Here is a 140,789-nt window from a genome sequence, read left to right as displayed (position 1 = left end):
GGTGAATCAAGAAATGTAGTTTCTACCTTTTGAGAGTTGAAGAGATTTGGAGAGTCTGAGATATTAATAGATAACAATTGTTAGTATCTGAAAGGAAGTGTTGAGAGTGGAGACTCCAGCAGCATTTTGATGTAGGATGAGTAGGAAAAGTCAGGCATGATGGTAAATGCCTGTAATCCCAGTACTTGGAAGGCTGAGACAGGAAGGTTGCAGGTTTGAGGACAGCCTCAGCAACTAGGCAAGACTCTTTTCTTTTTTAGGGGGGGATTACTGGGGATGGAACCTAGGGACATTCTACCTCTGAGCTACACCTCCAGTCTTACTTACTCTTTATTTTGAAACAGGGTCTCACTAAGTTGCAGAGAGCCTCACTAAGTAGCTGAGGCTGGTCGCGAACTTGCAATCCTCCTGTTTCAGCCTTCCAAGTACTCGGATTCTAAGCCTGCACCACCACACCCAGCTCTCTTTTTCAAAACAAAAAAAAATTAAAAGAGCTGGAAGTGTAGCTCAGAAGTAGAACACCCCTGGGTTTAACCCCACTACCCTCCCTCCAAAAAAAAAAGGATGACTAGGAAAGCCTTATCTGAAGGTTCTAAGTCGCATCTCTTGGTGCCAAAACTCTCTGCGCACGCATGAAAGTGCAGTTTCCTGACACGATCTCAACGTGCTGCAATTCAAATTCAACATAGGTCCAAAACAGCGAGACATCCAAACCACACCAAGTCTAGTCATAAAGGAACCAATAGGACTCAGTTTTTCCATGGCAACACAAAACAGCCCTAACTCATACTGGCTAGCTCAGAAACAAAGATACGGAAAGCCGGGCAGCAAGGCTCGGGACACACAGGCCACCAGAGCCGAGAAGTCACAGTCTCCTGTCTAGAGCATCTCTACCCGGCTGGTGTCACCCACACACTCTCAGCGCATCCCACCCTCAGCCCGCACGCCCCTCCTGCCTGGAATGTGCCCTCATTTCTACTTCAGACCAACTTTGTTCTGGCTGTCAAACCACCAGTCCACACTCCCCTGGGCAATGCCTAAGCGAACATCAGTTGTCCTCCTCCTCCTAAGACTTAGGAATTCCTAAATTCTGCTGCTTAAAAAGAGCCTCCCCTCATTTCCCCTCTTTGATTAAAGGCCTTTCCCACGCCTCTTCTCCTCCCGGGTCTTTCTTTACTCACCTCTGTTCTCAGGTGTCTTGCCCTTCACCCTCACTCTGTCTGGGGCCAGAGGGTCCCCCGAGGAGCCTGCAGCCTTCCCGGGTTGGGCGGGCAGCAGCTGAGACACAGCCGGCCTCCCTCCCGTTGCTCAGTCCCCAGGAGGAAGCAAGCAAAATCTTTCTTGGATCCTTATTGACCCTGTAGGCAGAGGGGGGTGGGGAAGGCCTCTTGGTTTCCTTTTGGACTGGGCCATGAAGACCTTTGGAAAGGAGACTCCAAGCTGAGCGTGAGATCAAAGGAATTAAGGAGTTTCTTTCAATCCCTTCTGGAATCAGATGAAGTGTGAACAAGCTACATGTTTACATACACTGTAGTTTATAACAGATTTTTATTTCATAGACCAGTACTTTTTGTTTTGTTTTGCTTTTGTTCTTTTTTTGTAATGGGGATAGAACCTAGGGACATTTTAAAAAATCTCTCTTTTTTTAAAATTTTAAAACAGGGTCCACGCCGGGTGTGGTGGCGCACACTTGTAATCCCAGCATTCAGGAGGCTGAAACCGGAGGATCGCGGTTTGCCAACAGCCTCAGCTACTTAGTGAGGCCCTCCGCAACTTAGTGAGACCCGGTTTCAAAATAAAGAATGAAAATAGGGCAGTGGGTGTGGCTCGGAGGTTAAATGCCCCTGGGTTCCATCCCATCCCCAAACCTGCAAATAATAATAATAATAATAATAATAATAATAATAATAATAATATAAAGCAGGGTCCACTAAATTGTTGAGGGTCTTCCTAAGTTGCCAAGGCTGCCCTCAAAACTGTAATCCTCCTGTCTCAGCCTCCCAAGTAATGGGATTACAGGCCTGTGCCATCATGCCCAGCTTAAAAAAAATTCTTTTTTAGCTGGGTGTGGTGGCGCATGCTTGTAATGCCTGCGCTTGGAAGGCGGTGACAGGAGGATAGCGCAGGTTTGAAGCCAGCTTTGCTGGTTTAAGAGACCCTGTTTCCAAATAAAAATATAAAATAGGTCTGGGAGTGTAGCCCGGAGGTAGAATGGCTTCCAGGAAACCCAGTACCACACAGAAAAAAAAAAATTTAATGAAACGATAAGGCTGGGCATGGGCTTCACTAAACAGATGAGATGAGCCATGAACCTGTGATTCTCCTGTCTCAGCCTCTTAATACTGGGATTGCAAGCATGGGCCACCACTCTCAGCTCTTAAGCACATTTTAAATTTAACTGTGAAAAGCCAACTATGGTGATAGACCTTTGTAATCCCAGTACCTGGGAGGCTGAGACAAGAGGCTCACAGGTACAAAGTCTGCGTGGGCAACTTAGCCGTCTCAGCAACCCAGTGAGACCATTTCCAAATAAGAAATAAAATTGGGCTGAGGGGTATAGCTTGAAGGTAGAATGCCTCTGGGTTTCTGGGTTCAATTCCCACTACCAAAATAGTAGTAGTAGTAGTAGTACTAGTAACAAATTTTACTGTAACTTTTTTTGTGTTTGTAGGTCTGGGGATAAAACCCAGGGGCATTCAACCTCTGAGCTACACCCCCTGCCCTATTATGTATTCTTTTTATTTTGAAATAGGGTCTCACTAAATTGCAGAGGGCCTCACTAAGTAGCTCAGGCTGTCTGCGAACCGCGATCCTTCTGTCTCAGCCTGCCGAATGCTGGTATTATAAGCATTTGCCACCATGCCCGGCTTACTGTGACTTTTTTAAAATATACTTTTATTGGTGCATTATAGCACCATCAGAATGAAGTCCAGAGCGATAGTGACAATATACACGTAGCACTTGTGTTACTGTGGCTTTGAACTCAAGCAAACTTGATCATTCAGTAAACATTAGGGACACTCTGAGCCAGATACTTGGCTAGCCACTGGAGAGGTAAACATAAATCTAGTAGCTCTACCTTCAACAAACGCACCGCCCATGAGCATGGCGGGAGGCAGGCCGCTCTTCCACAGTGTGGGGAGATGGGATCAGCCTGTCAGGGGCCAAGGAATCAAGATCCACTTTATTACCCTGTCCCCTACGTTGCTTGGCTTAGTACAGTGGGAAGTCAGATGACTCATTTCTCTGAAATGTTGTACACTAATCTCAAACAGATCATTATCATATGGGGGTGGAGGACATGAACTAGGCCACAAATTCAACAAGAATCAGCAAGGGGCCCTGCTGCTTATCTAGGTGAGGCTTTCTGAGTCTGCGCCAGAGGACATGTCACAGCACACAACGCAGGGGCCCTGTAGCCTCCTAGAAGTCTTCTTCCTCTAGAGTGTAAGACACGGTTCTTGGCACATTTTCAGGAAGAATAGTGAAGGTCAAAACATCACTAAACCCCAGGGATGCCCCAGGATAACACCTTGCCAAGGGAAGGCAAGTGTGGCCCGAATTCCAAAACCAGCCGAGTAGGAGCCAGGTTGCACAGTGGAGACTTTGAAACCTGGCAGATGGGGGTTTGAGTCCCGGCTTTGCCTTTTACATGCTCTGATACTGGGGGGAAGCCGTCACGGTGGGTGACACAGGCCTGTAATCCCAGCCACTCTGGGGTCTCACAAAGAAGGGCCGAAAGTTGGAGGTTAGCCTAGGTGGCTTAGTAAAACCATCTCAAAATACAGAACAATACCAGGCCGGGATATAGCTCAGTGTGAGCTCTTGCCTCATAATTGTGAGGCCCTGGATTCAACCCTCAGTACTGTAAAAATAATAATAATCTGGCCAGGTGTGATGGCACACACTTGTAATCCCAGTACTTGGGAGGTTAAAAACAGGAGAATCACAGGTTTGAGGCCAGCCTCAGCAACTTAATGAGACTCTGTTTAACAACAAAACAAAAAAGGTCTGGGGGTCTGGGTGTAGCTCAGAGGTAGAAAATCCCAGAGTTCAATCCCTGTTACTGGAAAAAAAAAAAATCTGATATCTTGGGCATATCAGGTAGTTCCCAAGAAATAGGTATGGAATCTCAAGCAGTGTTCAAGATGTGTATTAGGACAATCTTTGTGATGTTGGAGATAATTGGGGCAATGTACTAGCCAAGCAATAACACATTTTGTGAAAAAATGATTCCCTTGTCTATTTCTTGAGACCCTTCTGGACACATCAAGGGAAGCATTTCCGTTTGGTCCCAATGTTCTGACACTAACTAGTTTCATTTTTTAAACAAAAGAGTAAGCCTCAGGCTGGAACCAGAGTTTAATAGCAATTTTGTTTCCATCAATCACACTAGTGTTGCTGACTATGTCCTACTGAGGAAATAGGCAGATAGGGAAAAGGCCTTGGTAGAAAAAGTTAATTTCCTGAGTTTCCTGAGGGGCAACAAATGCGTGAAATTCCAAAGGCTCAGAGATAAGAAGGCCAGAGCTTCACAAAGCCATCCTGAGTTTCCCACCGAGCAAGTCTGGCATTCCTGAAAGGAGACCCTTCAAAGGACTTGCAAATGCCCTATGCAAATTCTCCTTGGAATCCCAAAAGTCACCCTAACCAAAAGCAAACTTGCAAGCGGTCAGGCATTGGCCAGTCCCTCTCCCCTTTTGGGGAGCTGTTCTCTCTCTCTCACAGGTCAGGTTGTGTTGGCCCTGAGAGAAGGCAGAGTGCATCTGAGGGCACGTGGCTCGGGTGACTCTTGAGTAGTGACCTGAAGGCCTCTGCTGGACATAATGGCTGGCCAGGCCCCTAGGGGTGACCTGTACCTCTTTTCTGGCAGATCGCGTGGACTCTGGGAGAAAGTAGACTCGGGTAGTGACCCTGAAGGCAGCTACTGGAGTGGCCACTTTCCTCTGTTCCCTTCTGGCAGATCCCGTGGACTTCGGCTTGGGCTACTCTCAAGTATTGTCCTGAAGGCAGCTGCTGGATCCAGAGTTCCAGCCCCTTTGGGGGTGTTCAGCCACCCTTCCCCATTCCCTGCTGCTTCCAATAAACCTTTTACTCCCCTTCCTGAGGTCTGCAGGTGTCATTCTTCGCTCACCGTAGACAAGAACTCGCCGGGTTTTCTCTCAAGAAACCCCCGTTTCACTATGAATTGCAACCTTTAGTGGTATTGGACTTATGGGAGTGGTACAAAAATTTCCTTTAAAAAAACAAAGTGAGAGCCGGGCGTGGTGGCACATGCCTGTGAGCTCAGCATTTGAGAGGCTGAGACAGGAGGATTGTGGTTCCCGGACAGCCTCAGCAAACACTTAGCAAGGCCTTTTGTAACTCAGTGAGACCTTGTTTCAAAATAAAGAATAAAAAATGGGGGGGGGGGAGTGTATCTCCGAGGTAGAATGCCCCTGGATTCCATCCCCAGTACTGCAAAAACAAACACATAAAAAAACAAAGTGAGCACATTTAAATAAGCACATTAAGGTGGTATGCCATGTAGTCAAGAATTATTACCGAGAAAAAAAAAAAAAAAAGCCCGTGAGAAGTGTAGGAAGAATCAGGCTACTTAACCTCAGGGAGCCTCAGGTTTCTCATTGATATGCTGAGGAGGAATGTGACTACCTTGATTACTGTCCTGCTTATTTGCTAGAAAAAGAACAACTAATGTTATTTACAGAAGAAAAGGAGAGGCTTGATCACCTTGCGACATTAATGTGAACAACCAGGACAAGAAAATAGATGATACATAAAAGGTTGTTTTTTTTTTTAAATATTAATGTCTCTTCTTATGAGGAATCCTAGTTCCAGTTCTGGGGGAAATGATTTCCACAGTATTACTTCGACTAGACATTTGTGTAATATTGAGGTAGACTGGCTTATGTTTACCTATTTGGGTTTTACTTCTAAGTGTCAAGGAATTTTCTTAAAACCAGTTCAAACTTCTGCAAGTAGGAAGAAAAGGAGGCCCTCAGCAACACCATTATCAATGTATCAGAGCAGCCCTAAAGAGGAATGTGAAGGTCTTTTTTTCTTTTTTTAGAGCACAGAAACTTCCTCACAGGTGCAGAAACAAAACAGAAACAGCTGTACTCTTGCCACCCGGAGGCGATTCCTAAGTGGAACCAAATGGCCTCTGTTGTCTTCTAGGACTTGATCTAACCTTTGCACAAGCCCACCAGACAGACCCCCCTCTGTGGCAACCATAGTGGACTCCTCCTTCTCTGAGATCGCAGGACTTCCCCTCCCCGCCCCGCCCAGCCTGCGTCCTCTCCCTTCTCAGCCTTCACACTGAGACCCCCATGTACTCTGGCACCATTTTGATGAGTAGTTAATAATATTGCTCTATGATGCAGCTTCTTTCCTGACATTTTAGGATGCAAACCTATGTTGCCTGCATTTTACCACTAAGTCGTTGGACAGTGTCTTCTTTACTAATAGGAATAAAAAGGTCTTATTTTATCTGTCCTGCCCTTTCTGCACCAGAGCCCCTGAGGATTAACAGCTATCTGACGCATGCGCAAGGCCAGCTTTGATTAGTTTCAGTAGCTCCAGGATCTCCCCAGCTCGGCATTGCTAACAGCAGCTTGTGGCTGTGCCGAGTGTGTTGCAGGGTGAAGCCTTTGGTGGCTTGCCATGGGCCAAGCCTTGCTCCACGTGCTTAGTGATGCTGCCCATCAGGAAGAGAGTGGAAGCTCAGATGCAGGACATCCTGACAGGGTGATATCTGTTCAGAAGGGACATCAAAGGATAGCACAATCAAGTCATTAAATTAAATTAATTTATTTTTTTGCGGGTTTGGGGATGGAACCCAGGGGCATTCGACCTCCAAGCTATACCCCCTGCCCTATTTTTTATTCTTTATTTTGAAACCGGGTTTCACTGAGTTGCAAAGGGCCTCACTAAGTAGCTGAGGCTGTACAGGAACCGCCATCCTCCAGTCTCAGCCTCCCGAATGCTGGGATTACAAGCGTGCACCACCGCGCCCGGCTCAATCAAGTCATTTTAAATCAATGAAATTAATCAAAATGAACAGGAATGAAGCCATTCTGTGTTTTGGTTTATTGGGTGGTATGGAGGGGGGAGTATATACCTTTTGATTTTCATATTATATATGTGCCAGTATTGGGAAGAGACATCAAAATGTATTAATGTGCTGGTATTGGAAAATTGCTTTGATAACTTCCAAAGTGTAAAATATAGTCAGAACTTAGGTGATGTGCTAGCACTCAGACAGGGAGGGGGCTGCAGTGATTACAATGCAGAATTCCTCTCTGTCTTTGCCCTTCATTCTAATCATTAACCTATAGTAAAAGCCTTAGAGTCAACTGAAGCCATTAGCCCTAAAACTACAATAGAGGCAACCGATGCCTCTGTTTACCTCCTCTCCTCTGGGATCCGGCCTGGGTATAGGAAAGGTAAACTTTGTGTGGGGCTTCAATAGCACCCTAGTTGATGAGCAACCAATACTGCCCAATACAATAGAGCCAAGGGCCAGGTAGATTCTTGATCCTTGCACTTGGGAAGTGCACTGTCCGGAGACAAAGAGGCACCACCTGGCTAAGGAAGAAGTAACTAGCCCATTGCCTTGTTAACGCTGATGAGAAAGATACCAATACAAAATCTATTTAAGGGTTGAGGTCCCCAAAAGGGGCCAGAGTTCCATTTTCGGGCTCCCCAGCATGCAGGTCAGCATGCTGCTTTTTCTCTTCTCTATTTCCTACTGATCTATTTCCTATTAATTTTGTAATAAAGATTTGTTAAAGCTGCATTGAGCTGCCCGTTAATTTTCCTATTCAACCAACCTTAGTTGAATAAGAAAAAGAACCCCACCATTTCAAACTGTAACAATATATGCAGACATTATCTTCATTGTTAAAAAGGCAGTTCCGAACACATCGATCTCTTCTGAACCTTTTCACTTTAATTTCAGTCTCTTCAATTTGGGCTATTTATCATGTATCAGTATATTAACTTTTATGAAATTCAATCTCCTTACCATAACCTACCAGGCCTGGAATGAGCTTTACTCCTGCCTTCTGATCTCAAGTAATACTCACTTGCTTTTTTTTTTTTTTTAAACTGGAGATTGAACCTAGGAGCATTCTACCTCTGACCTACATCCCCAACCCTTGTTTATTTTGAAACAGGGTCTGACTGGGTTGCTAAATTGCTGAAGCTGTTTTCAAATCCTTGATCCGCCTGTCTCAGCTTCCCAAGTACTGGAATTATAGGTGTACACCTCCACTTTCTTTTCTTTTCTTCTTCTTCTTCTTCTCCTTCTCCTTCTTCTTCTTTTTTCAGTACTAGGGATGGAACCCAGGGGCATTCTACCTCTGAGCTACACCCTCAGCCCTATTTTTTTTTTTTTTATTCTTTATTTTGAAACAGGTCTCACTAAGTTGCAGAGGGCCTCACTAAGTAGCTGAGGCTGGCCTTGAACCGTGATTCTCTGGTCTCAGCCTCCCAAGTGCCACCACACCCGGCTACCTCCACTTTCGACCACGGTGACTTTCATGTTTCTGAAACTCACCAAATTGCTTTCTTTTTCCTGTCTTTGCACCTGCAGAGCCTTCTACCTGAAAAGAGCCTTCCAGGGTCTTTACATGGCCCATTCTCTCACCTCATTCCTGTCTCAGGAAAATGCATGTCTCCAGGAGGAGGGTCCCCACCTTTATATTCAGTGAAGCTTCTCACCCCCTACTTTGGCTCTTTTTTCGCCTAGATTCCTCATCTGAGCTACAGAACACAGAAAATGTGTTGAGTGACTATTTCCTCAGTTCTCTCTAGGATTTTTTTTTAAACAACATACCATTCCTGTTGCATAGGAGAGAAGTTCATTCATGATATGCAATGGATGCCCAGGACATTAGAGTTTAATTCTCTAGAGTCTAATCTATTCTATCATCTGGTTTATTTCCTTTCCAACTCTCCTACAGCCAGGGTTATCTTGTTTGTTACTGATTTGTTGTCTGTCACAGCCCAGCAGTGCGTGCCCTCCACTTAGGGCAGGGAGTTTGTTGTCTGCTTTGGTCTGGCTGAATCCCAAACACCCAACACAATCCCTGTTTGCATCACAAAAGCACACGCTGTCTTTGTTGATGAGAATAACAATCTCATTTATTTTACCTTTGATGATTTAGACTCTGCAATGCCCTTAGGCAGTATTTATTTATTTATTTATTTGGTACTGGGGATTGAACCCAGGGGCAATCTACCTCCCAGCTACATCCCAGCTTTTTTTATTTTATTATTATTTTTTTTAAGGATCTCTGCTGAGAAACTCCCCAGCCTCAGCTGAGGCTGGTCTGGAACCTGCAATCCTCTTGTCTCTGCCTGCCGAGAACTGGAATTACACAGGCGTGCACCACCATCTTTCTTCAAAGCACCCAACTCTGGGATCCAGTCATCAGATTTTGAAATCGATCCTTTCGGGTGAAAGAAGGAAAAAAAAAAAAAAAAAAAAACGTTTAGATGGGGTTGGGCGCAAGCCCAGGCATCGCGCTTTGGCTCTATTATCAGAACGAGAAGCTTGATTTTCACCTCGTAAGGCCTCGCTGGCTCCAAACACATGAGGCCGGCCTCACTCCACAGAGGCGACCCCGGCGGGCCCTGCGGGACGCGGGAAAGGAAACAGGCTCGGGGAGGCGAGGCGGGGGCCCAGCGGACGAGCACCGGGCGGGACTGGCCCGGAGCGCCCCGACTCTCCCAGCGGGGTGGAGGCGCCGCGCGGGGCGGCCGGCAGGGGGCGCGCGCGGGCGGGCGGCGCCGTCACTCGGGGCGGCCGGCAGGGGGCGCGCGCGCGCGGGCGGGGGCGGAAGCGGGCGGGGGCGGGGCGGAGTCAGTCGGGGCGGCCGGCCCGCCGCGGCCGGGGCGGAGGTGACAGCGGCCGGGACGGCGGCCGCCACTGCCCGGCGCTCGGAGGACCGCGGCGGCGCGAGCAGGTCAGCGCGGGCGGGCGGGCGGGCGGGGACGCAGCGTCCGGCCGCGGGGCCCCGCCTTGGGCCTGGCCGCCCTGGCCGCCTTCCCGCCGCGCAGCCTGGGCGGTGGGCGCGGGCGGGCCGCTGGCGCGGGGGCTGCGGGCTGGGCTCCCGAGGGTCAAGCCCGGCTCCCGCCGCGCCGTCCGGCCACCCGGCCGTGGGGCGGCCTCGGCGCGCTGGGAGAGCCGGGCATTAGCCCAGCCCCCTTATTTTGCAGATGCTCCGCGCCGCAGGGCCGGCGGGAGCTGTGGGTTTGGGCGTCCCTGATCCCTGTCGGGGAGACTGGGGCGGGTGGTTTCTCGAGCAAGAGCAGGACTTGTTCAGCTGGAGATGTGGCGCTGGTTACGTGATGGAGTTTTGCACGTAACCACGGACGCTCGAACTGCAGCTGCAGGTCCTGATGTCTGCCAGGCATCAGTGTCTTTCTAAGGGCGATGGTGCTGTCACTAGAATAAAGGAATATTGGGATTACTAAATGGGCCAGCGCCAGCGAATTAGAAGTTGTGAAGACTGCTTGGGCTATAGATTTATTTTATTTTATTTGCGGTACTGGTGATGGAACCCAGGAGCATTCATTCTACCTTCGAGCTACACCCCCTAGCCCTATTTTTTTAATTCTTTATTTTGAAACAGGGGTCTCACTGAATTGCAAAGGGCCTCAATAAGCTGAGACTGGTCGTGAACCGGGATCCTCCTGTCTCAGCCTCCTTAATGCTGGGATTACAAGCGTGCGCCACCACGCCTGGCTCTAGATTTAAAGTTTAAATACAACCCCCCCAGCATTATTATTATTATTATTATTATTATTATTATTATTATTAGTGGTAGTAGTAGTAGTAGTAGTAGTAGTAGTACTCGGAATTGAACCCAGGGCCATTCTATCTCTGAGCTACATCCCCAGCTCTATTTATTTTTATTTTTATTTGGAAACAAAGTCTCTCTAGATTGGTGAGAGTCTCCCTACTTCCGGAGACCATCCTGAAATCCGCGCTTCTTCCTGTCTCAGCTTCCCAAGTACTGGGATTACAAATGTTCGCCAGCACACTCGGCTTAAATCCCAAATTCAAATGTAACCCCACTATCTTTTATTACTGTCAGTCTCACTTGTACAGTAATGAAAAGTGAATATTTTGGGCCCTCTAGTTCTTCTGTAACATGCTAACTTGCCATTGGGTCGGTTTTACCTTAATTCTTTTACAGTAATATAAGCGTGTTGTGTTTAAACTTTCTTTTCCTAGTGAATAATGCTGTGGTATGTGGCAAGCTGGTGGTAACTGTAATATTTAGAGCTTGAGCATAGTTTAGGTGCAGGTGTTTACATAGCCGAGTTTCAGGGGGTGAGTGGGACTGATTAGTCTGTAGTAGTATTTTGCAAGCATCCAGGTGTGATTTCTCAGAGCATGAATAAGATTCAGGAGTGATTTCTCAGAGCAATTGTTACTCTAACTGCATGAATAGATTCAAGGTAATAAACAAGTTAGTTTATGCCAAAGCACCTACTTTTCTCTAAAATATCAAAGTAAGGGATCTCTATTGTTAAAGTTCTCAGGTTTTATGTGTTAACTTTGTAATATATGTCACTCACTGACAAAAACAAGTTTTAAGAAAAAAATTTTTTTTTGTACTGGGGATTGAACCCAAAGGCATTCTACCTCTGAGCTATACTTCAAGACCTTTTTGTTTTGTTTTGTTTTAAACAGTATTTCTGCTGGGCGTGGTGGCGCACGCTTGTAATCCCTGCGTTTGGGAGGTGGAGACAGGAGGATCGCGCAGGTAGAAGCCAGCTGAGCTGGCTTAAGAGACCCTGTTTTCAAATAAAAATATATAAATAGGTTTAGGAGTATAGCCCAGAGGTAGAAGGGCTTCCAGGAACCCCAGTACCACAAATAAATAAATAAATAAATAAATAAATAAATAAATAAATAAATAAATACAGTATTTCTAAGTCACTGAGCCTAGTCTGGAACTTGTAATCCTGTCTCAGTCTCCCAAGTACTAGAATTATAGATGTGGGCCGCCAGGCCCAAGAAGAAAGTTTTTTTTTTTTTTTAATTCCATTGCAAACCCAGTACTTGGGAGACTGAGACAGAAGAATCATGGGTTCAAGGCTAGAGCACAGTAACTTAGCAAAATAAAAATACCCTGTTGCAAAATAAAAAGGGCTGTGAGTATAGCTCAGAGGTAGAATATTCCTAGGTTCAGTCCCCAGATCCCCAGCACCAAAAATGAACAAACAAAAAAATAATGAAAATAAGAAAAGAGTCCACATGATGCATAGTGGACCTTCAAATTCATTGTTATTCTCAGCTCTGGCTCACTTTTTCAGTGTTGGGCTACAATAAGTAAAAAGTGATTTTTCAGATTACTGATACATCAGTGTTAAATTCACTTGAATTCATGAAGAATAGCTGAGGTGTGGCCTGGGAATGGGATCTCTGGTGTCACAGATATCTTTAGCAGTAAGCCAAGAACATCCTGACTCAGAAAATGTGATAAGATAGCTTTTATACAATAGCATTGATATTGTGTGTACCCTTGGCTGAGATATGCTAGCGATCTTCATCGACTCCCCAAACAGGCACGAGTTATATGCTTTGCAGCCACAAGGCAGGGCCTTCTCCTTTCCCACCGTCTCCATCCATTTTCTGGCTCCTCCTTTCCCTCGGTACGTTGCCTGTAGAGACCCGCTTCACGGTCCGCTTTCATCCACATGGCCACTTGCACCCTCCACGGGGACTGATTGAACTGATGCTTTTTTTTTCCCCACCTAGAGAACAAGATAAGTCCTGATTCTGAAATTAGCATTTAAAATCTGAAAACTAAGGGTAGGTAGGTGATCATTTTTATAACTGCGACACCCCATGAGGTTCTGGTTCTGAAAAACGGTTATGTGGACCAAGTTTAGATTTTCATCTTCTTTATGCGTGAAGACCACAATCTAGGAAGCCTCCAGGACTCTGCCTCAGAAGGAAACTGCTCCACATGGTGCCGAACAAAGCTTTACATTCATGATTATTCTGTTTTCAAAGGCACTTACCCATGTTGGGCTAAAATAAATAAGAAGTGACACTTCAAACTTTAAATTTGTCTAGGAGAGCTTTTTAAAATAATAAAAGCAATTAAATTAGAATGCAAATGGAAATTTGTTCCTATTGGCAAGGGTATGGCTTGATTGTTTTCTAGGTTTATTATTCTGTCATTTAAAAATATATATATTTTTGGTACTAAGGATTGAATCTAAGGGGTATTCTACCTCCACGCTCTACCCCCAGCCCTTATTTTTATTTTGAAGAATTATAGGAATACACTCCCAACCTACTTTATTCTGTCATTTTTGAAGCCAGCTAATATGTTACCCATAACAACTTTATTACAAGAAAGTTTCTATTAAATTCTTAAAGAGCGCTTGCTTTTTTGCTAAAGCATTCTTTCTCATTTTTATTTTATTTGTATGTGTGTGTGGGGGGGTGCTGGGGATTGAACCCAGAGACATTATGCTTCTAAGCTACACCCCCAGCCTTTTTTTTTTTTTTAATTTGGAAACAGGGTCTCTCTAAGTTGCTGAGAGCCTTGCTAATTGTTGAGGCTGGCCTAGAACCTGCTGCAATCTGCCAGACTCAGTCTCCCAAGTACTGGGATTACAGGTATGCACCACCACTCCTAGCTTGCTAAAGCATTTTTAAAATTAATTGAAAGCTGGGCATCCTAGTACTTGGAGTGTTATCCTAGTACTTGGGAGGCTGAGACAGAAGGATCACAGGTTCACTGCCAGCCTCCACAATTTAGTGAGACCCTATTTCAAAATGAAAAATAAAAATAGGGCTGGGGGTATAGCTCCAATGTAGAATGCTTCTGGGTTCAATTCCCAGTACCTCAAAACAATGAGCAAAAAATTTATTCAGAATACTTTTGAAAAAATTCCACATCAATTCAACTAATATGAAGTAGTTTCTTATAGCCAGCTCAAGAAAACATCTGAATAAGCCGGGCGTGGAGGTGCACGCTTGTAACCCCCAAGCTTAGAAGGCGGAGACAGGAGGATTGCGCAGGTTTGAAGCCAGCCACTCTGGCTTAAGAGACCCTGTTTCCAAAAAATAAAAAAGTATAAAATAGGTCTGGGAGTGTAGCCTGGAGGTAGAAGGGCTTCCAGGAACCCCAGTACCAAAAAAAAAAAAAAAAAAAAAAAAAAATCTGAATAAACTAATTTCAAGATTGGATAGCTCAGTCTTATTGGTCTGGAGTTAATTATTTGATAGTCTCTTACCTGGAAAAGCAAAAAGGTCTGAAGTAGCGGCCATAAAACTAGGTCATAGAGCAGCTCTGTGATGAAAGAGCTGTTAAACACACCAAGGCGTTACTTTTGGAACATACTTTATCCTCTAGTGCTAAAAATGGTAACTATGGAGGTAAAATAGACGCTGAGTAGTTAAAGTATGTTATTTTACTTTTGGATTTATAATTCTTTTTTTTTTTTTTCTGGCTGAAAGACATGACTCCCAAGAACTGAGAGGACAGACAGGGCATTGTGCAGGGAAGTCTGAGGAATAACCCTTGCTTCTGACTCACTTGTTCATTCAACAACTTTCCTTGAGCACATGAATGAGCCGGGCACTGACATAGATACTGGGGATGCAGTTGTGAGCAAAACAGGTAAAGCCCTCCTGGAATAGATAATTTAGTGGAATGGAGGTAGATGATAAATCAGTACAGGAATGGTCATTTGATCAGAATGCTATGGAGAACTTAAAAGCAGGATAAGTAGGAAAGGTGTGTGTATGTGGGATTTTTTTTTCTTCCTTTTTTGATCCTGGAGATTGAACTCATAGGGCATTCTACCTCTGAGCTACACCCCAGCCCTATTTTATTTTTTATTTTGAAACAGGGTCTCACTAAGTTGCTCTTGTCCTTACTAAGTTGCCTTGAACCTGTGATCCTCCCATTTCAACCTCCAAAGTACTAAGATTATAGGTGTGTACCACTATGCGTGGCCGAGCTGATTCATTCCTTCCTTCCTTCCTTCCTTCCTTCCTTCCTTCCTTCCTTCCTTCCTTCCTTCCTTCCTTTCTTCCTTCCTTTTTTTACTTTTGCAGGTCTGCGGATGGAACCCAGGGGCATTCGACCTCCAAGCTACACCCCCTTCCCTATTTTTTATTTTTTATTTTGAAACAGGGTCTCACTAAGTTGCAAAGGGCCTCACTAAGTAGCTGAGGCTGTCCACAATCCGTGATCCTCACGGTCTCAGCCTCCCAAATGCAGGGATTACAAGCATGCGCCACCACGCCTGGCTGCCAAGCTGATTTTTGATCTGAGACTTGAAGGAATTGAGGGAGTGAGCAGGAGGCAGCAAGTTCTGAGTCCTAATGCAGGAGCATGCTTGGCATAGGTGATGGATGCCAAAGTCATGGTGGCCAGACACCATGTGTGGACGTGGGTGGTGGGAGGGAGTGATAATGGGGAGGAGCACTGCAGGGATTTTGGCCTCAACTTGAATAAAGGGAAGCCAGTACAGGTTTTTGAACAGAAAGGTCCATGGTGAAGTGTGTTTGGAAAGGGCTGAGGGTTGGGGTTGTGGCTCAGTAGAGTACTTGCCTAGCGTGCATAAGACCCTGGGTCCCATCCCCAGCAGCAAAATAAAATAAAATTTAAATTTAAAAAGGTCAACAGTAGACAGACGGGGGCAAAGGCAGAATTAGGGCGACCTTTCTTTTTATATCGGTGGTGTGACCCTAAACCCAATTTCTTCTCTGGGCCTCTGTTTCCTCATTGGTAACATATCTAGGTCCCCTCCTGCTCAAGAGTTTTGAGATTTCGAGTCATGTGGAATATTTCTACAGGGAAGCAAGTGGATTGTGCAGAAGAGTTTCCAAAAGTAGATTGCTTCCAATGACCTGAAAACCCGACACCAACCCATCCTCAGCTGAATCACCCCAAGTCAAGGAAGAGGCCGTCAGGTCTTCTCAGCCCAGTTTTCAGGGCATGAGACAAAAACACCGTTCTGTCAATATTCTCTGCTGATCTCTTTCCTTCTCTGCTGATCCCTGAATTTCCCTTCCTGCCTGAAAAAGGATGAAAAGCTGTTACTCATCAACAGAGCTGGCAACCGGAGTAGCTTTTGTTGTTAGGAAAATTGGGAACTTTGGGGAAGGAAACAATTTTAATTCTGTGTTTATCATAGGTCATTTGAATTCTTCTTTTATAACACGCAATGAGTCTAACAGATTTCTTTTGTTTTTCATTCCCTTGTCCTATTCCCGTTCGCCTAGTAGGTGCTCATTTCAATTCAGTGTGTGTGTGTTTGTGTGTGTGTGTGTGTGTGTGTGTGTGTGTGTGTGTAGGATCTTGCAAAGTAGGAGCATTTGCTTTATATGTATGTATTTTCATTTGTAATGCTTTAATTCATGTTTAGTGTGTAGAGAGAGAGAGAGAGAGAGACAGACAGACAGACAGACAGACACTGGGGATTGAAACCAGGGGCATTCTACTTCTGAGCTACACCCCCAGCTCTATTTTTTTTCTTTCATTTTGAAACAAGGTCTCACTGAGTTGCAAAGGGCCTTATTAAGTAGCTGAGGCTGGCCCTGAACCACAATCCTCCTGTCTCAGCCTCCCAAGTGCTGGGATTACAAGCTTGTGCCACCACACCTGGCTATTATGTACTAATTTTAAGATTCATGCCTCTCGCTATGTGTCCAGCTGATTCTTTGCTTCTAAATGCTGCTTCATCTTCCATGCTATTGTGCATCTCCTTTTTCCTATTCTCTTTCCTTCCTTCCATCCTCCCGTGCTCTGTGTAATGGATGGCTGCCTGGGTTGACTGTACCCCCCAGCATACACATTAGCCTCAATAAAAATCTTTATGCATGTCCTCTTATAAAACTGTCTATTTCTGTGGGACATATTCTTAGAAAACACTGCTGGATTATAGGTGTGCATGGACTGAATTTGGTTAGATAATGGTAGATGCGTCTCCACAATGCCTGGACCAGTCTCTGTGCCTTCAGAGGTATGTGAGGGTTCCTATATCCTCATAACCCACCATACTCAGCTTTGTCCAAATCTCTGCTTTTTTCTAGTCTTGTAAATGCAAAGTGATATCTTGTCATTTTTGTTTTTGTTTTGTTTTGTTTTTGCGGTACAGGGGATGGAACAACCTGGGGGCATTCTGCCTTCTTCGAGCTACACCCCCTGCCCTATTTTTTATTCTTTATTTTGAAACAGGGTCTCACTAAGTAGCTGAGGGCTGTTCGCGAAATGCGATCCTCCTGTCTCAGCCTCCCAAATGCTGGGATCACAAGTGTGTGTCACCACGCCTGGCTTCTAAAGCCCACGTTTGTGTGGGATGTTAGACATTGATCCAGCTCTGTTTTTTCTTCACTTAATGATTAAGTTTTCCTAAAAAGATCTCCCAAACCCCCACACTTTTCTCCACTGACTTGTGATACCGTTTTCTTATATACGATCCATAAGGCTGTATTCCTAAGCCTGTGTTTTGTGTCAGTAGTCTGTCAGCTCTTACTCCATTTTTTTTATTGCTCTGATTTTATTACAGTGACTTTGTTGTTATGTCATAATGATTGGCACAACAAGTCATTCATCTTAAAGTTTACTTAGTTCTTCCTGGATCAAATTTTATTTTTCCATATAAAATTTTTGTAGAGAGTTTGTCAAGTTACTAAAATACATTTTTGAGGACTTTTTGTTGTGATCATATTAAATTTAAAAATTATTTTGGAGAGGCTTGACATCTTTTTGATGGCAACATATCACATCCAAGAACATGTAGCATGCCTTTGCATTTATTTTCTCATTTTTAAAAACTTGGAAGTAATTTAAAACTAACAGTTCTAAGAAAAGTAACGAGGACTCCTAAATATTCCTTACCCAGAATCACTAAATGTTAGCACTTTGCCATATTATTTCCCCTTCTGTATTTCTATGAATGTTTGCCCCCCGGCCCCTTTGAATTAGTTGTAGACATCATCAACGTTTACCCCTGCATTCTTCCTCAGTTCATTTTTAAATTCTTTATTAGAATTTTAAAGTTTCCCCATAAAGGGATAGGAGGATATTCTTGGTTAAATTAATTTATAAATACTTCATAGATTTGTTACTATTCTAAACCATGTTTCTTCTTAATATTATTTTCTAGTTGGTTCTTAGTAGTTTAAGATAAATAGCATTGGGTCGGAGGCTCACACTTGTAATCCCAGTACTTGGGAAATGGAGACAGGAAGATTACAGGTTTGAAGCCAGCTTCAGCAACCCAGCAAGACCTTCAGCAACTTAGCAAGACCCTGTTTCAAAATAAGAAATAAAATAGGGCTGGAGGTGTAGCTCAGAGGTACAATACTCTTGGGTTCAATCCCTAGTACCACTCTCCCGAATAAAAATATAAGAAAATGTTGATTATTATAAGCTGATCTGTATACAGTAGCTTTATTTCACTGACTGATTCAAATAGCCTGTTGACTTCATTTTTGTTTTCCTCAAATGGTTGAATATATCCTTTGAGAGCAGTGATAGTTTTGTTGTTTCTTTCCCATTCTTACACATCTTATTTCTTTTTCTTTCTCTTTCTGTAGAGCATTAGCCAGGACTTACTTATCAAAACAGTTGCTACCCTACTGGACATCTTTGTCTTGTTTTCAAGTTTAAGAGATTGATTCTTAAGATTTCCCATTTTGTATAATAATCATTTTAGGTTTTGTTTATAATATTTTTCAAGTTAAGGTGTTTTTCTCTCTTCCTAATTTACTGAGAGCTTTCATCATAAATATTTAAGCCTTATCAAATACTTTTCAAGACTTGTCTTCTAGGAACTAAAAAGGAAGTCAGTCCAGCTGCAAGCTAGAATCCTAAGCCTGTGCTGAGACTGTTTCCAACAGAAGAGAAATTAGAATCCTCCGTATTTCTGCACCCTATGTTTATCGATTTAAGGTAAACATCCCAAGATTCTAATATAAGCTTATTTCACAACTAGGTAAGCTTTTCCTCCTGCTATTAGGAGTCAGAATTTAAATAGCTGGTGTGAAGAATGAGAGGAAGAGCCACATTCAGCATCGTACCTGTAGATGTCAGCACGAATGTAAACATAAGATAGGCACAATTACAGTTTCCTTACTCTAGATCAGTCTCCACTCCAGGTACAAATTGTCCCTAAGTACATTTCAAGAAATTCTGAGCTGGTTCAGCAGGTCGAGCCATGGGTGGGTCTTCAGTGGCAGTAACTGCTAGCATGTGAGGCAATTGATTCCTGTCCATCTTGTCTTTTTGTTTTTTCGTCCAGCTATTTTCCCCTAATTATAAAAATTATACTTCTTCATTGTAGAAAATTTGCAAAATATAGAAAAGCAACTCTATAATCTTCCCTTTGGCGCCAATCCCTATGGTATTTTTGAGGGATTAGGGAGTGTATTCATGGAGGAGGGGCATGCACTTAAAATTGCACTCCGTAATTTTGTATCATCTCTCCTCTTTCAGGGTTAGGCCATCACCTCTTGTTCAGCTTGTTTTGTTTGGTTGTCTGTGGGAAAAGAAGACAATAAGATATCGTTAGCTTTTAGTAGTGGGAAATAGCTTGCTGATTACTTGAACAGGCCCTGCCTGAGGAAGCCTCTTGTGTACAGACAATCCCCATCATTATCAGAATGTGGAACAGTTATAATCCAAATCCCAACAGACCAGAGGCCAGCCTGGGGGGAGGGAGTGCAGTGGTGGGAGAAGACCTTTTGATGGGGAGAAGTCCATTTGATGGGGAGAAGTCCATTTGATGGGGAGAAGTCCATTTGATGGGGAGAAGTCCATTTGATGTCCCTTTGCTTCTGTGTAGTTCCTTAGTTTTGTCTTCCTTCTTTAGACCACACTTGCTTTCACCTTTTAGAAAAACAAATAGAATGGAGGAAATAGTAATTGATTTTCTTTGGTCTCTGAAGTAAACCCCGACACAATCATGTTTGTTTCCCTAATTACCTTTTACTACTGTGTCCCACAGTGAGGCCAAGTGGCCATAAATAGCAGGAAGTGACAGAATTCCTTAGTGAACATTCCTGTCAGCAGGCAAATTCCATCTCCATCCAGCCGCCCTCTCTCCCCACTCCTCATCTTTACCCTGTTCTATTTTATTTTTTCCACTTTGCCCTAATAATTACTACTTTTTAAAGTGCAGTTGTCTGCCTTCCCTGTCCTTGGAGGTGAAAGTTCTTCAAGCGTAAGAATCTGCTGTTTTCATTCTTATCCTAGAAATTCTTACTCTGTTCATCTTATCCCGAGCACCTCCAACAGTGCCTAGCTGGCTCTCACAACTGAGTCCTTAAAATGCTCGGCTCCCCAGGAGGCAGCTTGTGATCCAGAACAGGGAAACCTAAGAGAGGGGGAGGAAGGAAAGTTCTCTGCGCCTCCTTTCAGTCACTGTGCCGGGGCCAGCGGAATCCCCATTTCCTCCTTGACATTGTGAGCCCAGCCAAGCACAACCTTCTGCCCAGACACAGAGCTGCTGCCCCTGCCCCCGAGGGGAGCCTGCGTTGTCCTGAAAGCAGAATCTGCGCATCAGTGCTGCTGACGGGCCCACGGTGGGAGGAGGGCCTGCGAGAGAATGGTCGCTGCTGACAGTCCAGCGCGGGTTCTGGGCCCAGCACGCACACGCCATTGTTTTCATGAGGTGATTCTCTCTGGATAAAGGAGCCTGCCCCATCAGCAGAAAAAGTTGCAATGGATGTGCCGAGTTGTGCTTAACTCCCCAGCCTCACACCCCCATCCTCCCCTTTCTAGTTCATTCTCTCCTCCCATCTCCAGCAGTGTAGACACTTTATTTATGTGTGTGTGTGTGTGTGTGTGTGTGTGTGTGTGTGCCTTTTCTGTCACTTCTGAACAATAAGTATTTTGGATCTAGTCCAGAGTTGGCATGATGAATGATCACGCCTTATATGCCTGGTCACTTTATTCTAAAGTGAGCCCTCAAATTACATTACTAGCAGTATGGAAAGCTAAAAGCAAAGCCAGGTGGAATTGGCACATGCTTGTAATCCCGGTATTTGGGAGGCTGAGATAGGAGGATCGTAGGTTCATGGCCAGCCTTAGCTACTTAGTGAGGCCTTCTACAATTTAGACCCTATTTCAAAGTAGAGAATAAAAAATAGGGCTGGGAGTGTAGCTCAGAGGTAGAATACCCTTGGGGTCATGCCCTAGTAGTGCAAAAAAGGGGTGGGGGCTAAAAGTAAATGCACCACAATACTGGATCTCACAGATCCAGGGCCAGTCTATCTTGTTGACCTGTAGAGACCATTGCTTGACTCATATACTGAGCACGGCCTTTGTTTACTACTCTATGGTTCAAACCTTATTGCTTTGGGTCTTTTTCTTTCTTGAACAGTCATGATAGCAATAAGTATATTATTAATGGTAATTATAAATATCTCTTCTTTCCATTATATTGGATTTCAGCAACAATTTGAATTCAGGTGTAAGAAAAATAATCTGTAACAACAATGGCAATAATAACATAAGAGCAGCTAGTGTGTTGGCCAGTTACCAGCATACTAAATGTGTGGTCCCATTTAATCTTCAAGACGATTTTATGTGGAAGGGGCTACTTTTACTCTCATTTTACTGTGGAGAAATTCAGATACAAATTGGCACGAAACTTGCCCTCAGGTTAGACTTCTGTTCAGTGGTTCTGTTCTGTCCAGCCTCTGCCCTTAACCACAGCAGCCCAAGGCCAACAGAGCCCGGGGCAGTGACTTGTGCAGCCCAGTGGTTCCTGAGGTTTTCCTTCTTTCAGGTGTGCTGAGACTCGCCAGCACCATTAGCTGTGGAGGGACAGGAGGATTTCATAATGCAGTATTTCAGACTTATAAAAATGAGCGAAGAAGAATACAGTCAACTTCTGTGCATCCAGCACTCAATTTAAGATCTGCAAAGTAGCCGAGTGCTGTCTCAAAAAATACAAAGGGCTGAGGACGTAGCCCAGTGGTAGAGCACTCAGTGGATGTAGCCCAGTGGTAGAGCACCCCTGTTTTTAGTCTCCAGTACAGAAAACAAAATAAAAAAGCTGGGTGTGGTGGCGCACGCTTGTAATCCCAGGAGGCTGAGACCGGAGGATCAAGGTTCGCGGACAGACTCAGCTACTTAGTGAGGCCCTGTTTCAAAATAAGGAATAAAAAAATAGGGCAGCGGGTGTAGCTCGGAGGTCGAATGCCCCTGGGTTCCATCCCCAGACCTGCCAAAAAAAACAAAAACAAGAACAAATCTGTAAAGCAAGTTGTTTTCTATATTCCACTTCCCTTTACTGTTTTGTAAGCCTTCTGTTTTGGTTTTAATGACTTAAAAAAAAATAGATTTAAGCTGGGTATGGTGGCACATGCCTGTAATCCCAGTACTTGGGAGGCTGAGCAGGAGGATCAAAGATTTGAGGCCAGCCTCAGCAATTTAGTAAGACCCAGTTTCAAAACAAAAAATAAAAGGGGCTGGGAGTGTAGCTTGGAGGTAGAATACCCCTGGGTTTAGTCCCCGGTAACACAAAATTAATATAAAAATAAAGTGATAGAATTACTTTATTTACATACGGCAATATTATTATTGCCACCTAAACATAGTAGTAATTCCTTAATATAATTAAGAATAGTCAATATTAAAAGTTTTCCATTTGTCTCATTTACAAAATACATTCTTTGAAATCAGAAGCCAAGAAAAGTACATGTGTTACATTTATTTAATGTATTTTAAGTAGCTTTTTTGTTTCAGTTTGTGAAAGTGTAACTTTTTCTACTTTTATGGTGCATTAAGTAGCTTTTAATTTATAAATTTTCCATCTTAAATTTAAATGTTGTATTTACAGTTTGTTGACTAAACGGATTGTTTGCTCTGTAGTTTCCCACATTCTGTTGTTTTTTAAGGGCTTTTGACATAACCTCGTGTTGACTCTGTAGTGAGCTAACTTGCCCTTTACTCTGACAGTCACTCCGGGAGGTTCCAAGTTATTCAGGCTTCCATAAATAGAAAGGATTCACTGGACCGCATGGTTTGGTCTGGCCTGAGGTTAGTGCTGAGGAGTCTGCTGAAACATCTCAGGTGTCAGGGAGTGACATTCTCCACAGCAGACCATCTCTCCTTAAACAGAAGGTTCTGTAGAAGGAATTTTAAAATTCCTATTTGGCAAGACCTTGTCGTGCTCCCCAGAGCTGGGGGAGAGAATGAAGTGCTCTGCTTTTCTTCTAGACAATGCTTGTCACTTTAAGGATTTCTGGGGCTCAGTGCCAGAACCTTCTTGGGATATTATTGTCTCACAGTGTAGATCTACTTATCAGGAAACCTCTGTGAATCCCTAAAGGCTCAGGTAAGAGGAGAGTGAGTTTACATGAGACCCAGACCTTTGTCAGTGCATGCTACAGTCCTGGATGCTTGAGCAGCCTAGCAGATCATAACACTCACACATTTATTTTCAAACCCATAGTGTTATGTGTTGTTTTTGTTTCTAGTGTCTAAATATTGTTCAGAAATCACAGTATCTGGAGCACTACAGATGTGAAGAAACCCAGTTTTATTTTTCTTTTAGTGTTGCTGCCATTACAGTTGATGATGCTGTCTCTGTGGGGTCGTGACTCAATATTAAGAAGTAGCCGGGCGCGGTGGTTCACGCTTGTTATCCCAGCATTTGGGAGGCTGAGACGGGAGGATCGGGTTCAGCCAGCCTAGGAACTTAGACCCTTTGCAACTCAGTGATACTCTTTTTCAAAATAAAGTGTTAAAAATAGGGCTGGGGGTATAGCTCGCACGTAGAATGGCCTAGGGCTCCATCTGTAGTAAGGCAAAAAAAAAAAAAAAAGTTAAGAAGAATGAGAGCTGTTGAAATTTGCAGCTGTGCTTGGATTTTTTTTTTTTCTTTTTGACACAGGGTCTCACTAAGTTGTGGAGGGCCTTACTAAGTGGCTGAGGCTGGACATGAACCTGTGATCCTCTTGTTTCAGCCTCCCAAGTACTGGGATGACAAGCGTGTGCCACCATGCCTGTCAGTGGAGGAGTTTTAAACACTTCCCGCAAGTGATAGATGAGGAGCCCCTGAAGAACTTCAGGTAGGAGAGAAATAGATTTTGTGAGATGTTTGCCGCAGTTTGGAAAACAGGGCAGAGGAAGATGAGGCCAGAGGGTGTGTGTAGGAAGGAAGCTACTCCAGAAGACCCACAGACAAGATGGGGAGAGTCCTAGGTTGATGTGTTTAAGGGATTTAAGAATAGTGCAAGTGTTTTTCCTAGAAGTACAGGATATTTTTTAGAAGAGTAAAATAAATTAATTTCATACCCCTCTTCTATCCCTGGAAGGCATTTTTTGGCAGAGGTTTTCTTGGACCCATATCCAGGGATCTCGTTTTAAAACTGCTGCCAAATCCTTGTGGGTCTGTTATAAATACACAGTTCATTTAAGTCTTACAGCAGAGGGGCCGCCAGTTGCTATGTTCTCATGACCAGTAACCACAAAGAGTCGTATTACTTTCCCTTCCTCTCAAGGCAGCAGCAGCTTGGAGAAGTTCGCTCCCCCAGCACGTACTGCCGCCTCTGTGTGGTGTGTGTTGCCGTCAGCCTGGGCGAGGACGGTCCTCTGTCTTCTCCTTCTCTTTCTCCTCCTTCTCCACTGACATCATCACTCTTCTCACAGTACTAAACTGTCAGGAAATGTACCAAATATTTTGCCCACATTATCAAATTTAATCCTTATCACACCCTATGCAGCAGATTACTATTGCTATCTTCAGTTTACAGATGAGGAAACTAAGGCCCAGGTTTCCAAGTAACCTGCCCAAGAACACAGACTTGACAAATGGCAGGGCCAGAAATCGAAACCCATTCTCTCTGACCTCAGAGGCTGGGTTCTTAATTGTTATGTATATAGTTATTACTTCATACAATTTAGTAGCAAATATGGTTCTCTTATTAGATTGGCTCTTTTGAATAGCCCCACCCAATAAAAGTCCACTTAATCAAATACTGTATTATCTATTCTTCATTTTCCTCTGATAGCAGGTATTAAGTATAGAATATTTATGTAAACATGAAGTACAGAAGAAAACTTAAGTGGTGGGGCAGGGCAGAGACAGATCAGCGAATCCACTAAAATTTCCAGCTTTTTTCAAGGCAGAGTATGTATATATGACTTTACTATTTTATATGACATATAGACTTATCTGAAATATAAGAGATATACATTTAAAATTCTGAGGTAAGCCGGGCGTGGTGGCGCACACTTGTAATCCCAGCGCTTGGGAGGCTGAGACAGGAGGATCGCACAGGTTCGAAGCCAGCCTCAGCTACTGAGTGAGGCTTTCAGTAACTTAGTGAGACCCTGTTTCCAAATAAAATATAAAAACGGTCTGGGAGTATAGCCCGGAGGTAGAAAGCCTCTGGGTTTCACCCCCAGTACCACCAAAAAAATAAAAATAAAAATAAATAAAATTCTGAGGCATAATTCACATACCATAAAATCCACCCTTTAAAGTATATAGTTAATGCCAGGCGTGGTGGCGCAAGCTTATAATCCCCATGCTTGGGAGGCTGAGACAGGAGGATCGCACAGGTTCAAAGCCAGCCTCAGCTGCTTAGTGAGGCTCTCAGCAACTTAGTGAGACCCTGCTTCCAAATAAAGTATAAAATAGGTCTGGGAGTATAGCCCGGAGGCAGAAAAGCCCCTGGGTTCCATGCCCAGTACCACACACACACAAAAAAAGTATACAGTTAATTTGGTGGTTTTAAATAATAGTTACAAAGTTATGCAACCATTATCACTAATTACAGAATATTTTTACCCAAAAAAAAACCCTTTACCCATTAGCAGTAATTCCCTATTTTCCTCTTCCAAGACCCTATTTTAAAACCTAAATGTAGCCAGGCATGGTGACACACCCATGTAATCTGAGTACTTGGGAGCCTGAGACAGGAGGATCTTGGGTTCAGGGAAAGCCTCAGCAAGTAGTGAGACTCTCATCAACCTAGTGAGACCCTGTTTCAATTAAAAAATTGGCCTGGCCAGGCGTGGTGGCGCACGCTTGTAATCCCCGTGCTTGGGAGGCAGAGACAGGAGGATCACGCAGGTTCAAAGCCAGCCTTGTTGAGGCTTAAGAGACCCTGTTTCCAAATAAAAATATAAAAAATAGGTCCGGGAGTATAGCCTGGAGGTAGAAGGGTTTCCAGGAACCCCAGTACCACCAAAAAAAAAAAAAAAAAAAAAAAAAAAAAAAAAATGGCTCAGAGGTAGAATACCCCTGGGTTCAGTCCCCAGTACCAATAAATAAATAAGTCCTATTAAATTCCCAAACACATCCCAGTGCTATGAAAAAGGTTTTGAGAATATTAATCCACAAATCCTCTCTCTTTAATGCAGGTATAATAGCTAACACTTATGCAATGCTTGGTCTGTGTTATTCTAAGTGCTCCGTAGTTGTTCTTAGCCTATGCTATTTTAAGTTCTTCACATGTATTAACTCATTTAAGTTGCAACTCTATGAGCATGTTCATTATTACATTCATTTTACAGTTGAGGAAAATAAGTCACAGAGAAGTTTAAATTGCTCAGCTGGGTGTGGTGGTGCACACTTATAATCCCCGTACCTAGGAGGCTGCGACAGGAGGACCGCAGGTGGGTGGCCAGCCTCAGCTACTTGTGAGACCTTCTGAAACTTAGAGAGACACTGTCTCAAAATAAGGAATGAGATAGGGCTGGGGGTGTAGCTCTGAGGTAGAATGCCCTTGGGTTCAATCCCCAGATAGACACACACACACACACGCACACGCACGCACGCACATGTGCGCGCATAACTCGGTCCAAACAAGGATGGAGCTTATATATAAATCCAGGCAGTCTGGCTCTGTAGTATGTGCTCATATATTTTAAATTGGTCATATTTTTATTTGAAAATGTTATGAAGAGCCAGGCATGGTGGTGCATATCTATAATCTCAGTACTTGGGAGGCTGAGACAGGAGGATCACAAGTTCCAGGACAGCCTCAGCAATATAGTGAGGCTCCCAGCAACCTAGCAAGACCCTGTTTCAAAAACAAAAAGTAAAAGGGGCTGGGAGTGTAGCTTGGAAGACTGAGTCCAGGAATGCCCTTGGGCTTAATCCCAGTAACACAAAAATAGAATTGAAAACATTATGCCGGGCGTGGTGGCGTACACTTGTAATCCCCGCGCTTGGGAGGTGGAGACAGGAAGATTGCACAGGTTCGAAGCCAGCCTTGCTGGCTTAAGAGACCCTGTTTCCAAATTTAAAAAAAGTATAAAATAGGTCTGGGAGTGTAGCCCAGAGGTAGAAGGGCTTCCAGGAACCCCAGTACCACACACACACAAAACAACAACAACAACAATAAAAAACCAACCAACCAACCAAACAAAAAAATATTATGCTGAGGGAATGAAGCCAATCACTGAATCACTGAAAAGACCACTTATATGAAATGCCCAGAATAGGCAAATCTCTATATAAAGTAGATTAGTCTTTGCCTCAGACTAGAGGGGAAAGGGATTGTCGAGGAAGTGGGAAGTGATGGTTTAATAGACATGAAATTTTTGGGGGGAGTGGGGGATAAGTGGGGATTGAACCCAGAGGCATTCTGTCTTCAAGCTATCCCTTCATCCCTTTTTATTTTTTATTTGAAACAGGGTCTTGCTAAGTTGCTGAGGCTGGCCTCAATCTTGCCATCCTCCTGTTTCAACCTCCCACGTACTGGGATTACAAGCATGTGCTGCCATGCCTGGCTTAGACTTGGAGGTATTGAAATGTTCTACAATAGTGATAATTGTCACCCAACTTGGTGAATATGCTGAAAACCCTTTGTATATTTACTCTAAGTGGCTTTTTAAAAAAAATGACAAGAGCAATCAGAATGATTATTCTTCGTCTTCATTTAAAATATACATATATGCATATACACACATATATACATAAACATAAATTTTTTCTCCTTTTTTCTTTTATTAGGGGTGTTTAGTTGCCTTTTTTTTTTTTCTCCTAGTACTGGGGATTGAACCAGAGACATTCTTCCTGTGAGCTATGCTCCCAGCCCTTTTTATTTTCTGTTTTGAAAAAGGGTCTTGCTAGACTGCTGAGAGTCTCACTAAGTTGGCGTGGCTGATCTTGAACCTGAAACCCTCCTGTCTCAGCCTCTGAAGTACTGGTGTTACAGGTGCGTGCCACCGCACCTGACATTCAGTCACTGGCATTCAGCCAATGTGACGTCTAACCATCCTATCTGCCCAATTGGAAGTCTTCAGGTGCTTCCATTTGCCTAAAACATAAGGCCCAGCTTCCCTAACCAGAGGGTGAGGCCTGTGAGACCCACGCATCTCTGTGGGAAGAGTAGCTTGCTTATTGGGAACGCGCATATGTATTTTGGTGTGTAGGTTAAAGTAGTTCAGTGTGTTCAGTCATTCACCTTGCAAATATCGATGGAGGGCCTGCTACGTATTGAGTAGTGTTCCAAGGGCTTGATAGACATCAGTGAATAAAACAGACAAAAAGATTCCTGCCCTGTAGAGCAAACAGGAGATGGGACTAGTCCTAGAGGCTGCAGAGACGAGATCTCATTGGAGTTGAATAGAAAAGCTGATAGCTGGGCGTGGTGGCGCACGCTTGTGATCCTAGCATTTGGGAGGCTGAGACAGGAGGATCGCAGTTCGAGGACAGGCTCAACTACTTAGTGAGGCCCTCTGCAAGTCAGTGAGACCCTGTTTCAAGATAAAGAATAAAAAAAGGGCCGGGGGTGTAGCTCAGAGGTAGAATGCCCCTGGGTTCCATCCCCAGTACCACACACACACACACACACACAAAATAAATAAAATAAAATAGGAGGAGGAGGAGGAGGAGGAGGAGGAGGAGGAGGAGGAGGAGGAGAAGAAGAAGAAGAAGAAGAAGAAGAAGAAGAAGAAGAAGAAGAAGAAGAAGAAAAAGGAAAGAAAGAAAGAAAAGATGATAGTTTAGCCAGATGATCAGAGTTATATCTGTATCTGACAAAATATGGCAAGGGATTATATTCTGTGGAAGACATTGCACAATCACACGGTACAGTGTGGACATATAATTCTATTGAAAGAGAGTGAAGATTTTAAAATAGTAATTCAGTATCCTGCCATATTTATTGTAGACAGAAGGAACAGCTGAGTAAGGGGATGGTGGGGGAAAAGAAATAGCTTGGCCAGGTGTGAATGCACAGGTGAATGGACATGTGTACAGGGGTGGCCATGCTTGTCAGGCATGAAGACAAATTATAAATTCTGGTGCTCCGATGATTCACTGATCTTTGACTTGTTTGAGTTCCATGCGCTAGTATGAATTTTAATTCCCAACACTTGTGTAATGACAGCATTTTTAATCTATCTAAATTACATTTTACCTATTCAAAGCTCCCCTTCACCCACCGATTAGGAAACTTAATTTTAGGCATCATTGGAGCCCTTCTCCCTTCCATGTTCATAAAAAGTGTTGGTTCTACCGGATGCTAAAAAGCTGGAGAAGGAACTGGTTGTTTATGCCCTGGTGGCTGCCTCCCAATCTTATGGAAAAACTGTCATTCACATACACAAGATCATATTTCAAGGTTAAAAAAGAAAGATGTAGCCGGGCGTGGTGGCACACGCTTGCAATCCCAGCATTCGGGAGGCTGAGACAGGAGGATCATGGTTCTTGGACAGCCTCAGCTACTAAGTGAGGCCCTCTGCAACTTAGTGAGGCCCTGTTTCAAAATAAAGAATACAAAATAAGGCTGGGGGTGTAGCTCAGAGGTCGAATGCCCCTGGGTTCCATCCCCAGTTTAACACACACACACACACATACACACACACACACGTTCCCATTTTTGGACCACAAAAGTTTAATATGAAATATTAGCAAGTCACAAACACAAATGCCATTAAATGCTCTGACTATAATGGAGTAACTGGCCAAGCTCTATACTTTCTCCATAAACAACTGTAAGACCAGGGAATTGAAATGACTGTTTTCAGGCATTAACAGCAGGCAGCACTGGTCCATGGTCCTGGAGAGAAAGGAAACACCAGGTAAGCCCCATGTTGACCTTGGCTCCTCACCTAGAGGCATTTTCTCATCTGCAGCACAGGAGGACGAGGCTCAGAGGAGTACAGTGGGGCCTCACTGAGGAGACAGATGAGAGTCTTGGCTTCTGAGATGGTTCCTGTAAGAGGAGCAGGAACAGAAGATGGGTATGGGGGCAGAAATCTGCTTGTGGACTTATCCAGGTTCTTCCTTACTTAGAGGCCGGGCCAGCCATGCCCAGGGCTGGGCTCTGAGGCTTGACAGAGTGGCACAAGTTGAACACAGTATCTAAGGTGTACGATGCTCAGAAATGTTGGCATTCTCATCTAGCCAGGGTAGATAGACCTCAACGAGCACTTCAGGCATGCAGTTGAGACCTCAAAAAGGACAGCTTTAGCTGGGAGAACAACATCCTAGAAAAGGGCCATACCTTTTAAGACTAAAGACAGAAACAGACTGACATACCACCACGGCTAAAAGGTTCAAGAGGATTATTTAGTAATTTAACTGCCTGTCAAAGCAAAATGCAACGCTCATTACAGAAGGCCATAATAATAATTAAAATACCCTTTTTGTTCTGTGTCCCGGCAGTCTATGATATAAGCCTCCCACCTGTTTCTTTCTCCCTTTATCTTGCCCAGTTACTATTCATAGTGTTTTCTTCAGATTCATAGGTCTCCTATGCAAGGTCTCATTTATTTGAGGTGACCCTTCCCATGGTTGAATTCTAGTCGTGAGTTTTCGCAGACCCCAGGAGTGACAGACTCTGACTTTCTCTTATTGATGTTCAGGCTGATACGTTGCTCATACTCTGGGCCTTGACATTGTCTGGATGTCCTAATCTCTGAGTACGGTTTCAAAATCACATGCAGTTTGTCGTCCTTTCTCTCCATCAAATGTTACCCTGCATATTATCTGATCTGACAGTTTTCTATCTGGGCTTTATATATTTATTTTTATTTTCCCCTTCCCAGAATTTATCATTTTTCTTTCTTCCCTACTTTTGTGAAGAGCAATGTTCTTTATCAGATCAGATTGTTGTGATATTGTTAATCTCTAGTGTGTTGTGTTCAGTTATTAGTCATAATTGATAAAGAACTAAGATTAAAATCAGAACTTCAATAACTTGATGTGGGTCAAGATTTTTCTGAAAATAAATCAGCTTTATCCACTGGCGTTTCTGTCTGCTTTCTTGAATGGATAAGACAGTCGGGTATCCTTCATATCTCATGGGGGCTGTTGAACACCCTGTGTTAGGATTAAATCCTTCTGGTAGACATTAAGTAATCAGTTGTTCATTGAATGTGCTGTGTCTTGGTATATTCTCTGGCTCACCTTGAATAGGAACTACTAGAAGAGTCCATATATACAGGTATATCCACATATATATTTCTTTCTCGTAGTGGCTCTAGTTTCTATAAAAGGCAAGTGATCATTTTATTGTTTGTTTATTATGAAGCAAATTTATTTTATCATCACCCAGCTTATTATCACTTTGTTATCATCCAGTTTTTCATAGTACTTGGACATTTCATAGTACTCTTTAAAACAACCCCGAATCACCTACCCTCTGATATTTTTAACTTCAATTGGATAATTCATTTTCTCCCCTCAGAATCTTCCGTTTTCTTAGTTCCTTTTCTGATTCTTTCTTCCAAAATATTAAGAATATTTTATACTTTAAAGTAGACTGAATAGTGGGAGATTGAAACAATGGGATCATAGATTTGAGGACAGGCTCAGCAATATAGGGAGACCTCCAGCAACCTAGTGAGATCCTGCTTCAAAGTAAAATTTTAAAAAAGGGCTGGGTGTGTATCTCAGAGGAAGAATGCCCCTGAGTGCAATCCCCAGTAACACACACACACACACACACACACACACACACACACACACACACTCACTCTAGACTGAAGGATAAAGAAATTCCTTATGTCTTTTTAAATCTTCTGTAGCAGAAAAACCAGCTTGTACTTGGACAGATAAGCAAAAGAAACGTGACGCCAGCCTTGCAACTCTCTGTAACATTTGTCCTCATATCTTGGGACTGAGTTATTACATTTTCTTAGCGTCTCCTGGAAACTCTCAAAAACCTGTTTTTACATGTTTATGGTACTCTGTTATCGATAGGCACACCCTAAAGTTTCACTTTTAGTTTCACCTTAATCTCCACTTATGCAATTGCTATCATATGGATTATCTGCGTATCTATTACATGAGCAGCAGAGTGGAGCTGTTCTTTTTAAAGTGTCACTAGGTTACTTAGCTCAGACATGTCCAATTTATTTAGTTATGAGTCAGCGGTTTTTAAATTTCCACCCATAATTGAGATTCATGCATGATTTAAGAAATGTCAATCTGCGAGAATATTTAAGGAACTCCTAAGTGATCTCATTTGAAAATGTTTTTTAACTGTAAATTTCCTCAAACATTGTAAGTCTCAAAAAATTAATCATGAGACTTCCCTCCAGCATAATTTTGTTAAAAAGACACAGCTGACAGAGATGTATATACAGTTTTTCTTAAAAAAAAAAAACTAGAAAATAAAGATAGGGCCAAAGCCTTCAATTAGTTAAAACCGCTGTGTTGGGTAGGTGCTAGTCCTGAAACTTTATTAATTTAGATTTGGTCTTTGTCAAAACAAACTATAAGCAGGGTGGTGGCACACGGTACTTAGGAGGCTGAGACAGGAGGATCACAGGTTTGTGGCCAGCTTCAGCAACTTAGACTCTGTATCAAAAATAAAAAAGTAGGGCTGGGGGTGTAGTGTTGAGGTAGAATGTCCCTAGGTTTAATCCCCAGTAGACCATCATCATCATCATCATCATAACAACAACTTATGAATGTGCTTGAGTGTTTTAGGCAGGGCTGTTCTCTTCAAATCCAGAAAAGGATTAATGGGTTCCTCCCTCTTTGCTTGGCAGAAACTGATATATATCCTGCTCCATCTGATACAGTTATTGCCTTCCAAATCAAGACACATTTGAGAAAAGCCAGATGTTACAACAGACATTGTGAGAGAGTTTGTGATAGTCGATTGCTTTGCTTTTTCTTCCTTGGTTTCTATGATCATCCCATCTAAGCCAGAGTGGGGTTGTCTGTTCTCCAGTGTCCACAGCTAGTTCTCCAGAGCACACAGTGCTCTCTGGGGAGGGAGAGTGGGAGGACAGGACAGGGTGTTGAGGGGGAGTGAGAGCGCAGTCCGCCCTGGCTGCCCTTCTCAGCCCCAGGGGGACGTCATGGCCAAGAGGGCTCTACTTTTCCTGTCATCTGAGGAATCATCTGGTGGTGCCTGCTGACCTTCTGTGCAAAGTGAACTCCAGTGACATAAACCAGAGGAGGAAGTGCTGTTTCCCTAGCTTCTCATTTCCTTCCTTCCTGAAGTGGATTTGGGGGGGGGTTCTGGGGGTGGAACCCAGGGGCTTTTCTACCTCCGGGCTATACTTCCAGTCCTATTTTATGCTTTATTTGGAAACAGGGTCTCACTAAGTTTCTGAGAGCCTCACTAAGTAGCTGAGGCTGGCTTCGAACCTGTGTGATCCTCCTGTCTCAGCCTCCCAAGCGCTGGGATTACAAGCGTGCGCCATCATGTCCAGCTTCCTGAAGTGGATTTAGACTTCATTTTCTAACACATCTGATCCTTTCACACAAAGAGAAGAAACTATACTCTTGGCCCTATGTTGTCAAATAGAAAAGTGCAATTGCTTTTGAGATTAACTATTCCTTCTCACTACTGGGACTTGACATCTTTAAAACAGATGGTCAATTTCCCAAATGTCATGTTTTTAGGAGAATTTGTTTTCAAGATATAGGAAATCTCCAGATGCTCATAAAAGAAGATTATTCTATTCTATTTTATTTATTTATTTATTTATTTATTTATTTATTTATTTATTTTTGGTGGTACTGGGGGTGGAACCCAGGGACTTTCTACCTCCGGGCTATACTCCCAGATCCATTTTATATTTAATTGGAAACAGGGTCTCACTAAGTTGCTGAGAGCTTCACTAAATAGCTGAGGCTGGCTTCGAACCTGTGTGATCCTCCTGTCTCAGCCTCCCAAGCACGGGGATTACAAGCGTGCTCCACCACGCCCGGCAAGAAGATTATTTTAAAGAAAGCTGTCTTAGTGAGTCCCTGCAAAGAGGAGCCTCCTGCCCAGCTCTTCCCAGGGAGGCAGAACACCAGCCATGCCAAGCCAGCACCCTCCTAGGACCGGAACAGACAAAGAAGAGATCTTTTTTTTTCCCCCTGTATTGGGTATTTAACCGAAGGCATCCTACCTCCAAACTATAGCCTCAGCCCTATTTTTTATTCTTTATTTTGAAACAAGGTCTCACTAAGTTGCACAGGGCCTTACTAAGTAGCTAAAGCTGGCCAGGAACTTGTGATTCTCTTATCTCAGCCTCCCAAGTACTGGGAGTACAAGCATGCCCACCATGCCAGTTGAACAGAATCTTTTGACTGACCTTCAGCTAAGGAGGTCCCGTAAGAAACTTTGTTCTAGAAGATTCTAGAAGATGTCACCAGTGCTTTTTGAAAGAATACACTGGCTAAATTTGTTTTTGTTGTTGTTGTCACTGTTTTGGTGGTGGTAGGGGTACCCAGGTATTCATATGTTTTGAAATATTTTAAAGCCTTCAAAATTTAAATATCTGGCATCCTTTTCTCACCTTGACTGACAATGGTAGCTTTAGGAAACTACCTTATAGTTTCCTATGCTCTTCATCCCCACTCTTTTCATGCATTGTGCTCATAATTCCTAAAAATCCTTTAGGGTATATATCATTTTAGGGCCCAGCACACTCCAATTGACTAATTCGAGGAGGTTCAACTTCAAACAGAATTAATGAGTAGGGCGTGGTGGCGCACGCTTGTAATCCCAGCATTTGGGAAGGAAGCTGAGACAGGAGGATCATGCGGGTTTGAAGCCAGCCTCAGCTACTTAGTGAGGCCCTTTGCAACTCAGTGAGACCCTGTTTCAAAATAAAGAATGAAAAATAGGGTTGGGGGTGTAGCTTGAAGGTAGAATGCCCCTGGGTTCCATACCCAGTACCTCAAAAAAAAAAAAAATTAACAAGTTTTGGAGAAATACTAGAGGATTGTGCTGTATATCAAGGCTTGCAGGAGAGCCACCCTACTTTTGAAGGGCCAGAGGAAGGATAGGATGGACACTTCACTTAAGAGAAAAAAACCCTCCTTTTGGAGGGGCCTTCTAATGGTAGTTGTGACCTATGATAGAACAAAACAGCCAACTGATGGCCCAGCAGGGAGGGAGCTGGGGAGTTAAATGCTCCCTCCTCGTCGTCCCTCTGCTCTTAGGTCTCCTCCAGTGCCACCCACTGGCTGAGCCCTTCTGGGAGCCAAAGCAAGGGAAGGTGCAGTGGATCAGCCTCCTGGGACGCAGAGCAGGTTGGAGGATGGAACTCAAAGGGCAGATGTTCAGTATCCGGTCTGTACCAAGTTTAGACCTTTATCCCAGAGGACCTGTTGAAAATTACTTATTAAACTGGTTAATATCTGTATCTATCAGGGTAAAAGTTAATAGTTTGTGATCTCAGGAAATTCTTAATAAACTGTCCAGACATGTACATACGTTGCTTATTTTAAAATTGTCCAAGTCTCCCAGGTCTTCTTTCACACTTTGATCACATTTTATTTAATTTTAAAATATTTTTTTCAGTACTGGGGATTAAACTCAAGGGCATTTTACCTCAAAGCTACACCTCCAGCCCTATTTTATTCTTAATCTGAAACAGGGTCTCAGTAAGTTGTGGAAGGCCTCACTAAGTAGCTGAGGCTGGCCACAAACCTGCAGTCCTCCTGTCTCAGCCTCCCAAGTACTGGGATTACAAGTGTGCTCCACCGTGCCCAGCTTTAGATTGATTTTATATTCCACTACTTTGCTGAATTTGTTAATCAGCTCTAGAAGTCTTTTGGTTGAGTGTTTTGGGTCTTCTAGATATAGGATCATATCATTTGCAAATAGAGATAATTTCAGTTCTTCTCTTCCTATTTGAACTATTTTGATATCTTTCTCTTGACTATTTTCTGCCAAGAATCTTGAGTACTATATTGAAAAGAAGTAGTGACAGTGGGTATCCTTGTCTTATTCCTGAATTTAAAGGGAATTCTCAGTTTTTCTCTATTCAATATGATGTTAGCTTTGATTTATTGTATATTACCTTAATGATGTTAAGTTCCTTCTATTCCAATTTCTTATAGTGTTTTTAACATGAATAGGTGTTGGATTTTGTCAAATACTTTTTGAGTATCTACTAAGATGATCATGTGATTTTTTGTTCTTAGTTCTGTTTATGTGATAAATAACATATATTGATTTGTATATGTTGAACCAGTCTAACATCATGGGATGAAACCACCTTGGTCATGGTGTACAATTTTCTTGATGCAGTTTTGAATGAATATCACTACTATTTTGCTTAGAATATTTACATCTATGTTCATCAATGATAATTGGTCTATAATTTCCTTTTCTTGAGTGATCTTTATTTGGCTTTGATATTAAGGTGATTGTGGCATCTAGAAAGGAGTTTGGGAATCCATCTCTTTCGATTCCATGGAATAAGTTGTGAAATAGTGGGTCTAGTTCCTCTGTAAAGGTTTTATAGAACTCAGTTGGAAATCCATCTGGACCTGGGTTACTCTTTGATGGAAAACTTTTTCTTGCTCTTTCTATCTCTTTGCTTGCTATTGGTCAATTTAGGCTTTCTATATCTTCTTGGTTCAATTTAGGTAGGTTGTATGTCTAGAAATCTGTTGTTTTTTTTCTGTTTCAAGTTTATTGGAGTATAAATTTTCAAAATTGTTTCTGATGAACCTCTGTCTATGATGATGTCTTCCTTTTTCATTTCTGATTTTAATAATTTGGGTTGATTCTCTCTCTTGGGTAGGTTGGCTAAGGGTTTATCAATCTTGTTAATCTATTCAAAGAACCAACTTTTTGTTTTGTTGAGCTTTTTGTTGTTGCTGCTGTTCTCCATTCCACTTATTTCTGCCCTGATTTTAATGCTCTCCTGCTCTCTGCTGGCTTTAGGATTAGATTTTTCCTGTTTTTCCAGGTTCTTGAGGTATATCATTAGGTTGTTTATTTGGTGACTTTCTGTTTTTCTTATGTAGACAGTGCTATCAATTTTCCATTTAAAACTACCTTCAAAGTATCTAGTAAATTTTGGTATATTGTGTCTTTTTTTAATTCTAGGAATTTTTTATTTCTCTCCTTATTTCTTCTCTGATCCAGTCCTCATTCAAGAGCATATCAGTCCGTCTCCTTGTAGTTATATAATTTCTTTTGGTGTCTCTTGTTGATTTCTACTTTCATTCCACTATGATCTGAAAAGATGCATGGAATTATACTACATTTTAAAAATTTGCTGGTACTTGTTTTGTGGCCCAGAATGTGATTTTGGAAAAGGTTCCACGACTAGCTGAGAAGAGGGTGTATTCAGCTATTGTTTCAGCTGTTATTGGTTGGAATATTCTGTATATGTCTAGTAGGTCCATTTGGTTTATAGTATTTTTTTAGATCTTTAGAGTCTTAATTTGCCTGCCTGCCTGCCTGTCTTTCTCTCTCTCTCTTTCTTTCTCTCTTTCTTTCTCTCTTTCTTTCTTTCTTTCTTTCTTTCTTTCTTTCTTTCTATTGGGGATGGAACCCCAGGGGCATTCTACCTCCAAACTATATCCCCAGTCCTATTTTTTAATTCTTTATTTTGAAACGGGGTCTCACTGAATTGCAGAGAGCCTCAGTAAGTAGCTGAGGCTGTCTGTGAACTGCGATCCTCCTGTCTTAGTCTCCAAATGCTCTGATTACAAGTCTGTGCCACCAAACCTGGCTTAAACTTGTCTTTCAGCTGAAAGATGAATCTATTGATGTGAGTGGTGTGTTAAAGTCTCCCAACATTATTGTGTTTGGGTCTATTTGCAACCTATTGTCCCAAAGACTTTGTTTTATAAAAAAGTGTGTGCACCCACCTTTGGGGAATAAAATTTACTATCATTACATCTTCTTGTTTGATTATTCCTTTTTTTTAGTAAGAAGTAACCCACTTTGTCTCTTCTGATGACTTTTACCTTTAAGTTGGCTTTGTCTGATATGAGCATTGCTACTCCTATTTGGTTGTGGTCTCTATTTGCATGATATATCTTTTTATCCTTTCACTTTTAGCTTATGGCTATCTTTGCCTGTATGGTGGGTTTCTTGCAAGTAGCATATAGTTGGAGTATGTTCTCTAATTCGCATTGCCAGTCTATGCCTTTTCATTTGAGTTTAGACCTTTGACATTCATTATTATTATTGAGAGGTATTTTTGTTTTCTTTCACTTTGAGTTATATATTCTGTTTGATATAGTGTTATTTCTCCTTCACTTAGTTGCCCATCTGATAGAATTTTCCCTTTTTCTAGTTCTGGTATCCTCTTCCTCCTCCTTTTGTTTTGTTTCTTTAAGTATTTTCTCTAGTGCTGGCTTGGTAGTCATGAATTCTTTTTGTTTCTACTTGCCTTGGAAGGTTTATTTTTATATCAATTTTGGATGATATTGGTGCTGTGTATAGAAGTCTTGGTTGGAAGTTTGTTTTTTGTGTCTGTGTGTTTTCCCCAGAATCTGCAGCACATTGTACCAGACTCTCCTGGCTTTCATGACTTGGGTTGAAAAGTCTAGAGTGATTCTTATTTTGCCCCTAAATACCACCTATTCTTTTGTTCTTGATGCTTTTAAAATTCTTTTCTTGGATTCTATGTTAGTCATTTTGATTATTATATGGTGTGAAGTTCTTCTTGTCATGTTGGTTTTCTGAATGCTTCCTGTATGTGGATGTTCAAGTTTCTTTCTATGTTTGGGAAATTTTCTGATATTTCTCTAAAGAGGTTTCCAGTATTCTTGGTTTGTGCTTCTAGACTTCTTCAGTGCCTATTATCTATAACATCATTTCATATTATCCCATATTTCTTGGCTGTTCTGGCTTTGTTGTTGTATTGTCTTCTCTATACTGTTGACTGTGTGGTCAGTTTTGAATTGTTGTTTTCTTCCAAAAGTGAGACAATATTTTTTATGTGGTTGGCTGTGAGAGGTGGTTTCTATTGAGGTCTTTAATTTATTTATTGATTCCTTCATTTTGCTCAGAGCCTCTTTTTGGTTCTTACTCTGGGCCTCACTTTCTCTATTTATATGATCTTTCATTTCCTGTACACTTTCACTTATTTTATCTCTAAGAACTTTGATCATATTGAAAACCAAAAATTTGAATTTTCCAGCCGGGCGTGGTTCGCACTCTTGTAATTCCCGTGCTTGGGAGGCGGAGACAGGAGGATTGTGCAGGTTCGAAGCCAGCAGTGCTGGCTTAAGAGACCCTGTTTCCAAATTTTAAAAAAAAGTATAAAATAGGTCTGGAAGTGTAGCCCAGAGGTAGAAGGGCTTCCAGGAACCGCAGTACCACCAAAAAAATATTTTTTAAAAAAATTTCCTTCTGGCATTTCCTACAGGTCAGTATTGGTGGCCTCCCTTTTTGTTTAGTTGTGGGAATTTTTGTTTCTTTGTTGGCTTTCATTCTTATGTTTTCGAAGATTCTCAGGTTTGTATTTCTGTTGTCTTAGCATCCTTTTCGGCTTTGTCTGAGTGTCTTGAGTTTATTTGTCATCTCTTTATAATAAGGTCTATGCTGGGATGCTGAGGGTGTATATTTGCCTCTACAAATCTGTCTCATATAATAAAAAAAAAATTTTTTTTTCAGTACTAGGGATGGAACCCAGGGCATTCTACCTCCGAGCTACACCCCCAGTCCTATTTTTTTAGTCTTTTTATTTTTTGAAACAGGGTCTCACTGAGTTGCAAAGGGCCTCGCTAAGTAGCTCAGGCTACTTGCTAAGTAGCTCAGGCTGTCTGCAAACTGCGATCCTCTGGTCTCCGCCTCCCAAATGCTGGGATTACAAGTGTGTGCCACCATGCCTGGCAGATATCACACTTTTGATTTTGTTTCCCAGATCCAAACTTGGTGCAAATAAACAGGAATCTCTGATTGGTTGTAGGTAACCATACTCTCCAGGCCCAAACTCCATAGGGCGAGAGACTATGATGTTCTGTTCAGAGCCTGCAGCCTGCTGGTTGAGATTTAATGTCCCACAGATACCACCACTGCTCTGCTGGTTGTGAACCATGAAACTCTGCAGAGTGCTGACTTCTGGCCTTTGTGGCCACTGGGCCTAAGCTCAGCAGGGCCAGATAATACTGTTACTGGCTGAGCTTTGATGGCCCAGGGACACCACCGCTCATCTGCTGATTGTGATCACATGGAGTGCTGTCAGTCACATAGAGCATGCCTGGCAGAGAGAGTGTTGAGTTCCCAGCATATAACTCTGATCACATTAACCCCTGCTGGCTCCTGGCCTCCCTGCTTTCAAGGCTCAATCTCTCAGAGAGAGATTGTATGTTCATTGCTCTGGGAGGCTGCAGTCATGTAAGATCTTGTTGGTCTCTGGTTCCGGTGCTTCCAATGCCCAAACACCATTAGACACGAGTTTATAGCCTTCTGGTCCTGAAGTATGGTGGCTGAGTTATTTCAACCTGCAGACACCACTGCTGGCATTCCTGTGGTGAATGTTGGAGACCCTGTAGGTGTGTGGCAAGCTGCTGACCCTAGGTCTCTCCCTCTTGATAGTCCCTAAGGATTGTCTGCTAATTCACATTTCTGCTGTGTCCGACTGTAGCCCCTGCCCCCATCTCCCCAGGGGTGATTTGCCAAGTCACAGACCCCGCGGGTCAGTTTGTCGTTGCTCCAGTCCCTGTAGCCATGCAGGCTCCCACTGGGATACCTTGTAAACTCACGGTCTTGACAGGAGCCACAGGCAGGTGAGTTCAGCTGTGCCTGTAAGTATTTGCTGGGCAATCCGGCTGGGGGGTAGGGAGTTGATTCTTGAGGTATCTGAGTGTGGAGAGAAAAGGGCTATTTCTTTTAATGATAATTTTCTGTGGTCACTGGCTTGACAAGATTCTGCTTCTTCTTTGCTCAAGTTGGTTTCTGAGAGCCGCTGTGTCCGTCAGCTGCCAGCCCCGGCCCGGGCTTGCCAAGATGGCACCACCTCCATTCTCCGCTCACCAGATGAGATGTGTGACACTCTTTTCAGTCCTCTCTTCTCTGAGCTGCATCCAGTTTCTCCATATTTTTACTTACTTGCCAAGAAGCAGTCTTCGTGCTGGTTGAGTTGCAAGTCTCAGAGTAACCAAAATGTGCAGTCTCCCTCTAATCTGACATCTTTAATTCATATTCTTCCTTTTTCTAAGGCTGAATAATATTCTATTGTATGTATATGCCACATTTTGTTCATTTATCTGCTGACGAATACTTGGGCTGCATGACATATTGTAAAATTTTATTTCTGACAGTTTTAATTAATGCATTTATTCTCATGGTTTTAACTTTTACATGTCAAATCTGGTGTCTCACAAATCTACAAGATGATATATGAGCAAGGGCCATAGGAGTTGAAACCTGAAAAATGGAGGTGGGCTTGAACAGGAGAGGTGGGCATCTGTATTAGCTGGCCTTTTCATCACTATGACCAAAATATCTGACGAGAACAATTTAAAGTAGGAAAGGTATACTTGGCTCATGGTTTCAGAGTTTCAGTCCATGGTTGGCTGGCTCCAAGGCAAAATCTTTATGGTGTCAGGGCATGGCAAAGGAAAGCTGCTAGGGCAAGCAAGGAAGCAGAGGAAGGGATCAGGGATAGATACCATCCCAAGCGTGTGCCCTCAGGGACTTTTTTCTCCAGCCACATCCTAGCTCCCTTCAGTTACCACTCAGTAAATCCATTCAGATTATCTTTTTAAAAAAAAATTTTTTTTTTTTTTGCAGGTCTAGGGATGGAACCCAGGGGCTTTCAACCTCTGAGTTACACTCCCCCTGCCCTATTTTGTTTTATTCTTTATTTTGAAACAGGGTCTTACTGAGTTGCAAAGGGCCTCGCTAAGTAGCTGAGGCTGTCTGTGAACCGTGATCCTCAGGTTCCGGCCTCCTGAATGCTGGGATTACAAGCGGCACCACCACACCCAGCTCAGATTATCAATTTACTAGTGAATTTGTCTACTGATTCAATTATTTTCATCTCTGAATTTCTGTATTGCATTTTATGTGACTGTACTGCTACAAACCAGTGAATTGCTGTTCACTAACAGAACAGGCAAGATTCTCTTCCTTCCCAGAGTTTACATTCTAAAGGGGTTTAAAGAATTCTCTTTGCAAGGATATTTCTATTTCAAATGCAGAGTGACTCTCCAAAGGTGGCATTCAGCAGCCAGGGAAGAAGCTTCCACAGCAAACTTTGCTGATGTCCCTGAAGTCGTGCCATATGGGCAGTAATTTCCTCTGTATTTTCTCAAGTCCTTACAGGTTCTGATTTCCTCTGCAGTTCTTTTTACTTCCATCTGAAGTTGATGGAACAGCTTATAGAAGTCATTAATGACCAAGTTTTGAAACATGTGCTCAGGCTTCTAAAATCACCCTGGCAGGAATAATAACAGCTGCTTTTCATAGTGTGCACAGGGCAGGGGAGACTGAGGTGAAGTCCACCGTGTTATATGTAAAATATGGGCTGTCATGCCCTGCCTTCTGGTCTCAAACATGAATCATGTAATTCAGTGAGGCTGTGACTTCAGTACCCTTCCCGGGCGTGTATTTCTCAGCGATTACGCACTCATTCCAGCAAAGTAGGAGGTCAGTCAGTAAAAGTATTTATTGAACCAGATTCTCCTCTGCTTCTGAGTCATTTTCTGGTAGAGTGGAAAGGTTCCATGGAGAAGTGTTAACTCTTTCAGATCATAAGACGTGAAGTTTTGTAGAGTAGCTCTCTAAGTAGGCATGGGACTTATTCCCTACTTTATATTTTAGATAATGAGGTACATATTTAGACAAGTAGTGAGATGAAATTCAAGAAAAATGTACTCTGAGAAGGAAGTAACTGGGTGTGGTAGCACATGCCTACAATCCCACTCAATACTTGGGAGGCTGAGACAGGAGTAGTACAGGTTCAGTGATAGCCTCAGCAACTTAGCAAGATCCTGTTTCAAAATAAAAAACATAATAAAATAAAAGGGCTAGGGGTGTAGTTTAGGAGTAGAATACCCTGGGTTCAAAAAAAAAAAAAGAGAATAATACCTACCTTAGCCTAACTCTGACAAGTTGTCTTAATAATGTATAGATGGCTAAGAGATTTGCAAAATATGTTTAGTTTTCTAAAAACTGCTTAGCCACCACCCTTCTGCGGAAATCTGACTTCTGGCCACTTCAGTCCTCTGGAAGACAGCCAGAAAATACAAAAGGGGCCTCAGAGGACATACTGTTGAAACCTCCAGTGTTGACATATGTCCTTTACCATTGCAGAACAGTGTCAGCCTGCCACGCAGAGCTTGTTTACTTTTATTTATCTGGGAACCTTTAATAATTTTTTTCCTGTATGTGTGGTCTTCCCTCCCCAGCTGATTGTAACTGGGGACTTTGAAAGTAAGTGGAAGGGTAGAGGGAAAGCCAGCGTTGAGAAAGAAAGCTATACAATACTGGGATTTTTATCACAACACAATAATGTATGGCCTTAAAATGAACTTGTATCCAAAACCCCCAAATAAATAATGTTCAGTGTCTTCCATGGAAGAATTTGGGAAGGTACATAATGTGTCTATTTTAAAATGTGGTCAAAATAAGTCGGGCGTGGTGGGCACGCTTGTAATCCCCGCGCTTGGGAGGCGGAGACAGGAGGATCGCACGGGTTCAAAGCCAGCCTCAGCTACTTAGTGAGGCTCTCAGCAACTTAGTGAGACCCTGTTTCCAAATAAAATATAAAAAAGGTCTGGGGGTATAGCCTGGAGGTAGAAAGCCTCTGGGCTTCACCTCCAGTACCACAAAAAATAAAATAAAATAAAATAAAATAAAATAAAATAAAATAAAATAAAATAAAATAAAATATGGTCAAAATTAGTGAAGTTTTGACATGTTGGAAGTTCTGTAGTGTTTAGGTACTTGAAATAGCATATTCACTGGTGATAAATGACACAGGTTTGAATTTGTAGTTGATTGTGGAAATGACTTGTAATAATGGTTAATGCTTATTATTCTTGATGCTTTCACACATATAGCATACTGGCTAAGTCTTAAGAGGTGGACAGATGTGAATTCCCGTTTGGTCTCTGACTTATTATGTGACCTGGGACAGATTACATCGCCTCTCTGAGCCTGTGAACTCACTCACCAGATGGGATCCAATAATATCTGCCAGGGTCATGTGCAGACTCAGTGAGTAAAGGGCATAGCCAATGCACGGGACGTAGTGAGTGCTCCATAAATGTCAGTCGTTGCTATAATCCTCTTGTCAGCACAGTCATCCTCTTGACGACCTATGAAAGTATCACTACCTTCTTATGTCTAGGATGAAATAGCAGAGCTGGGACTTGAATAAATAGCAGAGCTGGGATTTGAATCTTGGTCACTTTGATTGCAGAAGCCTAGGGCTTTGCATTCACATGTTGTCTCTCAGTGTGTAATTATAGTTAGATTTTTAACTGAGCGTGGTGACGTAAACCTGTAATCTCAGTACTTGGGAGACTGAAATAGGAGGATTTCATGTTTGAAGCCAGCCTCAACAACTTAGTGAGGCCCTCCACAGTTTAACGAGATCCCGTTTCTAAATTAAAAAATAAAATAGGACTAGAGGTATAGCTCAGAGATAGAATGCCCCTGGGTTCAATCCCCAGCAACACACACACGTGGGTGGAATTTTTAAAAATACTTTAAAGCATATATGGGGGCTGAGCATGTTCTTCAGTGGCAGAGCGCTCGCCATGCACGTGTGAGCCCTTGGGCCCCATCCCCAGCGCTGAAAAAAAGGAAAGAAAGTAAGAAAGAAAAGAAGAAATCATAAAGAAAATCTGTGGTAAGAAAAAAACAGAGGATGTGAGAAGTATAACTAGCCACTTCTCTTTTCTACTGTGGATCCAAGTTCATCTTATTATAGCAAAAGTCACAGTAACACAAAAATAAGCTATTTTTTACTTATCAGCACAAATTAGGTATGTAATGTTTAGTCATGTTGCATGATTCATTAAACGCAAATAGATACCCCACCTTGGTATACAGAAGTATTTATTAGATAGATGCCTACTATGTTTTTCCACATCAGTGATTTCTTAGATTATAAACTTAACATAGTTACAAACATCTTTTTTTTTTTTGTCCCTAGGCACTTAGTGCTTTTTTATGTGGTTATAGTTGTGTGTGAGATGAAAGTTAAAATCCTCACCTCCACAAACACCAAATGAGTACTTGAGGTGCATGAAGAAAAGTTGATTGGCAGCTGGTGACAGGGCTCAGCTGGAGATTGTCACCCGCTTTCTCCCTGTCCAGGACCGAGGGCCACACAGCTGGCTTTTCACAAGTGGACAGAGCATGTTATTTGTGTCCCCGTTTTCTAGGGTTTGAGCACATCCTTAGGCTGTCCCAGCCACACCCATCATGGCAATGGACGCATCGCCTCCATAAGGCACAGACACAGAGCAGGGCAAGGACACTCTCCAAGGTGGAGCCCAGATTTCTCTGAATTGGAAACACCATCTTAATCTAAGTGCCACCCGAGGGCACCACCTGCATAGCCCTTTCTCATTCTTTTCATGGATTTTACGTGTGTGTGTGTGTGTGTGTGTGTGTGTGTGTGTGTACACACGACTGGAGGTTGAACCCAAGGGTGTTGTCTTTGAGCTACATCCCCAGCCCCATTTTATTTTTTATTTTGAAACAGGGTATCACCAAGTTTCTGAGGACCTAGTTAAGTTATTGAGGCTGGCTGTGAACCAGCAGTCCTCTCTCAGCCTTCCAAGTTACTGGAATTATAGGCACTTAATTGTAGAATTTCTATTTTCTAAATATTATATTATATTACATTATATTTTGTACTGAGGATTGAACCTAGAGACATTCAACCTCCTAGCTATACCCGCAGCCCGATTTTATTTTTTTATTTGGAAACAAGGGTTCTGAGCCTTGCACATTTCCAAGGCTAGCCTTGAATCCTCGGTCCTCCTGTCTCAGCCTCTCAAGTACTGGGGTTACCAGCATATGCCACCACACCTGGCTAAATACTATATTTTATTTATTTTTTAATTTTTTTATTGTTTGGTGGTACTGGGGGTGGAACCCAGAGGCTTTCTACCTCCGGGCTATACTCCCAGACCTTTTTTATATTTTATTTGGAAACAGGGTCTCACTAAGTTGCTGAGAGCCTCACTAAGCAGCTGAGGCTGGCTTTGAACCCGTGTGATCCTCCTGTCTCAGCCTCCCAAGCGCAGGGATTACAAGCGTGGATTATTAGCCACCACGCCCGGCTAAATACTATATTTTAAAAGTATCACATTCTGCTGGCGTGGTGGCGCACGCTTGTAATCCCAGCGCTTGGGAGGCTGAGACAGGAGGATCACATAGGTTCAAAGCCAGCCTCGGCTACTTAGTGAGGCTCCCAGCAACTTAGTGAGACCCTGTTTCCAAATAAAGTATAAAATTGGTCTGGGAGTATAGCCTGGAGGTAGAAAAGCCCTTGGGTCCCACCCCCATTACCCCCCCCCCAAAAAAAGTATCACATTCTTTGGTTCTTTAAAAATATGAATTTCCTCACTTCCCTCTTCAGGCACTCTGAAAAGCCTACATTTGCCTACTTGAATCTTTTCTATCACTCACAAGTATGTGTGTATGTGTGTATGTGTGTCTTTTCCAATTCCAGAGTAACCTTGAGATCCCAATGAAATTATGTGAAGAAATTCTTATTTTTAGAGAAATAAATGAAGTCAGGCAGTGGCACACACCTATAATCCCAGCTACACAGGAGGCTGAAGTGGGAGGCTGGTGAATTTAAGGCCAGCCTGGGTAACATGGTGAGGCCCCATCTCGGAAAAAAGTGAATGAAAGAAAGAAAGGAAGCAAGTACTTCTGCTTTTTAAAAATATAAACGACATGCTTATTTGTTTAACTTTGACCTCATTTTAAGTGCTTTTGTACTTTAAGCTTTATCATTTTTAAGAAATGTGTCTGAAATCTGCTTCCTGTTCCTTTTGATTTTTCTCTCCAGGTTGTGGGTCATGGAGCCTGGCTCAGTGGTTCGAGCCATCTTTGACTTCTGCCCCAGCGTGTCAGAAGAACTGCCGCTCTTTGTGGGAGATGTCATCGAGGTGTTGGCAGTGGTAGATGAATTTTGGCTTCTAGGAAAGAAGGAGGATGTTACAGGTAAGAGGCGCACAGTTTTTCCTGCTCATTGTGGCCATACCCTCCCTTCTTTCCATGTTTAAAACAAAGGTATCTCTGGGCACGGGCTCATGCCTGTATTTTCAGTACTCGGAAGGCTGAGGTAGGAGGGTCTCAGGTTCAAGACTGACTAACCTCAGCAAATTAACAAGACTCTCACCAACCTAGTGAAACCTTATTTCACAAACAAAAAATAGAAAATAGGTTCAGAGGTAAAATTCCTCTAGGTTCAATCTCTAGTACCACAAAACCAAAGTCTGAGGGAATAACTTCACAGTCCTTCTGTGTTTTCTTTGTGTGTTTATACTGTGGTCTCTACCTGTGAGGAAAGGGCTTTGTTACCACTCCGTCTTTCAGGATGCTAAGTGGTTAGACACTAGCTGCTTCCAGCCTACTTTTCTACCTATGTCCTTCTATTTCCATCCCAGCTCTTTATTTCTCTTCTCAAAATAAGCATTATTCCTAACCAGGCATGGTGGTGCACACTTGTAATCCCAGTACTTGAGAGGCTGAGACCGGAGGATCGCAGTTCGCAGCCAGCCTCAACAACTTAGTGAGGCCCTCTACAACTTCATGGGACCTTGTTTTAGCTCGGAGGTAGAATGCTCCTGGGCTCCATCCCCAGTACCAAAAAATAAATAAAAGGATTATTCCTTTCTTTAGAACCCTTATTATTAACCATTGCCTTTCACCACCAGCTTAGCCTCTGTCAATGAAACATAAGGTATTTGTTCTCCATCTTGTTTCTTTCAACTGTCATCTTTTACTATTTTCTGTCCTATCTCTCATCCTGCTCACTCCTTCCTAGATTTGCAGTGGGTCCAAATTGGTTAAAGCCACCGTCTGCCCTGGATGCTACTATCTCCCATACTCTATGCTTCTGGTTCATCCCCACCTCCGTCACACACACATGGATTTCATTCATGAACTAGCTTAGGGAAAGATGGAAAATTTCCCCACATAACATACACATCTATTAATCCAGTTCTTAACTTTCATGTTTTTATGTTAAGTCTGGGTCAGAGTACGTGATCCAGTCCCGAAGGACATGAACCTGGGGACATTAACCCACATCTGAGAGATCGGTTACTTCCCAGTAGAAGTGATATATTTGCAGAGAAAAAAACTGATGAGTGGGAGTTAGAAAGGCAGAGGAGCTGCTTGTTCAGAGGCTCTGAGTTGAGAGTGAACGCTGAGGGCCTAAGGGAGTTTAAGCGGGCACTAAGCATGAGTGTTTGAGAGCACCGGTGGGGCAGGAGAAAGGAGCAGAAGCTGATCATGGAGGACAGTGCATGCCAGGTAGGGAGTGAAGAAGGTGGGGAACGGGGAAAGTGCTCTAAGCACGGGGAGGTGTGTATCTTCCAGCTCACTGCTGCACACTGAAGGATGAGAGGTAGGGGCGGAACCGCAGGCCGGGGCTGGTGGAGATCACTGCAGGCCTCCCAGAGGGAGGTGCTGGCGTATTGGATCGAATTGGTGGGTCTGAAGCCACATGGACAAATTCAACAGACACTTACAGGGTAGAACCAACCACTCTTTCTTACTTTTTCCAATCAGCATGACCTGTCTTTCTATACCACCTATTTTTGGTTGTTTTGGGTAGGTTGTTATTGTTGGTTTTGATTTTTGTGGTACTGGGGATTTGATCCAGGCGCATTCTACCCCTGAGATACACCTCCAGCCCTTCTTAATTTTTTTTTTTAATTTTGAAACAGGGTCTTGCTCTATTTTTGCACATTGAACCTGTGATCCTCCTGTCTCAGCCTCCCAAGTACTGGAATTACAGGTGTGTGCCACTGAACCCAGCTAATAAAAGGATTTTATAAATAGGTTTGGTAAACTTGGAATGGATGATTCTCAGATATTTTTGGTCTCAAGATTCCTTTAGTAAGACCCTGTTTTCAAAAACAAAATAGGGCTAGGGATATAGCTCAGAGATAGAATGCCCTTGGGTTCAATCCCCAGTACCACATAAGAAGAAAAGATTCCTTTAAATACTTAAAAAAAACTATTAGGAATACCCCAAAACTTTCGTTTATAAGGGTAAAAGCTATATTTGAAATTAAACTGAAATGTTAAAACTATTTAATGCACTTATGAAAAATATCTGTTCTCAGCTGGGCATGGTGGTGCACACCTGTAATCCCAGTTCTTGGGGGTCTGAGACAGGAAGATTGTAGGTTCAAGGCCAGTCTCAGAACATAGTGAAACCCTACTTGAAAATAAAAATAAATCAGTATGGGATATAGCTTGGAGGTAGAATGCCCCTGGATTCAATCCACAGTATTACAAAACCAACAAACAAAAAATCTCTTTTTAAAAAATCATTTTGGTAGGAAGACTGTCTACAACCACTGGTTGAAACCCTACCCATCTTCCAACTGAAATGTTGTCTTTTTCATAAAATGTTCGTGTTCTCTCTGACCCTTCGCTGACCTTCCTTAGCAATTGTGTACCTATGTTGTGACACAGGACTTCAGGATTGAGTTATTATTTATGTCTGAACTAGATAGTCAGATCTTTGAAGGCCAAGACTGCCCGACTCATGTTTCCTTCTGCAGCGTGCCTCACTGGAGCGGCACCGTTAGATGCTTATTGAATTGCATTCTCTGTTTTCTGTATGCATCCGATTTTGTGCACTGGACTTTTTCTACAATAGATTCTTCAATTATTTGTATCCTGAGTTTTCAATTGAAGGTCTATAAATGGGCTCAGAAAAAAAGGTTTTTGTCCTTATACACAGATAAAATAAACATTTTCAATATTAAAAGAAAATCCAGTATTTAATACTGAGTTTGTTTCTTTCTTTTCTTTTCTTTTCTTTTTTTTTTTTTTTTTTTTGCGGGTCTGGGATGGAACCCAGAGGCCTTTGACCTCCGAGCTACATCCCCTGCCCTATTTTTTATTCTTTATTTTGAAACAGAGTCTCACTGAGTTGTGGAGGGTCTCACTAAGTAGTTGAGGCTGTCCATGAACTGAGATCCTCTGGTCTCAGCCTTCCAAATGCTGGGATTACAAGTGTGTGCCACCATGCCTGGCTTAAATACTGAGTTTCAATGTTCAACATGTTTGCTTTTATTTTCAGGACAGTTTCCCAGCAGTTTTGTGGAAATTGTGACCATTCCCAGTCTAAAAGAGGGAGAGAAGCTGTTTGTCTGCATCTGTGAATTTACATCCCAAGAACTCAATAGCCTTTCCCTCTATCGAGGTAAGCTGATCATTAAAGGGTGGACTATTTGAAGATGAAGTTGGTGAAGTTTGCCCATTCTGACAACTAGGTCTTTGAATTTTTGTAAGTGGCTAACATCTGGAAAGTCTTAGTGTAGGCAATAATAATGCCTCATATTTTTGTAGCATTTTAAAATTTCCACAGTATTCTCACAAATATATCCTCATCTTATCCTCAACACAGTGTTTCAAGATAGTGAAGTAAGTATCATTAACTGTATTTTGTAAATAATAGATTTCAAAATCTTTGGGTGCAGATAAAATATTTTGGCCTGAGGATGTGAACTCATATCGCCTTATTCTAAGTCTAGTATTACCTTTTCTTTCCCCCCATGCTGTAGCCACACTTGAGGCTCTCTTTGCATTTTTTTCCTATAAAACTGGTATGACTTTGCTGACAAATTACTATTTTTTAATGCAAATAGTAAAACAGTAATTTTGATGTGGTATTTAAGAGACAAATGCAAAACAGTCCCATTTTACCACTCTACCAGTAAATAATGTAAAAGTTCTCACCAGTTTAAAAGTAACTTCAAATGTAGTCTTAGTTTCAATGATATTCCAAGTATTTCCCACTTCTTGCACTCTCATAGACATGTGAACTTCTAAAGATGGACTATAAACCGTTTTAAAAGTATACTTGGTTAAGTCCACATATTTCTGTATAAACCATAGAATCCAGTAGTGTGCCACAGATTGAGACTTATGATCCAGCCAGTTTTGTGATGATTCAGTCATCAAGATGAAGAACTTTATAGGCGAGTTATTAATCTTACATTTTCTCTTTTGAGGTTGACACTGAAAGGATAAGCCTAATTTCTTAAGCCTTTTATGTATGTGTACACACACACACACACACACACACACACACACACACTTCTCTGACTCCTAGCTAATGAGAAAAATAGAATATTGGAGTGTGTGTGTGTGTGTGTGTGTGTGTGTGTGTGTGTGTGTGTGTGTGTGAGAGAGAGAGACAGACAGACCGACAGTTAGAGACTGACTTGGAATTGAACCCAGGGCCTTGTGCTAGGCAAGTACTCTATTACTGAGCTACATTCCTAATTCCCAGGCCTTTAAAAAAAAAATGAGACAGGGTGTCACTAAGTTGCCTAGACTCACCTTAAATTTGCGATCCTCCTGCCTCAGCCTACTGAGTATCTGGGATTATAGTCATGCACCACCAAGCCTGGCTGGAATATTGGGTTTGAAGTTACTTTTCAAAATCTATTTTGAGAGTTGCTTCCACTTTACTCTGTATTCTGCCTCTACTTCTTTTTGGCAGACTTCCTTGCTAATCAGTGTTGGGAAGAGGGACAGAAATCAAGAGATTATAGCAGGAACTTTGCCCTACTGCTAGCTCTCACAACAGAGGTCTGGAGTCCACAGCAGAGCCGCTCCAGGGAGAGTGGAGAAAGAACAGGAGCGTGCTGGCTTCTACGAGAGCGGCACCAAGGATGTAGATAACATAGACTTTCCCTTTCCTATGCCTGCTTCCTGGTGTAAATACTGGGTGGAAGAATGTACTATGTGGAAATTGGCAGTGTGTCTACAGTATTATGAGAAATGTGAAGCTATGGCTTCTGGAATCTGCTTTTTTTTGTTTCATGATTATACCTTGTATATTCAAGGCTTAGGTACTGAAAAGAGGTTTTCTGCTGAAGCCCGCTCTTGAAAGGCTGTTCTGCTGTTTTCAGAGCTGCATTTGAAGTCAGCAATCTTCCTCAGGAATCCTAGGGCCATGCAAGAGGTTCTCAGGAAAGCCCTAGCACTGACCTTTCAGCCATGAGTCACCTGGACCAAAGTCAGGCTGGATACTGGAGTCTATAGGTCTTATTTCAAATACATGTTACCCGGTTGAGCCTAATCAACGTAAAGATGTAAATGCATCCAAAGAATGCAAGGCAGGTGGTGTGTACATGTACACACACACACACACACGAGAAAGATGACTTAATTATCAGCAGTTTTAGCTTCTTCTCGGCCTGTCAATAAACACCTGACCCAGCTGGCTCCTCCTTTGCATGTCTTTCATGTCTTGTTTAGCTTCATATGTCTCCAATTTGAAAGTACCAGCTTCCAGGGATGGGAAAATTAGGTCCACCCATTCAGTTTGTCTTTTTCCAGGAAGCTTAACTTGAGACACTGGAATAGCTTTAATTCTCTTATTTTCTGTACAAGTCACATCAACAGGCATTAATTTTGCCATTTGGACATAAAATCTCTCTACAAAATGAAAGTATTATTGTTGTTGTTGTTGTTATTATTATTATTATTATTATTATTATTATTATTATTATTTTATTTTTTTGGTGGTACTGGGGTTCCTGGAAACCCTTCTACCTCCGGGCTACACTCCCAGACCCATTTTATATTTTTATTTGGAAACAGGATCTCTTAAGTCAGCGAGGCTGGCTTCGAACATGTGCAATCCTCCTGTCTCCGCCTCCCAAGCGCGGGGATTACAAGTATGTGCCACCACGCCCGGCTGAAAGTATTATTTTATACCGCAGAGTTTCAGAGTCTAGCCTGGGATTCCTGATTTTCAAATGTAGTGATTGAGGTGACTCTTCTACTTCTTTGACTGAAAGTTATTTTCCCATTAGATCAGTGTATCAACTCACAAGCAGTATGAATTTCTGTATCCCACCCTCTAGTACTATTTATCCTGACCCCTGTCCCAGGTAGCTCTCTGCATAGCAGTATGGCATCTCTTCTTTGTACCCAAAGCTTTGGTGATGAGGATGTCACCAGGAAACTTGGAAACCTTAAACATATATAGAATAATGTTTGAGATGTGCTGCATTTTACCAAGCTGCCTTTTTAGTTACTTGTTATTTACTTACATTTAAGAATTATCATCAGAGTTGGGCATAGTGGTACATACCTGTAAATCCAGTACTAGGAAGGTTGAGACAGGAGAATAGCAGGTTCCAGTCCAGCCTAGCAACTTAGGCCCTTAGCAACTTTAATGAGACCCTGTTTTCAAAAAAAAAAAAAAAAAAAAAATAGGGCTGGGAGTGTAGTGAAGAGATAGAACACCTCTAGGTTCAATCCCTAGTACCCCCAAACTATAGATAGAAGATAGAGATATAGATAAACTATATATATATATAATATACACATATATATTGCATATATACGTATATATACTAGGTAATATGTATCTTGCATTGGATTAATAAGTGAAAATTATGTGTGTATAATTTACGTATGTATGTGTGTATTAAGAGTATGTAAGTCGGGTGTGGTGGTGCACACCTGTAATCTCAGCACTTGGGAAACTGAGTCAGGAGGATCACAGGTTTGAGGCCAGTCTTAGCAACCTAGCGAGGCTCTCAGCAACTTAGCAAGACCTTGTTTCCAAATAAGGAATGAAATCGTAGCTAGAAGGTAGAGTGCCCCTGCATCCAATCCCCAGCACCACAAAAAAAGAAACAAGAGCGATAATATAGCTTAGAGGATAAGAATCCTCATAGCCCTAACTTTAAACCCAACTTCATAAAGCAGAACAGAATTACGTCATTTGCAGGAAAACAAGCGGACCTGGAGAACATTAAGTGAGACTAGCCAGTCACAGAAAGTGAAGGGCCGTGTGTTTCTCGCATACGTGGAGGCCTGGGAGTAATTGGGATGTGAGGAGAACTTTAGCTAACGGAGGAGAAATTCAGGTGCAGCTGTGGAGGGACCGAGGGAAGGTGGGGTGGGAGGGGGAGTTACGAAGGAGACATTTCCAGTGATGTTATAAGCGTATGTGAAATTAGCAGTGCCAATCTCAGGGGCATGTTTGGGGAAGGGGAGCGAGGGGACGGAGCCAGAGGGAGCCCAAGTACTGTGTGCCTGCATATCCCTGTCACTCTGAACCACGTTACGATGTGAGGCTGCTTTGCACCAATAAAAGTACATATAAAATAAATCACTAAATGGGAAAGTAGATTAATGGTATCCATTTTCAGTTAGTCTGAACCTGGGCTCCTGCAGCTTCTCGGTGTGCTTTGGGAGCCTCTGTCCTTGATCATCCTGTGGAGTTTCGAGGATCATTTTCTAGGGAGTGTCTACCTAGAATGGAATCTCCCGCGGTTCTTCCAGCAGGTGTCTCCCTTCCTCCTTTTCCCAAAGCTACTCAGTTGTTTTGGCTATTCCTTGTATTTTGAGTTCTATTTAAACTCAGAAACAAGATTTTTTTTTTAATTTATAAAATAAAAGAATTGATTCCTCACAGTTCTTAAGGCTGAAATGTCCAACATCTGACGAAGACTTTCCTGCCATGCAAGACAGGCTTTTAGAAGGAAAGTCAGCACAGGTGGCCATCGCCACTGACTGTCCTAAGTTATAGAGGGAAAGCAGAAAACCAGAGTGCACAAGAAGCCGGGCGCAGTGGCGCACACTTGTAACCCCAGCGTTTGGGAGGCTGAAGCAGGAGGATCGTGGTTCACAGACAGCCTCAGCTTCTACTTAGTGAGGTCCTTTGCAACTCAGTGAGACCCTGTTCAAAATGAAGAATAAAAAAATAGGGCTGGGGGTGTCGCTCGGAGTTTGAATGCCCCTGGGTTCCATCTCTAGTGCTGCAAAAAGAAAAAAATAGCATAAGAGAGTATGAAAAGGAAAATACATCGAAGGAGGAGAGAAAACGTGTGTGCGTTTGGGGAGCAGCAGAATACCACCGCGCATTGCCTCCTAGCACAACACTCAGCGTTGCCTATAGCCTCGTTTTCCTAGGCTTCCTCCTCCACCAAATAAAAGACTAATAAAAAGTAAGTTGATTAGGAGGCTGAGGCGGGAGGATGGTAAGGCTGAGGCCAGCCTGAGCAACTTATGAGTCTGCCTCAAAGTAAAATGTTAAAAGGCTGAGGGTGGCCAGGCACAGTGGCCCATGCCTGTAATCTCAGTACTTATGATGCTCAGACAGGAGGATTGTTGGTCTGAGGCCAGCCTCAGCAATTTAGCAAAATCCTCTGCAATTTATCAAGATACTGTTTCAAAATGCAAATAGGGCTGGCAGTGTAGCTCAAAGAAGGAGGGAAGGAAGGGAAGGAGGGAGGAAGGGGTGTGTAACTCAGTGGTAGAGTATCCCTGGATTCAATCCCCAGTACCTCAAAAAATTAGTACATTTATTTATAAATAAATTTATGAATGGAACTTATTTTTCTGTCAAAGTGCTTGTGTCATACATGTGCAATACCATGAGTATGAGATATCAGGATTAGTATTCTAATGGCTCAGAGGGAAACCTGAATAGAATATGTGGTCATTCTACATGTAGTTTACAATCCCCTGCGCATTCAGAGCTACCAGTAGAGTCAGTGAGGTGCCTAAGCCAATTCTGCAGAGCCAGGCTACACGTACCACGTTCTAAGACCTGCACTTGTTATCACTTTATTTCAAATCCATTTCTTTTTCTTTCCTCCCTCCCTCCCTCCCTCCCTCTCCCTCCCTCCCTCTCTCTCTCCCTCCCTCCCTCTCCCTCTCTCTCTCTTTGCAGCACTAGGGGTTGAGCCCAGGGGCATTCTACCTCCGAGCCACGCCCCCAGCCCTGTTTTTCACTCTTTATTTTGTAACAGGGTCTCACTAAGTTGCGGAGGGCCTAAGTAGCTGAGGCTGGCTGCAAACCTTCGATCCTCTTGTCTCAGTCTCCCAAGTACTGAGATTACAAGGGTGTCCCACCACGTCTGGCTTCTAATTCAATTCTTCTTCAAATAAAAAAAAAAAAACTAGGCCGGGCGTGGTGGCGCACGCTTGTAATCCCCGCGCTTGGGAGGCAGAGACAGGAGGATCGCGCAGATTCGAAGTCAGCCGCGCGCGCTGGCTTAGGAGACCCTGTTTCCAAATAAAAAAGTATAAAAAATAGGTCTGGGAGTGTAGCCCGGAGGTAGAAGGGCTTCCAGGAACCCCAGTACCACCAAAAAAAAAAAAAAACTAATAAAAAGAAATTGTAGTGTGACTGCATTAACTGCAGAGGAGCCAAAGTATCAGGCTGACCGTATGGGTCACCATACTTCCCATTTTTTTGTTCTCAAATCTGGTCTTCTGGCCACTCCATTCCAGAAGTTTCTCTAATTGTTTTTTTTTTTCTTTTTTTTTTTATGGTACTGGGGATTGAACCAAGGGCATTCTACCTCTAAGCGACACTCTCAGCTCTGTTTGTTTGTTTGTTTGTTTGTTTGTTTGTTTGTTTGTTTGGAAACAGAGTCTCACTAGGTTGCTGAGGCTATCCTCGAACTTGTGATCCTCCTCTCAGCCTCCCAAGTACTGGGATTATAGGTGTGTGCCACCACATCTAGCTCCTATTGGTGTTTCTGAAGTCTGAACAATGCCACGAGGTAGGGTTTATTCCCAAGGAATCACCTAGGATTTCAGGGAATCACTTACTTGACTGATGAAAATGAGAAACTCATGCAAAATACTCAGGAAAAGTCCACTAGGAAATAAGGGAGTTGAACCAAATATAAGTGCCTTCCAGGCTCTGAATTGTGATTTTTTAAAATTTACCTTTGTTAAGTATAAATTCCCATCAGAATTATAGTCTGCCAGGTAATAAATCTTTATCAAAACAGACACTCAGCTGAAACTAGACAGGAAAACAAGCTCTATTATACAAGTTCATGGAGATCTGGCTAAACAAAGAAAATGCTGTAATTCTACAGCTTCCAGAAAGCCAGATCAGTTCAAAGCCAGCAGCGTGGGAGTCCGGGCATGCCGCTCTCCTCCTGTGCACCAAGAGGCCCATTGTGTCTGAGCAGCCTCATTACCAGAGGCTCCCTTTGTGACCCTCATGACAGTCCAGGGGGAGGAAAAGCAACACTTGGAATCTCAGCACCCAGAGCTCTGACCAAGGATATGGACTCACACACTAACACTGAAGGACTATGGAAATACAGGCCCCAGACCGCATTTTTCAGGAACATGTAAGCAAAATAATATCAAATCAGTGAAAATATATTTGATGCTTTCTACTAGGCCTGAAACTCGTTTTGGTAGCCAAGCATGGTGGTGCGTGCCTTGTAACCTTAGTGCTTGGGAGGCTGAGACAGGAGGATTGAAGGTTTGAGGCCAGCCTGAGCAACTTAGACCCTATTCCAAAATAAATAAAATAGGTACCGTCTTTGAAGAGCTCATCCTAATATACTTTTAGGATAGGGCTCCTCAGAAAGGCCTCTTATTTTATACCTCAAACTAAGAATCCATTTAAAGACTTCTTTTGTAACTGCTTCATAGACCATAATAAGGTTTAGTGAGAAATTAGATCCATGTTAATCCTGCAAAAGGGCTGTATTGCATCCACTGGTGTGAACTGTGCTAACATTGTTTGTAACAGAATTTATTTACTTACTTACTTACTTACTTATTTTGCTATATACTGAGAATTGAACCCAGGGGCATTCTACCACCGAGCTACACCTCCAGTACTATTTTTATTCTTTATTTGGAAACAGGGTCCCACTAAGTAGCTGAGGCTGCCTGAGAACCTGTCTCCGCCTCCCAAGTACAGGGATTGCAAGCGTGCACCACCACACCCGGCTTATAACAGCATTTATCACACTTTTGAGTTTTGTGATCCCTACGCATTTCTTAAAGTTTTTAAGACCCCAAATAATTTTTGTTTATGTGGACTATATCTACTGATATTTACTGTATTACCTATTGAAACTAAGAATTTAAAAACCTTATCAATTCACTAAACCCATTACATAGTAACATAAATAATATTTTTATGAAAGATAACTATAGCTTTCCATACCAAACAAAAAAATTAGTGAGAAGTGACATTGATTTGTTTGTTTGTTTGGGAAGGTGGTTTGGTTTGGTTTGGTTCACCAGGGGCATTCTACCTCCTAGCTGCAGCCCAGCCCTTTTTTTATTTTTTTGTTTTGAAACAGAGTCTTGCTAGGTCTCTGAGTGTCTCACCAACTTGCCAATGCTGGGTTCAAACCTATGATCCTCCTGTCGTGGCCTTCCTTGTATTAGCATTATGGGCATGTTACCAAGCCTGGTTTAATTTACATTTTTATAAGTCTTTTTAATGTTTGACCTAAAAGAAGAAATCTGGATTTTCATGTTTGTATCTGTATTCAGTTTATTATAATATGTTGTTTGGGTGAAAGTATATTTTAAAAATCCAGCTTCACAGAATAATAGGATACAGATGTTATTTTAAGTATTTTCAGATAATTGTGCATTGAATGGTAGTTTCTTAAGAATTAATAATAGTGTGGGGTCTGAAACTGTATCAGTGAACTTTCCACACTATTAAAATTCATGGGTTGGTCTTATTTTTAATGAACGTTTTAACCATGAGTGATTTTATAATGTTGTGCATTGGTCAGTAGGAAAATATTGATTCAGTGAGTTATTCAATTTTTCCAAATGTTGACCATTTTGTTATACAACTTCAGAAATTATATTTGTTAATATCTCTAGTGATCTCATCAGAAAAATCTTTAACTACGGGAAGGTTGTCAAACTCATGGTGGTAGATCCAAGTTTTCCAAAATTCTAATTTTAGCTTGGAAGTTGGAATTTTACCATGGGCAACAAATACTGTCACTTGTTTTTCTGAAAGTTACAGACTCACTTCTTTTCTCTTAGAGAAAATGTCTGCCAGCTATCCAGGCCTGTCTGAATAACCATAACTGTATGCCAGTCATTCCTCCACGTAAAACAGTGTTCAGTGAAAAACAGAAGTGCTTGGTTTAAGTGTGTAGCTCAGTGGCTCAAGTGCTTCTCCCAGAGACAGAAGTAAAAGTGTGTTCTGTGGAGTCCCCAGATTGTCAGGGGTATTACAAAGGAAATCTTTTCAAGGGTTGAGATTTAATACAAAAAAGGGTTTGTATTGCTTCATCCAGAGTGCTCTTAACTGAAAGCGGCTGGTTTTTACATCAGGGGTGCTGGGTGGGGAAGGGCACTGTCGCTGTGCAGTGTCCACTCCACCCAGTCTTTGGCCTTCACCGTGGTTTATGTGTTTCCCGTGTTGCCCCCCCATGGCTTTTGCATAGTCATTGCAAAGGTCAATACAGTGAAAACTGTAAGAGAAACCATTAAGTCATTTTGAACTCCACAGATCGTCTGAATGGATCTCAAGGATCCACCCCTAAAATTCCATGGATCACACTTTGAGACCCTTCGGTTTATCTGAATCTTCTAGTTCATTAAATCACCACAAGTTTCATGTTTTTAAAATTCTAGATGTAGCTGGGTATAGTAGCACACACTTGTAATCGCAGCATTTGGGAGGCTGAGGCAGGAGGATCCGGGTTTATGGCCAGCCTCAGCCACTTAACTTAGTGAGACCCTGTTTCAAAATAATAAGAAGTAGGGCTGGGGGTGTAGCTCGGAAGTAGAATGCCCCTGGGCTTCATCCCCAGTACTGCAAAAATAAATATGTAAATAAATAAATAAATAAATAAAGCAAGCAAGCTCTAGGTGTATCTTTCCATGAATCGCTAGACATTCAAGATGGTGGGACTGTTACGTATAGTGACATTCTGCTGACCGAGGTCCCGTCTCTGCTTCTTTTCCCCAGGTGACCTGGTGGTTCTCGATGGCACACCCACAGCAGGCTGGCTGCAGGGCCGAAGCTGCTGGGGCGCCCGGGGCTTCTTCCCGTCCTCATGTGTTCGTGAGCTCTGCCTCTCCTCCCGGAGCCGGCAGTGGCACTCACAGAGTGCGCTGCTTCAGATCCCCGAATATTCCATGGGGCAGGCGCGCGCCCTGATGGGGCTTTCTGCCCAGCTGGAGGAGGAGTTGGACTTCAGGGAAGGGGATGTGATCACCATCATTGGAGTCCCTGAGCCTGGCTGGTTTGAAGGGGAACTAGAGGGTCGAAGAGGAATTTTTCCAGAAGGTTTTGTAGAGCTTTTGGGGCCTCTGCGGACTGTGGATAAGTCAGTAAATTCTGGAAATGACTGCATTGCTAATGGTGAAGTAGATCTCCCCCTAGGAGAAGAAGAGAGAGGACCAGATGAGGAGGATGAGCCACCAGGGGCCTATGGAATCGCCCTCTACAGATTCCAAGCCCTGGAGCCGAATGAGTTGGACTTTGAGGTAGGGGATAAAATTCGCATCCTGGGGACCTTGGAAGATGGGTGGCTAGAAGGGTGGCTGAAGGGCAGGACAGGCATCTTTCCTCATCGGTTTGTAAAGTTATGTCCTGACCCCAGGGTGGAGGAAGCCATGGCTCTGCCCCAGGAAGGCAGCCTCACCAAGACCCCAGAAAACTCTTTGGATGATGCGGAAAACTCCTTAGTAATGGAGGAACCAACACATGAATCTCCTGAGTACGGAGCAGAGGAGCCTAACTGTGTGCTTCCTGAGGCCTCCACCTCTCTGCTAGAGCACCTATCACCTGAGTATGATGTGAGTAACTCAAATCGAGATGAAGGCCCTGGAGGAGGCCCCCGCCGAAGCCTGGGCACAGTGCAGGAAAGGCCTCTTTCTAAAGACGCTTCCATGACTGACCCTTCAGAGGTAGTCAATGGAATTTCCTCCCAACCTCAGGTACCTCTTTATCCCACATTGCAGAAAAACCAGTGTTATTCTACAGCAGGAGGGAGCCACCAAAGCTCAGAACAGTTCTCTGAACTTCTTCCTTTAGAAGCCAGGACTAGAGACTACTCGAGCCTCCCTCCCCGGGGCACGCATGCCCAGCGGCGATCCTTTCAGAAGCCAGCGGCCCCTCTTCACAGGAGCTCTTCCCTTGCAGCCTGCAGGGTAGCCAAACCCAGCCAGCTGAGCCTTCAGCTCCAGGGCATGGCAGAGTGTGCTAAGAAGCACCTCACCTCCAAAGAAAATGCCTCCACCTTCTGCTCCACATCAGAGCGGTCACAGAGGACGCCTGGGCCGCAAGGCCAGGGGCCTGCTGTGGCCGTGAGGGCGCTGTCACGGGGAGATGGCAGCATTGATCTGGACTCCAAGTTGACACAACAGCTGATAGAGTTTGAGAAGAGCCTGGCAGGGCCCGGCACAGAGCCTGATAAAATTTTACGCCACTTTTCCATCATGGACTTCAATTCCGAAAAGGATATTGTCCGAGGTTCAGCAAAGTTGATCCCCCCACCGGAGCTGCCTGAAAGAAGAAAGGCCCTCAGGCCGCCTCCACCCCGACCCTGTACTCCAGCATCCCCCTCTTCCCACTTGCTGCTTGACCAGAGCCTGAAACCTGCACCCCCCTTGGCCATGCGGCCCTCTCGCCCAGCCCCCCTGCCTCCCTCTGCACAGCAGAGGATGAACGCAGCCTCCCCCAAGCCCTCCTCCTGCCAGGAGAGCCCTGAGCAGATGGAAAGGAGTGTGGACCAGCCGCCCCCGTGCCCCTTAGTACTGGTGAGGATTCAGGAAATGGAACAAGACTTGGACATGTACACCAGGGCTCAAGAAGAGCTAAACATGATGTTGGAGGAGAAGCAGGATGAGTCCTTAAGGGCAGAGACCCTGGAGAATCTGGAGTTCTATGAGAACAACATTGAAAGTTTGAATCTGGAACTCCAGCAACTGAGAGGTGAGTGATGAGGAAATAATGTGTAATTGTTTTTAGACACTGACCAGTCCCAGTAAGTACCTGCTGTGTGTTTTGGGGGATAGTTGCCATCTTTGATTGAGAGAATGATTTGCATTTTAATTACCCAGTTTTTTATTCTGTCACCACGATTGGAGTTCTCCATCTTGCTGTATCCCGTGATCACTGTGTCCTCTGACTTCATCTGCTGCTCCTGAGAAAACTGAAACTTGTACCTAGATTTCAGCAGTAATGATACTTAACATTTACTAGTCTCACAGCCCCTTAAAGGTCTAGGTATAATTCATAAGGGTACTTTATAGAAGGAGAAACTAGGATTTACAGAGATGAATTTGCCAAGGGAACTGGGATTTAAGGTCATATTTTTTTAGTACTACAGTTTACTACCTCCCACTTACTACATTCAAAAGTTCATCTTCCTAGCTGGGTGTGGTGGTGCACACCTGTAATCTCAGTGCTTGGAAGGCTGAGACAGGAGGATTGCAGGTTTGAGACCAGCCTCAGCAACTTAATGAGACTCTTAGCAAGACTCTGATTCAAGACAAAAAAAAGAAAGAAAGAAAGAAAGAAAGAAAGAAAGAAAGAAAGAAAGAAAGAAAGAAAAGGTCTGAGGGTACGGCTCAGAGGTAGAATGCCCCTGAGTTCAATCCCCAGAACCACACATACACACACAAATTCACATTCTGTGACCAGTGTCTGGAGACTTCGTATTCACTAGACTCCTGGGAGAAATAAATTATAAAGTAGGAAGAGTGTAAGAGGGAGCGATCAGTAATTGGTCTAGGGACTAGGAGAATGAACTACACGTCACTTTTGTCCTGTGTACCAGAGACCTTTGAACATACATGTCATCAGGAGGGTAGATGATAAAAATTAATCTGGGGATCTATGAACTGCAGGATAATAATAAGAAATAAAAGCAGAATAGTGGTGCAGGTCAAATTGGCAGACTGGGCATGCAACCTGTCTCCTCCTACCTTAGGTCTCTAAAAGACATTGATAATGTATAATTTTAAAATCTCAACAACAAAGAGCATTATTGGAAGTCTGAAAATCAAGTCATTTTCTGAAAGATGGAAAGTAGATGTTATTGCAGATAAGGAGGAAACCTCTATATCCAAGTGCACTTGGGAGAGGAGCAGACACGGGGCTCCAGCCTGAGACTCGTGGCCGCAGGAGGGGGCCTGCGGCAAGTTTAATGTGACTGATTGGGGAACAGAACCTCAGGGTCACCTGTGCCACACAGGAGCAGCAATCAGATATGTCCTTGAGCACCAGGAGAGGCGTTTAGATGTATCCCCAGAAGGTGTTCGTGAGCCCCTGAGCCCTTGGGGGAATGCCAGGCCCCTTAATGACTTCAGAATGTCTGAACAGGGAACCTCAGCGGGGGCTGCTTCCCAAAACCAGGGCAAGCTCCAGGACCTTTCCTCATTTCCCACACTGAGAACTTTTCAGATACAACATTGAACTATTCTTGTGTTACATAGGCAGTTGGGAAAACTAAGGTCCCACAAATTGCAGGTAGCAGAGACTTCTCAGTAATAATAGTTTTTAGAATGAATAATATTCTACCAAAGTATGTGGATTTCTATGCTTAAGAACACTGAAATGTGTTAAATGGACATGTGGATTTTCAGACTGAAGTACTAAGTGAAGAAACTACTGTTCCTGCTTATTCCCTGGACCTTTTCCAAGACTACTTTAGTAATTCAGCCAGTGTTCTTTATATATATATATCTCCCAGGAGTCACACACAGTTAAGGTAGCAAGATAGTCCAGGGCAGTGCTGACCCGCAGTGAGGCTCTGTCTTCCTCCTTCTTAAGTCTCAGGGATTATGAAGTCACGAGGGCTTGTTCTCTAGAAACTCCAGTGTTTTTTTCATATCTGACATATTACCTATCACAGTTCCTTATTTCCTGTAATTATCTTTCAACTTTTTAAAAAGTTTTCTCTTTACATATGGCAAGTACAGTTATTTGGTAGTTGGTGTACGTGTCCGAGATGTTACATCTTAGTGGCACTGTTTTAGATGGCACGCTGGTTTTGTTCGTGTGGTCTAGACTTCTCGTATTTCTGGTTATCTTTTAATGTATTCTGGTCATAGCATTTGAAATGGTTTTAGATCTGAGGTGGAGACATCTGACTCCAGAGAGGATTTTTACTTGTTTCTGTCGGTTGTTTGTGGTCAGCTTAATGTTTAAAAAGTCCTGAAGGATAGTAATCTTTGGGATTCAGGAACAAGAAATTGGAATTTCTGGTAATTCCTAAATTATAACTTATTCTATATCTTTCTTTTTTTAAAGAAAAAACCCTTTCATTTATATGTTCTTAAATAATAGTAGTGACATTAATTATCAACAATGAATCATTTTCCCATGATAGGATTACACTAAGAATTTTAGAGGATATATATGAATATATTTATGTGTGAAATATATAAATATAGTATCAAAAAGTATCTCCAGGTAGGGCCATTATAATATATTTTCTTCATATAAGCTCATTTTCTCTTTTAACAATGAAAATATTTTGTTCATTTGTTCTGATTTTTACTTTGTCATAAAAATTCATATTGCTTTTGCTAATTCACATTTTAGTTTCTGATTTTGTATTATATCTTCTTTGTATGTCTTTTATTAAAATATTTACAAAGTCCTGGGGATTATAGCTCAGTGGTAGAGCACTTGCCTAGCATGTCAAGTCCCTGGGTTTGTTCCCTAGCGCCACAAAAAACAAACAGAAATTTATAGAGAAGGAGGTGAGTGTGTCTGAGTGGGAAAGCACGTGCTCAGCATGCATAGGCTCACCAGAACCAAAAACTACAATTACAGAGATAAAAGCCACAGCAAATATTAAACACTGAAAAACACTGGGCAAACATTATTTGGTAGTAGTCAATGATAGAAAAATGTTAGAATGTCCAGTTTAAAAATGTTTGTTCCCCAAACTTGATATTTCCCAGGCCATCACTTATAAGATTTTTATGAATAATGCTATGCAAATAGGCTTATTAGTATTTATTTATTTGTAAGAATGATTCACTGTTAGCACCACACACAGTCCTGAGAACACATCCTCATAGCACACGTGACATAACAGCAGCTCCAAGAAAAGCCGGCTGATTCTATTTTGGCCAACTCTTACATCCTACACCTCTAGTCTTGGTTTCAGGAAGTATCAGTAGTAATTTTGTGTCAGTATTTTCCACTCTTGCTTTTGATTTGACATTGGTAGTTTCTCAAACTCATAGTGTCTCCACATTTATTATTAGACTTTATTCTCATGGAATTCTAGTACTTTCTTTCATTTTCTAGATTTCTCAATTGAGTTTTTTTCTTAAGATTTAGGAAGAAAGAAATTTAGCCAGATTCTGTGGTGCACACCTGTAATCCCAGTACTTGGGAGGTTGAGACAAGAGGATGGCAAGTTTGAGGCCCCACATGGTAACTTCGTGACATTCTGTTTCTAAATAAAACATTAAAAAGTGCTGGGGATGTAGCTCAGAAATAGACCCCCCAGGGTTTAATCCCCAGTACCATGCACACATAGGTGCATACACACATACACATACACAAACATCAGAAATTTCCCAAGAAATGCAGACAAGAAATTCTCACATTGAAATACAAATCATTCTCAGCCCAAATTCAATCTAAGCCAATTCTAGGACTTAATATACTTTTTTTTTTTTTTTTGGTGGTACTGGGGTTCCTGGAAGCCCTTCTACCTCCAGGCTACACTCCCAGACCTATTTTATACTTTTTATTTGGAACAGGGTCTCTTAAGCCAACGTGGCTGGCTTTGAACCGGCGCAATCCTCCTGTCTCCGCCTCCCAAGTGCGGGGATTACAAGCGTGCGCCACCACACCCGGCTCGATTTCTTATTTTTTGTGACTGACTAATCTCACTTAGCATAATGTCCTCCAGTTCCATCCATTTCCCTGAAAATGATGTAATTGAGTTTTTTTAAAATGGGTGAGTAAAATTCCATTGTATACATATCCCACAGTTTTGTAATCCATTCATCTGTTGATGGACATCTTGGCTGGTTCCATAGTTTGGCTATGGTGAATTGTGCAGCTATGAACATAGATACACATGCATTAGTTTGGTAGTTTGGTTTCCTTTCTTTTGGGTAGATACCCAGAAGTGGTATTGCTGAATCAAATGGTAGATTTGTTCCCATTCTTCTGAGGATTCTCCAAAGTGGTTGCACTAATTTGCAATCCCACCAACAAGGTCTTAGAGTTCCCATTTCTCTACATCCTCGCCAGCATCTGTTGTTGTTTGTGTTTTGAATGATTGCCATTCTAGTTGGAGTTAGGTGAAATCTCAGGGTAGTATTGATTTGCATCTCTCTGATTGCCAGTGATGTTGAACTTTTTTTTATGCATTTATTGGCCATTTGAATTTCTTCTTTCGTGAAATGTCTATTTAGTTCGCTTGCCCATTTTGTTATTGGATGCTTTGTTTTCTTAGTGTTGAGTTTCTTGAGTTCTCTGTATATTCTAGATATTAGTCCTCTATCAGAGGTGTAAGTGGTAAAAATCTTCTCCCATTCTGTTGGCTCTCGATTAAGGTTCTTGACAGTTTCCTTTGCTGAACAGAATCTCTTCAGTTTCATGTAATCCCAAGTGTTGATTTGCCTTTTAATTTGTTGTGCCTTTAGGGTCTTGTTGAGAAAGTGTTTATCTGTGCCTATGTATTGCAGTGTTGGACCTATGCCCTCTTCAAGGAGCTTCAAGTTCTCTGGTTTGATTTCCAAGTCTTTGATCCATCTTGAATTGACTCTTGTGCAGGGTGAGAAAGTGGGATTAATTTCCAATTTTCTGCATATGGTTAACCAATTTTGCCAACACCATTTGTTGAACAGGCTATTTTTTCCCCAGCGTATGTTTTTGGCCCCTTTGTCAAAAATCAATTGGCTGAAAGTGTGTGGACTTGTTTCTAGGTCTTCTATTCTGCTCTATTGGTCTATGTATCTGTTTTTTTTTTTGTTTGTTTGTTTTTTTGCCAGTACCATGCTGTTTTTATTACAATGGCTTTGTAGTATAGTTTAAAGTCTGATATTGTGATTCCTCCTGCATGGTTTTTGTTGATGAGAACTACTTTGGCTATTCTGGGCTTTTTGTTATTCCAAATAAATTTAAGGACTTAGTTTTCTATGTCTGTGAGGAATGATCTTGGTAGTTTAATGGGCATTGCGTTGAATCTGTAGATCACTTTTGGAAGGATGGCCATTTTCATGATATTTATTCTGCCAATCCATGAACATGGAAGATCTTTCCATCTTCTAAGATCTTCTTTGATTTCTTTTTTCAATGTTTTATAATTTTCTTTGTAGACATCTTTTACCTCCTTGGTTAAGTTTATTCCTAAGTATTTTATTTTTTTGTGGGAGATCCTGAGTGGAAGTGTTTTCTGAATTTCTTTTTCAGTGGATTTATGGTTGGTGTACAGGAAAGCTTCTGGTTTTTTAAGATTGATTTTGTATCCAGACACTTTGCTGAATTTGTTGATCAGTTCTATAAGCCTTTTGCTTGAGTTTGTTGGGTTTTCTAAATATAGTATGTCATCTGCAAATAGCGAAAGTTTGAGTTCTTCTTCTCCTATTTGTACTCCTTTGATTTCCTTGTCTTGCCTTATTGCTCTGGCTAGAGTCTCTAGTACTATATTGAAGAGAAGTGGTGATAATGTACATCCTTGTCTCATTCTTGTTTTTAGAGGAAATTCTTGAAGTTTTTCCCCATTTAATATGATGTTGGCGGTGGGCTTATTGTAGATTGCCTTAATGATGTTGAGATATATTCCTTCTATTCCAATTCTCTGCAGTGTTTTTATCATAAATGGATGTTGGATTTTATCAAATGCTTTTTCCACGTCTATTGATCCATTGAAATGATCATGTGATTTTTGTCTTTGATTTTGTTTATATGATGAATTACATGGATTGATTTTCATATGATGAACCAGCCTTGCATCCCTGGGATGAACCCTACCTGGTCATGGTATATGATTTTCTTTATGTGGTTTTGAATGCATGTTGGTAGTATTTTGTTTAATAGTTTTGTATCCAAGTTCATCAGAGATAATAGGCCTGTAGTTTTCCTTCCTTGAACTGTCTTTATTCGGTTTTTTGATTTTTGTTTTTGTTTTTGGTGGTACTGGGGTTCCTGGAAGCCCTTCTACCTCTGGGATACACTCCCACGGGCTACACTCCCAGACCTATTTTTTTTAACATTTTTATGTGGAAACAGGGTCTTTTAAGCCAGCGAGGCTGGCTCCGAACTAGCACGATCCTCCTGCCTCCCTGTGGTTTTAGTCTGCAATTATGTATCTTCTTGTCAATAAGTTGATGTTTTTAAGGTGTTTTTAATATTTCCTCTAATTTTTAAGCTTATTTTTCTATGAGAGAATTGGTCCAAATAACTTAAAACTTAATTATTGGAACCAAAATCTCAGGTAAAGTCAGTGTTTGGCCCTGACTGAGAATTAAGAGTGTTAAATTTGGGTTGGATGTGGTGGCACACACCTGTAATTCCTGTACCTGAGAGGCTGAGACAGGAGGACTGCAGGTTCAAGACCAGCCTCGTCAGCATAGTGACACTCTCAGCAGCCTAGCAAGACCTTGTTTCAAAACGAAAAATAAAAAGGTCTCATAGGTAGAATATCTGTGGATTTTTTACAGTTGTATTGAGGGCAGAGTGTGTAACCAATGAGCATTATAAATATATTCTCTGCCTTTGAGGAGCTTTCAGGCAAATGAGTTGCTAGGTAACAAGTCAAGGTCCGTATTTATTTATTTATTTATTTATTTATTTATTTATTTATTTTTGCGGGTCTCTGGATGGAACCCAGGGGCATTCGACCTTCGAGCTACACCCCCTGCCCTACTTTTTATTCTTTATTTTTTATTTATTTTATTATTTATTTTTTATTCTCAGTGAAACCAGGTCTCACTGAGTTGCATAGGACCTCACTAAGTAGCTGAGGCTGTCTGCAAACCACGATCCTCCGGTCTCAGCCTCCCAAATGCCGGGATTACAAGCGTGAGCCACCATACCCATCAAGGTCTGTATTTAAATCTCAGTACCTTCACTGTACTGACATTCCATACAAGCATTAGAAGTCCTCAGGTATTTGGATTCCCCAGTACATTTTTTTTTTTTTTTAGGAATCCTGGTCAGAACTACATAGTACCTCCCTGAGCAAATCTGAGTTTAGTAGTAATAGGCCTTTTCTATCTCTAGGTGCAGTTCACATACCCGAATTTGACAAATAGCCACAAAATGCATTCATTTATTTCTTCACAGTGTATTTCTTGGTCATATACTATGAGCCAAGCACTGGATATGCATTCATTAGTAAACCAGCACAGTCACAGTATCATTCCTATGTGTGTATCTTTGAAACTAGTGGTCATGCTGATCGTGATCTCGGCAGTCAGTCAGCTCTCTTGCTGCCTTTGAATCATGGCCATCGAGTTCCTTTCGTGTGGGTCAGTGCCAGGAGGTGTCCGACTGTTAGACAGTGTTTAGTAAACTACAGAGTGAGTCAGCCTTTCCCACATCTGGAACCTTGTTTCTAAACTTCTCTCTTTGCAGCCTCAGTAAGGCCAAGAGGGAAGTTGAGCACAGACTCTCAGTAATTTTTAATGATAACTTGCAAATCAAATCAGAATATGGTTTTAAAGAAAGAAATATTTTCAGTAAAGTTTTGGGCAGGATATAATGTTTATTAATGAAAGCCAACAGGTTAACAAGTTGGAGAATTGTGGATAGGAAACAAATACATATCTTTACATTAACATGATACATAATATTTCAGACAGATTTTTTAAAATTCAAGTTTAGTATGTGAATATATATATATATATATATACACACACACACACAAACACATACACACATGCAATTGGTCATTCTAAAGACTCCTTAGAGTCTCAGATATAAGAATGCTTTCTCAAACTAGCAGAAGATAATAAAGTTAAATAGCCAAGTCAATCTGTGGTCTTTTAAGATGATTACAATTTATATAAAAGAAATATATATTTTCTTCTTGTTTGTCAGTACATAAGGGGGAAAGAAAAGCAAGTATCCTTGACTTATGTAACATCTGGTGCAGGGTGTTGGCTCAGTACAAATTAGCTCATTTATTTCTAACAGATTTTATCCTGGTATAAAACAGCAACTAGAGTCGTAACCCATTAATAGCCTATGTTAATTCAGGATGGAAATTGACGTTTCCTTTTAGGATGGATAGTTCAATGTATGTCAAGAAACATGGCTCTCATATGTAATTGAGCTATGAGACATTATCCTCAGCAGTTTGCAGTGTGGCTTTGTGAACAGTTCCAGGCACGGGGTGGAGAGCTGGAATTAATCCAGGCACTCCAGTATCAGTTCAGACTTCACCGAGGCTTTGCTGTGCCTAGTAAAGAATGTCAGCCAGCCAGAGACCCTCAGTCACAAGCATCCGTGCCCGAGTACTCTGCCTTCATCCTCACCTTACCAAACAAAGAGAGTCCTAAAAGGACAGTTTTTACTCAAACCTGATCACCTACCATATTCCAGGAAGTGTTATGGAGTTACAATGGGAGGAGATGAACAATAAATAAGTAAAACCACAAGTAGACAGTATGCTAGAAGAGAAAAGAATCTATGGGGAAAGATATCAGAGAAGACATCCTGGAAAGTACAGTCCAAGTGAGGGCAGGGCCGGGAGCCAGCCCAGCTGTTTGGGGGTTGGGGGATTTGTTCCAGACAGGTAGGACCAAGCACAAGAATGTGCCTGGTGTTTGAGGAGTAACACGATGTTAAGTTCTGCCAGAGCAACAGCATAGAATGAAAGAAGCCACCGGGGGTGTTGAGCAGGGGTTTAGTATGCTCTGACTTCCAACCTGACCCGAGCTTGCTGGCTGCCATGCTGGGAGAAGAGGCCCAGCGCAGAGGCGGAGCTGCTGGGAGGTCTGCAGCCATCCAGGCAGGAGATGCCTGCAGCTTGGCTCCGATGGCAGCAGTGGGGATGAGAAGTGCTCAACTCAAGGAATATTTCGAGTTAGAGCTGATGGACTTACTGGTGGGTTGGCTGTGAGGTGAAAGAGAATGAGAAAAGTCAAGGGTGAGCCTGGAGTTGAGCGACTGGGAGGATTGGAGTGGCTATTGAGGAGAAGCTGGTTGGCCAGGAAGGGGGCCAAGGGCAGAGTCCAGGAGCTCAGTTTTGGTTAGGTTATATTGATTTGCCTATAGGACAACCAAGGTTGAAGTGTTGACTGGGCAGTGTGCTATAGACCCAGAGCCCAGGGGAGAAGGTATGATGGCTGGAGATAGGATTTTAGTAATCAAGAATACAGAAACATTAAAGTGATGTCATCGGATGAGATTACAAAAATGTATAGATAAGATGAAAAGAGAAGAACTTAGCCTAGAACTCAAAGAGTGGGTAGTAACAATCGTTATACTTATTAATTTTGTTCTGATTACTTGCAAGAGAGTGTAAGATGCACTGTGTGTGTGTGTGTGTGTGTGTGTGTGTGTGTGTGTGTGTGTGTGTGTAGTACTGGAGAATGAATCCAGAGGGCACTGTTCTTCCAAGCTAGTACCCCAGCCCTTTTTCTTTTGCTATAGGGCCTTGCCAAGCTGCGCAGGCTGCCTCTAAACTTGTGATCCTCTTGTTTGGGCCTGCAAAGTCCTGAGATTACAGGTATGTGCCACCAGGCCTAGCTAGAAAGGTGCTTTTGTACACTTTAATCCCTCAAATTGCTCATATTTGACAGCTGAGAAAACAGAGGTTTGCCTAAAGTCTCACAGAATCAAATCTGCCTCTGTCTCCTTGTGCAGCTTTCATACTGTTTTCCTGGGTTGCAATGTAGTGTCAGGGTGTTTCGACCTCGGAAAGGACCACTTCATCTGTGAGACGTGATGGTAAGAGTAGTGTTAGAAAAACTCAGAAGAATCTGACAGTTCTCAAAGGGAAAGGACCCCATTGGAGCTTTGCCAACTTTCAAAATAACTTATGCCAGTCATAACACATTTTATTATTCTCTAATGTTGAAAATTACTTGCTAGATTCAGTAGATCCCTGGGCATAAAAGCATATATGTATGTGTTAGTATTTTTTTTTTAATAGTTAGTTCTTCCTTGCAGATATACTTTTGACTACTAGCTTATCCTGGAGGTACTTTGTTTTCCAAAATGTTTACCCATTTGTGCTGCTATTATCAGTTAGATGATCCAGTTCTGTTTTCTGTAGTTGAACTGTGTGTGTGTGTGTGTGTGTGTGTGTGTGTGTGTGTGTGTGTGTGTAGATACTGGGGATCAAACCCAGGGCATTCTACCTCCGAATTACACCCTCAGTCTTATTTTATTTTTTATTTTGAAACAGTGTCTCACTAAGTTTCTGAGGGCCTCTCTAGCTGGCCTCAAACCTGCGATCCTCCTGTTTCAACCTCCCAAGTACTGGAATTGCAGGTATGCACCACCACACCCAGCTTGAATTTTCCCTTATATGATAGTCTTTAAAGTTTATCTTAAGGTCTAATATATCCTAAATGCTTCTTATAGTTCAGTTCCATGTAGGACATTTACATTTCTCCAAGTATATTGGATTTCCCCAAAACATTTCTTGTTTCTCTACATTCTAGTCTTTTTATTTCTGTTTACAATGCTCCCAGACTCTGTTTCTCTTTTCTGTCACCCTGCTCCCAGTCAGTCATCTCTGTTCATTAGTACTTAGGCTCTTCCTCTCCTGGGAACTTACTTTTCCATCCCAGGTGACGTTTTGCTCCTTCTCCGAGCAGTTAGGGGCCTCCTAGGAGTAACATCAGCCATAACTACGGGATCTTCTTTACAACTCCCTCCAGGTCTCCCTCAGGCTGGGAGGCAGCTGCCTGAGCAGTAGTAAAAACCACATTCCTCCTACATCTCTTGAATTCTCATTGTGCCCTAGGTAACTGGAGATACAGGAGAATGTGACCCAGAACTTGGCCCTGGGACGTTCCTGGGAAGACGAGGGAGATGACCCCGCAAAGGAGAGGGAGCAGCCGGTCAAGTATAGGAAGCCAAGTGAAGAGGGTTTCAAAAGGCCCAAGTAGCCTGGTCAAGGCTGCCAAAATGAAGCCTCAGAAATGCTCACTGGGTTTGGTGACCTTGTCCACAGCAGTTTCCCTGAAGTGCTGATGGGACAGGAACCCATTGGGGTGGGTTAAAGAGAGAATGAGAGGTAAGGAAGTAGAGGCATTGAGTACTTGGCTTGCTCAAAAGTCTTTCACTGAGTTTTCCTATGAAAGAAAGCCACAGCTAAGTATAGTGATGCACTCCTATAATCCAGTGTTTGGAAAGCTGAAACAGGAGAATTGCGGGTTCGAGGCTAGCCTCAAAAACTTAGCAAAACCCTCAGCAACAACCCTCAGACTCTGCTGCCCAGCACGATAGTGCACACCTATAATTCCAGTGCTTGGGAAGCTGATAAAGGAGGATTGTAGTTTCAAGTCTACCTTGAGCAACTTAATGAAACCCTATTTCAAAGATAAAAGATGAGGAGGTCTGGGGTATGTAGCTCAGAAGTATAAATCCTCTAGGTTCAATCTCTAGCATCAGAAGAGCCAGTGGAAGTTGTCTATAAGATGGGAACCATGGGCACATGTTCCTGGGCTCAAGGGACCGATCCACTCAAGTGAGCACATTGAAGAAGCATGACAAGGGGGCCTACCTGGTGAAGCAGATTGTTCCAAGGGCCGGCAAGGGGTGAGGTCTAGTGAACCAACCGAGATTAGCCTAGGAGCCGCAGGGCAAAGACAGTTCTTCCAGATGAGATCAGAGGCGGGAGGCAGCACCTATGGCCAGATGAAGGTAGCGTGGTAGATTTGATAATGAAAAGGTGAAGAGACAGGCTTAGGGCAATGAACTTGCCCAAGATTATGCAGCTTGTAAGTGGCAGAGTTAGGATTCAAGCCAGGGCAGTTAAAGCCTGTGCTCTTAACATTCTACCTAGCAGCTGGCACATGCCAATTGAATGCTACAAGCATTGACTCATTAAACATTTAATTTTTTTTATATACTCCAGCTACAGAGCTAGGCTGGAGAAAGGAAGATAAGTTAGACATGATTCTTGCCCTCAAGGACCTTCCAGTATAATAAAAGGAGATGATGTACAGTGGAGTAACAGGTAAGACAAGGTATTTGCAGGTGCCTTGGAAAATAGCAAGAACTATAGGGAAGAGAATGTGTCCAGGCAGAGTCTTAGGAAGTGAGAAGTTGGCCTTAGACTAGAGGAACGATGTGGGCCATCACAAGGGCATTAACATGAGGTTAGGAGCTAGTGGGCCTGGTGGCACCCACCTATCACCATACTTGGGAGCTGAGATAGGAGGATCCCAGGTTTACAGCCAGCCTCATCGACTCAGTGAGGCCCTCCACAACTTAGTGAGACCTTGTTTCAAAAGAAAAAATAAAATAGGGCTGGGCGTATAGCTCAGGGGTAGAATGCCCCTGGGTTCAATCCCAGAAATTGCCGGGTAAGTAGAGTGAATAGCGAGGTGCATGATGGGGATCTGGGTAAGTAGAGTGAATAGCGAGGTGCATGATGGGGGTCTGGGTAAGTAGAGTGAATAGCGAGGTGCATGATGGGGGTCTGGGTAAGTAGAGTGAATAGCGAGGTGCATGATGGGGATCTGGGTAAGTAGAGTGAATAGCGAGGTGCATGATGGGGATCTGGGTAAGTAGAGTGAATAGCGAGGTGCATGATGGGGGTCTGGGTAAGTAGAGTGAATAGCGAGGTGCATGATGGGGGTCTGGGTAAGTAGAGTAAATAGCGAGGTGCATGATGGGGATCTGGGTAAGTAGAGTGAATAGCGAGGTGCATGATGGGGGTCTGGGTAAGTAGAGTGAATAGCGAGGTGCATGATGGGGATATGTCCACTTCTCCTTTTCTAAATCCTATTACCTTTAGGGCTGTGAAGATAAAGTTTTTATAATGATATAAACTGCCTTGCTCATCTCTACAATACTGTGGCCCAGAACTGATCCAAAACTTGTATTCAGGTATGGTGGTGCATACTTGTAATCCCAGCATTTGGGAGACTGAGACTGGAGGATCATGGTTTGTAGCCAGCCTCAGCTACTTAGTGAGGCCCTTTGCAACTCAGCGAGACCCTGTTTCAAAAAATAAAGAATAAAAAATGAGGCTTGGGGTGTGGCTCAGTGGCAGAATGCCCCTGAGTTCTATTCCCCACTACTACCACACACACAAAAATTTTTTTAATAGGTTGCTATTTTTGCAACCCATTGATAAATCTATATACAAAGAAATGTGGCTGAGGGAAAGGGGAGAATTCACTTTTTCCTTTCCTTGGTGCTGGGAATGCTGGTGAAATACAGCCTTGGAAACATCATGCCTCGCCTGTCTCGCCTTCCCTTTACACAGAAGTTACATCCTCCTGGATCTTTTCAACAGTCTCACGAAGCACTGCCACTCACTAAGTGGCTGAGAGTCTCACTAAGTTGTGGAGGCTGGCCTCAAACCTGCATTCCTCCTGGTCAGTGCCTCACGTCCTGGGATCACAGGTATGTGCCACCACATCTGAGTCAACAATTTCTTTTAGCTTTGCAACACTTCTCCTGGATCATTAATAAGTGGTGTCCTTCCTACCTATAATTTAGTTTTCCTTATCTCTTCTCTTAGCTCATTTATTAGATGTGTTTTTTCTTATCATGCTAGCTTTATCAAAGATACTAAGTTGCTAAGGAGAGCTTTGTTTTCCATAACAGTTAAAGAAAGTTTAGTCTTTACTTTTAATTGGATTGGAAGTAGCAAGATCATAAAATTTTAAAGTAAGAGAAACCATTGACTTCTTCATTTCACACATAAGAAAACAGCCAAAAAAGATAAGCATAGGGCAAACTGATTATTAGCAGGAATTGAGCTTCTAAAAGCTAGGTATCCTCCCTCCTCACAGGTCCTTGTAGGTTCTCTGTAGACTCCTATTAATGCAGTGAACCAGATCACAGTCTTTACTGGGTTTCAGTGATAAGCCCTAGGTTACTGAGTCAGTCAACACTGACCTATGTGCCCATGTGTTAGATGGTAAGGAATGGCCGGGGTTGCAGGGAGGGTTTAGGCCAGGACAGAGACAGGACAGAATGGTAGAGTGGGTGGGTAGGTGGCTAGCAGTGTTCTACTTCTGAATTAGATCATGACAGAGTTTACTTGTTCACTTGGTTTGAGGGAAATTTAGATGCTACTGCATTTTAAGATAGTCCTCTCAGTCTAGTCTCATGAAGTCAAACAGATTTGGGTTCAAATCATGGCCATACCAGGTCCCAGTTTATGTGCTCTTGGGCAGGGTACTTAAATTCTGGTTATTTCTTTATCTGTGTAAAATAAGGATAATTACAATCCTGCCTTGCAGAATAGTAGTATCAAAAATAAAATTTTCATCAGCTTCCTAGTACTGATCACCACATAGTATGCACTGAAGGTGCAGGAACTTGCTGGGCCGTCTCCACTGCTGCTGCCGCTGGTTTGGAAGGTACAAGAGAGCAGAACAAGTGGAAAAAAACCTCACAAGCCGGGCGTGGTACCGCACACTTGTAATCCCAGCATTTGGGGGGCTGAGACAGGAGGGTCGCGGTTCGAGGACAGCCTCACTACTACTTACTGAGGCCCTTTTTCAAAATAAAGAATAAAAAATAGGGCTGGGGATGTGGCTCAGAAGTAGAATGCCTGAGTTCCATCCCTAGTACTGCAAGAAAAAAAAAGCAAACTTACAAGGACATGGAAGGTCTGAGGTGCATTCAGTCACCATCAGTAGAGACCTAATAAAGTACTTAAGAGCATGTTAAATATTTCCGGAAAGAAAAAAGCTGTTAGGGAAAATAGAACCATGGATTGTTAAAACTGGAGGAATTAAAGTCACTGAGGCCAGCTGCCTTATCTTAAGGATGGGGCAATTGCATCGTTAGTAAGTAGTAGAAAACAAACATCTAAGTATGGGCAAAGCATAGCATCTTGGTTTCCTTGGAGGTCTCTACGCTGTTTCACAAATAAGGATTAGATGAAGGTTCAAGGAATCATTCCTGGACAGCCAATTAAAGACCAAACACCTAAAAGAGTAATCTAATTAATACCTGTCTCTTAGGATGTTACTCCCTATCAAAACTTTAAAGACCCTTCATTAGCCATCAATAAGACAAATAGCATTCAGGTCCCTTGGAATCTGACCCGTCAGCTTAGTTCACTACCTTTTTTTACATATTCTGTTCTTCAAAGCATTCCCCACACCTTAGTTCTTCCTATGTAGAAAGTTGATGAGAATCCTGCTTATCCTGAGGGATCCGCTCAGATGCCACCACTTCTGTGAAGATCTCCCCTTGCTACACCTGCCACATTCAGTCTTAATTTATAGTGTGTGGCTCCTGCATTGGGTGAGACAGGGACTAACTTCATCTTTTTCTCTTTCACGATGCATCACATATGAAAGGTATCTGACGTTCATTTAATTCAAATGGGCTCTTGATACCCGCCTTCACGATTTCTAGCCTCATTCCCCACTTCCTAAATATGCTGTTTGAACTGAATAGAAAGGAGCTAGGAAATGAGTGGTTTCGATGCTTTTCAAGCATGATACGTAGCGAGGAGAATGTCAAAGCATATATAACTCTGTGCTTCTGGACAAGAATGTTTACACCATAAATTAGCCAGTCACCAGAGCAGAGTGAAAAGGAAGTACCTTCTCCCTTTTGTGGGATGGCTCCGGCGTTGGCAGTGGGACCTTGATAGGCGTGTGATTTGAGTGTGTACTGCCTGGTCATTGAACTCCCATAGAAGCAAAGCACTCAAAGGAGGGACATTTGTGCTCTAAGCAAATGAAGGGAAGGAAGTCTAAAGAGTTTCAGAGGTCCAGGCACTGGACATCTAGACTTGGGGGACAGGGAATAGGGTAGAGATCCAGTGTGGGCTGAACATGCAAGCTTTTTTTTTTTTTTTAACACACCCGGCGGCTCGAAAAGGACTAAAGAGGCAGACAGACTGATACATGACCCTACCTGGGGCGTTCAAGGGGGGCGCTTTCTCTTTCATGCCGCTTTTTCTGCAAAATCTTTAGAGCAACAGAATACTTCTACCTTCAGCACACGAAGCAGCCAAGCCAGTCTGACCAGCTTGAGAGAAACACCAACAAGCCTGCCAACTCCAATCACATGGACTCTAGTTACTAATTATCTTCTGGCCTCTGAGAGAAAAGATATAGTAGCTCCCTGATTGGATCCTGAAGTTGAAATAACTCTACATTGCTCAGCCGGAGCAACAGGAAGAGTGTCTCAAGTGCTCTGGGAGACATTTTAGCAGGACAGATCCAGCCTTAGGCTACAGTGCACCTGTTGGCATTTCAGCTCAGCCAAGGCCCATGGCAAAGAGAAATACAACCCGTGTCTGTATTGAATATGAGTGAAACCCATGAGATTCAGAAAGAAAGAGAAGTGAAGAAGAAAGAGCCCTGGGGCTCCAGCTGGGAGTATGAAGACTGCAGAAGTCTCCGGAAAAGGAACCTTGCGGTGCTGGGTGAACTCTATGCTGAAAATGACTTGGACTCTACATTCCAGGCAAGGAGGCGGAATCGGCCCTATAGAAAAAGGGATTGTGGATATTGGGATTTTGAGCAGAGTGATGCAAGCTGTATGGACTATGGGGAAGGAAATAAAAGTGGAAAGGACTGTATGCTCCAAAGAGGCTGTGATAGTCCTAGGAATCCAGAAAATGTACAGTATGGGAATCCGGGGCTTGGGGTGAAGGACAGGTGGCTTTTGGGAAGCCCAGATGTGCTCAGGAAAGCTGGAGGAAATGGGAAGACGAATGGCTACGTAGATTCTCAGGATCCCAATTATAATTCTGAGGACTGGAAAAGAACTGTATCATGGACTGGGTACAGGGGTTTGGATGATCCTTTGGGGAATTTATATCAACCTCAAAACTGGTATATTGGCCTCAGGAATTTTAATTACAGTCTTGAGGATTGTAAAGATGTTAATTTGTACCACAGAGATCTCAATAATTTATGTCATGTTCCTAGGAATCATACTAATGGCCAGTCTGTGGACTGTCCAGATTTGAATGGTATCAGTGGAGGTAGAAAATTTAAGTACTGTGAAGAGGACAGGGATGTTTATCAGAATGATAACATCGACCCAAAAGCAAAGACGCATACCACGGATCAGGGTACTTTTATTACAGGCTACGATACTTCCTTTGAAAACTGTGAGTATAAATCTCATAACTACAGAAGACCAGATTCCCCCCATCATGCAGAGAATTTGGAGTATAATGGCACTGACCAACCAGAAATGATGGCGCTTTGGGGCAGAGGCCCCATCCCAGATGGTCTGCAGAGTCAGCGTCCTAGGGGAGAGCAAGAACTGCACCTTGGGATGAGCCCTTCCTTGGAGAAGAACACCTGGCTTTTGGAGGAAGAGAGAACATTCACTGGCCCAGATACTTGGAGAAGGAATAGTTGCCTCCGCCGTACTGCACCCAGCACCCTCAGGCGCTCAGAGTTTGTGCAGAGCAGGAGGAAACCCCAAGGTAGGAACTCAACTAGCTTCCGATAGGATAAAGCGTGAAAGTAGATGAAAAGCGCGGCTAATTACACTAGCTCCGGAAGCACTGGTGTACGTACGGAAACTGCTTCTACAATCTGATCAAGTGCATCTTGCACGAGAAAAACCTTTTTGGTGTGATTCCTTGGGGAGGCATTTTACAGAGGAGTTTCATAAATAGGCAGCGTAACTTTCAAAAGCAAACAGCTATCTCATGGAAACTTTCCTTTACTCCTCTCAGTTTGTTAACTGTCTCTAATCTCAAACCTCTTTCCATTCTTACCAGTTTTTGTTTGTCTTATGGGGTCAGCAAATTGAACATCAGGGCACCAAGCCGAAATGTATTTTCTAGCCTGTTTCTCCCAGTCCCTACACTTCTATAGACATGAGTGGGAAAGAACACTTTATTTTTTAAAATAAACTGTTCATTCCGTGGCATTCTGGCATTTTCAGTAAATGATAAGTTCAGAAGATAATTTCTGTTCTGCAGGTGCTTTATGCACATTAGGTACCCAAGTCATTTCATCTCACTGAGTCTTCACAAGTGATGGAGTAATTGGTGCTCTTGGGAGTCATTTAGCATGTGGCGATTCTTTCTTTCTTACCATTGTGTCTTCTCCAGTTCTATGAAATGAACTTTATTTTTGCTGTGTTGTTTTTATAACTACGACACTCCCTACTGAACTTTGTTTTTATATTGTGTATTCTCCTCATGCCAAGCGACCTGTCTGGTTCTGGCCAATTTAGGAGAGACCAGAGGATAAGGATTAGTTAGATCCAGAGAAGGTGAGCATTCTAGGTCCATTTTATATCCTCCTCCGCCTAAGTGGAAACTCTCTCAGCTAGGTCTCCTTCAGAACAGGCTGGCTGGTTAGATTTGTGCTAGGTGCCTTCCAAGACCAAAGAGATATGCTGGGCGTGGTAGAGCACACTTGTAATCCCAGTACTTGGGAGGCTGAGACAGGTTTGAAGCCAGCCTTAGCTATTTAGAGAGGCTCTCAGCAACTTAGTGAGACCCTGTTTCCAACAACAACAACAAAAAAAAAAAAAAAAAAAAAAGCAAAGAGATCAACCCCTGATACTACCCTGGGACTGCCAGTGGTCTTCCAACACCAGCTTGATTTAACTCCAATTTCCAGGGTACTATTTTGGACAAAGCAAGCTATTTACTAGCACTTATAAAGATGAAAATGAAACCAAACTCAGCTTTAGTTGGGAGGCTGAAGTATTTAACAGCTAGTCATTTTTTTCCTATGGGTATTTTCTCTCTGAAATGATAAGCATCAGGTGACGTCTAAATTCCTTCCAGCTTAAAAAGAGTCAGATCCTCTGATTCCTGGTGTTGGTGTGTGTATTATTCCCGTTCCCTTCCCCCACGCCGGTCCCGTCAGTGGACTTTGTTTTCTAGCTTTAGTTCCTTATTGTATTCAGCCTCCTAACTGTAACCAAGTGCTTTTATTCTGTTTGACTTAACAGGAGTCAAGTCCTTCTCTCTTGCGTGTTGTAATGTGCCCTCTGATCTCTCTGAAACCAGCTCAGTTCTACCTTATATCATTTCTATTTTTACAGTTCTTTGTCTTTGTATTTAAGAATTAAACTTCTGGAAGTATTGTTCATATTTAACTCAGTCAGCACCTCCTTTTATGCCCACATCCTATCTGACCAGAACTAAAATCTCATCTTTACTAGAAATTGTTCTGCTGTCTAACATTCTGCCTGCTGCTTCAGAGTATGAGCCCTGGCCCTTCCTAGGTACCACACTGTAACCACATGCAGCTACAGAAAGTAAATGGGCCTTGGATTGCTTCTGCCTTTAGCTCAGACCCGAGCTCCCCCATTCATTTTAGACAAGTCACTTTAAGATAAAACCTGGCTCAGCGTGAGGTTAGACAAATACCACCATTGCTCTGTGCTTTATCCACCCACTTCCCTTCTCTTTACAAGTTGCCCCATTGGACTGTCACTCCACATGCCCCATATGCAGACTGAGAGTCACTGCCTCCATTGGACATCTGTCCTTGGACCGTAAACACCTCAGTTTTAATGGTCCAAGAGGAACAGCCCATTTCCCGCCCCACCCCACCAGGACTGCCCGTGAGAAACAGTTCTGTTGAATGGCTGCTCCCAGGGTGTCTCCAGGCCAGAAGCCAAGTCTTTGTGCTGATTTTCTTTCCTTCACCTGCCACATAAGTTCATTCTCTTCTGGAGGCCTCTGTTTTGGGTTTGTTAGGGCAGGTCTGTTATGGTTTTTCCCTTAGTTCTAGGGTGTGGCCCTTAGTGTTAGGTAGTGGCCCTGAGTCTCAAGGTGGTGCTCTTCTGAAGTTTGAGTGGAAAACTGGAGATGTTTATCAAACCTCCTACCTTGGAGGATCTCAAATCTCAGATCGCTCTACCCAGCACCTGCTCAGTGGCTGAATATCTGCAGGGCTCTTTGGCTCCAACTGTTGTTATCTTCTGTTGGGTTCCCTGGAGTCTCATGCTTGGAATAGTCTCATCTCATACACAGTTCAATTCACAAATTTGAGGGGAATTTCTACATAGATTTGGAGGTTCTCTTCTATGTGTTGTCCTCTTTTTCAAGATTTACTCCTTAATATCTAGCCTCTTTGGAGCCCTAGACTTAAAGCTCTGTCTTCTTAGCCCAGTGAGATTGCTACTTTGAGCTTTCTCTTGCTTTATTCTCTTCCATGCCAAAAGACTAGGGACTGCCCTGGGGGGAAACTGGATAAATATCAGTCTTACCTAGTTTGTTTTGAGTCTTTTGAGTTTCTGCTTGCTTTTAATTGCTTTCTAATGTCTTTATGTGGTTATTATTTTAATATCTTTTCCAGAGTTGTTAATGGTTATCAGTAGGGAGATTAGTACAGTGGTAGCTACTCTACCATTACTAGATCAAGAACTGTCTTTAAGGTTTTGCACTTGCTAATAACATAGTTATGATGGGAGGGGGACCTGGTGTTTCACATTCCATCTTACCATGCTATCTCAAGTGATGTTAGGAGTTAGAACAAAAACTCTTACAGTGAAACTCAAATTCAGGTGAGAGTTAAGGCTGTACGTTCAGGGTTTGGAAGACTATACCATATATTCCTTTTATATTGTAACTAGAAGGAACCTTACATACAAACAGGTCCAGTGTCTTTCTAAATAATGGATAATCACTAATAATAGGGTCTTTAAAGTTTTAATGGACTGCAGCTAGAATTTCTGAAAAAAATAAAAGGGAATAGAAAAATGTATACTGCATCTCACATGGTAATATTTTTGTGCATGTGTGAATGTGTATATGTATACAGATACATATAAGCATTTTGTAAATATATATGTACACACACATAGTCACATTGTAAAGTACAGGTCACAGTAAAAAATGCTCAAAAAACACTTTAATGCAACCTACTTAATTTATAAATGAAGAGAGAGAGCTCAGAGAAGTGGAAACCTGAGTCCCTCTGTTCCCAGACCAGCCCTTTTGCTGCATCACCACAGTTGAAGCCAGAAACACAGCCATAGATTCCTTCTGTGTAAATGAGCTTAGAAGAGGAGAAAATACTGCAGTAGGAAAACCAGAGCAGACTGCAAACAGAGGGCCGCAGCTGGGTGACACAGTGGGATGGAAGAGAGGATGGGCTGACGGGAGGCCTGCCTTTGGTAGCTGGGTGGGCACAGAGCTGCAGAGGCTTGGAGAACTACAGGGATGGGAGTGATGGGAGGGTCGGCAGGGGAGTGGTGATAAGGAAATTACAGAAATTCCTCAAATGTATGGATAGTAATTGCAGTGGAGCAGCAGATTCCAGGAAAATCCTCTGTTTTGTTTTTCTCCCAAGATAAGAAAAACCTGCATAGATTTGGAGGCACTTTGACAATTTACTTTTAAGGACTCTGACATTCAAGATTCCTTTTCACTGCAAATATATGAACATGAGATCTCTGTAACAATAGTCAGTATTTAAGCTTATTATTATATAAACACATAGGTCCTGCATACCCTTTAAATGCAGTTGAGCAGGTGTTTATTAACTAGTGTCTGTAGACACTACTACGCCAAACACTGAGGGTATCCAGAGAAGCCTACCCTTCCACACTCATAGGAATTTACCTGTTAGTTGAAGAGATAAAAATGTAAGAAGATGAACAATTAAGTGAAGTACAGAAGCACTCAGAATAGGCAGTAAGTGCTGTGAGCAGTGAGAGAGGAGAAAGGCTGAGTTTTACTTGGGAAAAGACTTCGGGGAGGCAGACCTCGGAACTTGGCTAAAACTTAAAGGAAAACTGGGGCTGAGATAGGCAGTGAGAAGCAAGGAGGACATTCCCAGTTGGAGAAGTTTTATGAGCAAAGACACAGGGTTGTGGCACCTAAGGTGTGTGTGGAAGGTGGGAAGAAACACACAGGGGAAAGGACTAGACTACTGAAACCTTAGGAGCCAAGTGGGGATTTATACCAGAGCCCGAGGAGGAAGAGCTGAGCTACATGGCGAGTCAGCCTCCTAGATCACTGAAACTGAGCAGACGACTTCCCCAAGGAAAGGAATACCTAGGAGGAGGAGCAGGTGTCCAGAGAACTGAGTCTAGAAGGTGCCCAGGGTTATGGGCGGGAGGAGGAGGGAGGCCAGCAAGAGCTCATCTGAGAGGCCCAGAGAAGATCAGAGTCTAAAGAGAAAATAGCAAATCAGGGATGGTGCCATGGGACTTAGTTAGGAGGCTACTGGTTGACTAAGATCATTTAACTGGAAGAATAAGAGACTACAGAGTTAACTGCAAAGGACTTAGAAGGGAACCTGGGGAGTGAGGTCATCAAGGAAGGACATGCAGGCCACCCTTGCATGGCCTTTTACAAAACATATAAGAGATGTGATTGCAGCTGAAGGGGAGTTGAACAGTTTCCATGTGTTCACTTGTAAAAATTATGCTGCCAGTGTTAGTTTGAAGGTGGATAAGTAGGTAGGAAGAAAAGAATAAATGTGTGGAGGCAAGAGGAAATAAAATTAGGACCATATTTGCTCACGAGTTAGAAGGGAATTGCAGCTCTAGAGACAGTAAGGCACTTCTGAGATGATAATACCCCCAATCTGGCTAGCTCCCATAACTCAAAGACTTTATCAGTAAAGTCAAAGGCTTTGCTTCCTAGGATCATGAGCTGATTTCTTAAGAAATTAGGCTGTTTTCTAAATTATTTTTTCATCATGTTCCATCAACAAGGAAGGAGTATTGGCCTAGGGAGATCTCAAGTTTCTGTAAAACTGAAAGGGATAAAGGAAAGGCAAGAAATTGAGGTAGGATGGGGAAGTGTGATTTCCTAGGGTATCTTCTAATATGGACGGAGGATGTTAGGGGTGCAGAGGGAAGAGAATAGATGAAGGCAGCTAACTTGCAGTAGCATGGCATATCCAGGCAGAGACTCAGAAACCTGACATAGCTATCCTCATACCAGAGTTTTTCAACCTGATATTTTCTGAGAAACCAGGAAGTGCCATGGCTGTGTGTTAACCTCAGCTGTCAAGCCTCTGGTGGCAGACTCTGGTGGTTATATTTGGTAGGACGATACATGTTTGCATGCCTGGCTCCACAGCAGAGCTGGTTTCACAAAATCAATAAATTTCTTTTTTTTAACTTTAACCTGAGAGGAGACAAATTGGTGAAGTAAATTGCATTTCACTGAATCTAAAACAATCATCTATTGTAAGGCATGGCGTAATTTTAATTCTTTTCTTAGCATTAAGAAGAAGATTGATAATTAAACTCTGGCATGCTGTATGTTTCTAACATGTCAAAATGTGGAGATTAAAATGTACATTTTAACATCTACTGAGATATGGAGATGCTCCTAAATATTACTGACCTATGGCAGTACGTCATCAAGAAATACTATGGAATTCTTCTGGTTCTTGTCTCAGTGCTCTGCGGACAGGGAATTCAGTTTCTTCTGCTCTCCAGCCCTCACTCAGGGCCACTTTAGGGGAAGCCTGAAGCCTGATTTCCTCCAGTACAGTCTTAAATCCTTCTAGATATGGTACCTAAGGAATTAAGGAAAACAGAAGTCATCTCTGAGTAGTGTTTTCTGTCACAGTCGTAGCAGAGCAATGTTCAAAGCACTCTTGTTGCTGGCGTTCATTAAATGCAGCTGCCATGGTACTTACTGTAGATGAGGTATACGTTAAGCCTGCTGGGCAGTTCAGTGAGGTCTAAGCCCCTGATGGCAGTGAACGAAGCTGGTATTTCCAGAATCTAACCTACTATGTGGCAAATAATAGGTGCTCAATAAATATCTGCCTGTCAAGGGAACTATTCAACTTAGGGGTCTGGAATGTGCATATCAAAAGAGAAATGGCAGGGGTTTATTTTGTCTTGCCCCTTGAGAAGTGAGGTTCAGAGGAATCAAAGAGTCATCGAAGGTCCAGAGAAGCCTTCGTATTAAAGCTGGAAATTGAGCCTTAAGACACAGGAGGTGAATAGAAAGAGTGGCAAAGGCACAGAGACAAGCTGGGCTTTTGAAGCCCGGGGTGATAAGGGAACAGATCATTAGAGCTCGTGGTTACAGGCTTCATCCAAGCGGCAGCACCAGCTCTCTGGGTCCACTGACAGGAAGTGACTCATGTCTGGGTGAGTCCAGAGAGGTCTCACACACTCAGCAGCACTCCCGTGGAACTGCTTAGAAGCTGGGTGCGTAGACCAGATGGACGGGTGTCAGTGAAGTGAAAGAGTAGGCATCACTGAAGATCTCAGCCAGAAGTGAGCAGAGACCTCTTTGTTACACACATGTGGAAACAGCAGCCCAGAGGGGGGCATAAGGTGTCCAAGATCACGCAGGAGGGGAGGCAGGTGATGTGACCTGTACTCTGAGTGCTTTATTCACTGAATCTGCTTCTTATGACCTAGAAGCAGCTCCACACATATCCCCAGAAATCAAAACTAAGGGTGACATAGGGTTTTTCCCCCATCCTAGGTTTTTACTATCAAAGCGTTAGATGTCACTTAGAAATATCCTTGTTTTGAGAGAGTGGGCTTACCATTTCAAATAAATGTAACCCAAATACTCAGTAATCAAGTTCATTCTATTTTGTATTAGCTTTTTGTTTCATAAATTCATGTCTTGTTCAACTAGATTCATTCACACAAATGGAAATAACTTTAAAGTCTATTCAGTTTAACCTTACTTACTTTGCTGTTCCTAAAGTAAGTCCAGACAGATAAAGTGACTCTCCCCAGACTCAAGAAAACTTTGGAGCATATTTCTACTTTCTCTGCCCTTACCATCTTCTAACACTTTCCTCTCTAGTAAGTTTGTGTCCATTTTTATAATTAATACTTTAAGCAGGATTATACAGATCAACCCATGGATGTAGATAGTTATAAAAGATATATAAACTGTCATGAGAGCAAGTAGAAAGAATAAAAGTAAGCCATTTAATACAAATTGAAGAAGGTCTGGTTTTACAGGATAGGGTAGAAAAATAGCCCAAGATTCACGTAGAGAGCAAATTTTGAAACTTTACTGTAGTGTTACTACAATGAATAGAGATATGATGCAGGAAATGGCTGTTTTAGTTAGCTTTTCCATTGCCTGGTATCATGTCAGGTCCTTTTAAAAATGCCTGACAAGCCAGGCATGATGGTACACACTTATAATTCCAGTAGTTGAGGGGCTGAGACAGGAGGATTGCAGGTTCACAGCCAGCCTCAGCTACTTAGTGAGGCCCTCTGCAACTTAGTGAAACCCTGTTTCAAAATAAAGAATAAAAAAATGGGACTGGGGATGTAGCTCAGAGGTAGAATGCCCCTAGGTTCAATTCCCAGTTCTGGGGGTGGGGGGAAACAAAACTGACACAACATAGAGAAGGAAATGTTTATTTGGCTCATGGTGTCAGAGGTACAGTCCATAGTCGGCCAACTCCAAGGCAGACATCATGGGGCACATGGCAAAAGGAAGCTGAGCTCAATTCGTGGCAGCCAGAAGCAGAGAGAGACAGCAAGCTCTCAGGGACAGATAGAGTCCCCAAGGCCACATCCTCAGTGACCTACTTCCTCCAGCCATGCACAGGCCTAAATTACCCCCCAGTGCATCCATTGAAACTATTAATCATAGTGGTGGCGCACACTTGTAATCTGAGCATTTGGGAGGCTGAGACGGGAGGGTCGTGACTCTCAGCCAGCCTCAGCTACTTAGTGAGGCCCTCTGCAACTTAGCGAGACCCTGTTTCAAAATAAATAATAAAAAGTAGAGCTGGGGGTATAGTTCGGAGATAGAATGCCCTGGGTTCCATCCTCAATACCGCAAAAATTAAAAAAAAAAATCCTTCAGTGTATTTATCAATTGGTGAGATTAGAACCTTGATTCAGTTATTTCACCTCTAAACATTTCTGCATTGCCAACACATGAGCGTTTCCAGGGGTACATTCTACATTCAAACCGTAACCACGACTGTGCTTTAATGAAGAGGACATACAACCCAAGGAGGCCTTGGCAGTTTATGGAGCGCAGGCTCCAGATGCATACTTTGAATGTGTTCCCTTATTATCTTTGTAGTCTTGGGCAAGTCGTTTTATTTGTAAAATAAATACAGTAATACCTCCCCTTAAAAGACTTGGTTAAATAGAGCATCAGGTATGTATGTATGTAGAAAAAAGCTTTTCACTAAAAGTTATGTTGGCCGACATATAATCAAAATTTGCTTATCAAACAGTGGCAAATTATTTATAATTATTTTATAAAATTATTTTCCCTATTAGTAATTTTACTTCTGCTGCCTAAACTGTAATAATAATCTTATAGTTTTAAGCCTACCAATAGCATACCTTGCTAGGATTTATGTGTATCTGGCGAGTACTCAAAAATGATGAATCCGTTGCTCCTGGGCCACCGGACTCTCTAGTCTTAAGCTGTCTTTGCCGTGTAAGAAGTTGCAGAATCTTGTAGATTGTTCTCTCGGTCTGGTTAGTTTGTCAGCCCGCCTAGATTAGGGGTCTGGAAAGGGAAGGGGGGATGGGAAACTGAGCTGGGTCTGGTGGAAGCCCTCCTGACTGGCAGGGATTTCACTGGCGGCTGCTAGCCAGAATCTGCCGGCAGTATCTGAGCAAGTGCTGCAGAGGATTCGGACCTGGACCCGGTGGAGTCATCTCTGAAGTTTGCAGCCTAAGAAGCCGGCTGTGAACCCCGTGGGAGACATGACCACAGAGCTGAAAGTTTTACAAAGAACAGGAAAAACTATTCCAAATAAAAGTGAAGTAGGTGCTAAAGGAAAAGACTGGGGGCTGGGTGGGCTGGCAGAGTGGGCCGGGAATGTGGAAAACCAGGATTTATGATTCCTCTAGGAGGGTCTGGGGAGAAGCACATTTCCAGAAACTCATGGTTTGGGACAGAAAGATTGCTTCCAGGTAGACTGCCGAGCAGGCAATCATACTGTTGCTGCTTTCTTTCTACAGACTGTTATTTCATCCATGTTTTATTGCCTGTTTTCTTAATCGGTTTAAAGAAATCAAGTCAGGAAAAAAAAAACCTCAGTATTAAAAAGCAAAGAAATAATTTGAAATCAATGAATAGGGAAATTGAGAACCAACTTCATACTAGAATATTCTTGTTTTATAGCAAATGTCCTTTTTTTCTACTTTTATCTGTTGTCATAGTGATATTACATGTTCACCATAGAAATACTAGACAAGGGAATAAGTGAAAGGGGAAAAAGTCAGAATTTCTACGCCTTCAATACATATTTCTCTTCAAATATGTGCATTTAAAATATTTTTCTTTTTAACAAAGCTGCAGCTTTTCATAAACAGTTTTATATCCTGGTTTTTCAGCAACATGTATTAGATATCTTCCTATATTAATAAATATAAGTTTATATCTCAGTGGTTCTAGCAGTATTCTGTTATATAGACATGCATCATTTATTTACCCAGGCTCCTTTTCAGGACATTTTGCTTTTTTGTTTAAGTGATTTCTAAACATTTTTAAACATTGGTGAATATCCCAGAAAACACATATTTTGTGCACATGCCTAATTATTTCCATAGAATTAAATTCCTAAAAGTGGACCCTTAGGATAAAAGGCATGGTTTTGGTGGGCTGGTGATGTAGCTTAGTGGTAAGAGCCCTTGCCTGGGTTTGATCCCCAGCACTGAAGAGAGAGAGAGAGAGAGAGAGAGAGAGAGAGAGAGAGAGAGAGAGAGGAAGAGGGAGGAAGAGACACAGAGAGAAATTAATACAAATGAAAGGCCTTTCACTTGCTTCATTTCACATAATTTCTGCCATAAATTATCCAGAATTCTATTGACTATTTACTGTATATTCAACACTGTTCAATTTGACTCCGAGGGTTTATCATTTATGGGTGGGTTTAACAGATACAGTCACATGAATGCATACCTTTATGCCCAGATACATCCTTGTGAAGTTCTGTGGTAGGCAAACTGTAGCTCTAAAGACTGGGTTGTGCTGTGCGTTCGCATTGCCTGCTCCAGCTTCCTCAGATGGGCACCAAGACTCACAACTGGAATCCCGGGTCACAACTCACAGGACTTGGGTGTCTGGGGAAAGCACTGAAGGCCAGACACCCGCTGGCCCGAACTGAGCCTGGGCCAAGTTGGCGCACAGCCGAGCTCCTCCACTCACTGGGCCAGCTGCTTGATTTCTCTTCCTGTGCCATCAGTAAAAAGGGGACAAGAATAGGGCTTGTTATGAAGAGTCAAAGAACTAATATTTGTAAGTGCCTAGAGCAGTGCTTGGCACACTTAGGAGGTGTCATTTAAATACTGGTTTAAATAGGCTTGAAGCTGGGCGTGCCTGAGACAGGAGGATCCCAGGTTTGAGGCCAGCCTCAGCAAGTAGTGAGACTCAACCTAGTGAGATCCTGTTTCAAAATAAAAATAAGGCTGGGGTGTATCTTGGAGGTAGACTGCCCCTGGGTTCAATCCCCAGCATCATCAAAAAATAATACCTAAGTTGCCAGGCGTGGTGCTTGGGAGGCGGAGACAGGAGGATCACTCGGGTTCGAAGCCAGCCGCACTGGCTTAAGAGACCCTGTTTCCAAATAAAATAGTATAAAAATAGGTACTGGGAGTGTAGCCCAGAGGTAGAAGGGTTTCCAGGAACCCCAGCACCACCAAAACAAATAAGTAAATAAATAAGTAAATAAATATTAAGAGGAGTCCTATTCGATGGTGAAGGGAAGCAGCCACCCTGCAGACCACCATCCAGTAAAGCCTCACAGGATATCAGTGTGATATATTTTCTTTCTTTCCTTTCCTTTCCTTTTCCTTTCTTTTCTTTTCTTTTCTTTTTACAGTACTGGGGATTGAACCCAGGGCACTCTACCTTCAAGCTATACCCTATTTTTTATTCCTTATTTTGAAACAGGGTCTCACTAACTTGTATACCAAGTAGCTGAGGCTGGCCTTGAACCTGTGATCCTCCTCTCTCAGTCTCCCAACTACTGGCTTTCAGTGTGATTTTAAATGCAGTGCAAGGGCCACTTACCAAAAGTTGTCTTCTTTCAGATTGCTTAAAATTTCATCAATAGAAGTATCTTAACAAGACAGGTTTTTCTTTAAAATGTATGCTTTTTTGTGATTTAAAAAAGTACTGATTGAGGGATGGAGGATGAGGCCCTGGGTTTCATCCCTATTACTGCAAATAAATACCTACTGATTGAACTCAAGTCCCATCTCAGCTTCTACCCCCAACCCCAGATCCTTCCCTGAGGCAAACTCTGTGCTGAAACTGGTGTTTCCCTCTAGGGACTTTCTCTGTGCATTTGCATATTATACAGATGGATAGAAATGTAGGAGATGCTTGTAGATTTTCTTTTCTTTCATTTTGTTCTCTTTCCCCTTCTCTTTCTTTTTCTTCATTTTCTTACAAAAATGGCATATTGCATCTTTCTTCTCCCCTGGTTCCTCTAAGGTGAATGTTAGTAAGGTGTGAGGGTCTCAGGTTCCCCTCGGTATCTGCTGCATTCCGAGGGCCTCGGGGAGAGGGGCCTACCCAGAAGATCTGGAGCTCCTTGGCAAAGCCCTGGGTCAAGTGCAGGCACTTCCTGGCCAGGGAGAGGGATGCCAGGGAGGCCCAAGCAGACAAGCGCTGCCCACTCCAGTGCTGCCTCAGCTCTAGGCACCAGCGGCCTTGGGTGGCCTTGCAGTCCTTCCCTGAAAAGGGCATCTCCCCCAAAATAAGTCTTAGCAGGAGTAGGATAAATAAGTGGTAGTCATTTTGGCTTAAAATTCGGGAATGAGGTGAAATTGCAAGGGTTTTAGGACCTGGAGAGGAAAACAAACAGAAAGGAAGGTGTTTCTTGGTCTCCTGGCTCTCTGCGACTCAGTCCAGTGGGGAGGAGTCCAGCTCCATCCTTTAGAACTGGCCGGAGATAGCCTGGCTGCCCGGGGCGATTCATATGGAAATGTGGGAAGCCCAGGGGACGTGCTCACCCTATTCAAAGGGCAAGGGGGTTGAGGAGCATTCCTGAGCTCTGGGAAGGTTCTACTCGGCTGCTGGACCCTGGGACCCACTCTCGGTGAGTGCCACAGGCTCTCAGCACTGCAGGTACGTCCCGGGACTGTGGGAGATGGGGGATGTGGTACCAAAGGATGGGGGGACAAGCTCCTTCAGAGCCCACCCACGACAGCTTGGGACCTTGCCCCCAGAAGTTTTCTAGGCTGAAGACAGCCTGCATCCCCCAGCAAGGAAAGAGGTACTGGGCTGCGCTTTTTAACTTCTTTGAAGTGTGATTAGAGTCCTGGAAGTTGTGGGTTAACCAGCTCTCTTCCATAACTGTGGGAGGTGAACCTGGGGATAAAGCCCCAGCCTGAGAAGGAAGGGCCTTCCCTGCAACTAAACTGCAAACAGCTCCTAATACAGCAGGGTCGTCAGCGGAAGAAAGCAGAGCCAGTCTGCACATTTTGTTGACAGGCTGATACCTCCCCACAGTGCTGGTTCTTCCCCAGAGTTTATTGTTCTTACAGGAAAGTAGTTTTGGAGTGGACGCAAGGGCTTTTTATCGACTTTGTGCATTTTACCTTGATCTGGTGCAGATGGCAGCCTCTGGCCCATGGTGGGGAAAGGACTGCCCTGTGTTCAACTCTTTCCTTGTTTCATTCCTTCAGTGGCTCTGCAAAGCAGGTATTATTCACCTCCTTTTACAGATGAGGACATGGAGGCCCAGGGGGAACTTTTGCGGGCTCCCCAGCTAAGAAGGGAGACTGGAGTGCAGATCCAAGCCTGTTCCCACTGCAGTTGACTAAGGGTGAAGGCTGTTTTCCTTTACTTGTTTAGCCTAGATACTAAAATTTTACTTTATTTTTTGCTGTTCTAGGGATCTAACCCAGGGCTTCACATTGCTAGGCCAACGCTTTACATCCTCAGCCTACTGTAATTTGAGATCAAACTTTTTTGAAGTAAAAGAAAAAGTTTTACTTTTGAAATCATTTCAAGCCAGATACATTTTATCTGACCTAATGTTTGAAAACTCTCAGTGTTACTTAATATGTTTGTGGAACCTGAAGGTCATCAGACTCTTCAGAAACACCTGGGGTATTGTTAAAATTGCAGATTCGCAGTTCCCACCCAGATTTGCTGAATCGGATTCTCCGTGGTGATACCCAGGAAACCACAAAAGCATCCCATCGGGATTTTTAATCACACTAAAGTGTTTTGGATTTAGTTTCTTAAAGACTCTTCAAAACGTATAAATTCCATCTGAAGGGGTGAAAATGATATGTAGACAGTTTGAAAGAGTTGCTAACATTTATTTTGCTCGCTTTTAATATAAATAAAAATCAAATTGTCTTTTGAGTTGGATGCTGGCTTCTGACCGATGTGGACATGCTTGCTGGTGGGCTGTGGTTTCAACCGCTGTAATTAGTACAACTTTGATTCCTGGGAGGAAATATTTCCAAGGAATTTTTCATATTTGAAGCACATAGCCCCCTGACTTTTTCTAGTTGAGATTCCAGGATTAAGTCGACAGGATTTGGATTTCAGTATATTAGATTGTAATTCCAGAACTGCCATTTACTTGCTGTGTCAGCTCAGGCAAATTGGCCAGCCTTTTGAAGCTTAGGATTTTAAACCTATTTCATAGGAGTAGCAATTCCTACCTTAAAGTTTTGCTGGGAGTATTAAATGAGTTCAGGGACATCGTCTATAAGTTATCTGACATGCATTGGGAATTCAGTAAATGTTCTTCCTTTCTCGAGCTTTCTAGCCTTGTATTAAAAATGAATTAATTTTCAGCCAGGCATGCTGGCACACGCTTGTAATCCCAGCATTCGGGAGGCTGAGACAGGAGGATCGAGTTTGAGGACCACCTCAGCTACCTAGTGAGGCCCTCTGCAATTTAGTAAGACCCTGTTTCAAAATTAAGAATAAAATATAGGGCTGGGGGAGTAGCTCGGAGGTAGAATGCCCCTGGGTTCCATCTGCAGTACCGGGAAAAATTAATTTTCTTAGCTACATCACTGATGTGGTCATGTGGGATGGAGAATCTTTGAAGTCACAAAGAAAATTTTAAAACAAGTCCTTAAAAAATAGATTTAATGGGGTGGGGTGTGTATAGCTCAGCAGTAGAGGGCTTGACTAGCATGTGTGAGGCCTTGAAATTGTATCATTATTGCTATTTATTTATTTATTTTATAGTACTGGGGATTGAATCCAGGGCCTTTCTATCTCTGAGCTTTACCCCCAGCCCTTTTTTATTCTTTATTGTGAAAAAGTGTCTCACTAAGTTCATGAGGCTGACTGCAAACCCGTGATCCTCCTGTCTCAGCCTCCCAAGTATTGGAATTACAAGCATGTGCTTCCAGGTACAATTAATTTAGAATTATAATTTAGAACATTGTGATTAAATGAGTTATGTTTGAAATTTTGCCATTCATTCTACCAAAAAAAAAAAAGTTCAAAAAGGGTATTTTCTATTATGTCTTTTTTTTTTTTTTTTTTGGTGGTACTGGGGGATTAAACCCAGGGGATTTTATCTCTAAGCTATACCCCAGCCTTTATTTTTATTTTTTTTATTTATTTATTTATTTTTTTTCTTTTTTTCATATTTATTTTTAATTGGTGCACTGTATTCATACATCATAGTGGGATACAAACTTTTGTAGACATACATGCACACATCGTCCAGTCAGCCCCCACCCGATCCCCACCCCGTTCTCTCCCTATCCCCCCCTCCTATGCTTGGCTTAGTAGATGACATCTAGTATTATAGCAATTTATCCAAAATTAAAAATGATAATCTCACATAACAGTTTCATTTGTCTGATACCAAGCTTTTGATGACTTATAGATAACATTTCAATATTTCTTTTTGCTTTCTTTCTTACCAGAGAATCTATTTTTTTCTATTTTTTAGGTGAAACTATCATATATTTATATATTTATTTTTCAGAAAAAAAATCTATCCTAATATGGAATATGGACTCTAGGTACCCACATCGATCTTGAAAAAGAACAAAGCTAGAAGATATATATTTTCTGATTTCAAACCATATAAAGCTACAATAATTGAAACAGTGTAGTACTATTCTAAAGGCAGATATATAAACCATTGGAGTTAAATAAAAGCCTAGACCTAAATTCTTCCCTATATTGTCGTTATTTTTGACAAGGTTTCCACGAACATTTGGTGGTAGAAATAATAATCTTTTAACTAAATATTGTTGAAACATAATAATTACATGGAAAAGAATAAAATTGGACCCTTACCTAATCCCATATACAAATATTAACTCAAAATAGATAAAAGACCTAAATATAAATCTTAAGACTATAAACTTTTAGGAGAAAATCTGGGTCATAAAACCTCACAACATTGAACTTGGCAGTGATTTCTTGGTTATGATTTCAATGGCACAGGCAACAGAAGAGTATACAAACTCCCTAAAAAATAAAAAACATATTGTATATCCAAAGACAATGTAAACAGAGTTAACAGTTACTAATAGAATGGGATAAAATATTTCCAAATGCTATATCTGAAGGTATATTAATATTCCAACTAGAAATCCTAAAAATTAACAACAATAAAGGCAAACAATACCCTTTAGAGATAGGTAACAGACTAACATAAATAATGAATCTCCACAGATAACCAATCTTAGTTGTCTGTTGGATGGAAAATCTTGTTTCTCTAGTTCTGATGTGTGTTACCTATTTCTTCTTTGTAGTTAATCTCTTTGAGTATTTTCTCTAGTGCTGGTTTTGAAGACATAAATTCCTTCAGTTTCTGTTTGTCATGGAAGCTTCTTATTTCTCCATCTAATTTGATAGAAAGTTTTGCTGGGTAGGAAATTTTTGGCTGGAAGTTGTTTTCTTTCAAAATTGGGAATATGTTACTCCAAGCCCTTCTGGCTCTCATAACTTGGTTTGGGCCCAGCCTTTATTTTTATATGAAAGGGCCTTGCTAGGTTGATAAGAGTCTCATACTTGCTGAGGCTGCCCTCTAACCTTTGAACCTGCAGCCCTTCTTTCTCAGCCTTCCAAGTATTGGAGGCAAAGGCGTGTGCCACCAAGCGGGGCTACCATTTATGTCTTCTAAAACTGTGTTTTGAATATCACATGTACAGAAAATGACAATAATACAAAAAGTATCTTGTCTGTCCTTTACGTTAAATCACCAGTGCTTAGCGTTCTGCTGTTTTGTTTTCAGCCTTTCCCCCTCTCTCTAGTTTCTGTTCAGTTTAGTTTTTCTCTTGGTAGCAGGCTTCAGCGTGTGTTTGTGGTGTTGGGGATCAAGTCCAGGCCCCCACACAGGCTAGGCTCACTCTGTGTATATTTCCTACAAACATGGATATTCTCTTACACGTCCACAATAGAATCATCATTTCAGAAAAATCGAAGCTTAATCTAATTGTGTGTCTAACCTATAGCCTATCATTCCAGTTTCTTTTTCTTTCCTTCTCTTTTCTTCAGTGCTAGGGAATTGAACCCAGGGCCCCACGTGTGGGAGGTGAGAACTCTAGTTACAGCCCAGGTGTTTTTTTTTTTTTAATCTTTTGTGTATATATAGTACTAGGGATTGAACCCAGAGTCATTCTACCTCCAAGCTATACTCCTAGCCTTGTTTATTTATTTTATTTTTTATTTGTTTAAGTTTTTTGCGGTACTGGGGATGCAGCCCAGGCCCATTGTACCTCCGAGCTACATACCCAGCCCTATTTTTTAGCCTTTTTATTTTTGAAACGGGGTCTCACTGAGTTGCAGAGGGCCTCACTAAGTAGCTGAGGCTGTCCGCGAACCACGATCCTCCCGTCTTAGCCTCCCGAATGCTGGGATTACAAGTGTGTGCCACCATGCCTAGCATTATTTAATTTTATTTTTTTTTTGTTTGTTTGTTTTGTTTTTTGGTGGTACTGGGGTTCCTGGAAGCCCTTCTACCTCCGGGCTACACTCCCAGACCTATTTTTACATTTTTGTTTGGGAACAGGGTCTCCTAAGCCAGCGCGCGCGGCTGGCTTCGAACCTGCGTGATCCTCCTGTCTCTGCCTCCCAAGCGCGGGGATTACAAGCGTGCGCCACCACGCCCGGCTCATTATTTAATTTTAAATCAGGGTCTCGGTAATTTGTTGAGACTGGCCTCAAACCTACAATCCTTCTCTCTCGGCCTCCAAGTACCAGGATTATAGGTGTAAGCCACCACGCCTGGCTTCCTCAGCCCTTTTTATTTTATTTTGAGATAGGGTCTTGCTAAGTTTCCCAGGCTGCTTTCATGTTTGTAATCCTCCCTCCTCAGCCTCTGAATAGCTGGGATTGCAGCCATGCACCAGCATTTCTGGCTCCTTTTTCATCAATTTTCCCAGTAGTGTCTCTTGAAGCAATTTTTTTTCTCTAAATCAGGATCCAAGACAACCACACATTGCATTTAGTTGTCATCTCCTTAGTCATGTTTAGTAGTTGCTAACTTCTTCAGGGATTTGAAGAACACAAATCCTCAGTTTAAGTTTGATGTTTTCTCAAGGTTCCTTTTAAATTATACACATGTGTGACCAGGATGGTGCCTAAAGGATACTGTATTACTTCAAGACAAGACATTTTGGAAGCACATGATATGAATTTGCCCAGTCACGGTCATACTAGTTTTGATTATTGGGTCATAGTTCATTCCATTTCTCTATTTTTCATTTTTATAATTAATGCATAATTTGTAGTAAGTAACTCAGAACTATTCAGATATCCTGATCATCATCCAGCCCCACCAGTAACACCAGAATCATCTATTCATGGTTTTACCTAAACCTAAGTTTATTCTGATGGTTGCAAAATGGATTTTTTAAAAAACTCCATTATTTATTCTATTATTTATGAGTTTACCTATCTTAAAGAGTTCTCCCCTATTTATTTATGCACTCATGTATTATGAGTATGCGCTCATGGATTCTTATTTTATTCAGTGGATTATAATCCATCACTGTGCTTACTCACTTCCCACAGGAATCCCTTGCTTTTTTTCCCACATGTTTCAGACTCTTCTATAAACTTTTCTTGCCCTAGCCCTGGTGGAGTTAGCCATTTCTCCAAATAATTCTACTTCCTTTTAGTGAAAAAAGATTTTAGAAGCCAAAATCTGAGTTGCATTCTTTTTTAAAAATTCTAAATCCGTAGCAAAGGGACAGCAGAAAAGATTTTTGGAGAATAAACTCTAATGAAAGGCTGGCTTTCCATAGTAGTTTGGCAATTGTGTTTTTGCTTCTCGTAATCATACTCAGACTTAATACTATATTTACCCGCCAAATCTGTGATTGTTTAAGTGGGTCTTAAGGAATCTGAAGGAAAACAAGCAGAGATTGCTTACTTTTCCTTTTTTTTCAGTTGTTTAGTATTTCAAATTCAGTTTAAATGAACAAATGCTGTCTCACCTTAAGTCTCTCATCTGTCATCCTAACAGGTAATCATAAGCGCTGGTGACAAAGTACATATTTTTCATTTTTAGAACCATTCAGTCTAGTTCTGCAAAGCTTCTTTCAATTGAAAACACCATTAAAGAACCTCAGGTAGATACTATTTTGTATCCATTTTCTTAGTTCTGTTAAGTTCTGCAGTCTGCTCTGAGTCTTGATAAAGATTTTGAGAGGGAGACTAAAGCTTTTTACTTATCTAACTATATGCTAATGGTGGTTCACCACCCAGTGAGGGGTAAATCACAGGCCCAACAATGACCCATCTCAGGTGATGATTCCTAATTCTTCCCCCTGGCAAGTTGGCACGATGTGTCCTCATAATATTCTTCCTAGTGTGCTATGTCGGTGTTTTTAATTCTCCAGCTTTGTTTCTGCGGCTGAGATCATGGAATAGGTTTTAGAGCTGATTGAGTGGAAACAGTTGTCAGTAAGGCCCATGACCCTTTCAACCTTTCGGAGAGCTCTAAGGTACTGATTGGGCCTCTGAAAGTGAGCCAGCTCCGTTTCAGGCTGAAGTCTCAAATGGTATTGCAGGGACAGGAGCATTTTCTCCAGGGGCGGCTTGCTAGCTCTCCATCTCTCTTTGTTTCACACTGATGGGTTCTGTGGTGGGCAGACCACAGGGAGACCTTTGGCTCTCAAGGGATGCATCTCTCCAGAGTCTTGCTTCTTCACACCAGAGCTGCTGACTGGCTCTCCTTTTCCCTCTAGAAATGACGCTCCTCTCCTCCCAGTCTTCATCTCTGGTGGCCCCTTCTGGGTCAGTGTCCACTGAAAACCCAGAGCAGAGGATGCTGGAAAAGAGAGCCAAGGTGGTGGAAGAACTTCTTCAGACGGAGAGAGACTACATCCGGGATCTGGAGATGTGCATTGAGCGGATCATGGTGCCCCTGCAGCAGGCACAGGTGGGGACCGTGCGAGACATCAGCGTGACCTTGACTGCAGTCCTGGACTCAAGCATTAGGGCGTGGGGCTCCCACAGAGACTTACTGGGTCTGACGTAAAGCCTGCGGCTGCTATTCCACTGTACTTACAGACTGAATTGGTTCCATAGACCTTCCTTTTTTGTATGTGTGTGCATGGGTGGTGCTAGGGATGGAACCCAGGGGCATTCTACCTCTGAGCTACATCTTCAGCTCTATTTTATTTTTTATTTTGAAACAGCTCTCACTAAGTTGCTGAGGGTCTTGATTTGTTGCTGAGGCTGGCTGGAACCTGTAATTTTCCTGTCTCAGCCTCCCAAGTACTGGGATTATAGGCGTGCGCCACCACACCTGGCTTTATTTTTTAGTTTTAAACTGGGTCTCGGTGAGTTGCTGAGGGCCTCGCTAAATTGCCAAGACTGGAGGCTGTCCTTGAACCTGTGATCCTCGTGTCTCAACCTCCCAAGTACTGTGATTGCAAGTGTGTGCCACCACACCTGGTTCCATAGACACTTTACTATGGTGGTATTGGGAGGAGAAGAGAGTAATTTGTGTTAGCTTTCCATTGCTGGGACAGAATACCTGAGATCATTTATTAATTAATTAATTTTGTGGCATTTTGGGTAATGGAACCCAGGGGCATTCTACCTCTGCGCTGTTCCCCTAGCCCTATTTTATTCTTTTTTTTTTTTTTTTTTTTTTTTTTTTTGTGTGTGTGTGTGTGTGTGTGTGTGTGTGTGTGTGTGTGTGTGTGCTGGAGATGGAATGCAGAGGCTTTCTTCCTTCAGGCTATACTCCCAGAGCTATTTTCTATTTTATTTGGAAACAGGGGCTCACTAAGTTGCTGAGAGCCTCACTAAGTAGCTGAGGCTGGCTTCAAACCTGTGCAATCCTCCTGTGTCAGCCTCCCAAGCGTGGGGATTACAAGGGTACGCCACCAGGCCCCGCTATTCTTTTGTTTTGAAGCAGGGCCTCACTAAGTAGCAGAGGCTGGCCACAAACCTGTGATCCTCCTGCAACGGGCTGGTTCCATTGCTTTGGGGCCTGTGTTGAGGCAGAATATCAGAGTGGGGAGACATGGCAGAACAAAGCGGCTCCCCTCATGGTACCAGGACACGCAGAGCCTGAGTAGGGGCCGGCATCTCAGAATCCCTTTCAGTGTCACGCCCCAGTGACCAATCTTCTACTAGGCTTCATCTCTGAACAGGTTTCACCACATCCCAGTAACGCCACAGACTGGCAACCAGTTCTTTAACACCTGGGCCTTTTTTGGGAACGCTCCAGATCCAACTATAACATAACTGGTTCAGGGACAAAGGGCAACACTAAAAGGTTGGGTGTCTCTATTTTAGAAGCCTGGTGAAGTGAAGGCGAAATGACCTTGGGCAATTTTTGTGTAATCCTTGAAAGATGTTAACTATGTGTCGTTAACTTCATTTTCTATGCTTTGTTTCCCTTTCTCAGGTACCAAATGTTGATTTTGAAGGACTCTTTGGAAATATACAGATGGTGATTAAGGTCTCAAAGCAATTATTGGCTGCTCTGGAAGTCAGCGATGCTGTAGGTATGAGCTCCCTGGACTCCTGCGTTGTTTCAGTGGTGGAGGGCGGCCTTCTAGTGCCCAGTGGTTATGCTAGGAAATGATATTGTAGTCACTTAGCTCAGAGCTTATTAGACCCTGCTTCTCCCTTTACCTCAGCCTGCTTTGAGATGGTAAAGCATGGTAGCAAGAGAAGTTTTATTTATTTTTTTATTGTTTTTGTGGTACTGGGGGTGGAACCCAGGGGCTTTTCTACCTCCAGGCTATACTCCCAGACCTATTTTATACTTTATTTGGAAACAGGGTCTCACTAAGTTCCTGAGGCCCTCACTCAGTAGCTGAGGCTGGCTTTGAACTTGTGTGATCCTCCTATCTCAGCCTCCCAAGCGCTGGGATGACAAGCGTGCGCCACCACACCCGGCTAGCACACGCCTATCATCCCAGTACTTGGGAGGCTGAGACAGGAGGATCACAGATTGGTGGCCAGCCTCAGCAACTTAGGCCTTCAGCAATTTAGTGAAACCTTGTTTCAAAATTAAAATTAAAATAGGACTAGGGGTATAGTTCAAGGTAGAATTCCCTTGGGTTCAATCTCTAGTACCAAACAAAAAGAATTACCTGGAAACTTGGCAGCTTGAAACAGCGAGCGTGTCTGTGGGCCCTGGTGTCTGGACCTGAAGTGGCTTAGCTGCACGGCTCTGGCTCAGAGTGTGTGGTGAAGTTGGACTCAAGCAGTGGGCCTGTCTTGCTGTCACCTGGGACTCGGATCCATTTCCAAGACCATTCACTCAGCTCTTTGCCATGCGAGCCTCGCCATGGATGAGTTGTGAGTCACCCAGCATGAGCCAAGGGCAAGAGAACCTGGGACATGAGCCGCAGGGTCTTCTGTGCCCTGATCTAGGAACGAGACACCATCATTCTGCCATACTTTTTTTTTTTGGTGGTGCTGAGGATTGAACCCAGGTACATTCTATTGCTGAGCTATACTCTCAGCCCTGTGCATTTTTGTTTTGAAACAGAGTCTCCCTAGGTTGCTGAGAGTCTGGCTATATGGTTGAGGCTGTCCTTGAACCTGAGGTCCTCGTGTCTCAGGGATTGCATGTGTGTGCCACCACTCCTGACTCTCCGTACTCTCTTGGGGGGCACTCCTGTTACTTTGCTATTGTACTGGGATCACAGCTATAAGAGGCCAATATAGTTCTAGCCGTCCAGCTGCACACAGGACAACATGTGTGTCATGAAGGGCAAAAAAAAAGTAGCCCATGTGTTGTTTTAGAGTTTGCACCCCTTTCCCAGAGCTCCCCATCCAGTTTCTTGCTGCAAATATCTTGAAATTTCAGTTAACACTCAAATAGTAAAGAATGTTATACCAGTTTCTTATATTACTTATACTGCGAGAGTATGGTGATTTTCAAGCTCATTACTACATTTTGTTATTTAATGCTTTATCAAAAAGTATACATGTTATGATATCATAGATTAGGGCTTTTAAACATTAATACAGTACAATAAATTGCACTCATAGTCTCATGTTTTTGAAATATACACAAAGAAAACATTAGGAACCACTACTGTAGAAGGATTTCTTTGTTCTCATGCAGCTTTTCCTCTATATTGGAGAGCAAGGGGGCCTTATGGGGTTCTCATAATATGCCACATGGAGGGTGCTTGCACATGCCTTACGGTGCCTACACAGAAAGGGCTGGAGGCTGTTTCAGGAAGCAGGAGTGTGTGTGTGTGTGTGTGTGTGTGTGTGTGTGTGTGTGTGTGTGTGTGCTGAATAATAAATGCATAGATGATGTGGCTCTCTAAATTCTGCTTTAGATGATTCCAACCTTAAGCTATTACATGGAAAATTATAAATTTGATGGAGGATATTCTTATTATTTCTAGCAATAGGATTTAGCCAGTGTTAAAGTTTGGTGGTGTTCTTTAGAAAGTTACTGATGTTACTCTATGTCTCTGTGTACTCCAAAGGACCCGTATTTCTTGATCACCGGGACGAGCTGGAGGGAACATACAAGGTTTACTGCCAGAATCATGACGAGGCCATTTCACTGCTGGAAATCTACGAGAAAGATGAGAAGATCCAGAAGCATCTCCAGGACTCCTTGGCGGATCTTAAGTAGGCATTTGGACTGCTTCGCTTTCCTCACGGCTCCTTAGTTCTGCCGTTATCAGGCATCCTGTCTTTATGTCTTGCCTTTTCATTATATCTGTGTGTCTTATTTGAAGCATAAATTATTTATGAGCCAGGCATGGTGGTGCACGCTTGTAATCCCAGTGTGTGGGAGGCTGAGACAGGAGGGTCCCAGGGTCACCGCCAGCCTCAGCTGTTTAGTGAGGCCCTCTGCAACTTAGTGAGACTCTATTTCAAAAAAATAAAAGAATAACTTTTTAAATTTAATTTGGATTCAAATCATTCGTATCTATACAGATAAAGTGTTAAATTAGCATATTTAGGTAAGAAGCACCCAAGAATTAGAATGCATACCTAGCATGCATGAGGCCCTGGTTTCAATCACCAGTACTACTGCTGCTACTACTACTACTAGTAATAATAATAATAATAATAACAACAATAATAATAATAATGATGATGATGATGATGGAAGCAGTAGCAGCAGCAAGAAGACCAAGTATAATTATTCTTGACCATTAGGTAAGATTCTCCAGGGAATCAAGCTATAAAGATGTAATGTATGAATAAGTAGATCTAAGTTAGAGGTTTACTAACTTTTTAGTAGACTAGATATGTGACTAGAGGTCTTCATAACTTTTTTTATCACATGGAATTTTTGCCTACTGAATAGGTATATTCCAAGAAGAATGAGAAAATCAGTATCTCTCTAATAAGTCTTTTTTCTCTCTCATGCTTCCTGACCTATAGGAGCCTGTACAATGAATGGTAAGTTCCCTTCCTACTTGATATATGAGCTCATTCAGTGGATTTTTCCCAGCCCTTAAAAGGCTGACTTTGCCTGGTATGAAGGGGCTTGCCTCTTGGGAGGCTGAGACAGGTGGATCGCAGGTTTAAGGCTAACCTCAGCAATTATTGAGGCCCTCAGCAACTAGGCAAGACTCTGTTTTTGTTAAAAAATATATAGAGAGAGTTGAGGGTGTAGCTAAGGGTAGAATGCCCTTGGGTTGAATATCCAGTACCATACACATAAGACCGACTTTATTTTCTTATTTTATAGATAGAAACCTAGAAAGTAGATTTACCTTGCCATATTTTTTTCCATAGCACTCACCATCAGGTGATACAGTGTATTTTTTGGTTTGTTTGTTTATTGCCTGTTTTCTCCCACCAGGGCAGGGACATTTTTGGTCACTATTAAATCCCCAGCACCTAGAACAGCACCTGATATTTATAAGGTGCCCAGGAAATAGTCATGCACTGCCCAAGAGCTGTTCTATTAACTAGACACCGTCTTCAGTGGTGGGCTCACAAGATTACATCACTTAGGACACTATAGGTGTCTTGGTGTGTATGAATACACCCTGAGAATGTTTGCACAACGACAAAATCACCTAACAGTGCATTTCCCAGGATGTGGTCCAGTCATTCTGTGACTCGTGACTCTTATTTGTTGAATGAATGAAACTGGAAAACAAGGTAAAAGAACAGGATCATAGTTAGGAATAAAGAGAATTCAGTGACGTGGTATTGTTTTGACTAATGCCTTTTTTGCCTTCTCTTACAGGGGTTGCACCAATTATATTAATCTGGGCTCCTTCCTCATCAAGCCAGTACAGAGAGTAATGCGTTACCCACTGCTGCTAATGGAGTTGCTGAATTCCACCCCGGAATCCCACCCAGACAAAGTGCCTTTAACCAGTGCGGTCCTTGCTGTCAAGGAAATCAACGTTAACATCAATGAATACAAACGCCGAAAGGACCTGGGTAAGAACGGCACCATCACTGAAATAGAGGTGGGCCCTGGGACAATGCTTTTTTTCTCAAAAAAAATTACTTCACCAGAGTTGGACAATGCTGGCAGTAGGTTTAATAATAGGTCCGTGATAAAGAAATGGTAGTAGAGTTTGAGGCAAATATAATATTGAAGAAAAAAAACGTAGTAACAATAACAGCACCACTAGAGGACACCGGAAGTAAGTCATCCACGATAAAGCAATAAGCATTACAGAAGTAAGGATCTTTCCCAAGAGACATGAAGGCGGGTAGGGAGGGTTGAGCAGGAGGCTCTGCTCACATAGATGCTGCCTCCGCTTCCTGGGCTCAGCCCGTTCAACCCGAGCCCACCTAATTGTGGGTCTTACTGCCTTTTCTAAAGTTAGAGCCTTTTGTCTTCTTTTAGTAAAGCTCAGCTGCCCATCTCCTTGGTCCCCTCATTCCTGCCTGCACCAGTGACCTGCTGTGAGCCCCTTACATCCCCTCCTGACCATCAGCGACCAGACACCCACTCCTGCTAGATAACATGGAATAAACTGGACCATCTTTTTCTCTTCCATCAAATCCCTTATTGAAGTCCTAACTTGAACACTTGTCAAGCATAGCATGGTGATTATGCTGCATTGACTTAACTCTATTCTCAAAAATTCTGTATAATCTGTTCACCTGTCTGTCCACATTTTACCTATAGTTTTCTAAAGTTGTTCTGCCTTCTACTTTAATCATTTATCCACATGCATATGTAATGTTGATGGCTTTTAGCGTTCTCTGCCATGGAGCCCTTCCTCCTGGTTCTATTTCCTGGTATAACATATCTTTACCTTCTACTACAACCAAGTGTCCTTCCTGCTGCCATCTCCTCTTCTCCCTGAGGCTCGCCTGCTTTTATCTGTGGATTTTTCTGTAGATTGTGCCTAACATACCACACGATTAATCAGATAACTAATGTACAGCATTTAACTTTGTGAGAACTTTGGGTATGAAGAGCTCATTTGTATACATGACTATTGTAAATGATTCTTACAGGGCTTGAAAGTATTTCTACATTTCTATATTTTATTGAAGAAAAGGAGGCTCAAAAAAGTAAAATGATCTCTTTATGTCCTTACCTTAATGAGGAGAAGTGAGAGGTGGGCTTTCCTCAGATTTCCCAGTCTTTGGTTCTTTCCCTAACTTCTGCAGCCTTTCCTCCTTTCCTCTAACCCCTCCCAGTTGCCCAAGCCCCTCTCTGCGGTTCTTGAGGTATTATATATGTTCATAAATGATTATTTGGATTAATATTTTGCCTGCACAGTTGTAAGCTCATTGAAGACAAGCGCTGTCTGTGGTTTGGGTTGATCTCTTTCATATTCAGTTTTGGACAGTATATTTTCAAGTTGTTAGGCTCATTTAATTCAGGGGCAGGAAAGAATGCTTTTTTTAACTGACCACCCCCGCTCCCTCCCTAGTGCTCAAGTACCGTAAGGCTGATGAAGATAGCCTTATGGAGAAAATTTCCAAACTGAACATCCACTCCATCATCAAGAAGTCCAACCGAGTCAGCAGTCACCTGAAGCACCTCACCGGCTTCGCTCCGCAGGTGAGAGCCCGCCCCTGCAGGCCAGCGCGTGGCTGAGCTGTGCAGGGCTCCGCGGGCAGCCTGCCTCCTACTTCATGCCTCCAGTCTTGTTGGCTGGTAGAAACAGCCCTGCAGCTACGGGCCATGTGAACGCACCCACCCGGCCCTCCATCTGTGCCTTGGTGAGCTGCTTGGAATTCATGCAAAGGCAAATTAGGAGGCCAGATCCGTCAACATGTAATCATGATTGTGGTTTTCAACACCTCTAAGAAGCATAAAATCTATGTGGGGAGACAGGTCTAAAGTTGTAGCTGGGAGGGATGTTGGAGATCCCCTCGTGGATGCCTCATGTTACAAATAAGGAGACATAAAGGTAGGAGGTGGAGTGACCCCAAAGCAGGTTAGCAACAGTGTAATTGGACCTGGAGTCTCCAGACTTGATTCCTGATAGCAATTATTGGAAAACACAATCCATCAAATGTTCACTGGCTAAGTTTTACACTTTGTTCTCGAAATGCTATAATACTTCAAAAAATATTTCAATGACAGCGAGTTTCTTGTTGGCCTGAGAGTTCCTCAGAACCTTAAAGGAAAAGAGGCAGGTTTGGCATAGGGAGAGCACAGGGCCTACCAAGCAGGGGACCTGGCCTAGGGAAAGCCCTGGGCCTCAGTGTGGCAGCACCAGGCAACCAAAGGGGACAGCCCACCCAGAGCAGAGGACTCATGTTAGGCACAGAGGGAAGACAGTTTGGAGCTGGGAGGCCCCCTGTGTGTGTTATAGGTCTTTCAAGCCACACACTGTGATTCAGAGAAACACGGAAGGCTTAAAATTTGAATGAAAAAAAAAAAACAATATACTTCTTAATATGCTCATAAATATATTAAAAGATAAATTCAAAAAAATTTTTGAATGAAAGATGTTCCTAAGAAAGATAAAATAATTTTGCCAACAAGGTAGCTTGAGAGTCCCAACTTGCTAATTGCCCTTACTTATTTTGAATAGATAAAAGATGAAGTATTTGAAGAAACAGAAAAGAACTTCCGAATGCAAGAAAGATTGATTAAATCTTTTATCCGAGATCTGTCTCTCTACCTCCAGCATATCCGGGTAAGTGTCAACATCGCTCTACTTGGAAAATTCTATTGGCTTTCCTAATCATCTGCCGTTCTGTCAAACGAAAGTTTTAAGTAATCTGGCCATAATGTACATTTTATTGGAATGCCTGTAGGCTGTTTAAAAGCTAGCCAGTGTTTAGAAGATCGGCGGTGTTAACTTTAGCACTTTCCTCTTTCTCTTTTAATCATTGCCCTCCTCACCACACACACCTTTTTCTACTGTCTTTTTTCTACTTCCCCTATAATCAGGTATGTAAGAAGTACTTGTCACAGTTCTTTTGAAGATCAAATACTGAACACAGAGAGAGAAGCTGTAGAGCAGGAAACTTGGGAAAGAATGAGCCCCGGGTGAGATGAGGGAGTGAGACTCGCCGATGGGGTGTGCCTTCTGATCACTTAGGCTTCAGTCTGTGAGGTTGCTAAATGCCAGGCCTCTAAAGTTGCTGGAACCAGGTAGCTCTGGGGAACCAGAGAAGGTAAGGGGATTGGCGGGCCTGGGTCTTTCCTTGCCTCAGGCAATGAGAACCAGAACTAGAGTCTACTGTATTCTTATCTCTAAATTATCTACTGACTTAATAGAATGATGCATTTATGCTACAATTTGGTTTTGACCACTACAGCAGAAATTGAGAACATGTGAGGCAGTTTTGTCACCAGCTTAAATAAAAAGCCCTGCCATATGATAAAATCAGGTAGATTGATAGCCATGGGGAACATAAACTGAGGTTCACAGACCATGGTAATGGATCTACACTGGCATATGGGCTGATATTTAGAGAAAAAATGGGAAACCACGTTTCACATTAGTTCCCTACTTGAGAAGAATTAGGAAAATTCCCCAATTTATTTTTATTTTTATTTATTTATTTTTTTGGTGGTACTGGGGTTCCTGGAAACACTTCTACCTCCGGGCTACACTCCCAGACCTATTTTTATACTTTTTTATTTGGAAACAGGGTCTCTTAAGCCAGCACGGCTGGCTTCGAACCTGCGCGATCCTCCTGTCTCTGCCTCCCAAGCGCAGGGATTACAAACGTGCGTCACCATGCCAGGCTGATCAGCTTTTATGTTTAGATAATATTTGTTTTAATATCTCCAGCTCATAAAATTGTTTCCCAACAATTTAAATACTTTACGAAAAGTACATTATATATTTCTACATTTGTCTTATTGCCATCACTTTAATGAATGCTGTGTTCCTAAATGTCATAATATTGCAGAGTATGTTTTTAGAAACTTGTTTATAAATTTATGAACCTATTAAAGTGTAAAACAACAAAAATAGAAAAAGTACTGGCTTTATATGTGCAAATATGGAACTTTAAAAGATCTGAAAAATATTATAAACAACCAAACCAATATATGAATCACTGATTGTGTTTGCTAAAGAATTTTGTTTTCTCTTGGAATATACCAGTGGAGTTTTTAGTACATTTAGATTTTTAATAGCAATATAATAAGCATTCCACAACCTTAAACTACAGAAGATAAAAGTCCAGCATTGTGCCAAGTAGCCAAAGAAAACAAGTGTGGGACTCATAGGCTGTCATGGTCGGTCAGGAGGCGTTGCCTGTGCAGACATATATCCAGCAGATGGTAACTGAGTCAGTGAGCACAACAGACAACCCTCTGCTTTCATGAAGCTCACATTTTATTGGGGATGGGGGAGAGAGGTGGGGATAATAAAGAAGCATTGGTAAGTTATACAGTATATGGGGAGTATTTTTTGCAGTGACCGAAAGCAGGGCGAGAACCACCAGGGGAGCCAAAGTCAGAGCAGGGAACAGACCTCCATGAGAGGAGACCGCCTGCGCTAAGACCAGAGGAGGGAGGGCACTGGTCCTCATCAGCCAGCAGGAATCATCTTGGTTCTGACTTAATGTTGATAAATTAAGTATGGGGCATAGAGAAACACCGGTTTTTCTGCAACTAAAGTCTCAGCCTTTCTCTGTGCCCCATAAATCACAGTTTATATGAGTAGCCTTATCTCAAAGCTGAAGTATTACAGCAGAGTTGCTATACAGGGCGGATGACGAAGGCTAGAAACTTCCATATGTTCTTACTCGCGCCTTTCTCTACTTGGCTCCAGGAATCGGCCTGTGTCAAAGTGGTGGCTGCCGTGAGCATGTGGGATCTGTGCATGGAGAGGGGACACCGTGACCTGGAGCAGTTCGAGAAGGTGCATCGCTACATCAGTGACCAGCTCTTTACAAATTTTGTAAGTGACTCTTTTTTTTTTTGGTGGTACTGGGGTTGGAACCCAGAGGCTTTCTACCTCCGAGCTATACTCCCAGACCTATTTATATTTTATTTTGGAAACAGGGTCTCACTAAGTTGCTGAGAGCCTCACTAAGTAGCTGGCTTCGAACCTGCGCGATCCTCCTGTCTCAGCCTCCCAAGCACGGGGATTACAAGCGTGCGCCACCACGCCCGGCTTGTAAGTGACTCTTTACACAACCCACTTCTCATACTTTGGTCTGGGGTCACCTTGAAGGGCAGCTCACGCACAGGTTAATTCCGTAGGGATCAGGAGTGTAAGGTGACCTTTAGTTATGTCCATATCAGAATTTATATTCAAAATATGACTATCTTGCGGTAAAGGGACAGATAGGGCATGTATGTATTCAGTGGATTTTTTTTTATAGTTTATGATCAACTTAGTTTTCAGAGGGCAAAACTAGGGGAGGAAAACTAGGATATTTAATCAGGCATCATTATTGATAATTTTAATAAAAATATTATATCTAAGTATTTCTTTTCAAGTTAGATATTACCAAATAGATCTTTATAACAAAGTCTAGGCTATAAAGAAAGTTCTAAAGTCTCTATTACTTGGGAACTTCTAAACATATATGGGATTGTTTAACTGCAAATAAAAAAAATTGGGGAGGGGCTAACCCTTTCTTAGAGCTCTCTGCATGGCTGAAGCAAACGTCAGGAAGCACACTTAGGGAACTGAGAGGTGTACTAACAGTAAGATATTTTTAGTAAGGTGCGACTAGGTACCAGTTTATATTGTTTTATATACTTAGCAACCTACCCTCAACGTTGCTCGTTCTAGAAATGACAGGTCCTTTGAAAAATGAAAACATATTTCCAAGTAGTTTAGAAACTTTATTATTGGGTGTGTAAAAACGATTCTACTCCAGATGTAACAACTACACCTGGTTAAAATCAAGTTACATAGACAAGAACACATAATACGCATTACCACAGGCCGGCACCTCTGCTCTCTAATGCAGAGGGTGCGGACGTGCCGCTCAGTGTTCATTATCCAAGGCGCTCAAGGGGGAGTGGATGTTTTGCGCTGGCCGCGGTGTGTGAGGATTGAAGTGCATGCTGAGGTGTGTGGGGCGTGTCAGCAGAGCCCCGCTGTGGGTCTGCATGGGGCCAGCTTGTGCACTAGGAGCAAAGCAGCGGCCTTGCAAGGATTTTAGAGACTTGGACATGGGATATGGCCAACTGAACCATGTCTTTTTCTCATCCTCACAGAAAGAAAGGACAGAGCGGCTTGTGATCTCACCCTTAAATCAGTTACTGAGCATGTTCACAGGGCCCCACAAGCTGGTACAGAAGCGTTTTGACAAGCTCCTGGACTTCTATAACTGCACAGAACGGGCAGAGAAGCTGAAGGACAAGAAGACCCTGGAGGAGCTACAGTCTGCCCGGAACAACTACGAGGCCCTCAACGCGCAGCTGCTCGATGAACTGCCCAAGTTCCAGCAGTACGCCCAGGGCCTCTTCACCAACTGCGTCCACGGCTATGCCGAAGCCCACTGTGACTTTGTGCAGCAGGCGCTGGAGCAGCTGCAGCCACTGCTCTCGGTGAGTCCCCATCCCTCCCCGGGAAAGTCATCTCTGGAGGTCTGCTACTTTCCTGGGAATACAGTAGGGTCATTTGAGAAATTGACCAAGCTAGAGAGATGAAGCATGCCATTAGGTCTGGCCCTTCGGAATTCTTGATCCCTAGATGGCACCATAAAGCCTGGGGCTTTGTAAACACCTCTGGCCATCTGGAGCCCTTCCCAGAAGTGCTGGCCGGCCTGGCCCGAGGCAGTGCACTTGGTTCCTCATGGGCTGCTGCGCAGGCTCACGCAGGGCCAGTGGCAACTAAACGGCAGCCACCAGTGGGCTGCAGAGAGACTTTTTTGGTCCTAGAGATCTTTCATCCATGTTCTTTTTCCTCCATCTCGTCTCTTCCCACGGACTCCAGTTACTCAAAGCTGCTGGCAGAGAGGGAAACCTGATCGCCATCTTCCATGAAGAGCACAGCAGAGTCCTGCAGCAGCTCCAGGTCTTCACCTTCTTCCCAGAGTCCCTTCCAGCTACCAAAAGGCCATTTGAGAGGAAAACCACAGACCGCCAGTCTTCTCGGAAGCCCCTTCTGGGCCTGGTGAGCAGGACTGAGAAGGGTGCACACGTAGGGGTTAAGAGTGTGAACTTGCGGGCGTGGTGGCGCATACTTGTAATCCCAGCGCTTAGGAGGCTGAGACAGGAGGATTGCACAGGTTCAGAAGCCAGCCTCAGCTACTAAGTAAGGTTCTCAGCAACTTAGTGAGACCCTGTTTCCAAATAAAGTATAAAATAGGCCTGGGAGTATAGCCCAGAGGTAGGAAAGTCCCTGGGTTCCACCCCCAGTACCACCAAAAAAAAAAAAAGGCATGAACTCTAGCCAGACATGGCAGCACATGCCTGTAATCCTTGCTACTATATGGAGACAGGAGGATAGCAAGTTCAAGGCCGCCCTGAGCAACTTAGTGAGATTCTGTCTCAAAAGTTAAGAAAGAGGCTGGGGTGTAGCTCAGTGGTAGAGCACTTGCCTAGTATGTGTGGTACCCTGCGTTTAGCCTTAATACCACACACACACACACACACACACACACACAAGTATGAACTCCAGAGCTGGACTAGGGTGGACACTCACTCACTGTGTGGCCTTGAGCAGCTTGCTTTTCTTCTGGGCCTTGGGTCCTCATCTCTAGACACAGATGGTGACTGAATCTGCATCACAGGGTTCTTAGGAGGCCTAAATGAGTTCATAAAAGTGCTAAGCCAGGCATGGTGCCCTGCACTTGTAATCCCAGCATTTGGGAGGCTGAGATGGGAGGATCACAGTTCACAGTCAGCCTTAGCTACTTAGTGAGGCTTTTTGCAACTCAGTGAGAGTTTTGAAACTCAATGAGTTTCAAAATAAAGAATAAAAATCAGGGCTGGGGGGTGTAGCTTGGAGATCGAATGCCCCTGGGTTTCATCTCCAGCACCCAAAAAAAAAAAAAAAAAATTAGGATAAGGTACACCAGATTTTAGGGGTTTATAATCTATAACTGCCAATATGCCTTCACTGATGATATATTTGTTCCATATAATCCATAATGTTTATATTACCTTAAGAGGAAGAACTGAATTTATTGTTACCTTTATTTTTTCTTATTTTTATAAACATTATTTGTTTTATAGATGGGAAAAGTCAAGATAGGGAAGTCTCAGTCATTTAGAGTTATCCAGCAAATATAAGATCTAGAGCCAGGTGTGGTGGTACACACTTATACTCCCAGTACTTAGGAAACTGAGGCAGGAGGGTTGCAGGTTCACAGCCAGCCTCAGCTACTTAGTGAGGCCATCTACAAATTTGTGAGACTCTGTTTCAAAATAAAGAATAAAAAAATAGGGCTGAAGATGTAGTTCAGAGGTAGAATGCCCCTGAGTTCAATCCTCAGCTCTGAAGAAAAAGAAACACACAAATCTAGTAATATTACTTAGGCATTTTGGGTTTTTTTTTTTTTTTTAATTATTTCATTTTGATGCTGTGGATTGAACCTAGGGTCTCTTTTGTGCTAAACACATACTCTCCCACTGAGCTACACCTCTACCCCAGTATTTTGATTTTTTTAAATCGCATTTTCCCCACAAAATCATTATATGTGAGGCTACAAAGGCATGAAAGCATTGCCTAAGAGGCCATGATTTTTTACTTGGGTTTGCTCACTTCCAGAAGTTTCTGATGGGTTAGTGAGTGGCCAACAGTTAGTGCCTCCCTGCTGAGACTCTGAGTTGAGAGTGAATACGGCTGCCAGGGCAGCGGGCAGGCTGAGTTTCTTGTTGATGGCGTCTTGTGTTTCCCCGCAGCCAAGTTACATGCTACAGTCAGAAGAACTCCGAGCCTCCCTGCTGGCAAGGTATCCCCCCGAAAAACTCTTCCAAGCAGAACGGAACTTCAATGCCGCTCAGGACTTGGATGTCTCCCTCTTGGAAGGTGACCTGGTGGGTGTGATCAAAAAGAAAGACCCCATGGGCAGTCAGAACCGCTGGCTGATTGACAATGGAGGTAAGGATTGCTAAACATCAGATAAATGGAACCCCAAAAGAGGGAAAAAGTGATTTTGGCTATGCCTGCATCCTGTCTAGGCCAGAAAGGAACATGAGAGTCTTTGATTAAAGGGGGAAATAACCCTAAATGTTCTATCCATCTCTGAGGAGTGGAATGCCCAGTTAATCACAGAAACAAAACCTTTTTTTGGATTCTTTCTGTTTTGATAAAGTCCAGAGGAGATTCCATTACTTGCCCTGCAAGACACTACCATATTTTATACTCATCCAGCCAGTAAACACTGCCTGATGGAATCCTATTTCTTTTCAATTTATTCTGAGAAGGCCACAAAATAAGCTGTTCTCTCCCAATTTCTGTAGATTTGTCTTGTGTGTGAACTAAAAACCTGTGGACTGCCAGGCATGTGGCCCACCACCCATAATCTGAGTACTTGGAGGCTGAGACAGGAGGATCCAGGTTTGTGGCCAGTCTCAGAAACTTAGTAAGACCCTGTTTCAAAATAAATAAAAAATCAGGCTGGGGGTTCAGCTTGGAGGTAAAGTGCCCCTGGGTTCAAGTGCCCCAACACCTAAAAAAATAAATAAGTAAATAAATTTAAAAGCCTGTGGGTTTTTTTTTTTTAAGTTTTTTTTTTTTTTAACTATAATAGTTTTACTGTATGGCTTTTTATGGAATGACTTTAAAAACAGCTCACTGCTTCTAGGGTGTGGGAGATGTACACAGCATTCAAAGAAAAGTAGAATAACACAAATCTATAATCTTTTTGTGCAATTTCAAAATCCAAAAGGTTTTGAAAACCAAGTTTTTTTTAGAACCCTTTTACTAAAACCTGAGCAAAGTAATGTGAGACTATAATAATGTATCTTTTTATATGAATAATTATATTTTGCTGTAGGAGTTTGATTATGATCCATTACTTGCTGAGAGAGATGAAATATATGTACTTATCTACCTTCCCCAAATTAAAAAAAAAAAACAACACCTGAATTTAAAAACACATCTGACTTGAGTTTTTTAAATAAAGATTTGGGGCCTGTACAATGAAATTTTTACCATTTCTTGGTTTCCTTAAAGCTATCTTGGAGAGAGAGAGAGAGTGTGTGTGTGTGTGTGTGTGTGTGTGTGTGTGTGTGTGTGTGTGTGTGTTTTACTGGGGATGGAACCCAGGGGCATTCTACCTCCGAGCTACACCCCCTCCCCTATTTTTTTTTTTATTCTTTATTTTGAAACCAGGTCTCACTGAGTTGCAGAGGGCATCACTTAGTAGTTGAGGCTGTCGGCGAACCACAATCCTCTGGTCTCAGCCTCCTGAATGCTGGGATTATAAGCGTGCGCCACCACACCAGGCTTATTCTTTATTTTGAAACAGTGTCTCACTGAGTTGCAGAGGGTCTCACTAAGTATTAGCTGAGGCTGGCTGTGAACCAGGATCCTCCTGTCTCAGCCTCCCAAATGCTGGGATTATAAGCATGCGCCACCACGCCCGTTGAATTTTTTTTTAATCTTTCTTTTTTTCACATCTACTTACCAAAAAAAAACTAAAGATTTGGTAGTAGGGAAGGAAGGACAAAAGATGAAGCCTCCCAGTGAAACAGGTGGGTGGCAGTCACTAATAGGTGACTCCATATTCCAAGCTGTTTGAGAAATTGTTCTGTCTTTGAGGTTTTTGTTTTGGTCTGGGTTTTTATGGTGGCACTGGAGATTGAACCTAGAGGTGGCCTTCCTCCAAGCTACATCCTCAGGCCCCCCACTTTTTTAACTTTTTATTTTGAAACAGGGTCTCACAAAGTTACTATATGCTGGCCTTGAACCTGCAATTCTCCTGTCTCCACCTCTCAAGTACTGGGATTATACAGGTGTGTGCCACTGGACAGTGAGACTCCTCGAGGTTTCACCTGCTCAATCCTGAGAAGCACAGAGTAGCCTGTGGTCTACAGCATTAGAGACCCTGTGCTCCTCTGTGTGCCTGGGGCTGCTCCCCATTCCTCCGTCCAGTTCTGAGGGAGAGCTTTCTATGCACCAGCCTCCTTCAGGTACGAGAAGTACATCAGAGATCAAAGGAGACGGGGAGATGAGATAACAGGCACCTAAATACAGTCAGGACAAATAAAGTCTAGTGTCCTGTGGCACAGTAGGGTGACTGTAGTTTACAATGATCTGTTATATATTTTATGAAGAACTAGAGTTCAAAGACCCCAAATAAAGAAATGATAGGAAATAGAAATGCTAATTAACCTGATTAGATGCGTATACATTGTGTGTACATGTATGTCATACTGTCCCGCATATTTAGTTATGTATTTTTAATTAAAAACATAAAAGGGGGTTAGATTCAAATCTAGACCTTTCTCTGTGGGCTTGACAGTACTGCCTAATTATGTCCAAACACAGAGGGCCTGGAGAACTGGAATTCACTCAGTACCAGAATCCTAGTGCCAGAAGCAGACGAGCTCAGTAAGACAAAATAATTCAAACTTGACTCAGTTCCTACAACAAAGATCACGAGGAAGCCCTGCTCTCGCGGGGTGTATACTCCACGGGATTCCTTCTGATTTGTCCTGGGAGCCAAGAGTGGTGTCTCATGCCTGTAATCCCAGTACTTGGGAGGCTGAGATGCGATTGAAGGTTTGAGGCTAAACTTAGTATCTTAGCAAGATCCTGAGGATGGAGGGAGGGAGCGGCTGAGGGTGTAGCTTGGAAATAGACTGTCCTTAAGTTCAATCCCACATACCAAAAAAATGTCCTGGGGAATACCACCTCAGTCCTAATTTGTGCTTGAACATTGTAGGCGAGAGCGTCTCTGCCTCCCTCCGTCTTGCGCAGTTGGCGAAGGTGAGCAGACGCTGTAGGTGCGCTGTGCGTGTTCCAACTCACGTGAACAGCTTCCCACTTCAGCAAGCTCCCAGCATTCCATAGCCTTCTTGGGCAAAGGATTTGGGGGCCACGGAGGGGATGGGACTGGGTCTTGTCCGAGGGGCTCCTCAGCACACAGGTGGTCCTCAAATCCTGTTCTACCCACAGATAGAGTCGAACATGTACTTAAAATCTTCCAACCGGGCGTGGTGGCGCACACTCATAATTCCAGCATTCAGGGGGCTGAGACTGGAGGATCGCGGTTCTCGGACAGCCTCTGCTACTTAGTGAGGCCCTCTGCAACTCAGTGAAACCCTGTTTCAAGATAATAAAGAATTAAAAAGTAGGGCAGGGGGTGTAACTCAGTGGTCAAATGCCCCTGGGTTCCGTCCCCAAACCTGCAAAAAAAAAAAATCTTCTCCTCAGCCATGGTCTAGATGCCCTGTTAAATTTACCTCAGTGATTAGAGCCACATGCTAATTCCCATTGCTGAACATGTGGTTTTTATCACTGTCTTCTCGATTGTCCACAGGCCTCCTCCTCACTCTTCTGCTGTGAGCTTGAAACCAGATTGAACTGGCAGGTAGCCAGAGCGCTTCTCTGCCCACGTGCATTGTGTCCTGGGATTGAATCCAGGGGCTTTCAACCTCTGAGGCACACCCCTAGCCCTATTTTATTTTGAAACAGAGTCTTGCTGAATTGCTGAGGCTGGCCTCAAACCTGCAATCCTGCTGTCTCAGCCTCCCAAGTGCTAGGATTACAGGCACATGCCAACCACACCCAGCTAGATGTCTTAATTTTGTCTCTCACCACGGACCTGGCTTTTAAACAACAGTTCCTCTCTTTTGATTCCCTGCCTCCCTCCCCTTCTGCTATAAACTCTTGACATCGGTATTTCCTTCCACAGTCACCAAAGGCTTTGTGTACAGCTCCTTCCTGAAGCCCTACAACCCTCGGCGCTCTGATGCCTCTGTGGGCAGCCACTCCTCCACGGAGTCGGAGCACAGCAGCTCCTCCCCCCGGATCCCACGGCCCAGCAGCTCCAGTACCCTGACCTTCAACCCCAGCAGCATGGCTGTTTCCTTCACCTCGGGGCATGGCCCCAAGCAGCCTCCAGATGTGTCTGCATTGAAGGGCTGTGACGCAGGAACTGTCAGTGCATCTCTGAACCTGGAGAGTACAGAGAGTGGTCCTTCCAGGTGCCCTTCAGACCCCGACTCCAGCTGCCAGCCCAGGCCAGGGGACTCTGTAGACATGGCCAGAGATATGAGCCAGCCCGCTGCCACTCTGAGGAGCAGCTGCCGGAGCTCCAGGCACCCAGAGGCGGTCGGCCACTCCACGCCAGGGCGAAACGGGCAAAGTAAAAACCTTGGAAGAGGATGTGCGAGAGCAGCCGAGGCTCCGGAAGACAGAGCAGAAGAGCCAGAAAGCGGTGAGGCAGAAGGCAACCAGGTCAGTGCTCCCCTGGGTTCCACGCGGTGCGGGGACAGACGGGTGGAGCGGGTGAGCAGAGGCCACCGGGCCTGGGGTGACCTGGACATGCGCCCGCAGGAGGATCAGGAAACTCTTTGTGGTTGCAGTGAGCGCCCAGCACCTTCCGCAACTGAGACCTCTTATCCTGGCCCTGGCCCCTCTGTTGTCACTGGGCTAAGAAGTACCATGATGAGCCCTTCCAAGTCTTCTGTGCACTTATTCTTCCCTTTTATGAAGTCAGCTATTTAACCCACCTACTTACTTTGTGTGTGTGTGTGGGGGGGGTACTGGGGATAGAACCAAGGCTTTCTACCTTGGGGCTATATTCCCAGACCTATTTTTAAAATATTTTATTTGGAAACAGGGTCTTACTAAGTTGCTGAGAGCCTCACTAAAGAGCTGAGGCTGGCTTTGAACCTGCAGATCCTCCTATCTCAGCCTCCCAAATACCTGGATTACAAATGTGCACCACTATACCTGGCTCTTAGTCTTTTATTCAGGTAACTGTATTTTTTCCCCTAGAATTTAGAAATGGAACTCTGGAACTATTTTAGTTTTCAGGGTTTTTTTGTTTGTTTGTTTGTTTTTGCGGTACTAGGAATGGAACCCTAGTACCTCTGAGCTACACCCCTGCCCTATTTTTTTCTTTGAGACAGGGGTCTCACTGGGCTGCAAAGGGCCTCAGTAAATAGCTGAAGCTATCTGCGAACCACGATCCTCCCGTTCAGCCTCCCAAATGCTGGGATTACAAGCGTGCGCCACCACGCCCAGCTAGTTTTTCCTATTTTTGTAACAGCCGGCTCTGTCTTGTGAATTTGAGTATAGCTTTTATATCTTGCACTTTTTAAACCCTCATATTTTAAGGCCACTTTCAGATTCACAGCTGAGGAATCTACTGTATCCTTTCATTTGGCTTTCTTTGAGTCTGCCCTATCCTTCATGGGAACCTCCAGCCATATATAACTGTTTCAACTTTAGTTAAATAAGACTTAAAATTCCCTCTTACAGCACCGAGTCTCCTTACGAGTTTCATCATGAGATTCAGCGGCGGCAGCTGCTTGGTTGAGAGGCCCCATCATGTCCTGGGTCGTGGCCCCGTTGCCTCCATTGGTCTGGGTTCCAGCGTTTTCACCTAGTTTCATGCTCAGACTTTGCATGGACGTCTTAGTGCCATAGCTGCACGTGGCTGTACTCACTTCTGATGACTGTCCTATCCCCGCTCGTGACCCAGGGCAGACAGTCTAGATCTGGACCTACCAAGGGAACAACAGTTTTTCTAGGCACATTGACAGGCAAACAGATGTTTCTTAGATTCTGCTTTTGGGCAGGGAACTCAGTTTTGGCCCATCTTGACACACCAGTGTCCAGCTAGCATCTTCCCCCATGGGCTCAAGGCTTACCCAATCCCTGCGCACCACCCTGGCTTTGCCTTTTATCTTTTTTTTGTGGCACTTAGATATCATCCTTTCTTGCTTTGAGATTAGTTATATTTTATTTTAGGGCTTCCCCCACACACACACACACTGGGGATTGAACTCAGGAGGATTGTACACACCCCCAGCCATATTTTTTAGTCTTTTTATTTTTGAAACAGGGTCTCACTGAGCTGCAAAGGGCCTCGCTAAGTAGCTAAGGCTGTCCGGAAACTGCAATCCTCCAGTCTTAGCCTCTCGAATGCTGAGATTACAAGCATGAGCCACCATGCCTGGCATAGGGCTTTTACTTACTTTTTTTTTTTTTTTTAATGGTCTCACTAGGTTGCTGAGAGTTTATTTGCTGAGGCTGTCCTCAAACCTGCGATCCTCCTGTTTCAGCCTCCCAAATACTGGGATTACAGTCATGTGCCACCATACCTGGTTTAAGGGCTTTTTTTTCAATTCAGATCCCCACCCCACCCCCCCCACCCCCCCGCCGGGAATGGAACCCAGGGCCTTGTATATGCTGGACAACTGCTCTACCACTGAGCTACACCCTTAGCCCTAATTCAGAACTTCTGGATAGGATATGGAATTGGGGCATGGGAGGGTCAAAGATTCCTTCTATTCTTTTTAAGGCAGCTGAAGGAATTAAAAGGTGTGAATTTTGGCTTTCTTTGTATCTGCCCTCCCTAATCATTATGGGATCCTCCAGCCAAATTTAATTTTAACTGAAATTAAAATAACCATATAAGATTTTTTTTAATTTCAGTGTGTTTCACAGAATATCCCATCACTGCAGAAAGTTCTATTGGGCAGCATCACTCCAATTTCCTAACTCTGTCTTCCTCTCTCCCCTGCAAAGGTCTATTTTGCTGTCTATACCTTTAAGGCACGAAACCCAAATGAGCTGAGCGTGGCAGCCAATCAGAGACTCAAGATCCTCGAGTTTAAAGATGTTACCGGCAATACAGAGTGGTGGTTGGCGGAGATTAACGGGAAGAAGGGCTACGTCCCATCCAATTATATCCGCAAAGCTGAGTACACCTGAGCCCGCCGTGCTTCCCACTCGACCCTGCTGCCTTCGCTTTCAGTCCGCTGAAAGGTTCTGGCGGGCCGCCAGAGGCGCTGCCCCTGAGACACGGGCCCCTCCGCACTGCTTAGCCTGACACGGTGGAGCGCCGCAAGTCTTGTCCTCCGTGATTGGGTTGTAAACCTTGATGCTCGCTAGAATTTCTAGAATTTGACATGGACTCGGGCTTGCAGATGATTCAGTGACCATGAGAAGAGAAGAGAGTGCTGGGTCAGCCTTTGGAAATGAAAACTTTCCAGTCAGGCGGCCAGGATTCTGTGCATGCTGGAAGCTGTGCTTGCAATAGAGAACGCTGGCACCGGTTGGACCATTTTGAGGCTGGGGTGGCCCCAGGCTCCATGATCAACTGACCAGAAACCGACCTGGATGAGGAGAAGCAGGGCTTCAGGAGCCCTCTTAGGTCGTGTTTCTGCATGTGGCAAGAGTGTGTCAGGGAGGCAGCACACTTAGTGTTCCCGAGCTTCTGAGACACCCCCAGTGCCCAGCACACACATATGTTTCTGTCTCTCAGCCTGCCCCTCCCCCCCCCTCTCTCTCACACACACACACACACACACACACACTTTCTCCTAACTCCCTAAAACACTAATCCTTTTATTTATTTAACTGCATTCCTAGATGGATTTTACAAAATCTGGCTGCTTCTAAGAAGTGTTTAGGGTCATTTTCCTCTGACCCGGCATCTGGAAAGTCCCCCGCCCTTACTTGTGCAGCCATCTTACCGCGTTCTGACACCCACTTCCACTTTCTACAGTCCGTGTGTGATAGCTCATGGCCTTCTCTCCTTGTACTCGGTGACTTGATAGATTTTTCTAGAATAACGGGATTAGATCTATAGCCATCCAGTATTACATCTGCACTTGTCTCCAAGCAGTCAAGCCTGGTGGGAGACTGAATGCCTTTCTCCTTCATCCAGGCACAGTACTACCATGCAGTTTCATCCACAGATGCAGAGAACAACCCTTGTGACTTATTTGAATTAGGATAATTCCAAGAAGTAGCTTATCCTAGGAAATAAGATTTTTCTAACCTCCATACTTCAGGGACAATATTTAAAGCCAAACAGCTCTCAAGTGCCTGAAAAGATCTCCAACCAGCCACAGAAAGATACTCGCTAACCCCCTCACACAATGAATCCACCCCTGAAAAAAATTTTGCTTCAAAAGTCGCCTATACTTCATATCATCCCTGGAGATGAAGCCCATCTTGGAATGGGAAACTATGAAGTTTGTCATTTAAGAAAGGGAACACAAGAACAGCCTTACAGCCCCTACTCCTCCAAGTACACATTTGGCCTTAAAATCCTAACGAATCGGGAGACGCCTGTGGGCTCCTCATCCGCACTGCGATGCAAGGGTCTCTCGTCAAGAGTGTTTATATTTAGAGATGTTTATATTAGTTATTTTATAAATAAAAGCATTTCTAGTAGCCATTCGTGGTTTTTTTCCTCCATTATTTTACATTGTTCTCTCTTTCTTGACTATTCAGGGATGTCCAGACTCTGGGAGAACGGGGCGGGCAACTGCAGAGAAACAAGTCAGAACTCCATCAGCGGCAAATGAAGGCTTGAGGGCGGTGTGCGGGTGAAGAAGCACTTTTTTTGTTTTGTACTACTGGGGATTGAACCTAGGGCCTCATAATATATGCTAAGCAAGTGCTCTACCACTGAGCCATATTTCTAGCACTTTTATTTTTAGAAAGGTTCTCACTCAGTTGCTTAAGCTGGCTCCAAACTTGTGGTTCTCCTGCCTCAGCCTCCCAAGCCACTGGGATTATAGGCAAGTGCCACTGTGCCGGGCAGCAACACTTTAAGGAATGAAAAACATGGTTGCATAGGCAGACTGCGGGCGAGACTCTTACAGACCATGTAGGCCGCTCTTTGATTTTATGGATCAGAAAAGAGGATCCGACGGCTTTTTGACCTGCCCAAGTCATGCCACAAGGTTCTGATGGGTTGTGGATTTAAATGTGGGTCTCTAGGCTCTACTGCTAAGTCTGCCCTTTTCTGGAGCTCAGCAGCTTCAGACGCCTTCCAGCCGCGTGACTGACAATGGGCCTAACCTATGTCTCAGCGCCTCATCTTGCGATAGCAACACCATTCACCTCAAAGGGCAGTTGTGAGACTGAGTCAGTCCGTGCAGAATGCTGTCACAGGACGTCCGCAAGGTGGAATAGGACCTCCGGCACTCATCCCCCATAGAAATACCGGGTTGAACAGCTCTCCAAGCATGAAGATGCTTTCAAAAGAGCCAAGGAAGCCGGGCGTGATGGCGCACACTTGTAATCCCCACGCTTGGGAGGTGGAGACAGGAGGGTCGCGCAGGTTTGAAGCCAGCCGCGCTGGCTTAAGAGACCCTGTTTCCAAATAAAAAAGTATAAAAAATAGGTCTGGGAGTATAGCCCAGAAGTAGAAGTGTTTCCAGGAACCCCAGTACCACCAAAAAAAAAAAAAAAAAAAGCCAAGGACAGCAGGTTAGAGGTCACAGCACCTGAACATAGCATAGAAATGGAAGATGTAGTGAAGAGGGCAGGAAGGGCAGCTGTGTGATGCCCGCATCATCCCAACCCCAGGCCCCACAGCATGAAGGGAGACCCCTCTGTGGGAGGAGTGAGCACTGGACATTGCCAGAGTCCAATACCAGGGCTGCCCCCAGGAAAGCCCAGCACCACACAGACCCCCACGGCCCCAAACTGCAGGCCAGTGCCCGCGGGTTGATCCTCCAGGCCTAGCTGCAGCACTGATGTTGGGGGAATATCAGAGACTCTATCAGAGACTCTATGCTCCTTTTCTCTCAGGAGCCCTGCCTGCTGGAGGAGAACGTGGGGGGTACGTTCTACCCTTGGCTAAGAGGAGCTCAGCATACAGTCCTGGGTGAAGAATGCGCCACCAGGAGCTGGCTGTCCTAGTGCTGTCACCTCCACTGATCCTCCCCACCCAGAGCAGCCGCCTCACACCCCTCCCGGCTCTGCGGAGCTGAGGGACACCAGCCGGAGAGTGTCAAATCAGATTCAGGAAAGCAAAAGAGATCAGCCCTTAGCACGCCACTCTGCTCTGGACTTCGCCCAATCCCAGCCTCTGCATCAAAAGCCAAATTGAACCCAAGGCACTCTACCTCTGAGCTCCACCCGCGGCCCTTTTAGTTTTTTTATATTTTTGTTTTAGAACAGGGTCTCACTGCATTGTTGAGTCTTGCTGCACTGTTGAGGCTGTTCTCAAACCTATAGCCCTCCTGTCTCAGCCTCCCAAGTACTGAGATTAGGAGGTGTGCCACTACATTCAACCCAAACCTTTTTTCTTAAAGAAAAAAACCTCCTTCAAGACCTTGAGAAATAGATTTACTGAATAGATTTCTTCAAGATACGGAAGATAATTCTACATACTACTAAGCAAAAGATCTATAAAAATTCTTATATTCTTATATTCTTTTTTGTGTGTGTGTGGTTCTGGGGGTGGAACCCAGGGGCTTTTCTACCTCTGGGCTATACTCCCAGACCTAGTTTATATTTTACTTGGAAACAGGGCCTCACCGAGTTGCTGAAAGCCTAGGTAGCTGAGGCTGGCTTTGAACCTACACGATCCTCCTGTCTCAACCTCCCAAGGGCGGGGATTACAAGCGTGCGCCACCATGCCCGGCTAAATTCTTATATTCTTGGGTATGATAGTACATGCCTGCGATCCCAGCTCTTCAGGAGGTTGAGGCAGGAGGATAGCAAGTTTGAGGCCAGTCTAGACAACTTAGCAAGATCCTGTCTCAAAATAAAATTTAAAAGCTGGGGATGTAGCAATGGTACAGTGCTTCTGAATTCAACCCCCAGTACTTAACAAAACAAACCTTTGACCATCTAAAACTCTGCCTTCCCCCGCATCAGTCTGACTCTCCCTCTTCTCGCTCTGACTCACTCTCCAGCTCTCCACCCCGTTAGCTTCCTGTGGCCAACCTGACTGGTCTTTTTATCGGCCCTTTCTCCCCCTTACATTTCAAGTCAAACATTTTAGTTTCTCATTCTGGCACCTACCCCAGTTGTCTCCTGATAACCAACACCACAACAATGGGCGACGTGGTACAAACACTAGTTCCTCCAACTCTGAGATAGGAATGATTGCAAAGTTTAAATTTTGTGTCCTGTATGACGCCTATATTCCTTGATCCCAGGGAATACCCCATGGCTCATGACATTAGGTCCCCAAAGATTCTACAGAAGTTCTACCATCAGGGTTGCTTGGGGATTTGTCAAAATAACATTTCCACTCACTGAGGCAGGCGCGGCACACTGTCTTCTCGCCATCGCCCCCACGATGCCCTGAGATACACAGAGATGACAGAATTGACAGCCCAAGGCTAATAAGTGTGACCAAGTTTACCCAGTAGATAGCAAAGTCCATGCTGAAACCTCCCACAGACACACCAACTACAACAACTCTCTGCCCACAAAATATATCTTCATGAGAACTGAGGACACCAGGTGAGAGCTGACCGCACACAGAAAGAAGAAGGCACTTTGAAGAAGACAGATAGTTTTATAGCTGGGCATGGTGGTGCATACTTGGAGGCTGAGACAGGAAGATTTCAGGTTTAAGGACAGCCTCAGCAACTTAGCAAAACCTTGTTTCCAAAAAAAAATTTAAAACATAAAAGGGCTGGAGATATAGCATGGAGGTTGAATACTCCTAGGTTCGATCTCTAGCATGAAAAAAAAGGTTTTTTTTTTATTGCCTATGTCACCCCACCCACTGCCCCAGGCAGCAGGGCACGGAGAGGGATACCCTTTCCTTATAGAGAGAAGTAAGCACCAGATTTTGTTTCCAATACCAGCCCCCATGGCCAGGGGGCCGGCCTGCCCTGAGGACTCCAGGACTGCTTCCACAGACTCAGGCTCCAGGCACTCCCCAGCACCAGCCAGCCCCATGGACCCAGACTCTGGGGCCATCCCAATGCCCAGGCACCACACCCATCCCAGCAGATGACCAGCCCAGGCCCAGGCCCACATGCACAGGTTCTTAGCCCTCTCAGGCCCCGGCTACAAGACACAATCCCCTTCTGCCCCACCCCAACATGGCCAGCAGGTCTACCGAGTGGATCCAGGCTCCAGACCCAAACCTGCGGACCCAAGAGCCAGGACTGGTTGGCTGCTGACCCAGGACCAGGCCAGCCTGCCGGAGAGTTCCCGCAGCAAGCTTGACCATATGCCATGCCAGATGGCCTGCCCCGAAGCTCTAGAGGGCTGGCTGGCCAAGGGCTTCCCTGGACAAGGCCAGTCTCCAAAGCCTGGGAGAAGTCCCCGCTCTTCAAATGCACAGGCCCCAATGAATGGTCACCAAGATCAAGAGTGATCAGGGAAGCCTGTCACTGGGGGAACAAAATAAAGAAACGGAGAGGTAGGAACAGCCTGAGAACTCAAAGCAACTGTTTCAAACCAGACGCAGGGTGGAAGCCTGGAATCCCAGCTATTTGGGAAGCTGGGGCAGAAGGATTGGACTATTTGGCCTGTCTCAGCAACACAGTGAGACCCTTTATCAAAATTAAAAGGGCTGGGATGTAGCGCGGTGGTAGAGTGCCCCTGGGTTTGATCCCCAACATCAGAAACAAAAAGACCGTTTTAGCAAACTCATTGGACTTCAAGGAAGTACAGAGAAAGTTTTTCAACAAAACCAGAAAAATAACAAATGATCAAAATGATAAATTTAACAGATATTGAAATTGTGTGTGTGTGTGTGTGTGTGTGTGTGTGTGTGTAACACACAAAACAGGAGGTTGGAGATGGCTAAATAAAGACACCCAGCACTCACCTCCTCCACAAAGAAGTAATAGGTGCATAGCTGCGCTTTGAGACAAGTAACCATGAGAACACCAGAAACCAGACTGGAATCCTGAAAGATTCCAAGACCTGGGATAAGCGCACAGTCAGAGAAACAAAATAGCCTGGTATCTGCTGCGCTGTCTCCACAGCCAGGGAGGGCGAGTCTCCTATTTACAGAAGGGTGAAGGAGAGAGTCCAGGCAAACTTATCAGTGCGGATGCGGGTGACCTTAGCTCCTGGACCTGGGCCTGCCGCTCACTTAGATAAATAAGCTGAAGTCCCCACAGCAGCCTCGAGTGGGGAAGGTCTCCTCATCTCCCACAAGCCTCCGGAGCCTTCTTAAACAGTGAGCTATTGTCCGAGTTCGGGTTACAAGGGGTCAGAAGCCCTTGCAAATTCCCATCTGTCAGACTCCTCAGACATCCGCTGCACTGGCTATGGCGGGCGCTGCTCACAAACCCAGCTGGCCCAGCCAAGTGGCCATGACCTCAGCGCACGGGGTGCCCTGCATTGCAGGGGAGAGGTGTGGCGCCACAGAGAACAGAGGGCACCACCTTTGAGCTCCAGAAGATCAGAGCTCTTGCCCTCTGAGCCCAAGGACACGGCCAACCGCACGTGGACTTATGCTTAGTACCAAAGGCAGGCAGGCACGTGGCCTGGCCACCTCTGTCCCCCGCGCTGGTCCTCGGGCACCTGTAAGTGACAGGGTGAGGAGGGAGCACCATGGGCTCTGCTGAGGGGCCTCGAGCAACTCCAAGGACCCAGCCACCACCTGCCCTGGCCAGATACCTGATTCACCAGATGTGCAAATCTCGATGTAGGAACACAAGAAATGAACAAAGAAGGCAAGGCCACACCTAAAGAACAGGATAAGCTTGGAAACAGATTCCAAAGAAATCCAAATGGATGAACGGCCTACAACAACTTACAAGAATAATTACTAAAAAACTCAATGAGATCCAAGAAAATACAGATAAATAAAAATTTCAAGACAGTACAGGGTATGATCAAGAAATTTAGCAATTAGAGATTTTGAAAATGATCAAACAGATGGGCACAATGGCACACGCCTATAATCCCAGTACTTGGGAAGGTAAGACAGGAAGATTGCAGGTTCAAGGTCAGCCTTGAGCATTTGGTGAGACCCTCAGCAACTTAGCAAGACCCTGTTTCAAAATAAAAACTAAAAAGGGATGGGGGGTAGCGTGGTAGTAGAATTCCCCTGGGTTCCATAAAAATTAAAAAGGCCAAAAGTAAGCTGGGCGTGGTGGCACACGCTTGTAATCCCCGCGCTTGGGAGGCAGAGACAGGAGGATCGCGCAGGTTCGAAGCCCCTCTCTGGCTTAAGAGACCCTGTTTCAAAAAAAAAAAAAAAAAAAAATTATATATATATATATATATATATATATATATATATATATATATATGTCTGGGAGTATAGCCCGGAGGTAGAAGGGTTTCCAGGAACCCCAGGACCACAAAAAAAAAGGCCACAAATAAATTTTATGAATGAAAAGCTCAATAAGTAAAATAAAAGATAATAATTCAAAGCCTCAACAACAGACTAGATCAAGCAGAGGAGAAAAGGCATCTGAACTGAAAGACAGGCCTTTTGAAATGTCCAGCTACACAAAAGAAAACAAGAATTAAGAGAGCATTCAAGATCTTTGGGACGCTATTAAATAAACAAATGTCTGCATTATCAAAATACCTGAAGGAGAGGAGAAAAAAGTTAAGAACATAAGAAGAACTTATTTACCTAGTACTTAGAAGACTGAAACATGAGGATCACAGGTTCGAGGACAACCTTACCAACAAAGCAAGACTCTTCGCAACCTAGCAAGATCCTGTTTTTTAAAAAATAAAACATTTAGCCGGGCACGGTAGCGCACACTTGTAATCCCCGCGCTTGGGAGGCTGAGAGAGGAGGATCGCGCAGGTTCGAAGCCAGCCTCAGCGACTTAGTGAGGCTCTCAGCAACTTAGTGAGACCCTGTTTCCAAATAAAATATAAAAAAGGTCTGGGAGTATAGCCCAGAATTAGAAAGCCTCTGGGTTCCACCCCCAGTACCACCAAAAAATAAATAAATAAAAAATAAAAAAATAAAACATTTAAAGAACTGGCATTGGAGTTTGGAGCTAGAATGCCCCTGGTTCAATTCCCAACTTAAAAAAAAAAAAAAAGGATAACCTAGAAGGAATAAATCCCTAGACATATACAACAGACCAAGACTGAATTATAATGGAAAATCTGAATATATCAATAATGAGTAAGGGAATTGAGGCAGTAATAAAAAGTCTCCCATAAAAGAAAAGTCCAGGACCTGATAGCTTTACTGCTGAATTCTACAAAAGACTTCAGAAAAAAATGAACACCAATCCTTCTCAAACTCTTTCACAAATTTGAAGAGGAGGGAATACTTCCAAACTCATTTCGTGATAGCATTACTCTGATACCAAAGCTAGACAATAAACAGTACAAGAAAAGAAAATTACAAAAATTACAAAATTAATATTCCTGTTGAGCATAGATGTAAAAAATCCTTAACAGAATACTAGCAAACCAAATTCACCAGCATATTAAAAGAGTCATTCACCATGATCAAGTTGGTTTATTCCTGGATTACAAGAATGTTTCAGCTCACACATTTGTAAATAGGACTTATATCACATTAGCAGAATGAAGACCAAACCAGATGATCTTCTTAACAGACACAGAAAAAGCATTTGACAAATTCAACATCCTTTGAGGACAACTCTCCACAAATCAAGGAACTTAAGAAGGGTCATTACAATAAGGGCCATGTGTGAAAAACCCACGGCTAACGCCACACTCCTTGGTGGAACATTGAAAGCTTTGCCCCTGAGGTCAGGAACTATACTAGGTAAGGATGGCCTCTATTCAACATAGTAACGGAAGCCTGTGCCGGAGCAAGAAGCAGGAGAAAGGAATACAGGACGTCCAAACTGGAAAGGAAGGTGTTCAATTGTCCCTGCTCGTAAGATGGAAGGACCTGGAGAACACTGTTCAGGGACATGAGCCAGGCACAAATGTGTTTTCTCTCCTATGTGAAAGCAAGGCAGTAAATGGGATACCAGAGGGACCTCAGATAATGAAGGAAAAACTCCAGGGGAGCCAGGGAGGTGGTCTAGCGGAAGGGGGGAGAAGGAGGATCAATGGAAGAATTATTTCCATCCATATTATGTCCATGTGTGAGGACACCAATGCCAGTCTCAATACCGACAGCGGGGAGCGAGCCGGGGAGGCCCACGCCCTGCGATGTGTCACTGCCACTGTGACCTGCCTTAGGATGTGAGACAATAATGCACCAATGAAAGTATAAACAATTAATTGTCCCTGTTCACAAACATGATCTTATGTATAGAAGACCCACAAAGCTATAGGAATTAAGATACTATGGTGCAGTCGTAAAGCAGACACACGATGGACCAATGGAACAAAATAAATGACCTGAAAATAAACGAACACATTTACAGTCAATTTTCCACAAAGTGTGCCAAAAACACAAATTAAAGGAGATAGTCTCTTTCGTGAATGCTGTTGAGGAAACTGGATATCCCTATGCAGAAGAATGAAATTAGACCCTTATCTCACCCCATATATAAAATTCAACTAAAAAAAATCTATTAAAGATTTAAACACAAGGTTAGAAACTGTAATACTACTAGAAAAAAAGCCTAAGGGAAAAGGCATACGACATGGGTCCTGGCAATGATTTTTTTGGAGATGACCCCAAAAGCACAAGCAACCAAAGCAAAAACAGACAAATGGGTTTACATCAAACTACTTCTGCACAGCAAAGGAAACAATCAACAGTGTGAAGAGCAGCCTATGGGATGGCATGTAATATTTGAATATTTGTAAACCACACATCTGATAAGGGGCTAATATCCAAAATATATCAGGACCTCAAACAACTCCAAAGCAAGAAAATAACCCACTGTTTAAAAGTGAGCAAAGGACGTGGCTAAGCATTCTTAGAAGAAAACATATAAGCTGGTCCGTGTGGCACACATCTCTCACGAGGCGCGGCAGGAGGATCACAGGTTCAGGGCCAGCCTGGGCAACGTAAGAAGTTACTGCCTACAAAGTTTAAAAAGACTTTTTTTTTTGTACTGAGGATTGAACCCAGGAGCATTCTACCTCTAGGCTACACCCCCAGCCACATTTTTTTTTTAAACAGGGTCTTGCTAAGTTTCTGAGATAAGATTTGTAAAGCTGTTGAGTCTAGCCTCAAACTGTGATCCTCTGTCTCAGCATCCCTAAGTAGGGGATTATAGGTGTGTGCCCCCATGCCTGGTCCAAATTCTTAAAATAAATGTTCTTAAGGAAGGCATGGGGATATAGTCCAGTAGTAGAGCATTCCAGGATTCAATACCAGTAACTCACACACACAAAGACATACAAACATATGATTCAGTAATCCCCCCCACACACTGCATGCATAGCCAAAGGAAGTGAGATCAGGGTGTCGAGGAGACCTCTTCATTTCTGGCCTCATTGCAGTACTATTAACAGCAGTCAAGAAGTAGAAGCAAACTAAGTGTCCATCAGTGGATAAATGCATAGAGATGTGCATCTATGTACAATACTATTTAGCCTTAAAAAGTAATAAAGAAAATTCTGTCATTTTTAACAACGTGGATGAACCTGGAGGTCATTATGTTAAATAAAATAAGCCAGGCGCAGGTAGAAAAAATCCTCATGATCTTCTACATAGAATTAAAAAAAGTCAAACTTGCAGAAACAGAGAAAATTTTGGTCAAGGGATATAAAATTACAGAGACGGAATAAATTTAAGACCTCTATTAGATAGCATGGTGACTATAGTTAAATAGAAGTATATTGGATTGAAAGTTTTAAGTATTATCACCACAAAAAAATAAGTATGTGAGGAAATGCATGCTACTCAGCTCAGTTTAGCCACTCCACATGCATATATTTTAAATCACGTCGCACATCTCTTCTACACTGTTGGTGAGATTGCACACTAGTTCAGCCGCTATGGAGATCAGTGTGGAGATTCCTCAGAAAACCAGGAATGGATCCACCATATGATCCGACTATACCACTCCTGGGTGTCTTTCCAAAGGGCTTGAAATCAGAGAACTACAGCAACATATGCATACCCATGTTCATAGCACAAGTCACAATAGCCAAACTATGGGACCAACCTAGGTGTCCTTCAACAGATGAACGGATTACGAAATTATGGGATATACACACAATGGAAATCCACTCAGCAATAAAGAAGAACAAAATCACATTTGCAAGAACACAGAAGGACCTGGAGAACATTATGACATTATGTTAAATGAGATTAGGCAGTCACAGAAAGTGAAGGGTCATATGCTTTCTCTAATACGCGAAACCTAGGGAGTAACTGGGGCACCAGAGGGGCTCCAGATATGAAGGAGAAACCTCAGCAGAGCCAGGGAGGTGGTCTAGGGGAAGGGGAGGGGACAGTGAGGTTCTTTTTTTTTTTTTTTTTTTTTTGGTGGTACTGGGGTTCCTGGAAGCCCTGCTACCGCCGGGCTACACTCCCAGACCTATTTTTACATTTTTATTTGGAAACAGAGTCTCCCAAGCCAGCGTGTGCAGCTGGCTTTGGACCTGCACGATCCTCCTGTCTCTGCCTCCCAAGCGCGGGGATCACAAGCCCGGCAACAGCGAGGTTCTTGAAGGCATTACTACCATCAGCTATGTGTATGTATGTGAAACCACCAACGTCAGTCTCAGTGCTCTGTATTGGGAAGGGAGGAAATGGGGAGATGTGGGGGGCACCGAGAGCATGTACATGTATGTCACTGTCAACATGATTTACATTATGATGTGAGACTATAATGCACCAATAAATCCATATTTTAAAAAACATGTTCTCCGGGCGTGGTGACGCACGCTTGTAATCCCAGCATTCGGGAGGCTGAGACCGGAGGACCGCGGTTCGCGGACAGCCTCAGCTACTTAATGAGGCCCTCCGCAACTTAGTGAGACCCTGTCTCAAAATAAAGAATAAAAAAATAGGGCAGAGGGTGTACCTGGGTTCCAGCCCCAGACCCACAAATAAAATTAAATTAAATTTAAAAAACATGTTCATGATAAATTTATACAGTTTTGTCAATTAAAAATGCCAGGCATGGTGGCCTACACCTGTAATCCCAGTACTTGGGAGGTTGAGACAGGAGGATCACAGGTTTGAAGCAAGCCTTAGGAACTTTGCAAGACCCTAATTCAAAAATAAATAAATAAAATAGACCTGCGAATGTAGCTCAGAGGTAGAATGTCCCTGGGTTTAATCTCCAGTATCACACACACACAAAAAGAAATCGAGAACATTGTCTGACACACAGTAAACAGTAAATTATTATTTTTTGTGTGGTACTGGAGATGGAATCCACAGGCTTTCTACCTCCAGGCTATACTCCCAGACCTATTTTCTACTTTATTTGGAAACAGGGTCTCACTGAGTTGCTGAGAGCCTCACTAAGTAGCTGAGGCTGGCTTTGCACCTGCGATCCTCCTGTCTCAGCCTCCCAAGCGCGGCGATTACAAGTGTGCGCCACCACGCCCAGCTCAGTAAATTATTTAGACTTGGAATCAGGTAACAAACTCGTGTGAGTTATTCTGAAGGCACTGCATGTATTAGGAAAGCTAAGTGGCAGCCATATGATTGGAAGGAGAACTGACCAGAGGCAAAAAAAGCAATTATGAAGGGTATAGTTATATTTTAACTGATTTGGGCATAAGATTAATTGAGGAGCATCCCATAAAAATATAAAATTGGATAAATAATGGAATCACTGGAAAAAGGTGCTAATTGGGATGGGAGCTTGCTTGTAAAAAGAAAGGTTTTGTTTCAAATTAGGTGTCTTCCAGGCCCTTGCTAATTAGAATGCAGTCTCACCATCACCCTGGAGCTTGTGGGAACCGCAGCCCCAGCCCAGCCTACTGAATCAAAATCTACTTTGTTTGTTTGTTTGTTTGTTTGTTTTGTGGTACTGGGGGTGGAACCCAGGAGCTTTCTACCTCCAGGCTTACTCCCAGACCTATTTTATACTTATTTGGAAACAGGGTATCACTAAGTAGCTGAGGCTGGCTTTGAACCTGTGTGATTCTCCTGTCTCAGCAATAAAGTCACTTTTTAATATTTAATTAATTTATTTATTTATTTTGCAGTGCTGGGGATTGAACCCAGGGCCTTGCACATGCCAGGCGGGCACCCTCCCACCAGCCTTGAAGTCACTTTTGTCCTGACCAATATATATATACCCCTACTTCTTACCCTAATTTTAGGTCTTACTGTCCCCCAGGGCAATGCTGTCATAAGCCACCCCAATAAATTGTCCTCTGTGCAATCCAGAATCTGCCTCTTTTTGTGTGTGTGTGGTACTGGGGATGGAACCCAGGGGCATTCTACTTCTGAGTACACCCCCTGCCCTACTTTTTATTCTTTATTTTGAAACCGGGTCTCACTGAGTTGCAGAGGACCTCACTAAGTAGCTGAGGCTGTCCGCGAACCGCGATCCTCCAGGTCTCAGCCTCCCGAATGCTGGGATTACAAGCGTGCGCCACCACGCCTGACTACCCAGGGCCTTGTATACGCTAGATGAGTCCTCTTCTGCTCAGCTATATACTCCCAGCCTTTTTTACATTTTGAAACAGGGTCTTGCTAAGTTTCCCAGGCTGACTTTGAACTTGTGATCCTCCTGCTTCAGCACCACACTTCCAGGAGCTGGAGTTAGAGGCGTGCCCCACCATGCCTGTAATCACGCCCAGTGTAGCCAGCCTTCAGCCTGGATTAAAAGGCAGCGCGATCCTCTACAAATTCCAACAATTGCAGGATTCAGTGATGATCTGCGAATTGTCATTAAACTCACCTCACTTGGTGAAAACTGGTAATTTTGTCCTGACCAGTAATATATACATCCTCACTCCTGACATTCTACTTCTGGGCTATACCCATAACCCCTTTTGAACCCAGGGATATTCTACCTCTAAGCTATACTCCAAGTTCCTTAAATTTGTGTGTGTGTGTGTGTGTGTGTGTGTGTGTGTGTGTGTGTGTGGTACTGGGCATTAAACTCAAGGGAATTCTACCTCTGAGCTACACCCCAACCCTATTTTATTTTTTATTTTGAAACAGGGTCTTATTAAATTGCGGAGGACCTCACAAAGTCTCAGCCTCCCAAGTACTGGGGTTACAGGTGTGGTTCACTGCACCTGGCTCCAGAAAACTAGCAATTTGAGCTCCTTGGGTTTACCATTATGAGTTTCCTCTTGCTTCTATAACAAATTATAAAAAATCCAGTGGCTTAAAACACAAATATATTATCTTCTACTTCTGGAGATCAAAAGTTAAAAACTGGTCTTATTAGGTTAGAACCAGTCAAGGTGCTGGCAGGACCGGTTCCTTGTGGAGGGGTCCCGGGAGTAATCTGTTTTCTTACCTTCTCTGATCTAGAGGCAGCCTGTCCTCCTTAGCTTGTGTCTCCTTTCTCCATCTTCAAGGCCAGCAGCGTAGTGCGTTCAAATGTCTCTCTACACCCATTACACACCATCTCTAATTCTGACCTACCTGGCTCTTTTGTTCTTCTTGGTGTGGTTCCGGGGAGTCAACCCCAGGCCCTCACGCCTACTAGGTAAGTACTGCACTGAGCAAGACCCAGCCCCCTGGCCCTCTTTTATAAGCCCCAGTAATTACATTGGGCCCAGCTGGGTAGCCCAAGATACTCTTCTCATTGCCAGACCCTTAACTTAATCACCTATTTGTAATGGAAGGTTGCACATTCCAGGTCCTCAGGATTAAGACCTGGATGTTTTTGCTGACCATTATTCTGACTGTGATGGCTATGAAGTTGCATGACATTTTGGGGGGCAAATTAACTGTTTGAGAATGGAAATATGACCCATTTCGAACTACACCAGTGGTTCTAAACAAGGATCAGCAAATCTTTCCTGTAAAAGGCCAAATAGTACACATTTTAGGTTTTGAGGGCCATATAATTTAATATGTCTCAACTCCACATTGTAACATGAAAGCAGGACTAGATAATACAGAAATAGAGATGCATGTGTTTCAATAAAACTTTATTTACAAAAACAGGTAGCAGGCTGAATGTGACCCTTAAATCATACTCCTGCTCTAGGTCCAGCTAAAGCTAAAAAATAATAATAAAAGTTCTATTCAACCATTAACATTGGAGTAAAGTATGCAGGAAAGTATAAAGAAGACATTTGATGAAGGAAAATGAAAAACCAGCCAAACTGTTATGGAATCAATAAACATGCCATTTAGGCAGGTATTTGGGGGCCTAGACCCTAGCCAACCTGAGAGCTTAGTGGTAGATGAGCACTAACAGAGGAGCCGGATGGGCAAGGATGTTAGCACCTGGTATCAGGAGACACATCTATGATCAGAGGTAATAGTACAACTCAGCAATCTTTTGATGCCCATCAGCCACACACATTGTTTCCCAGAGAAGAAAGTGTCCAAAGGCTGGACCGGCAAGTAAATGTCCCAAAGCTGGCTGCTCCCGCAGAGCCTGTCATTCACAAGGAACAGGAACATAGATCTGAAGTCACTGGTCGTGGTTATCAGGCATAAGACCCATGGGGAGGACCATGGGAGCCGTCCAAGAGATTACTGACAAGGTGACCGAAGCCTTGGTTACTAGCATTGAAGAAGGAGCTTGATACTAGTCCTTTTTTTTTTTTTTTTTTTTTTTTTTTTGGTGGTACTAAGGATTGAACCCTGGAATGTTCTACCTCCGAGCTATACCCCTAGTCCCCCCTTTTTTGTCGTACTGGGGATGGAACCCAAGAACATTCTACTCCAAGCTATATCCCCAGCCCTATTTTTTTTTATTCTTTATTTTGAAACAGGATCTCACTGAGTTGCAAAGGGCCTCACTAAATAGTAGCTAAGGCTGTTCTTGAACCAAGATCCTCCTGTCTCTGCCTCCCAAATGGTGGGATTATAAGTATGTGCCACCATGCTTGGCTCCCAGCCCTATTTTTAATTCTTTTGTGTGTGTGTGGTACCTCTGGGCTACACTCCTAGACCTGTTTTATATTTTATTTGGAAACAGGGTCTCAGTAAATTGCTAAGAGCCTCACTAAGTAGCTGAGGCTGGCTTTGAACCTGTACTTTCCTCCTGTCTGGGATTACAAATGTGCACCACCACACTCGGCTCCTATTTTTGATTCTTTATTTTGAAATATGGTCTTATAAGTTGCAGAGGGCCTCACTAAGTAGCTGAGGCTGGCCACAAACCTGCCATCCTCCTGTCTCAGCCTCTCCAAATGCTGGGATTATAAGTATTCGCCACCAGAAGTCAAAGAATCAAACGAGCCTAAAGCAATGATTTTCTTCCTCCATCTAGGTAGAAGACTAAGCTCATGCTTATCAGTAGAATATAGTCTTTGCTAACTAAATTTAAGTTGCAACAGTGTAGAGATTTAAATATCAAAGTTTGTAGAATATTGTTTGCCAATTTAAAAAATTCTGATCAGTATACACGTATGGTTAAGTGTATTCTATAATAAAATGTGTTACCTAAATGGAATAAATTCCTTTGAATGAGGTTTCAAGAAGCACCTACACAAAAGTAGCCTACAAAAATATTCAGCCCAATTGGTTCATTTATTCTTTCTACTTGTGTCAATGTTTCAATGTAGAATTATTGTTTTGACTTTTTTTTAAACTGGGGATTGAACTCAGGGGCCTTCTACCTCTAAGCCACACTCAAGCCCTATTTTATTTTTATTTTGAAAAAGGTCCCACTAGGTTGATGAGAGTCTCACTACTTGCTGAAGCTGTCCTCAATCCTGCCATCCTCCTGTCTCAGTCTCCCAAGTTCTGGGATTACAGGACTGTGCCACCACACCCGGTGATTTTATTGCTTCTGAAAAGAAGATGCTGCTCAGCTGGTGTGGGCGTCAGGCTGAAGCACACAGTGACCCTAGTCCCGTGAATGTTGAAAGACCGACACACTAAAATCAGTGTTGTTGCTTGAATGATATGTTGCTACTGAGAAACCCTGCTGGAACAGCACGGATGGAAACAGCAAGCAAGAAGAAACCCACCCTGCCTCACACAGCCTCATGTCCATCTCCCTGCTGGGCCTCCTTCCTTAGAACCCAACAGGAGGAGGCGGCAAAGCAGAAAGGGGATTTTCAAGTGTCCTGGCCCCAGCATTACAAAGCGTGATCTAGGAGCTAGGTTTGAGGGTGAGAGGCAACCGCTTAACAACAGGCACAGGCTTCTTTACTTCTAACCCCCTCTGTATCCAGAAGATCCAGGCTGGACACAGAAAGAGGCTGAAAGATCAGTGAAGACATGGAGGCATTTGGGGGCAGAGACAGTTCTGGGTGGTTATCTAAAATTATCCTGGAAGCCAGCCTCGCTGGCTTGAGACCCTGTTTCCAAATTACAAAATATAAAAAAAATAGGTCTGGGAGTGTAGCCCAGAGATAGAAGGGCTTTCAGGAACCCCAGTACCACCAAAATAATAATAATAATAATAATAATAATAATAATAATAATAATAATAATAATAATATAATCCTGGAAATGGGTAGGCTAAAATAAAGCTTGTGAGAAGAATATTAACTCAGGCCACACTAGAATATATTTGTATTTAAATAAAAATATATTTTATTTATATTCAATTTCTTTTAAGAAATCTTGAGATAGTGCCAGACATTTAGGAATGCTGAGTAAGTACTGATGGCTGCTAATTTTCAGAGTTCTCTGGTGATAACAGCGTGAAGAACAGCACGGTCACGTTGTTCCCTCTGCACTGCCCGCCCTGTCCCTGACGCCTCGTCTCTGCTGCGTCTCCAGTGTCCGCAGCTGGCTCTCGGCAGGTTGGAAACTGTTCTTCTGTTTCCCAAAGCTCCTCTTGCTTTTTCAAATGTTCTCTGTCTAGAAACTTGTTGTAAGAAGCAAATTGGAAAGTTCATGTGTATGGAATGTGCTTATGCAAGAAACACTGAAGGAAATAAAAGAAGGAAAAAGAAGCACGATTATGTGAAGTTCTCATGAGCAGGGAGAATCGATGGTGAAAACAATGGCTAGTTACCTGGTAATAAAAAAAGAAAGTTGAGGAAGATAAGAGAGAGGTGGTGGTGATGGATTAAAAGAACAACACAGCTGGGGAGAAAAGGCAGAAAAAAAGAATAGGGCCAAGGGCAAAGATGAAGGACACAGCTTAGCTCTGACAGTGCGTGAGAGGTACAGTGCTGTGATGTATCAGCGCTAACACATCATTTCTCCCCACAAATAGGCTGCATCTTATGAACAAGGCATGGCAGGGTATAAGTGGTATGTAAGACAACAGTTATTAGACAATTGACGGAGCCTTAAGATGAACAAACACTAATCTATAATTTATAGAAGCTATATTTTATGTAGGAAAGCAGGTATTTCAAGAGCTAGTTTTGAAAAATAGCCAATAATTATTGGGCTACTTCTAATGTACTACATCTACTTTGCAGAATTAGGAAGGGGATTCTCTTATTCCACAATTCAATATTTACATCACTTTGTTGATGACCATCCATACTGATTCAAAAGCTAATTCACAGGGCTACGTGTAGGAGGCCTAGACAAGCGTATCATCCAAATTAGACGACTTTTAGAGGGAAGGACAAAGCTATAATTATGCTGGGACAGCAGATACGATCTGTACCTGTCCAAATAAAGCAAGCTAATGCTTACTCCAGTTACACACCCTTCCTTTAGGAAGTTTAATGCTGAGCACCTCACAAAAACAAACAATAAAATATTAGATAAGTTAAAATCTATAATTACATCACTGAACTGGAAGTAAGGAAAATGATGCATCGCCAGTTAGCAGGACACAGCCCTGGGAGGTAGAGAGGGGAAAGCTTGATCTGCCTTCTGAGACTGGGGACCTTGGACTCTCATTTTATTGACAGAGCACAATGCTAAGGTAAGAGATAATGCCAAGGTCTGCCAACAGATAACCCTGAGTCTTGAAAGATCTACGCCTGTAATGTACAGGTAAGTGAGGATCAATTCCCACCATGCAGAATGCAGATGGAGTCCACAGCCACAGAAAACCCATGCCTATTGCCACACTATCTCTAGGTCAGGGGAGGACTCTCCCTCAAGGTGTGCAAGTCACAGCTGGCTCTTGTACAGGACTGTGTAGGAAGCTGCACTCACAGCATGGTTGAAACCTCTTAGCGGAGAATTTAGTCTGAAGAGGCTCTCGGTGATGTCCCACATGCCCAGCAGAAGCAGTCAAAATTTCTCTTAGGAACAACTCAAGTTCCACTTAGGCCTCAAAGCACATCCCTAGAACAAGTTCTAAGGGGAATTAAAAGCTTACAGTAAAAATTCAGAAGGCAACTGGGAGTGGTGGCGCAGGCCAGTGATCCCAGTACTTGGGAAGCTGAGATAAGAGGATCACAGGTTCACAACTAGCCTCAGCAACCTTGAGGCCCTCCACAACTTGGTGAAACCCTGTTTCAAAATAAAATAGCTCTGGGGAATACTAATTCACACTTAATCAGATTGACGGAAATGTTTTCAATTGGCATTTCCAGTTTGGAATTATTTAAAGGATGTGCACACAAATAGGTGCACACTCTCTATCTGGACTGTACCGTAGAGGAACTCTTGTACACATATGCTAGGTGGGTACCAGAATATGAATAGCTGACTTGTTCATAAGCAAAAAGAAAGAAACAGAAATAGCCCAAATGCTCACCAATATTAAAATAAGTAAACTAACTGGGAATGGTGGCACATGACTGTAATCCCAGTATGTGGGAGGCTGAGACAGGAGGATCGCAGGTTCAAGAACAGCCTCAGCAAGTAGTGAGACTCTCATCAACCTAGTGAGACCCTGTTTCTAAATAAAGATAAAATAGGGCTGGGGATGTAGCCTGGAGGTAGAATGCCCCTGGGTTCTATCCTCAGAGCCACAAAAATAAATAAATAAATAATAAATAAGATGGGTAAACTGTGGTGTATTCCTATAAGGCTGTAGCTGTACTACAAAAAAAAAAAAAAAAAGAAAAATCACTGGGCCTCACTGTGTGCATCATCACGGATATATTTCACATATATTGAACAAAAGAATGGAGTCACAGAAGCATACATGTAATAGGAGTCTATTTACACAAGACAAAAAAGGTAAACATTGTTTAGGGATACAGACCAAGTCAATACAACTTCAA

At 43.1% G+C, this 140,789-nt stretch overlaps 1 protein-coding gene across 5 annotated transcripts; it reads left to right on the top strand.

The window, feature by feature from the left end:
- Positions 1 to 47,166: 47,166 nt before the first annotated feature.
- DNMBP (dynamin binding protein) lies at positions 47,167 to 120,716 on the top strand (the record flags this gene model as incomplete). Of its 5 annotated transcripts, XM_080695288.1 has the most annotated exons (16): positions 47,167 to 47,311; positions 50,415 to 50,537; positions 60,078 to 62,048; positions 99,255 to 99,448; positions 100,931 to 101,030; positions 102,984 to 103,131; positions 103,897 to 103,914; positions 104,714 to 104,913; positions 106,371 to 106,501; positions 107,484 to 107,588; positions 109,686 to 109,814; positions 111,089 to 111,421; positions 111,810 to 111,989; positions 113,723 to 113,921; positions 117,685 to 118,229; positions 120,531 to 120,716. In XM_080695288.1, the coding sequence occupies 16 exons, from the start codon at positions 47,167 to 47,169 to the stop codon at positions 120,714 to 120,716; spliced, it is 4,707 nt and encodes a 1,568-aa protein (XP_080551414.1). The 5 variants fall into 5 exon arrangements, with proteins under 5 accessions (XP_080551414.1, XP_080551415.1, XP_080551413.1 ...); XM_080695289.1 differs by lacking the exon at positions 103,897 to 103,914; XM_080695287.1 differs by lacking the exon at positions 103,897 to 103,914 and having other exon boundaries at positions 100,931 to 101,090.
- Between the last annotated feature and the right edge of the window lie 20,073 nt (positions 120,717 to 140,789).

The sequence above is a fragment of the Muscardinus avellanarius genome, assembly GCF_963383645.1.
Source record: "Muscardinus avellanarius genome assembly, chromosome: 4".
Lineage (NCBI taxonomy): Eukaryota > Metazoa > Chordata > Mammalia > Rodentia > Gliridae > Muscardinus > Muscardinus avellanarius.
This window is presented reverse-complemented; position numbering and strand designations above follow the sequence as displayed.